The sequence below is a fragment of the Aquarana catesbeiana genome, linkage group LG13, assembly GCF_042186555.1.
Source record: "Aquarana catesbeiana isolate 2022-GZ linkage group LG13, ASM4218655v1, whole genome shotgun sequence".
NCBI classification, from domain to species: domain Eukaryota; kingdom Metazoa; phylum Chordata; class Amphibia; order Anura; family Ranidae; genus Aquarana; species Aquarana catesbeiana.
Window position 1 is genome coordinate 177,885,546 of NC_133336.1, and position 124,842 is coordinate 178,010,387.

A 124,842-nucleotide genomic window follows, 5' to 3' on the forward strand; every position below is an offset into this window, starting at 1 on the left:
ATTTTCGGATGATGGATTGAACAGTGCCCCGTGAGATTCTCAAAGCTTGAGATATTTTTTTTATAACCTAACCCTGCTTTAAACTTCTCCACAACTGTATCCCTGACTTGTCAGGTGTGTTCCTTGGCCTTTATAATGCTGTTTGTTCACTAAGGTTCTCTAACAAACCTCTGAGGCTTTATACTGAGATTAAATTACACACAGGTGGGCTCTATTTACTAATTATGTAACTTCTGAAGGCAATTGGTTGCACTAGATTTTAGTTAGGGATATCAGAGTAAAAGGGGCTGAATACAAATGCATGCCACACTTTTCAGATATTTATTCGTAAAAATTTTGAAAACCATTGATCATTTTCCTTCCACTTCACAATTATGTGCCACTTGTGTTGGTCTATCATATAAAATCCCAATAAAATACATTAAAGTTTTTGGTTGTAACATGACAAAATGTGGAAAATTTCAAGGGGTATGAATACTTTTTCAAAACACTGTATGTGCGAATTGGATGCGGGGTTTCTCCACATCCAATTCGCATGACATACAAGTGTGCCCAGCTTGCAATGCAGCCTGTTCACACAGGTCATGGGTGGCCGTGGTCCGCATTCCAAAAGAGTCCTGTGCGTCTTTGTGTCCGGTTCCCAATGTAGATATTTGCCAGCACACCAAGGATCAGCACAAAGTGGCATCCAAATAGGTAGTTTATTGCATGATCACAACACAAGAAAGGTGCAACGTTTCGGAGTCACGCAGGACCCCTTCGTCAGGCATGTGATCACATGCGTGATGAAGGGGTCCTGTGTGACTCTGAAACGTTGCACCTTTCTTGTGTTGTGATCATGCAATAAACTACCCGTTTGGACGCCACCTTGTGCTGATCCTTGGTGTGCTGGCAAACATCTACGTTGTGACTTGAACCAGTATCCAGCTGGTTGTTGCTGCAGCACCCAAACCTTGAGAGCTTATACCAGGAACGTGTGCGATGGGAATATGAAGTATGTTTTGTGTCCGGTTCAGGTGCCAATTCAGGCAAAAATTCAGACCCGAATCGCACCTCAACCGTTGAACAGGGACGCACCGGACCCCATGCTGGAAACCGTGGCCGCACGTATGTGATCCCGGCCTGACATAGAAGTACAGATGAAAAATTGCAACATACAATCGTATGAACATTTCAACAATCTCAAAGATTTATTTGGGGAACCTGGAATACATGCCATGGGGAATTTATGCTGTTTTGAGAACAAATGTAGATCCTACTTAGTGTTAGAATATTCCTCAGATTTTATTTTAATCACATGACTGCTTCTCAATTCAGGACTTCCAGAGTGTTTGTGTGCCAGCATCCAGCCCAAAACCCCAAAAATAAATTGATGGCCTTGTCGCAGTGCAAAGAGGAAAAATGTATTGTTGTGACTTAGAAGAGACTTGGTAGGGTCTGCTGAGGAACACATTTAGGTATTAATGAGTGCTAGTGGGTTGCAGCTATACAATGGATAATGGGTCACATTTCTTTCTTCTTGGTCGTTTAAGTAATTTTCTGTGAATATTTCCTGTATTTCTGTTTCTGGAAAAATGTCTGAACTTTCTTCAACACGTCAACCATGAATGAAAGCTTCTTTCCTATGAAAGAAATCAGATTTTTAGTGATTGCTGTTCTTAAAGTGTAAATAAATCCCCCTATTGTTTTCAGCCACGGAAGCTGCCATCTTTGCCTCTGTTCAATCTACAACTGCCATGATGCTGCACATGTGATCAGTTATGACATCAGCCATTGGATGGTTTGACAGTTTGGTTGAGAGCACAACCAATGGGAGTGTTACATTTCCGGCACGTGCCGGAAATGAAACTTTTTTGAAACTGGAAATGGATGGGTTTACTTCTGCTTTAAATGTACAAGAACGAGTTGTTGAACAAGGTAACACATAGATGTAACTGTAGCTGGTAATGGTGAGATACCTCTCCCATCTATCTCTGGTCTCCAAGTCTTACAGCCTATATCTAGCCGAAACCTTTTTTTTTGGATATAGTAAGAAAGGGATAAAACCTATTTCTGGTTTATATTTGCCGTGTGTGTCCTCCTCCAGGAAATTTGTCAGGACCGTAAGTGATGGGGATATCTCTCCAATGGAGACAGACTACTACAACAAGATACTTTTCCAGTAAAAATGGAATAAGTATCGTTGTTAGGCATAGGCAATTAAAGTGGATGTAAACCCTCTCCTATACCCAGTGAAGTGAACAGCCTCAGATGATACACAGAGATGAAACAAATCTCCCTACATAAGTTTTACCTGTATTTCTGCTGTCTTCAGCTTGCTATATTCCTTAGAATTCTTACAGGGTGTTGGAATTTTTACTTCCTCATTCTGCAGTAGAAGTGTAGTCTTGGCTTACACTGTGTGGCAGCTGATTGGAGGAAAGGCACACACCCCCACTCCACACAGGCAGAAGAATGAAGATACTTTCAGAGCTGTGCTGTGACAAGACAAGCTCTATGCTAATCTATTTATAGCACCCACCCACTCTGTTGAAAAGATGTTTCTGTTTTAAATACTGTTTTATCACTGAGGGGATTTTTCCTCACTTCCGATCAATTCAATATGAACACAAGCAAAACAGGGTCACAGAAAGTAATCACATCCTTATTCTAGTACTTGCTGTCTGTGTTTCTCCTCACTTGCTGTTCTGTCTAATATCAAATAGTCTTAAACTTCCTTCACCTTCTAGTTCATCTAAAGCCCATAAAACAAACAGGAAGTGTGAATAAATATTTCTAATGGGGACACAGACAACAACAGTTGATGGAAGTTCTTACCCATCCAAGTGGATCTCCAGTAGAAAACTTTTTTTCTTAAGCTTCAGTTAGAGTGGAGAATTTGTAAACCACTTTTCGATTTGCATAAGAAAGATTTCCACTTCCTAAGTGAACGACAACCTTTAAAAAAAGTGAGAGAAAGATTCCTAATTGGACCAAAGCAGCTATAACCACCATCATTTTGTACAAAATTTAAGATTCCCAACAGAGGACCCTCTGGTCCGAGGGGAGGGAGAGGGGTTTACCATTGGAACCAACCTTGGGCACGCCAGCCGGGAGGTCCATCGGCATAGTGGTACCACCAAGAAGCCCCAGAATGGCAACAGTGGGAAGCCCCACATTTGCAACAGAATGGGACACAAAGAGACGCCCCAGGAGGATGTAGAGGAGGGCGAAAGAACGAAAAGAAAGAGAGATCATTAGGCCAGGGTATTTTTAATTTAAGCGATTAAATATTCACTACTAACGAATTGAAGGTTTTAGAACTCGGATTAAAATATGCAAGGGTTTTGATTGTTTTAATGCCTTTATTGACACCGAGAGGTTTGTCAGAAAGCTTAATATCAAGAAACATTTTATAGAGAAACCACCAATACCAACTGATATTGGGCTGTCGAGTGTTTTTTCCCATAGTGGTTTGAAAATCCGTTCAACATTTAAACCCCCAAAAATCTTCATATCATTTCTTAGAGGTTTTTAAATCCATGGTAGGACAGGATATTAGACCAATAAAAATGAAAGTAGGACGTAGAAAAGGCAACATCCAAAATAAAGACCTCTTGAGCCCCTATAGAGAAAGAGAGCCGCCTTGACTGATGGGGGCATGGCCAGGTGCTGGGCAATGTGGGTGAATGGTTGCCAAGGATTGGTCGAACTACGGGGGATTGGCTGGGCCTGAGCTCAGAAAAAGTATTGCCCCAGGGAATTCTGGGACTTTTAGAAGAATGTGGCTGGAAGAGCTACCAACTGACGTGCAGGTAGCGGTTTCTTGACCTTGCCAGCATTAAAGTTGCTGTAATGGGCTTTGCCCTTGATGGAAAATTGGAAGTAGGCTGTCTGTCCAGCACTTATGGTAAGGACAGGCCCCCTTTTGGAATTGTGTGCTCACAGTACAATTGTGACTGGCACTGGTTTAAAAGTGTTCACATGTTATGCGTTGGAATTTAAATAAAGCTGTGGCCTTGCCCTTTCCAACCTAATGGTTGTAAGTGTGTTTTTTGAATGGGGTGAGGGGCAAGGGTGGGGGTGGGGTTTATCCCCTTATGTTACAGTTGATTCATACCTAGGCCCATTGCGCCTCAGCAGTCATGAAGGCCTCTTGAGCCCCTATAGGGAAAGAGAGCCTTGACTGATGGGGGCATGGCCAGGTGCTGGGCAATGTGGGTGAATGGTCGCCAAAGATTGGTCAAACTTTGGGGGTTGGGCTGGGCCTGAGCTCAGAAATTGCCCCAGGGAATTCTGGGACTTTTAGAAGAACATGGCTGGAAGAGCTGTCCACCCTCCCGCCCCTTTTTTCCTTTGGTATGTCACAGCTTGCTGCATCTTCTTGACCTTGCCCGCATTAAAGTTGCTGTAATGGGCTATGCCCTTCATGGAAAATTTGAAATGGGTTGTCTGTCCAGCATTTATGGTAAGGATAGGCCCCATTTTGGAATTGCGTGCTCACAGTACAACTATGACTGGCACTGGTTTAAAAGTGTTCACATGTTATGTGTAGGAATTTAAATAAAGCTGTGGCCTTGCCCTTTCCAACCTAATGGTTGTAAGCGTGTTTTTGGAATGGGGTGAGGGGCAAGGGTGGGGTTTATCCCCTTATGTTACAGTTGATTCGTACCTAGGCCCATTGTGCCTCAGTCAAGGCCTAGAGGCTTTGGAAAAAAAAAAAAATATAGTTATTTGTATGGCCGATAAGGTGGTTTGTATTGTGATTTTAAAGAAAGAAAATTGTAATTTAGAATTAAATTGACTAGTGGGAGACACACAGACTTATAAGAAATTAGGTGGTAACCCGATTGGGAAACTAAGGGTCATGTTAACCAAAATTCACTAAAAAAGAAGCGAGATATCTAGTCCCTGATGCCCACAGACTGCCGGTTATATATCAGCTCCCAAAAATACACAAAAACAATCAATGTCCTCCTGGGAGACCAATACTTAGTGGTATAGATTCAATTTTTTCCAGAATAAGGGAATATTTGGATTGTTTTTTACAACCCATTGTTTAAAAATGCCCCTCCTACCTAGTTTTCTAGCCAGTTTAACCCTTTCATGACTAAGCCTATTTTTGAAATTTGGTGTTTACAAGTTAAAATCCGTATTTTTTGCTAGAAAATTACTTAGAGTTCCCAAACATTATATATATTTTTTTAGCAGAGAATCTAGAGAATAAAATGGTGATTGTTGCAATATTTTTTATCACACGGTATTTGTGCAGCAGTGTTTTAAACGCAAATTTTTGGAAAAGGGACACTTTCATAAATTTTAAAAAATCCAAACAGTAAAGTTACCCCAATTTTTTTGTATAATGTGAAAGATGATATTACGTCGAGTAAATAGATACCAAACATGTCACCCTTTATAATTGCACGCACTCGTGGAATGGTGACAAACTACGGTACCTATGAATTTCCATAGGCGACGCTTTAAATTTTTTTTACGGTTACCAGGTTTGAGTTACAGAGGAGGTCTAGAGCTAGAATTATTGCTCTCGCTCTGACGATCGCGGCGATACCTCACATGTGTGATTTGAACACCGTTTACATATGCGGGCGCGACTTCCGTATGCGTTTTCTTCGCTGCGCAAGCTCGCGGGGTCAGGGGCACTTTAAAAAAATTTTTTTTTTTTTAATTTATTTTTTTACTTTATAAATTGTGTTTAAAAAAATATATATTTTTTTTACTTTTATTGCTGTCACACGGAATGTAAACATCCCTTATGACAGTAATAGGTGGTGACAGGTACTCTTTATGGAGGGATCGGGGGTCTAAAAGACCTCCGATCCCTCCTCTGCACTTCAAAGTATTCAGATCGCTGAAAACGGCGATTCTGAATACTGTGTATTTTTTAAAATTCGGTGCCATTGGCAGCCGAGTAAACGGGAAGTGACGTCATGACATCGCTTCCGCGTTTACAATGAGAAGGCTGGAACGAAGCCGCCCACAGCTTCATTCCAGCCCGCCCCCAGCCGCCGAAGGCAGTCGATTGGACACCGGGCCTCCCGAGTACGCATATCTGCGTTAAATAATGTATATGGGCACTTGTGATTTATACCAACTCAGTTTCCTTGATTTAGTGCTTACAAAACATGAGGGGAGTATTATCACCAAGACTTTCTTCAAAGAGACAGACCGGAATGGGTACATCCCTACAGCCAGCTGTCATCATCCTCAATGGCTGGGGGCTATTCCCAAGGGGCAAATAATGCGCATTCGGCGTAATTGTGCCAACTTAGAGGATTATACTTAGCAGTGTTAACTTGTGGTAAATAGTTTTAGAGAAAAGGGTTATCATGACAATGTATTATTACCCATCCAGGCACAAGTTAGTAACAGGGATCGGCAACATTTGCTGGTGGACAAACCCAGAAGGACGAATAAACATATGGATAATGCAGCTTTTATAAAAGCATTATAAAACAATGGGACATATTATTAAGTACTGGCCGATCCTGTTGAGAGATAAAACGCCGGGGAGCATCCAACATTTATCTATCGCAAGGCCCCGAGCCTGAGAAATACAATTTCTCCTAATATCTTTAATCCACCAAAGAAGTTACGTACCTTCTTAGACACCACTGGCTTTTATTATTGTAAAAGATGTAAGGCTTGTAGGACAACTAAAACTCGTAATAGATAAATAGAAACCGTTAAATCTCATAGTACTGGGAAAGAATACAAAATTGCCAAATTTATCTCCTGCGATTCTACCTTTGTGACATATCTTAATTCCTGCCCGTGTGGGCTCCAATATGTGGGGCGCACCACAAGATAACTAGTGGTTAGAATTAATGAACATTTAAATAATATAAAAAAGGGGTTTCCAAAACACAGTCTGTCAACTCATTTCAGAACCCACCACAGTAGGGACCCTAGTTTGGCTTCCTTTTGCGGTATTGATGGGGTTGAGCCACATTGGAGAGGAGGGAATATGAAACAAAAGATCTCCAAGAACGGAACCAAATGGATTTATAAATTAAATACTCTTAACCCTTTAGATATTAATGTGGATATTGATTTGAACTGTTTTATCTCAAATTATTAAATTGTGCTGGTGTTCCAATCCTCTTCTAACCCATGAATTTTTTTGATTTTTTTAATGGATTTTTTATTAATTTAATATTATTAAAATATTGATTAAATGTAATGTTTTTTATCTAATAGTTATTGTATTATGAATTTATTAATATTTATTATTATTTTTAAGTGTAGCATTTTATCCACAAGATGGCAGATATGGTTGTTAGCCATATATTTATGGCAAGGTTATATCCACAACATCCATTAGAGGGAGTTTCTCACCCACAATATAAGATGCCATCTATATAATATATAATTTTTCCTGGTGCCTCCATGGCAGCATACCTGTGACAAGCTCCGCCTTGGCTCCTCCCTCAGGACCAGTGAATATTATAAAAGAAAAGGATTAGTGCACTCCCAGCATTCTCCTTTTTTTCCTCATACCTCATGGTCAGTGAATGGTGGTCGAATGTCCCTCACCTCTGCAGTCGGCAGCTTCCAGCTGGGTTCAAGCCTCTCCCAGGTTCAGTCCCTATTCTTGGGCAGCTAAATGCGCTGATAAGATAGGGAGCCCCTTCTGTGGGTCTTTTGGGACAGCAGTTGTCTCTTAACTAAGAGCTCCTATCTGCATTTATATACTGGCATTTGCTCAAGCCTGCAGCAGAGAAAGCAGCTATATCTATTTCTCACTTAGCCTTAGCCTTCCATTTCTCCCTCCTGTCATCCATTCTCTCTCGCTTTCCTTTCTTTGCGTTCCTCTCTCTCTTTGTCGCTTTCTTCCTCCTCCACCACCTTCCCCTCCTTGTGATATTGTACTTTAATTCCCGGTTACTATAGTGGGCAGCACGCACCTCAGACGGGCCGCATAGGTCCTAGTGCCGCCAGCCGAGCATACGCGGTCTGGCCTGAGGTCATCGTGGACATCTTGAATAGGGGCAAATTTAAATTTTTTGCCCATGTTTTTCAAAATCATTTTTTAGAGGGTTTTATCTTCCACAAGATGTCTCTCCCCTCTCCATTTTTTATTACTGGGGGCTTTCAGCATGGCAGCCTGTTGTCATCTGAGGAGGTTGCCTATGCAGGGAGCCCGGTTTTTTGCCAACGGTAAATGTAATTTCTTTCTTTTTCCTTACTCAGGAATATCATTTCCTTGCTCCAGCTGAAATACCAGTCGCTAACGCCTTTATCTTTCTCTAGCTGCTTTTTCTGTTTGTCGCCTAAAATAAGCAGTACGCCACCCGAACAAGACCCTCTCTAACAATTAACTGCTTGCCGACCACCGGCTGTTATATGATGGCCAGGTGGCGCGGCTCTCGTTGCGGGAACGATTGCCCGTCAACACAGCAGGACCGTGGATCTGTGTGTGTAAACACACAGATCCACGCCCTGTCAGAGGAGAGGAGATGGTGTGTTCCCAGTACAGAGGAACACAGATCGGTCTCCTTCCCTTGTGAGTCCCCTCCCCCTACAGTTAGAATCACTCCCTAGGAAACATAATTAACCTTGATCACCCCCTAGTGTTAACCCCTTCCCTGCCAGTCACATTTATACAGTAATCAATGCATTTTTATAGCACGGATCGCTGTATAAATGTGAATGGTCCCAAAAATGTGTCAAAAGTGACCGATATGTCCGCCGCAATATCGCAGTCAAAATAAAAATCGCAGATCGCCGCCATTACTAGTAAAATAAAAATAATAAAAAATGCTATAAATCTATCCCCTATTTTGTAGACGCTATAACTTTTGCGCAAACCAATCAATATATGCTTATTAAGATTTTTTTTACCAAAAATATGTAGAAGAATACATATCGGCCTAAACTGATAAAAAATCTGTTTTAAAAGAAAAAAAAATTGAATATTTATTATAGCAAAAAGTAAAAAATATTGTGTTTTTTCAAACTTGTCACTCTTCTTTTGTTTATAGCGCAAAAAATAAAAATCGCAGAGGTGATCAAATACCACCAAAAGAAAGCTCTATTTGTGGGGAAAAAAATTAGAACAATTTCATTTGGGTAAAGTGTTGCATGACCGCGCAATTTTCATTCAAATTGTGACAGCGCTGAAAGCTGAAAAATAGCTTGGGCAGGAAGGAGGTGAAAGTGCACTGTATTGAGGTGGTTAAGGTAGGGACCGTCGTCCAGGTGAGTAAAAAAAAAAAAAAAAAAAAAAAAAAAAGCACTTATACTGGTATGTTTATGTATTTCAGCCTTGTAGGCCAGAAGAAGTCCAAGTGGACATCAAGGCGACAAAAACAAACCTATGAAGGCCCCAACCAGATCAGTATACCATGCAACCGGCAAGAGTTCATCCGTGAAAAGACATAGTTCTTTACATTCACCAACTCTCAAATCCCTAAATGCAGAGCATGCGGGGTCCTCCCATTACCAGCCAAATGGTCTGCAAAAGCTGTTTTAGAGTCTATGCAGCAGACAGAGACTCAGAGGGTTAACAGGTAAGCTGTCCTACTCAAAGATGGGCAGGGGATACATAGCAGAACGAGCAACAGCAGTTCCATTGCAGCAATTAGCTCAATCTCCTCCAGAGAAGTTAACTCTTCCTGGCCCATCCTCAAGAGAATTCTCTCACCACGAAGCAAGTATTCCTCCTAGACATCTGGATGATGGGGGCCATCTGAGGATACCTCAGAAGAGCTCGGCCCTCGGACTTCAACTTTTTCCTAGTCCAGACCATGTCCAGCATGTAAAGCCAGCTATTGGCTGGGAGAAAGCCAACACTACATCTGTGTAGTCAAAAGATGTTTTTTCCATTTCTAAAGAAGTAGGTTTCCTTCTTTGGGCTCGGTTTCCACTAGTGCGACTTGTCACGTAACTTGGGACTGCAAAGTCGCATGACAAGTTGTACCCCATGATTTCCAATGAGTACCATTTATCTGCGATTTCAAGTCCCAGTGACTTCAGAGTAGTCCCTGCACTGCTTTGGTCCCACTTTGATGCGACTTGAGGTCCATAGACCTCAAGAACACACAGGCATTGTTTCAAGTTGCATCAAAATCATAGCAAAATCGTGCGACTTTCTGGTCGCAATAGTGGAAACATAAGCTTACTCTGATGGATGATATCAGAGACATTGTTGAAGAGGAAAGGAAAAAAAATAGTTTTTTCCTCTCAATTGCCTTGGAAACAAGACTATGCAATGCCAGACGGTCCACCGGAGGTAGACGCGGCAGTGGTTCGTATAACAAAGAATTTCATCTCACCAATCGATAATTCAGCCTCAATTGAGGATCCTTTAGACAGATGAATAGACCCCAACTTAAAGGAGCTTACCAAATGGCGGGTAAACGTCTGGAAGTCAGCAATTTCCTTATCTGTATCCAAAGCCCTGTGGGCATGGACCAAAAACATGTAAACAGTGATTCATCAAAATGTTCCTAGGGAAAATATAGTTAAGGTTTGGACGAATTATGGCTCTCAGCAGACTTCACTGGTGAGACCGCGATGCATACAATTTGTTACTTCGCAAGATAAATGTCACTACTTGTGATAGCCATATGAGTATTGTGGTCAGAACTATGGGCAAATGACACTGTGTCAAAACAAAATTAGTATAAATACCCTTTTTTTTTAATCACTCTTTGCAGAAAGATTACAGAAAGCCATTTCCTGTATCACAGGAGGAAAGTCAGACTTGATTCCCCAGAACTGCAGAATTAGATGTACCCGGGGATTCAGGAATGCTTACTTGCACGCACCCATGCTACAACTGTTACAGAAGTATCTGAGATTTTCGGTCGACTGGGCCCATCTACAATTCCAGAGTCTTCCTTTCAGGCCCTGCACTTCCCTCAGGGCCCTCAAGAGGGCTCGGATCACTATCCAAGCTTCTTTATGAGAATTGGGTCTCAGTTCTTGTCACTAACCAGACGATATTCTCCTTTTATTAAAAGATACAGCCCAGCAAGTGGAACACAGGTGGATGCTGTAGCCTACACTATCAAGATACAGTTAGATGGTAAATCATCAAACCAGTCATCTTTTCTCCAGTTTAGGCGCCTTATTCAACACCGCAAAAGGGACGGTGTCCCTGCCATCTCAGAAAGCGTGGGTGATCATTCAGAAAGTAAGGAGAGTCAGGACATGGCCCTACATAACAGCCTCAAGCTAACTCAAATTAATATGGATTTTTGTCTTTTTGTATCCAGATGGTTCCATGAACACATGGATACCTCAGGGACCTTTTAAATAGAATTCCTGAAGCAATGGAGCAAACTGTCTATCCCAGTCCATATATCAAACAAGTCTGATGCACAGGGGTCTGCACTAGTGGACAAAGAGGGAGATGCCTGTAAAGCCACATCCATTAAGGCATGTCTTCTGGACCACAGTTACCACAGATGCCAATGCAATAGGCTAGGAGGCACATTGCAACAAGATGGTTCAAGAGAGATGGGCGTTCGATGCGGCAGACATCATCGCAAATATCCTGAAAACTAGGCGGCTTATCTCGCATCAACGGCATTTGCTCTCTCAGAGCAAGGACAAATCTGCTCTGATTCGGATAGACAATAGAGCTGCAATATCATGCATACATCACCAAGGCGGAACCAACAACAGTCCCTTACTAAGGAAGTGGAACCCATCTTCATTTGGCCAGAGGGGAATCTGAAGGACCTAAGAGTAGTCTATCTTCCAGCCCACTTAAACACAGATGCCGATCACCTATCCCAAGGATTCCTGGATCCCAACAAATGGTGCGTACAACCGAAGTTATTCAGTTGGATTGTGGGCCAGTGGACCTTTCCTGAACTGCATCCTTTTGCTACAGTAAGCAATACCAAGCTGCAGAGGTTTATTTCACATCTACCTCACTCTTGGGCAGAAACAATAGATGCCCTGTCAAGTAATTTTAGACCTCCTATAGCCTCCTATCTCAAATTCTCTCGAGACTTGCAATATCAACAATAAACGGTGATAACAGTCCTGCCATATTTGCAGGGAGACCCATGATTCCCTAGGGCAATATTTCTTATGCCACGTACACACGATCGGACATTCCGACAACAGAATCCTGGATTTATTGCCGACGGATGTTGGCTCAAACTTGTCTTGCGGTCACACAAATGTTATCAGAAATTCCGAACGTCAAGAACGCGGTGACGTACAACACGTACGACAAGCCGAGAAAAATGAAGTTCAATAGCCAGTGCAGGTCTTCTGCTTGATTCCGAGCATGCGTGCGTCCGAATTGTGTACACACGATCGGAATTTCCGACAACAGATTTTGTTGTCAGAAAATTTGAGAACCAGCTCTCAAATTTTTGTTGTCGGAAATTACGATGGAGCCTACACACGGTCGGAATTTCCGACAACAAGCTCACATCGAACATTTGTTGTCGGAAATTCCGATCGTGTGTACGTGGCATTAGTGTCCAGCCTCCGGTAAATATTCCTCCGATACCCTTTCTTCTGGCTCGACCCATCAGAATCCTCACAGTTTGAACCTTCACATTAGAATGTTCAAACAGAGGCTTTAATCATTAGCCTATTCCTCCACAGTTGTTTAAACTCTGCTCAAAGCACAGGAGCCTTCAATGAACAATGGGTGTGACAAGGTTTGGAATAAGTTTAAATCTTTTGCGAATGGCAAAACTTCAATCCTGATGTACACTCTTCCTCCCAGCTCCTTGACTTCCTGCAAGCAGATCATGATTTAGGATTAGGATTGAGCAATTTAAAGGTACAGCTGGTGGCAATCTCTGCTGTGACAGCAAGAGATAGGTCGAAGATCCTTTAATAATCAAATTCTTCAAGACAGTCAAGAAGATAAGCCCACCCATTAAAACAAATCTTTCCCACTTGGGATCTCTCTATCACTCTGGAGCCCTTATCCAAACAGCCTTTTGCCCCATCTGATTCAGCATCCTTGTGGAATCTCATTCGGAAACTATTTTTCTTTGTGGCAATGGCATCGGGCTGGGGAGTATCAGAACTTCAGGCTCTGGGATCAGAAGACAATAATATTATTTTTTTGTACCCGGATAGAGTGGATCTTAGAACGGTACATGGATTCATATCTAAGTTCTCCTCTTCCTCTACTATCTCTGAGCCTTGGGCCCTGCCAATCTTTTCAGAACCAATTTTTACCTTCTTCACAAAGACAATATTACTTCGGTACTAAGACACTATCTTCAAGCCACAACTCCCTTCAGACTTTCATCTAACCTATTTGTAATACTCAAAAAAAAAAAAAAAAGACAGGGGCAAAGAAACATCATTGGGGCCCTCCGGCCATTCCGGAACTGCAGTATCCATCATGCCTAGTCATGTCTGTAAATATCAGAGCTTTACAATACCTCATGGAACATGTGGTTCTGTGGCAGCTGGGGAGCCATAGTTTGCAGATCCCTGCTCTAGTACAATAGTTTCATGGATGATAGGGGACTGGAACCCCCTCTTCAGTTGGACTGTATGCCACCCGGTTGTTTTCTGCTTCTTGGATGGCCAGAGCAGAAGTATCCATCAAAATGATCTAAAGGGTAGCATCGTTGTCATCCCAACATGTGTTTACGAGATGTTACAGAGTAGACCCGGCAGCTTTCTCATCTGTAGAAACTAGCAGACAGGCTATCAGGCCAGCATTTGCCTATTTTAAATTATTTTTCAAATAAATCTTTTACTATGCATCATCCCACCCATTTCAGCTAGTTATTTGTCACATGTATGCTGCCATGGAGGCACCAGGAAAACAGAAAATTGTTTCATAATTGCCGTCATTTTCTTTTCCTGGTGCCTATCCATGACAGCATACAATCCCACCGTCGGCCTGCTATATTACGTAGAATGCTGGGAGTGCACTAATCCTTTTCTTTTATAATATTCACTGGTCCTGAGAGAGGAGCCAAGGCGAAGCTTGTCACAGGTATTCTGCCATGGATAGGCACCAGGAAAAGAAAATTACGGTAAGTATGAAAAATGTTCTGTTTTGTTCTGCTTCGTGGTATTTTTAACCACTTCAATACGGGGCATTTTCACCCCCTTCCTGCCTAGGCCAATTTTCAGGTTTGAGCGGTGTACCATTTTGAATGACAATTGCGTGGTCATGCTACACTGTACCCATATGACATTTTAAAAAAAATTTCTCCCCACAAATAGAGCTTTCTTTTGGTGGTATTTTATCACCTTTGCGTTTTTTATTTTTTGCGCTATAAACAAAAAAAGGGTGCCAATTTTGAAAATAACACAATATTTTTGACTTTTTGCTATAATAAATATCCTCAGTTTAGTCCGATATGTATTCTTCTACATATTTTTGGTAAAACAAAATTTGTAATAAGCGTATATTGATTGGTTTGTGCAAAAGTTATAGCGCCTACAAAATAGGGGAAAGATTTATGGCATTTTTATAATGATTTTATTTTTTTACTAGTAATGGTGGCAATCTGCGATTTGTATCATGACTGTGACATTGCGGCGGACAGATCGGACACTTTTGACACTATTTTGGGACCAGTGACATTATTACAGTGATCAGTGCTAATAAATGCACTGATTACTGTATAAATGTCACTGGAAGGGAAGGAGTTAACACTAGGGGGCGATCAAGGGGTTAAATGTGTTACCTAGGGAGTGATTCTAACTGTGGGGGGGATGGGAATGACTTGGGGAGGAGACCGATCGGTGTTCCTATATACTAGGAATACATGATCTGTCTCTCCTCTCCCCTGACAGGGTGTGGATCTGTGTGTTTACACACACAGATCCACGATGAGATGATGAGATCCACGATGAGCAATTGCGGGTGTCCTGCAGACATTTCGGCCGCATCGGGTCCCGAGTGACGCGGCAGGCGCGCGCCCCCTATACTGCCGAGAAGCCCGAGGTTGTCATATGACGCCTGCCCAGGATGGGAGATCCCACATGCAGACGTCATATGACTATGGGAGGGTAAGGAAGTGGTTTATTCATTAATAGTATGTTAATTTATTAGTTAATGGAGTGCAATTGTTTTTAAGTAAAGTCCGAAACTTGAGCCTTGAGTCACAGCATAGGTAGCCATGTGGAAATCCAACCCTGAGCCTAAGAGAAGGTTTGGCACATGACAATTGTACTGAACTGAGGAGCTCTGTAGATGTTGTCTACCACCTAAACCAGTGGTTCTCAACCTCAGTCCTCAAGTACCCCCAACAGGCCATGTTTTGGAAATTTCTCTTAGATAAAATAGCTATCCAAAACACCAAGCCATTGGCTCTGATTTAAAGCACCTGTGCAAGATAAAGGAAAACCTGCAAACATGGCCTGTTGGGGCTACTTGAGGACTGAGGTTGAGTACCACTGACCTAAACCGTGCTTGTTGTGTTTAGAGCTGGATCATCCACAAGGCAGGAGCCTAGGGTGTGGTGGATGTCCAGGATGGGGCAGCTATATCATTCTGCTTCTGCAGTAAACTGGGGGAAAGCAATTAGTTAAAGCTGTGTACCTGCTTGACTCTTCACAAGGGAGGATATACTGTACATGTAGGTTGTGGAGTCTAATAGGATGGCCATACCAGTGCCAACAGAACAAATGCCGTGGCTTCTCTGTGCCTTCTCTGTGATCAATGTCAATCAAAGGAATGGGGTTCCAGAGCTGCTATCTAGCCTGGAGTCCCATTTTTGCCCTAACCTGCCTCCGGTTGTGTCATTGTAAAACACAACTGCAACCAAGTATTCGCAAGTGGGAGATAAAAAAAAGTTACCTCTTGATGTCATTAGCCATATCATCAACACCATGAAGATAATGCCTGCAATCGCTAGACTATAGTGTTGCCAAGTCATTCCTGTGGATTACAGAGAGAATAATAATGTTTATTTCATTAATTAGCTATAAAAAATATGTAGTACTAATAGATGTTAAAGCCCAACTGAACCTTCAGACTAAGTAGAAAAGCATATCTGAGGTTGACACATCCTCTACTGAGTCAGACCCACAGCTTTGCTATAAGCAGGATTGCAGGGATACAGGTTTGACTTGAGGAAGCTTGTGGTAATCACATTGCTGGAGGGGAAGTATGTGCTGTGGACTTATGTTCGCTTTAATTACACAGCAGCTGTGGCTCCTGGGTGCCACACATATGCCACATGCCCACATACAAAAATGATTCTGGTAGTAATAAAGGAAAAATAAATTATAATACTAGTAGTGGTAGAGGTTGTTTTCAGCCTTGTGATGTACACACTCCCTTCCATATATCACTATGTTGTCATGCTCAGCCTACTTAAAATGGACTTATGAAATAGACTGTTTACTGTACAAACAAATAGCATCATTGCAAAGAATTTACACCCACCAATAGATGGGCAGGCAATGCAGGAATCGTAAGTGCTGAAACCAATATAGTGGTATCACCCATCTGGTTGCACACTGTGGCAAATCAGACACACAAAAGCTCTAAATGTATCTGTCAGATATTACTTTCTACATGAGTGTTGGAATTTTCTCCTACATAGATAAGATGGGTGTCATCCAGGGGCGTTGCTAGGTCTACAAAAGATCTTGGGCTAGAGCACATAGCAGCGAAGTATAGAAAGTCATATGCTTGGGCAGGCATTTACATGTATATAATATATATTATATATATATATATATATATATATATATATATATATATATATATATATATATATATTATCGTTACATATCTGAGTGCGGATTCCCCCTTGCATCAGGGTCCCCAGAGAGCCCCCCTTACATTAGGGTCCCTAGAGAGGCCCTTCCTTTCATCAGGGTCCCCCGAAAGCCCCTTATTTACATCAGGGTCCCTTGGGGAGCCCTTTCCTCACATCAGGGTCCCCAGAGAGCCCCAGGGATCAGGAGTTGGCTACATAAAGAATGCAGGGCTCACCAGTGCCCAGGAATGCAGCCTCACCAGTGCCCAGGAATGCAGCCTCACCTGTGCCCAGCACTGCACCCCCCACTGTAGTGTCCTCTGTCCCGTGCACACCACCCCAATGCAATGTCTTCTGCCCCCTGCACCCCACCGCAGTGTCCTCTTTCCCCTACACCCCACCCCACTGCAGTTTCCTCTGTCCCCTGCACCCCACCGTAGTGTCCTCTGTCCCCTGCATAACACCCCACTGCAGTGTCCTCTGTCCCCTTCACCCCACCGTAGTGCCCTCTGTCCCCTGCACCCCACCGTAGTGTCCCCTGCACCCCACCTCACTGCAGTGTCCTCTGTCCCCTGCACCCCACCTTAGTGTCCTCTGTCCCCTGCACCCCACCTTAGTGTCCTCTGTCCCCTGCACCCCACCCCACTGAAGTGTCCTCTGTCCCCTGCACCCCACCGTAGTGTCTTCTGTCCCCTGCACCACACCCCACTGCAGTGTCCTCTCTCCCCTGCACCCCACTGTAGTGTCCTCTGTCCCCTGCACCCCACCACACAAACACACACTGTGTAGGTAGAACTCTTCTACCTTACACAGGTGTACAGCACGCAGAGCATCTGAGATCGGCATCACAGGGCTTGATAGGGGCGGGAATTACTGAAGTTAACTTTTCACATTAACAGGCTGGTGATTGGTTGCTAGGATTGCCCGGCAACCAATCACCTGCTGTTTAATGAAAAAAGTTAACTCCTGTGGTTCCCACCCCCATCCAGCCCTGTGATACTAGCCGCTCGCCGCTGTCCAATGAAGAGGACAGCGGCGAAAATGTCCACGGGCCGGGTGCCCACATTCAGCAGTGGCGGGCCGGGTGCCGACCCCTGCTCTAGAGACTCAGGGCTATGGGCCCCAGATTCGGGGCTGTCTCCTCAATAGCCATGCCCTAGGGACGCCTCTGGTGTCATCAATGTCTTTTTCAAAAAAAATGTTTTGTTCTATTGGCAACCCTGAAATAACAACACATTTTTGGTGTTGTATGATATACAGTATATGTATATCTTACCATTCTTTAAGGGTATGGAGTGTGCATTAACTGAGCAACCATGTACATATTTAGAGCTGTTTTTCTGGTCAGCAGGGTTGTGTACTATGCACATGACCTCCATGTCCTCTGGCTGGAGCCATAACTGGATTGTGTCTTTATTATTATTACTATACAGCTGATAATCGGAGTCTTTGTGTCTGTGTTTCCAGATATAGGACAAAGATGGTTTGCTAGTTGGGACAGAACAATGAAGAATCACATTACACCTGTTGCTGGTTCTTTCCTCCAATTGGGTGTTTATAGTTGGGGGTGGAACAGGATCTGCAAACAGAAGTATGTATTTAATTGGAATGTATGCAATTTTATTTACAATATTATATTTTTGGATGTTCTCACTTCAGTAAAGTAAGAGAGTCAATGAAGGAGTTGTTAAACTGCTAAATATTGGTCCAAGCTGGACCAATGTAACCATGCAATAAAAATCTTACCTAAGCTTCAGCTTTAAAAGGTATTCTACCCAAAGCCTAACAATGAGCTGTAGATAAAGTAAGAAGAGTTCAGTCGTATACACATTGACAAAACTCCAAGAAAATCATAGTTCAACTCCCAAGCTTTTTTACCCTATGCAGTTTTTTCATGATATGTAATATCTCTATATGAATTTTTTTGGAGAACATAATATTGACTGGGTGGTATTATCATTAGGCATAAATGCAAGTAAAATGTGTCATGGTGGCAGATTCAGAAAAATTGTGAGGGGGCTTTTTAAAAACCTTAGGGTTGTTTAATAGGCTAATGTATACCAGGAACCCATGGCTGACATCATAAATTAGTTTTGTTGACCAATGAGCGAGGCAGAGAGTAACAGGGACACCAGACAGTTGGCAAACAGTTTACTAAGCTTTAAAGGACTGAGAAAAAGAACCAAGGATGGTCTGGATTCGTGTAGTCGGTCACTTTGAAGTCAGCAAGTCTTTCCACATGCATTTAGAATGTCTAGCACTGACTACGTCATTGGGGAACACCAGGCTCATAATCTCTGGCCACTACCAAGTCTCTTCTAGATAGGCAGTCAAGTTAATCAGCCTACCAAGGCCATTTTACATTTGTTCACAAGAAAAAAGGAGAATCAGCGCCAAAGAAATTAATGGACAATTGTGCATTTCAATTAAGAATACTGCCGCTCAATCCTAGCGAATCACTAGTGGATGGCCAAAGAAAACAAAAATAGCAGTGCAAATCTAAAGAACTCCTACAATCTCATGAGAAATTCTACAATCTAATGATGATGGACTCCTTACAATTAGTGCACGTGAAACCAATAATACCACCCTACAAATACCATACCATTACTTACTATATATATTTAACATATAATATACAGGTGTTGACTGTTACATGTGTAACAGTCAACACATATACATGTGTTCACTATATGTGAAAATAAAGTGCAAATGCAAAAAAGTAGAAACAGGAACCAATTCATATACTGTATATGTGTCACCACAATTTTTTGTGCAATCGAAAAAAGGATTTCTTTGTGCAAAAAAATTGTTAATCATTAGTGACATTCTCACATAAAAAATCATAAAAAAGTGCATTTATGAATATATTCTCAATTCCAAAGAATATATATTTCATAAATAAAGTGAAAGTGTCCAACAATTATTCACCCCCAAAAATATCCAGTATACTGTATATCCCCAAATGCATATGTGCAAAAATCAAAAATCCATATATTCAATCCCAAAATAGATCAGAAAGCAGAAAACATGATCCAAAAATATTATATCCAAACATCCAATGTGCTCCTTCATCAAAAAGTCCTAAAGTGACTCACCAGAGGCTGTGGCTGGTCAGATTATAAACCAGCAAATTTGCAGTGTTGTATATTAGGCAGATCCACTCTCCACTGTGCTGTCTCTGACGTGTCCTCCCATCAATATCCCTCCCAAATGGGACAACAGATTTTTAGAAGGAAGAAAAAAAGAAGATCTCCATAGCGTATTCTTGTTTTTTAAAATTCTTGTTTATTAAAACTTTATTCATTGCGTGCTAAGTACATAGGGAATTTCCATGACTTGGTGGGAGAGTGTGAAAGCAAAGTCTCAAGTGTTAAAGAGATGGGGGCATGATCGGAGACAGCTATATCATGTGTAGTGGAATGGTGAATGCCAGTCAGGAGGGGAGGAGAACATAATAAGTAATCAAGTCTGGCTAAAGAGTCATGTGGAGGGGAGTAAAAAGTGAATTCCTTGTCTGAGGGGTGTGTTAGGCATCAGGGGTCTAATGCCGCGTACACACGGTCGGACTTTTCATCTACAAAAGTCCAACGGACGCCGACGGACTAAAGCTGGCTGGTAATCCGATCGTGTGTGGGCTTCTCCGGACTTTCAGCAGACTTTTTCAGCCTCAAATCCGACGGACTTTAGATTTGAAACATGCTTCAAATCTTTACGTCGTAACTACGACGGACCCCGAAATCCGCTCGTCTGTGTGCTAGTCCGACGGACAAAAACCCATGCTAGGGCAGCTATTGGCTACTGGCTATGAACTTCCTTATTTTAGTCCGGTGTACGTCATCACGTACGAATCCGTCGGACTTTTGTGTGGTCGTGTGTAGGCAAGTCCGTTCGTTAGAAAGTCTGCTGCAAGTCCGCCGAAAGTCCGCCGGAAGTCCGCCGGAAGTCTGTCGGACAGGCTGTCGGACTTTTGTAGACGAAAAGTCCGACCGTGTGTACGCGGCATAACATGTTTATTGCTGAGATCATAGGAGAGAGTGGAGTCTCTGAGTCAATGGGAACATCCCCAGAATAGTGTCTATTTCTTTTACGGGATTTGTGGTCTTCATCTGGGTGCATTACAGTGTTGAAATCGCCTCCCACTACATGGAAAGGTAAGGGGAGTTGTATGATCCATGCAGGGGTATCTTTAAAGAAGGTTGATCCTGGGGAGTTAGGCTCCATTCACACTAACGCGTTTTTTGATGCATTTTGCATTTTGCAGAAATGCATGGGAATTTTTTAACATGGGTTCCTATGGAGCATGTTCACATCAATGCATTTTTGTACCTCTGCGTTTTTGGAAAGGGTCAGGGACTTTTTCATGCAAAATGCAGCATTTTGCATGTAATAGAATTCAATGGACCAGCATAAAAAACGCAAGTACAGCGTTTTTACGGCGTTTTTTACGCGTTTTGCGTTTTTGGGGTTTTTTTTTTTTAGACTGTATACAGTCTAAAAAGAAAAAAACAGTAAAAAAAAAAAAAAAAAGCAAAACACGGCAAAAACGCGGCAAGCACCACAAAAAACACTGCAGAAACGCTCAAAAGCAACATGCATAGATGTGAATCGAGCCTTAGGGGCATTGACATTAGTTATCTGGATAGTTCAGGAGGGGAATTTAAGGGAGATCAAATTTTTGCGGCCTAGCCCATCACTAATGCCCCGTACACACGGTCGGATTTTCCGATGGAAAATGTCCGATCGGAGCGTGTTGTCGGATATTCCGACCGTGTGTGGGCTCCATCGGACACTTTCCATCGGATTTTCTGACACACAAAGTTGGAGAGCAGGAGATAAAATTTTCCGACAACAAAATCCGTTGTCGGAAATTCCGATCGTGTGTACACAAATCCGACGGACAAAGTGCCACGCATGCTCAGAATAAATAAAAAGATGAAAGCTATTGGCCACTGCCCCGTTTATAGTCCCGACGTACATGTTTTACGTCACCGCGTTTAAAACAATCGGACTTTCCGACAACTTTGTGTGACCGTGTGTATGTAAGACAAGTTTGAGCCAACATCCATCGGAAAAAATCCATGGATTTTGTTGTCGGAATGTCCGAACAAAGTCCGACCGTGTGTACAGGGCATACGTGTGGATTGCACTGAGCATGGTAGACTTTTATGAATTAGAATGAGGACACCGGCTTTCCGGCCTAATGCCGGAGAGCCAATCACTTCGCCCACCCAGAGCTTTTTCATTCTCAAATTGTCTGCTTCTCGCAGATGTGTTTCCTGGAGTCGGCTTTGAGTCGTTTGAGGTGTCACAGCACTTTCATGCGTTTTTATGGGGGATCGGAGGCCTTTAACAAGATACAATATTTACGGAGGCCATAATGAAGAATAATAAGGGCTAGATGTGAGAGAATTGAAATGTTGAAAGGACCAGAACTCTGAGCATGGGGGAGATGCATGTTTACCTGTGGAGGAGTGTATAACACGAGAGAAGGAAAAAAGAGTTACCTGAAGGGACAGAAAAGGTGAAAAACGCCAGTAAAAAGAACAAGAACAAATGAACCATATAACAGCAAATATATTTAGCTTCACTTTTTTCCACATAGTGGGTCGCTAGGATAGAGATCCCTGGAGCCCATATCGCCAGTAGTTGGAGAAGAGGCATACCAGGAGCTGGTATTACTGATGATCCCAACTGGATCTCATATTCAGGTAGAGCAACCTCTTCAGCTCTGTGGATAGGGGAACAGCAGCTAGTTTATAAACACATACATTTTTTTCCAAAAAGCTTGCAACTACATTAGCTACAGTAACATAGGGCTTATCTGAAGATAGAAGACTGAGGTTCACCTAAACTTTAATAAAAACATAATATAGGGCCAATGCCTCCACTGAGTGACCTCTATCTAAGCCGAGGAAGATGTAAGGAAGGATCTGGCTGCCGCTCAAGTGATCATCCTATTGTTCTGTGAGGATCCGTATTTAAGTTTCTTGGATTGTCAGGGACGTGCTGCCCGCATTAGAAGACGTGTGCCAACGCGCATTCGAGATTCACGGACATTGCGCATGAATGTGCGCATGTGCATGCGTTAGACGCGCTTTGGCGCCTAGTGGCCTATAAGGATGCTCCAGGCGCACTAGGTCCTTGCGTTTTGATCTGCAGCTGTTCCCTGAAACCTGACTCTGTGCTTGTATCCTGTCCCAGTGTTTGACCCAGCTTCCTGACCACACTACTATCTCCAGTCCTGACTGTTGGCTTGTTTGAACCTGCTTTCTCCTGTCTGCCAGCCTGATTACCTGTTGCCAAAACCCAGCCTGGACTCTGACTACTGTCTGCCTGCTGTTTATGCTGATTACTCTGTGTATGACCTGTCTTGTCTGACCTTGCTCCAGCCTGCTGCCTGCATACCTGCATCTGCTGACCTGCATCCGATGCTCTGCATCCGCAGCAAACCTGCGTCTGCTGCCCTGCATCTGCAGCATACCTGCATCCGCTGACCTGCACTCGCTGCCCTGCATCTACAGCACTCCTTTACCAGCTGTTTTGGCTTCTCATCTGGCACCACCATTTCCAGCTAAGAGAACCCTACAGGCACTCCTACCCCACCGTGCTCTTACCACCACTGTCTCAACTCCAGTGGTCTCCGAGCCGGGGTTGTACGAGAGGTCTCCCTCTGCACGTCAGGCTCACACCTAAGGTACGTGACATTATCAAACTGCCATGTCTGAGCCCAGGCCGTAAAGTATCTTCAGGATGACTACGTCCAATCGGAAGAGCAAATGCAAACCCTGTCCACCGCTGTGAACCCTTCTTCAGTCTCAACCCCTTCCACTGGCGGGGCACCAGTCGCAACTACTATTGCACCCACTGTGATGATGCTACCTCCTGAACCAAGGGTCCCCATTCCAGAGAGGTTTTCTGGGGATCAAAGCATATTTTGGGCGTTTCACAACGCATGTGAACTATACTTCTCATTACAACCTCTAACTTTTTCATTAAAGGTCACCAAAAGAGGGTTCATCACCTCTCTGCTGCAGGGTGAACCTCAGACCTGGGCCCATCATCTGCTTAAAGAACGCCATGTAGTTCTGGACTCTTTGTCATCTTTCTTCAATGTGATGGCCCAACTTTACGATGACCCCCAAGGGACTTCCAATGCAGGGGCTGCCCTCCACGCGCTCCAGCAAGGCCGCAGAGCGGTCGAGGACTATGTGACTGACTTCAGACACTGGAGCATGGATACTCAGTGGAACAATGCAGCCCTCTGCCTTGGTCTATCTGAAGGGTTAAAAGACGATCTAGCCTGGGTCGGTGTTCCTAATGCCCTGGAGACTTTAGTCACCTTGTCTATGCAGATAGACCGATGGCTCCGGGAGCGCAGAACAGAAAGAGCTATCCAGTAGCCCCGTACAGCTTGGATGTTACCCCGGGTACCAGCTCCTGTTTACCCTGCCACTGCCGGTCCAGTTCCAGCTAATCCCGTACCTGTTAACCAGATGTCTGATACCCCTGAACCAATACAACTAGGATTAATGAGAAATTCTTTCTCAGCTGAACAACGACTTCGCTGGCGACAGAATAATTTATGCCTGTACTGTGGGGAAGCCGGCCACTATGTTTGCTCATGTCCTGCAAAGCTGCGTAAGGTCCTGTCTATTTCTCCTTCCAATTATCCATCTCCTTCTGCCAAGGCCACTCATCTGGCCTTACCTATCTCGTTCCAAGTTCCAGGAAGAACAATACAAGTTACCGCAATAATTGACTCTGGGGCATGTAGTTGTTTTATTGATCTGAAATTTGCAGCTCAACAACACATCCCACTCCAACCAAAGACTCAAGGACTTTCTATCTTTTTGACAGATGGGTCTCATATCAAATCCGGAGTAGTGACCCAGGAAACCCCTCCTCTGCTTGTAACTATCTCCACAGAGCATAAGGAACTGTTAAGCTTGAATGCTATTACGTCCCCTCTGTTTCCAGTCATCCTGGGCCTACCCTGGTTACAGGCCCACAATCCGCAGATTGATTGGGGGTCCAGGGATATTAAGTTCCAGTCATTTTACTGCCAGCATCACTGCCTGCCTTCACATCCCAGCACCTCTGGTCCTCTATTATGGAATCTGATTCAGAGATACGTGCAACAGTGCCTGAGCCAAACCATGGATTTTTGGATGTCTTCAGCAAACGGGGGGCTGAAACTCTTCCTTCCCATCGTTCATATGATTGTCCAGTCAAAGTACTCCCAGGGGCTGAGATCCCATTTGGATGAATCTTCCCTTTATCTGAACAGGAACTAGAGGTACTAAAGGAATGTGTACATGAAAACCTCAAGAGGGGGTTCATCCGACCTTCCACTTCTCCAGCAGGGCCAGGAATCTTTTTTGTGGAAAAAAAGGACTACTTTCTTCGGCCCTGTGTGGACTACCGAGAATAAAATAAAATCTCAGTCAAGAACCGGTATCCTCTGCCCCTGGTGCCTGAAAATTTTCAAAGACTAAAGACTTCTTCTGTATTTACCAAGCTAGACCTGCGGGGGGCTTACAACTTGGTCCACATCCGTGCAGGGGATGAATGGAAAATAGCTTTCTGTGCCAGGTTTGGCCATTACGAATATCTGGTAATGCCCTTTGCACTATGCAATGCCCCTGCCACCTTCAACATCTAGTCAATGAAATTTTCAGAGACTGTTTGGATATTTACGTAATTGTCAATCTAGATGACATTTTGTTTTTTTCCACATCTCTTGAGCAGCATCGGAAACATGTCAAGAACGTACTCTGTCGGCTCAGTCAGCATGGGCTATATGCCAAGCCAGAGAAATGTGAATTTGAGCGGCATAGTATTCAGTTCCTCGGCCTAGTAATATCTACAGAGGGATTCAAGATGGATCCACAAAAAGTTGCAGCCATTATGGACTGGCCTACACCCTCAGACAAGGGGGTGCAGCGCTTTGTCGGCTTTGCAAACTTCTACCGGAGGTTCATCAAGGGGTTCTTCTCCATTATCTCCCCGATTACGCAGCTAACAAGACAGAATATTCGGTTTCACTGGACTCCCGAGGCACAGGCTGCCTTTGCAACTTTAAAGGGACTTTTCACGTCAGCTCCTATCCTGAGTCATCCTGATCCTGCTTTGCCTTACCCACTCGAGGTAGACTCCTCAGACAGCGGTAGGGTCAGTTATCTCCCAACATCAGGGTCTCAAAGACTTAATGCACCCAATAGCCCTCTTCTCTCGTAAGCTCTCTCTGGCCCGAGAAAAATTACGATGTGGGGGACTGAGAGCTCCTGGCCATCGAGGCTGAACTTGAGGAATGGAGGTATCTGTTGGAAGCAGCGGTGCATCCCATACTCATTTATACAGACCATAAGAATCTGGAGTACCTGAGAGCTGCCAAGCATCTGAGACCACGCCAGGCACGGTGGGCATTGTTTTTTCCAGATTCTCATTTTACATTACCTACCGGCCGGGCTCGAAGAACATCAAACCAGACGCCCTTTCTCGCATGTTTGATGATCCAAGAGAAGTGTCAGCTCCAGATACCATCCTATCAGAAGGTAACTTCCTACTCTTACAAACAAACCTGATGTCTGGCTTGAAGCAAGCATCAGCAAGTATGCCCGGTCCTCCTGGAATTACCCTGTTACCCAAGGATGGGCTACTATGGAAGGATAATAAGATCTTTGTGCCAGAAGATATTCAAGTAACAGTGTTAGGTCTGTGCCATGACCATCCCCTGGCTGGCCATTTTGGAATACATAAGACCCTGGAATTAATACAGCGCACGTTTTGGTGGCCGGATCTTGAAAAGAACTGCAGGGAATATATGAATTCATGTGCCACCTGTACCCGAAGTAAGACTGCTAGAAGCAAGGCCTGGGGTCTGCTCAGACCTCTACCGGTCCTAACAGACCCTGGAAAATGATTGCCATGGATTTTATAGTGGAACTTCCCCATCAGGCTATTTTTGTAGTGGTTGACTGCCTGTCTAAAATGGCTCACTTCGTGCCACTAAAAAATACGCCCTCTGCCACGGAAACTGCCCAGGTCTTCATAATGGAGATTGTAAGGCTACATGGGGTCCCAACAAGTATTGTTTCAGATAGAAAGGTGCAGTTCACCTCTCGCTTCTGAAAGGCATTGTGCAAGGTCCTAAAGATCGAACTGTCTATGTCCTCTGCCTATCATCCTCAGACTAATGGGCAAACCGAGAGGACGAATCAAACGCTTGAGCAATATCTCCAGTGTTTCACCACATTTGTCCAGGATGACTCGGTAGCATTACTGCCCTTGGCGGAGTTCACCTTCAACAATACCAGTCACTCGGCTACAGGTCAGTCTCCATTCTTCTCCAACTATGGATTCCACCCGACCTTCCTACCTGATCTCATTCCCGATTCCACAGTCCCAGCAATTCAGAACATCGTCGATTTCCTGAACCATAATGACAAATTATTACAGGAAGCCATGATCAAGGCACAGGCAACTAATAAAAGGATGTTTGACAGGAAGAGGAGAGGGAAATTGTACCTTCAACAGGGCGATCAAGTATGGCTGTCTACCGCTAACCTCAGAATGACTCGCCCGGCAAGAAAACTGGCATCCAAGTTTTTTGGTCCCTTTCCGGTGAACAGGAAATTAAATGAAGTTTCATATGAACTTTCCTTACCCGATTCACTGAAAATCCACCCAGTATTTCACGTGTCACTGCTAAATCCTGCAGTACCGGATCCCTTCCCAAACAGGGAATCGGGATCACCTGAACCAGTAATTATCTATAGGGATGAGGAGTTTGAGGTGGAGGCCATCTTGGATTGTAGAAGAAGAGGAAACCAGCTTCAATACCTGATCAAGTGTAAGGGGTATGGTCCAGAAGAGAACTCCTGGGAACCCAAGCAGAACGTCCACGCCCAAGAGTTAATCCAGGCCTTATTTTGCAGCCATCCTCAAAAGAGAATTCTCCTGGGCACCTGGAGGTTCCCTGAAACCTGACTCTGTGCTTGTATCCTGTTCTAGTGTTTGACCCGGTTTCCTGACCACGCTACTATCTCCAGTCCTGATATTTGGCTTGTTTGACCCTGCTTTCCCCTGTCTGTCGGCCTGATTACCTGTTGCCAAAACCCAGCCTGGACTCTGACTACACTCTGCCTGCTGTTTATGCTAATTGCGCTTCTGTGTATGACCTGGCTTGTTTGACCCTGCTCCAGCCTGCTGTCCTGCATCTGCTGCTCTGCATCCACAGCATACCTGCATCTGCTGACCTGCATCTGCTGACCTGCATCCACAGCAATCCTGCAACAGCTGTTCCGGCTTCTCATCTGGCACCACCACTTCCAGCTAAGAGAACCCTGCAGGCACTCTTACCCCACTGTGCTCTTACCATCACTGTCTCAACTCCAGTGGTCTCCGAGCCGGGGTTGTACGAGAGGTCTCTCTCTGCACGTCAGGCTCACACCTAAGGTACATGACATGGATGTTTCCTTCAGGGTGTTATGCTGGGCCTTACGAGAAAAAGATGGCCAGAGAATTGTCGTCTCCAGGTTGTAGATTGGAGGAATGTACAAATTGTTCGATTTCATGAGGTGTATTAAATATTAGGCGATCACCTTCTGATGTTGTAAGGTGCAGGATGGTGGGGTAGGCAAGGTTAAATTTGATATTATTTTTAAACAGGGTAGAGCAGAGGCTCTTAAAACTTTCTTAAAAGCACTTGCATTCATTAAGTGTCAGCCTGACACTAGGGAATAATCACGTAATGATAACATGTGTTTATCTGCTCCTGGCTGTAATCCAAAGCTGCAAGCCTGATTCCGGTGTTCTGCTGAGAGGAACTTTCTCAGCCCACAGCAGCTCCATAGAAGCACACACAGCTCCTGTCTGGTGGTGACGAGGAGGAGGGGTGGGCGTGACTTTCATGCAGAGAGAGACTAATTCCTTCCTCCATGGCTCGGCTGGGCTGAGAGCTTCTCCCTCCTTCCTTTCCTTAGTGCAGCTGGTGTTCTGCCGAGAAAGTTCCCCATGGCGGATAAGGACCCTACTCTACTGCGCAGGCGCAGAGCTTGCACAGTAGGAACAACAAGGGTGCCGCCGAAAAGAGCCGAAGCTGAACACCGGAGTCAGCTGTACACGGCGCCTGCGTGCGAAGACTAATTTAATTAAAAAGAGTTTGTAACAGGCCCCTCGCGGGCTCGCTACGCTCGACACGCTTCTGGCACGGCCTCGCTGCGCTTGGCATATTATTATTCTAACTCTATGTCCACTTGGATGGTGGGGCTTTAATATGGACATAAGGTAGAATGTAGTGTGCAGGCGCCATGTACAGCTGACTCAGGTGTTCAGCTTCGGCTCTTTTCGGCGGCTTCCTTGTTGCTCCTACTGCGCAAGCGTTGCGCCTGCGCAGTAGAGGGGGGAACTTTCTCAGCAAGACACCGGCAAAGTCCAATGGTGTCAGTGTCCTAGCCCCGCTCTACTAGTTCCGTTATTCAACGTCCTCACGAAGCAGTAGTATTGTATATTATATGTTAAAAGTATATAGGAAGTAATGGTATAGTATTTGTAGGGTTGTATTAATTGGTTACACGTGTGCTAATTGTAAGGATTCTATCATCATTAGATTGTAAAAATTCTCATTCGATTGTAGGATTTCTTTAGATTTGCGCTGCCATTTTACATTTGTGCCAGTAAGAGAAACTCATAAAACAGTGGAACCATAAGGACCACCTGGTAACACTGAAAATTCCTTTCGTTTTCTCCTGATTGTTAGCAGATGGATATGAAAATATTTTACATGATCTATGCACAAAAAAACTAGAGATTTTTAGCTAGACTTAAATCTCTCAAGTCAATGTAAAAAAAAAGTATGGGAGGGGTTCATAAGTATAGGTCTAAAACTGAATATTTGGGTTTTGATAAGGACCCCTTAAAGTGTCTCTAATTCCAACACTTTTCTAGCCAAACCTTAGAGAAAGGAATGGTTAAACTACTTGTCAGTTTTTATTGCCATCTGTCTCCTATTGGGACATTTCCATTCTCTTCCTGTCCCATATACTGAACGGGGATTGAAAGAAGGTCTCTCCAAAGTGAGGGAATTCGTCTCTTAGACAGCTGTACCTTGAACAGGCATCTCCATAGGAAGATGTCCCCCCTATTCCTGTTTTGATGACAGTTCAAAATCTTGGAAGATTTCTAACCCTTCCCTACTCTATCCAAAATGAATGCCCATTTCACACAGGGCCAACTCGGTTTGGATCAGCTGATACCCTGCTGATCAGAGCGGAGTGGGCAGATGCATAAACTGAGCAGACAAGGACAGAGCCTTGTCTTATTAGACTCCACTGTCTGTTTATACCCAACTGTCCTCCGATCCGATCAGCCTAGACGGAGGGAGACGGATCCCCTTCCATTTTTTTTAAAGCGGACCGGATCAGATTGGAGGTAGGTGGGTGTAAAAGGACACATGTCCATTTATACTCGCCGCTCCATAGGAGTGAATAGAGGGTCTGATCAGGTCTGCCTGAAAAACTGACAGGCAGATCTGATCTGACTCTTTGTGTGAAAGGGGCCTATGGACAAAGTCTACAAATGTATAAAGTGATCTTTTATATACCTTTTATCATATGTATAAAATCTATATTTTACAAATAAACATATATTTACAGGGAGCTTCCATAAGACTATTTATTTAATAAGAAAGCCCAGCACTGGCTTTTCAGCTTTTACTGTCTCTAAATGAAAATCTCTATGGATTGTATAAAGTGGTAAAAAAAGAAATACTCACATTTAATTTCCCTGAATAAAAGGAAATAAAATAGTTTTCCCTGTGTAGGACAATTGGAAGAAGTAGAAAAAGTATTTAAAAAAGTTATACATATTTGCCACTTAATAAAGCAATAAATAGAAGCATACCATAAACCACAAGTTTAAACTTTTCTTTATACATCTCATGGTTTGTCAGAGTGATTGTGCACACATAGTTCCCACTGTCCTCCATCCTTAGGTTTTTGATATGTAATTTTTTTCCACTATGGGATAGCTCTAGACGATTATTGAATTGCTGATGGTGAAAGATCGAAATATCATTTTCAAACTCTGCTATCTTGACTTTCGTCCTGTTAGGTTCAAAATGCCAGATGACGCTCACTGTTGGCACTGACCACCTCCGTTTAACAGATAAATAAATATGGTGATTTGTAAGGCGGGTAAGTGGTTGATCTTCACCTGCAATAACACAGTCACAATGTGCATATTTATAGCATGAGTCAATCTTCTTACTGTTTGTAGACAATTTGAGGAATCTGTATAATAGATAAGCTATTTGTAAAAGCTAAAACATTAGAAATACAGGTTGAAATTATTTTTAACATATTCAAAATTGTTTATGCTGTTACAGGACAAATTAATATTTAGCAGCTGTGCCAGGCAGGACAGCTTATGGTTACAGTGGTTATAGAAAGAAATAGAGTGCCTAGGAACAGTAACAATGCTCACTTGACCTGGTAGTAGCCTACATAAGTTTAAAAGCTGAATAGCAAGAAGTTGTCTTTATTTAAATTAATGCAGCATTTTAATTTACAGTCTCCTATACATTTCCACACATTATTAACCTTTCTGATTAGCTTATAAAAGCTGAACTACAGGCAAACACCTAAATGCACAGATGAGCTACATATTTAGAACCTGCATGTTGTATTCTTTCGAGTTCTGTTTAGAATTAGCCTGCGTATGTTACACCCCTTGTTACCATAAAAGTACTATTGTAATATTAATGTAATACTCATGTAATGTCATGTTTATAAAAAAAACTTCAACTGCGTCAAATAAACAGAACAGTTATTTTGGAAAGATGCTGAGTGTTTCTTTTGTGTCTCTTCCCTACTGCAGTAGTTTTTATTTGGAACCACAAAATCAATATGAGGATTGGGGTTGCCTATCTATAAAATTTCCAGAACAACTATTAATCCCATCTACCCCCAGGTGGTGGAGAGGAACATAGGTAGATATGTCCAGCTTGGGTGACAACCATGGTACATTCCATAGATCCAGTTTGGTAAGTGACCATCCATGGACAGGAAATGGACAGGATATTTTTTTTCAAGCAGGGTCACCAGGTATAAATAAGGGGCAAAAAACCTTCAAAATTAAACCAAATGCAACCACCACATATAAGGACTGGTTATCTGCAAAATTTTACATGTTTAATTTTTGGGTTTGGATGCGCTTTGATTAACAGTTTGATTAACAGAATGAACTCATCTGTCTGTTATTCTGCCCTCTCCTCATATAAACACGAGCCTGGCTCCTTGTGCTGCTTCCTCTCCCAGTGAGAGCTCTGCTGTAAGAGGCTAATACCAAGTCAAATTCAGTAGCTTAAACTGCTTGCATTAAAAAAAAAATGGATGATGCACTGATGAATGCCAAGCTGCATTCCTTGGTGTCTTTAATAACTGTCTAGGGTAAAGCTTTAGCTTTATTCTAGTTTCATGACACAATATATGCCAACTATGTAGGCAGGTGTCAACTGTATAATCTGTGTACCTAATAAGACCAATAAGAGGACAGTATGCGACCAGTCTAAACTACGTGGCATGTTCACCAATGCCAGGAGCCTGGCTTACAAGATGGGAGAACTAGAGATACTGTTGTACGAGGAGGATTTAGATTTTGTGGGAATTTCAGAGACTTGGTTCAACAGCTCTCATGATTGGCTGGCAACCATTCAAGGGTATTCCCTTTATTGCAGGGATAGAGAGGGCAAACAAGGGGGAGGGGTATGCCTGTATATCAAGAATAATGTACAAGTGAATTTGAAAGATGACATCACTAAGGGAGCTAGGGAGGAGGTGGAATCCTTATGGGTAGAGCATCCAAAGGGATGTGTCAGGACTGGGCTCAGCCCTTCCTTCTCAGAGCTGGCCACTCAGCTGTCGGCTAATTGCCAGCTTCTATCTCTCCACAGTTACTCAGCTGTTGATGATATCCTACTCGTCAGTCCTGCCTACTTAAGCCGTCCAGCCCAGAAGATCTCTGCCTTCGCCTTGGTCAACATCACAGAGACTATCTCCTGCGTTCCTGTTTAAAGACTTACTTGGCTGACATCTCTTCTGGCTCCAGATCCTGCTTGCTGTTCCACTACATTGATCCCTGACTTTCTGGCTTGGCTGACTATCCGTTCCGGTTACCGAACTTTGGCTATGTTTTTGACTACGTTTGTTCTATTTACTTTTATTATTAAACAAGTGTGATTTAACTATACGTCTGTCTCGGTCTGATTTCATGGTTTTAGACAGGATGAAACTAAGGGGAAAATAATACTGGGAGTATGCTATAGGCCCCCTAACCTGAGGGAGGGGGGGGGGGGGAGACGGACCTCCTATCACAATTTGGATTAGCAGCAAGGATGGGAAGTGTCATAATGGGGGATTTTAATTATCCAGACATAGTCTGGGCGGAAAAAAACGTGCATTTGTCAAAAGCTCGCCAGTTCCTAAATGTCTTGCGGGACAATTTAATGGGTCAGATGGTAGACGCACCAACGAGAAATAAGGCGTTGCTAGACCTACTGATTACCAACAATACAGACATGATCATGGATGTGGAAATAAGGGGCAATTTGGGAAACAGTGATCACAGGTCGATTACCTTCAGTATAAATCACACAAATAGGAAACATAAGGGCAATACAAAGACATTAAATTTCAAAAGAGAAAAACTTCCCCAAACTACGAACCTTGCTAGAAGATATAAGTTGGGATAAAATCTTAGGAACAAAGAACATGGAGGAGAGATGGGTTTGCTTTAAGAGCATATTAAAGAAGGGCATTAGCCTGTGCATCCCATTGGGAAATACATTTAAAAGAGCGAACAAACGTCCTGGATGGCTTACCTCCAATGTAAAAATGCATTTAAAAGCAAGGGAGAAGGCCTTAAAAAAATACAAGGCTGAGGGATCATCATCAGCATTCAGACTTTACAAAGAATGCAACAAGAAATGTAAGGGTGCAACTAGCGCGGCTAAGATAGAACACGAAAGACATATAGCGGAGAAGAGCAAAAAAATCCCAAGAAATTCTTCAAGTATATAAACAGTAAAAAAGGAATGACAGACCATATTGGCCCCATAAAGAATGAGGAAGGAAATCTGCTTACAAAGAATGGGGAGGTGGCGAAGGTATTGAATTTATTCTTCACCTCAGTCTTCACGAGGGAATCAGGGGGCTTCAGTAAACAAAACTGCAGTGTTTATCCTCATGACACATCATAAGAAGCACCCTCATGGCTAACAGAGGACATAATTAGAAATAGACCTGGAAAATGTAACATTAATAAGTCACCTAGACCAGATGGCTTGCACCCGAGGGTCCTTAGGGAACTCAGTCAAGTAATTGCCAGACCATTGTTCCTAATTTTTACTGACAGTCTACTGACTGGAATTGTACCATCTGATTGGAGAAAAGCCAACGTAGCTCCAATATTTAAAAAAGGGCCAAAATATATCTCTGGGAATTACAGACCAGTTAGCCTAACATCAATAGTATGCAAGCTCTCGGAGGGTATAATAAGGGACTATATACAAGATTTTAGTAACGAAAATGGTATCATTAGCAGTAATCAGCATTAGGGATGAGCCCGATGTTCGAGTTGAACGTAAGTTTGACTCAGATAACATCGGGTCTTCGCCTGTTGGCCGAATAGCGAACAATTTGGGGTGTTCGCGGCAAATTCGAAAGCCGCGGAACACCCTTTAAAAGTCTAAGGGAGAAGTCAAAAGTGCTAATTTTAAAGGAATATATGTATGGTATTGTCATAAAAAGTGTTTGGGGACCCAGGTCCTGCCCCAGGGGACATGTATCAATGCAAAAAAAAAGTTTTAAAAACGGACGTTTTTTCGGGAGCAGTGATTTTAATAATGCTTAAAGTGAAACAATAAAAGTGAAATATTACTTTAAATTTCATACCTGGGGGGTGTCTATAGTATGCCTGTAAAGTGGCGCATTTTTCCCGTGTTTAGAACAGTCCCTGCACAAAATGACATTTCTAAAGGGAAAAAAAGTCATTTAAAAGTACTCGCGGCTATAATGAATTATCGGTCCCGGCAATACAGATAAAAGAAGTTGAAGTAATCGATATAATAATTAATATTATATCTGTGTATTAATTTGTCTAGTCTCTATAATTAGTTGGTCTATTAAACTCTGAGCACGTTATTGTTAATATCACAATAATACCAGGTTAGCTATGAAACCAAACACACGATGCTGCTAGTAAAACAATATCTTATTTTATTTCCCAAGGGATTAGGAAACTATCATAAAAGTACTAAAAGGGTACTACAATGTTACATAGCTTACAATCCGAATATAACATACTAAACAGCATATCTCTACAACATATAACAACAATGAAATATCAAAGATACTTATCACACATAGTTTCATCTGCTGGTTCTGGATGATAAAGGGGGTCTGGGCCACATGGAATTTAGGCCCAAGCCCTCAGTCAGAGCGAGGTCCCAAGATGGCAGAGGGACACCCTTACAGCAGGCTTCTCAGCAACCAAGAGAAAGAGCAAAAGCCTGTGTGTCTCTTTCATTCAAACATACACGCCCACTCGTAGCCACCCTCATTTGCCTTTTATCCAATATGCATTGCCGAGAGGTATCCCTTCAAATGTCTGCCCATTCTCCAGGAAGCATGCTATATTGTCCACCGAGGCCAGTGTCTCTATTAGCCCTGTGTCAAATCTCAATAGACATCTTGGCAGCAGTGGTCTCTTTGAAACTTGTAATCACACATGTCACAGCAGGTGGGCTTGAGCCAAGGCATTGTTCTTATGATCACAAAGCTTTGATGTGTTTCATTCCTACCTGGCTGTGTCAAACAGGAAGTGAAATACCAGAAGTAAGATATTAAACCATTTCGCTATGCAACAGAAAAAAACGGCATGGGATCCCCCCCAGTCTATTACCTGGCCCTTTGGGTCTGTTATGAATATTAAGGGGAACCCTAAACCAAAGTTAAAAGAAAAAAAATTGCGTGGGGGTCCCCCCAAATTTCATACCAGGCCCTTCAAGTCTGGTATGGATATTAAGGGGAACCCCGCACCAAAATTTTTAAAAAAATTGCGCGGGGTCCCCCTCAAAATCCATACCAGATCCTTCAGGTCTGGTATGGATTTTAAGGGGAACCCCGTGTCAAAATTGAAAAAAAAAATGGCATGGGGGTCCCCCCAAAAATCCATACCAGACCCTTATCTGAGCACGCAACCTGGCAGGCCGCAGGAAAAGAGGGGGGACGAGAGAGCGCCCCCCCAAACCATACCAGACCACATGCCCTCAACATGGGGAGGGTGCTTTGAGGTAGCTCCCCAAAGCACCTTGTCCTCATGTTGATGGGGCAAGGGCCTCATCCCGACAACCCTTGCCCGATGGTTGTGGGGGTCTGCAGGCGGGGGGCTTATTGGAGTCTGGAAACTCCCTTTAACAAGGGGACCCCCAGATCCCGGCCTTCCCCCCTGTGTGAAATGGTAACGGGGTACAAATGTACCCCTACCATTTCACAAAAGAGTGTCAAAATGGTACAAATGACAAGACACGGCTTGGGACAAGTCCTTTATTAAAAAATAAAAAAATTTAAATGTCCCACGAAGTCCATTCATCTTCTTTCGCTCCGCCGACGGACCGAAAAAGAAAAAAAAAAACAAAGCTCCACAGGAGGCACCCGCCCTATGACGCATCTTCGCTTTGACAGTTCTTTTATAACTGAGGGCAGGGCCACACGGTGACGTTCCCGGGTGACCCCGTCCCCCTCTGACGCACGGGGACTTCCCTATGGCTTTCCCGGGGTGTCAGAGGGGGGTGGGGCCACCCGGTTACGTAAAGAGCTGAACAAATTAATGGGGTGGGCAACTATACATGGCAAATGAGGTTTAATGTGGAAAAATGTAAAATAATGCATTTGGGTGGCAAAAATATGAATGCAATCTACTCACTGGGGGAAAACCTCTGGGGAAATCAAAGATGGAAAAGGACCTGGGGGTCCTAATAGATAATAGGCTCAGCAATGGCATCCAATGCCAAGCTGCTGCCTGTTTAATAATTGTTTATTAAAGAATAATATAGAAAAATAATAGACATATAGCTTTTGCTAAACAATCTTGTAAGTTATATACAAAGGTTCCCATGCGCACATAGTCTCAACAAATATCAGGATTCAAACAATTGCCACTGTAAGTGCAGAGAGGGTAGAACAGACAAATATAGCCATAGACTAAGCAGAGGCTTACAACTATGTGAACATTAGAAGCAATCCAAGTAAAAGGAGTTTATCTAGTTAAAGCGAGTAGTAAGAGAAAAAGATCAGGAAGAGGGGTAAAGAAAGATTGGGTGTGGAAGAGGAAACTAAATAGGTGGGGGGGATTAGAGAAGGGGTGCAAGGTGGGACAGAAAGGGTGGTTGGCATGCATGTTGTCACATTTTAGATTAGCTATAACTATTACTTTAGATTTATGCGGAAAAAAAGATAAACCATATTCAATTGGGGATACATTAATTAAATTAAGAAGTCATTAAACAATGTTTAAAACGGCAGTCTCATGGAGTTTGTGTTATGATTTCCTTATAGCAGGCTGAGGACGTGAATTTTATCCAGGGTGCCCATGTTAAAGTGTGTCTCTGGGAAGTACCTCTGATGCTGTGAGTAATGTCCTCCATAAGATGGACCTCGGCGACCTTTTGTAGCCAGTTTTTTATGGACGGGGTTGTTGGTTGACTCCAGATAGTAGGAATTAGGGCATTGGCAGTGTTCAGCAAGTGAGGAATGAGTGAGCGTTTATAAGTACCAATGGGTTCCTTAGTAGCATGAAAGAGGATTGTCCAAGGGTCGTTTGGGAGGTTGACGTCTGAGATCCGTAGTATCAAATTGAGAACATTGGTCCAGAAGGAACGAATGAATGGGCAAGACCACCATATGGGTGCATGAGTAGCTTTGTTCCCACAGTTCCTCCAGCACAATGGGGAGCTGTCATGGAACATTTGGTGCATTTTGGCTGGGGTGTAGTGCGATCTGGTGAGTAATTTGTAATTGACTTCTGCCATTCTTGAAGCAAGTAAGGAGACATGAGCAAGTTTTAAGACTTTGTCTTTCAGAGTGCTTGTGAGGGGGGAGTCTAAATCTATTTCCCATTTAGCCAGGAAGTGTGGGTGTGAGGGGTTTGGGAGTTCAATAAGAGCTTTGTAGAATAATGAAATACCGTGTAGAGGGGGGTCCTTCGGGTGGAATATTTCTTCTATACTATTTAGATCCTGTAGGCCTCTTAGCGGATGAGGAAAGGATCGCAGGAAGCATTGCAGTTGATGGAATCTCCACTTATACAAAAACGTGGTTTTATCGCAAGGGATCTCAGAAAGAGGTTTAAGTACATTGGCACGGAGGACGTGATGCAGCAAGAGAGGTTCTTCTGAAGCCCAGGATTTAAATCCTGGGTCCAATAGGCCTGGTAAAAAATAGTGGTGATTGAGGAGGGGCATCAGAGGGGAGTCATACCTCCAGGAGAGTTTCCTATGACATCCCAAATGTCCAGTGAGGACGTGGTGAGTACTGAAGCAGTGTGGGTAATGTTCCTGCAAGGGGACAACAGAGAGATCTACAACAGTCAGAGAGTGCTCCAGTTGCACCCATAATTTCAAATTAATAGCATATTTCCAGTCTGCTAGTCTGGACAGTATAACAGCATGATAATACGTCTTAAAATTTGGGAGTGCCAGTCCCCCAGAGCACTTGGATCGAAAAAGAACCTCCCCGGATATTCTGGGGCAGCTGTTCCTCCAAACAAAGCGGGAGATCGTGGCTTGCAGAATAGTAAAGAATAGTAAAGAACCCCACAGGCACACCCAATGGGATCATTTGAAAAATAAAGAGTATGCGAGGGAGTATATTCATTTTAATAATGTTTATTTTCCCCAACCAAGAATGTGATAGGCTAGCCCACTTTCTTAGGTCTTCTCTGACACTATTTAGTAGGGGGATGTAGTTATGCTTAAAAAGGGAGTGGAGGTTAGGTGTAAAATATATACCCATGTATTTCATGTGTGTTTGTTCCCATCTAAAGAGAAAGAGGGGTTTTAGGGAGGCCGCCTCTGGTCTGCGGAGGTTAATGTTCAGGATTTCTGATTTGGAGAGATTTATTTTGAAGTTTGATATCGTTTGGAAGGTGGAGAATGCTGACATTAAGTTGGGTAGAGAGATACGTGGTTGTTGTATAAAGAATAGTATGTCATCGGCGTAGGCGGCATATTTGTGGGTTCTGTTGCCTACTTGAATGCCATGTATATTAATGTTGTGTCTAATTGTGGCTAGGAAGGGTTCTAAAGTGATAGCAAAAAGGAGGGGGGAGAGGGGGCATCTCTGCCTAGTGCCATTGTGCAGGGTGAAGGGGTCACTTAGCGTACCCTTTATACGAATTTGTGCAGAGGGATCGGAGTAGAGGGAAGAAATACAATGATACATCTTTGGGCCTAATCCAAAATAACGTAGGGTCATCTTGAGATAGTCCCAATCCATCCTATCAAATGCTTTTTCAGCATCGGTGGAAAGGAGTAGGGTGGGTTGGGTACAACTCCGAACATATTGGATTAGAAAAATTGTCCGTAGGGAGTTATCTTTAGCTTCTCTATGGGGTATGAAACCTGTTTGATCTGCCAAGATCCAACCGGCTAATGGGGGGAGTAGGCGGTTAGCCATTACCTTGGCATATAGTTTAACATCAGTATTTTCAGTGAAATTGGCCTGTAACTGCTGCATAGGGTGGGGTCTTTGCCGGGTTTGGGAATGACAGTAATCTGGGCTGAAAGGGATTCTGGGCGTAAGCCTGAGGAGTGGGAAATTGAGTTAGCATAGGCTGTGAGGCGAGGGAGTAGAATGTCACTGAATGTTTTGTAGTATAGTGAACCCATCAGGTCCGGGAGCTTTACCTGAAGGGGAGGATTTCAAAGCAGCCTGAAATTCTTCAACTGAGAAATCGGCTTCCATTTCCTTAAGAACTGACCTAGATAATTTAGGAAGATTTGCTTCTTTCAGGTAAGAAAGCATGCGATTGCGTCTCTCTGTTGGGGATAGAGAGGATAGACCATTCATGACGTTGTAAAGATCTGCGTAAAATTCCCTAAAAGCTTTGGCAATGTGTGGGGTTGCATGTGCAAGCTCTCCTGTTGGGAGTTTAATTTTAGGAATAAATGACTGTTTGTTTAGCTTTAAGGGATCTAGCAAGTTGTTTACTTGGTTTATTGCCCCACTCGTAAAATTTCTGTGATAGGCGTTGGAATTTTCTTTTAGTATCTAGATCTAGAAGGTTTTTCAGTTCTTCACATTTAAGTGTGAGGGCTTTGAGGTGTGTGATATGGAGAGAGAGTTTATGTTGTTTATCGAGGTCCGTTATTTGTTGCACAACCTGTGCAATTTGATGACCATGCTCCCTTTTTTTCCTCGCACCAAGCTCAATTAACCGACCCTCATAGTGGCCTTATGAGCCTCCCACACAATTGGTGGGGAAGCCACATAGGGTGTATTCTCTTTAACCACTTCAGCCCCGGAAGGATTTACCCCCTTCCTGACCAGAGCACTTTTTACAATTTGGCACTGCGTCGCTTTAACTGCTAATTGCGCGGTCATGCAGTGCTGTACCCAAACGAAATTTGCGTCCTTTTCTTCCCACAAATAGAGCTTTCTTTTGATGGTATTTGATCACCTCTGCCGTTTTCATTTTTTGCGCTATACACGGAAAAAGACTGAAAATTTTGAAAACAAATGATATTTTCTACTTTTTGTTCTAAAAAAAATCCAATAAACTCAATTTTAGTCATACATTTAGGCCAAAATGTATTTGGCCACATGTCTTTGGTAAAAAAAATGTCAATAAGTGTATATTTATTAGTTTGCGCAAAAGTTATAGCGCCTACAAACTAGGGTACATTTTCTGGAATTTACACAGCCTTTAATTTATGACTGCCTATGTCATTTATTGAGGTGCTAAAATGGCAGGGCAGTACAAAACCCCCACAAATGACCCCATTTTGGAAAGTAGACACCCCAAGGAAATTGCTGAGAGGCATGTCGAGCCCATTGAATATTCATTTTTTTTGTCCCAAGTGATTGAATAATGACAAAAAAAAAAAAAATTACAAAAAGTTGTCACTAAATGATATATTGCTCACACAGGCCATGGGCGTATGTGGAATTGCACCCCAAAATATATTTAGCTGCTTCTCCTGAGTATGGGGATACCACATGTGTGGGACTTTTTGGGAGCCTAGCCGCGTACGGGGCCCCGAAAACCAATCACTGCCTTCAGGATTTCTAAGGGCGTACATTTTTGATTTTACTCCTCACTACCTATCACAGTTTTGAAGGCCATAAAATGCCCAGATGGCATAAAACCCCCCCAAATGACCCCATTTTGGAAAGTAGACACCCCAAGCTATTTGCTTTGAGGCATGTTGAGTCCATGGAATGTTTTATATTTTGACACAAGTTGCGGGAAAGTGACAAATGTTTTTTTTTTTTTTTTTGCACAAAGTTGTCACTAAATGATATATTGCTCACACAGGCCATGGGCATATGTGGAATTGCACCCCAAAATACATTTAGCTGCTTCTCCTGAGTGTGGGGATACCACATGTGTGGGACTTTTTGGGAGCCTAGCTGCGTACGGGGCCCCGAAAACCAATCATCGCCTTCAGGATTTCTAAGGGTGTAAATTTTTGATTTCACTCTTCACTGCCTATCACAGTTTCGGAGGCCATGGAATGCCCAGGTGGCACAAACCCCCCCCAAATGACCCCATTTGGAAAGTAGACACCCCAAGCTATTTGCTGAGAGGCATGGTGAGTATTTTGCAGCTCTCATTTGTTTTTGAAAATAAAGAAAGACAAGAAAAAAAATTTTTTTTTCTTTTTTCAATTTTCAAAACTTTGTGACAAAAAGTGAGATCTGCAAAATACTCACTATACCTCTCAGCAAATAGCTTGGGGTGTCTACTTTCCAAAATGGGGTCATTTGGGGGAGAAAAAACACACTTTTTAAAATTTTAATGCACTAAAACACACTATATTGCCCAAATGTTTGATGAAGTAAAAAAGATGATCTTAGGCCGAGTACATGGATACCAAACATGACATGCTTTAAAATTGCGCACAAACGTGCAGTGGCGACAAACTAAATACATTTTTAAAAGCCTTTAAAAGCCTTTACAGGTTACCACTTTAGATTTACAGAGGAGGTCTACTGCTAAAATTACTGCCCTCGATCTGACCTTCGCGGTGATACACATCTTTTTTGGGGGGGTTCGCTGGGTAGGGGTACTCGGGAGGACATAAAGAAAATGCCTCTCATGCAGCCGACTGCATTTGGTTGGGGATGTGAATGGGGGAAGTACGGGCGCTGCAGAAGCGGTGGGTTCCCAATTAGGATTGGCAAATGCAGCAGCATTATGGGCACGACGGGCCTGTTTGTCTTTTTGGTGGCAGCGGGACACTACTTGTGCTTGCCACCTCACCAGCTTGAACTGCACTTATGGGACTCGCCACGTCACCAAGTGTTACTGCAGTGCTGGTTTGACCACGACCGGGGTGTACTAGGCCGCTGGTGCTTGCCAATTCACCAAAACACTACCAAAAAAACTGTTAGCGATCGCAGGGATGAGGCCTGACTCTGCGAACACTGCAGTTATGTGTTTAGTGTTTTGTAAGTGACAGTGATCGATCGATACTGCACTTGGGTGGGCTGGGCTGGGCCGGGCGGAGGGGCAAAACGCAGGTGCTAGCAGGTATCTGGGCTGATCCCACTAACACTGCGTTTGTGGGAACCCTAAACTGCTGGGGACGCCAGTATAGATCTGATCGGATCAGATATTGATCCGATCAGATACTATACCACTAAGGGAGGCGTATGCTGCGTGCGTGGGTGTTAGCGGTACTGGCGCTAACCTGACGCTGCCTGGGGCTGGTGCTTGCCAGTTCACCAAAACACTACCAAAAAAACTGTTAGCGATCGCAGGGATCAGGCCTGACTCTGCGAACGGTGCAGTTATGCGTTTAGTGTTCTGTAAGTGACAGTGATCGAGCGATACTGCACTTGGGTGGGCTGGGCTGGGCCGGGCGGAGGGGCAAAACGCAGGTGCTAGCAGGTATCTGGGCTGATCCCCCTAACACTGCGTTTTTGGGAACCCTAAACTGCTGGGGACGCTAGTATAGATCTGATCGGATCAGATATTGATCCGATCAGATACTATACCACTAAGGGAGGCGTATGCTGCGTGCGTGGGTGTTAGCGATACTGGCGCTAATCTGACGCTGCCTGGGGCGACGCATATCACCGCCGGGTGATCAGGGGGCTAAACCTTTATTCGGTAATAAACGGCGGGTGCCCTGACACTATAAAAAATAAACGAACTAACCAGCGTCACCCGTAACGGTTATACGGTGATCAGTGGTGAAAGGGTTAACTAGGGGGCAATCAAGGGGTTAAAACATTTATTAGATAGTATATGGGGGTCTCTGTCGCTATAAAACGCTGACGGCAAACCTAAATATTTACCTCACTAACTAGCGTCACCAGCGACACTAATACAGCGATCAGAAAAATGATCGCTTAGTGACACTGGTGACAGGGGGTGATCAAGGGGTTAAAACTTTATTAGGGGGGGTTAGGGGGGTATCCTAGACCTACAGGGGGCTAATACTCACTACCCTACCACTTCTAACTGTCACAAACTGACACCATGCAGTAATCAGAAAAAAAAAAAAAAAAATACTGCTTGGTGTCAGTGTGCAAAGGAGGGGTGATTTGGGGGGCGATCGGGGGGGGGGGGGGGGGATCGGGGGTGTAAAGTGTTCTGTTCTACTGTGTGTGTGTGTGTAGTGTTGTGAACTCACATGTCTTCTCTCCTCGGCGCCGGAACGGAAACTGCTGAGCTGAGGAGAGATGACATCACATCCTCTGCCTGTGTGTACTACACACAGGCAGGGGAGGATTCCCATTGGCTGGGAGCGATCGCGAGGGGGGGGCCACGATCGGATGGTCTCCCCCTCGCCTCTCAACACTCCCAGTCAAATGCCGACCGCCGCTAGCACTGGGGGAGGTCCGATCGGACCCCCCGCCCGCTGGAGGCAGATCACGTATGGGCACATGATTCTGCCTGCCCGTGCCATTCTGCCGCAGTATATCTGCGTTAGGCGGTCGGCAAGTGGTTAAAGTATTGTGTCAGATGGAAGGCTAACATGGAGACCTCAGTTTGGTTAGAGAGAAGAGAATCATTAAGTTTCCAGTTATTGGTGCAACGTTTTAAGGTGGGCATGGTCATTCGCATTGTCACAGGTGCATGGTCTGATATGGTCGCGGTGCCTATGTGAGTAGATTAAAGGAGAGGGAGATGGAAGTGATCTAAGAAAATGTTATCTATTCTAGAATAGAATTGGTGTGTCGTGGAGAAGTGTGAGAAATCTTTTTCTTTAGGGTGGAGTAGATGCCAGACATCTATTAATTGAAGGTCTAGAAGCCTCTTTTTAACAAAAGCTAAACGTTTAAATGATATATTTGAGCGGCCCTGGGACGTATCTATTGTTGGATCAAGAGGCATGTTTATGTCACCTGCAAGGACAATAATACCTTTGGCAAAATGTGATAATTTAGTGAAGGTTTGTAAAAAAAAGGTTGGTTGATTATGATTTGGACAGTAGATGTTTGCAAAAGTGCACTGGGTGTTGCCTATGAAGCCCTTAAGGAAGAGAAAGCGACCATGATCATCTGCTAGCATATCAGATAGGGGAAAAGATACACTACCGCTGAACCCAATGGCCACGCCTTTGGCTTTATTAGTGTCTGAGAGGCTATAGTACCACTGTGGAAAGTGGGGTGAGGTAAATTTGACGGGTGTGGAGTGGGTTAAATTTGTTTCCTGAAAGAAGGCAATAGAACAAGCGGCCTGTCTTAGCTCACGTAATACTTGGTGCCGTTTAGCGGCGACATTAAAACCCCGGACATTATATGATGAAATTGTCAGCGTAGCCATTGTTACAGTAGAGTGGGACTCTTTAGCTTATACTTCCATGCATGCCAACAAGGAGAGGGGAGAGGGGGGGGTGGTCCTGCCATCCCAGGAGTTCCACGGGTGGGAGATTGAGATCTTGTAGAAAGGTAGGGAGTTCCTCATGAAATTGAAGGGTGTGGGAACGGCCATTTTTAGTGGCAATCAAACAGGCAGGGAAGTCCCATCTGTACGTGATCCCATCTGTACGCAGATGTTCAAGGAGCAGTTTTAGGGCTCTGCTGCGATCAAGGGTTTCTTTAGACAGGTCAGGGAATATATTGATTAATTAATTAAAATTAATTACAATTTTTGATCTAATATTTCACAGCAGGGCCCATTCCTGCGCCCACCAAGAGTAATGCCCCGTACACACGGTCGGACATTGATCGGACGTTCCCGACAACAAAATCCATGGATTTTTTCCGACGGATGTTGGCTCAAACTTGTCTTGCATACACACGGTCACACAAAGTTGTCGGAAAATCTGATTGTTCTGAACTTGGTGACGTAAAACACCTACGTCGGGTCTATAAACGGGGCAGTAGCCAATAGCTTTCGTCTCTTAATTTATTCTGAGCATGCGTGGCACTTTGTGCGTCGGATTTGTGTACACACGATCGGAATTTCCGACAACGGATTTTGTTGTCGGAAAATTTTATAGCCTGTCCTCAAACTTTGTGTGTCGGAAATTCCGATGGAAAATGTGTGATAGAGCCCACACACGGTCAGATTTTCCAACAACAAGGTCTTATCACACATTTTCCGTCGGAAAATCCGACCGTGTGTACAGGGCATTTCTGTGAGGGCTTACAGTGTTGTGGCACCACCACCACCACCAAAGGCCCAATTTTTCTGCCTCTGTTTACCAGGGGCATGTAATTACAATTCTTGATCTAATATTTCACAGCAGGGCCCGTTCCTGTGTCCAACAAGAGTATCTGTAAGGGGTTACAGTGCTGTGGCACCACCACCACCACCAATTAAGACATCTAGTATATTTCCATAGCTAGGAATTAGGTAGTTTCACAATGAACCTGCCTCTCATCCTAATGATAGGACGCAGGCAGCATCTCAGTGAAGTTATCTACTGTAGCACCCATCTGTTGCTAGGAATCAGGAAGCTTCTCAGTGAAGCTGCCTATAATCCTTTTGTTGCTAGGACACAGGCAGCTTCTTAATGAACCCACCTAGCATCCTTCAGTTGCTAGAAAGCTGACAGCTTCTCAATAAAACTGCCCAATATCCTTACATAGTAGGTGAGGTTGAAAAAGGACACAAGTCCATCAAGTCCAACCTATGTGTGGGGTTATCTGTCAGTATTACATTGTATATCCCTGTATGTTGTGGCTGTTCAGGTGCTTATCTAATAGTTTTTTGAAACTATCAATGTTCCCCGATGAAACCACCGCCTGTAGAAGGGAATTCCACATCCTTGCCGCTCTTACAGAAAAGAACCCTCTACGCACTTTAAGGTTAAACCTCTTTTCTTCTAATGGCCACGTGTCTTACTAAAACTCCCCTCCGTGGAAAAGTTTTTTTTTTGTTTTTTTTTCCTTGTCACATCAGTCGACTAATTTGAGGGGGTATAAATCAACTTTGCAGTTCATTTAGTTATCTAGCCCTCTCTCATTTGTCTCATCATCGTGACACTTTGCCAACTATAAAAAAACAAAAGGCGAGTGCTTGGAATCATGCATATATCCAATCCAAAGGGGTTACTTAGTCTCGCCTGGGATCATATAAACCCGGTTAACCATGAAAAATTCTTATCTGTCTATCCCTGCCCTCCCCCTTCTCCCCTCCTACCCACTCCCTCCCCTCCCCGATCCCTCCCCTACCCCCTCTTCAGGGTCTAACGTTCATTCAACTCTCCTTCTTAAACTAAAGATTTAAATTCTTTGGCATAGCTCCATGTTTTTTTTAATTTTTTCCAACAGTCCCAGCTGACCAGATTCTTGCTTCTTATGTCTTCTACTCTGTACCCCAATATCTCCAAATTAGAGCTCTCCTCTATTGCGTCAAACCACTCCCATATCTCAGGGCTCTCCCTCCTCTGCCAGTTCCTTGGAATCATTCTTTTTGCCGCATTCAAAAGTTGCGGGACAATAGTCTGCTTGCTGTTGTTTAGATCCCCCATCCCCCCTAGGAACAGGACCTCCCATGGGTCATCTGCCACCTCTATTCCCGTAATTTCCTTTGTGAGGGCTAGTATTTTATGCCAGAAATTTTTAATTATAGGGCAGCTCCACCACATGTGTCCCATCGTTCCAATTTCTTGGCATCCTCTCCAACAGGTGGCTGGCCCTATCTGATATTTACTTGTTATCTCAGGGGTCAGGTAACTTCTACTGATGCATTTGTAATTCATTTCAGCCGTTCGAGTATCTATTTTTGAATTGGCGCTTATTTTAAAAATCCTTTTGATTGTGTCAATATCCTTTTTAGTGCCTAAATCTCTCTCCCATTTAACTATGAATGGCGGCATCTCCAACTTTTCTGAAGCCAACAAGATTTTATAAATCTGAGAGACTGTGTTTCTTGGGGCCTCCTTATCACACAGCTTTTCAAAGTCTGTCAGTTGTCTTCCAGACTTGATCGGCTTTGGTAGCCTGTTCACGAAATGTTTTATTTGAAGATATCGCCATACATCTAGGCCCCGTGTATTTCTCCCTTGTGTAAGTTGCTGAAGTGACATAATTTTACCTTCGTTCATAATTTCTCTCAATTGTGTTTTTCCCCAAAGTGCTTCTTTTCCTCCTATGCTTACCATACCTGGTGTAAAAAAAGTATTATCTAATAGTGCAATCAGTGGTGAATTATATTTCCCATTTACTTTCTTATATACCCCATCCCATATTTTAAAAACATTTCTTGTTATTTTATGTGTACTATTTGCAAGTGGTCTGAAGTGTGGGGGATTCCAAATAATAGTGCCTAATTGTGATTTACTTAAATCTTCTTTTAATTTTGCCCATTTTTTCCGTTTTTCCTTCCTCGCCCATTCTACTACCCTAGATAAGACTACAGCTTTGTAATACATCTGTACATCGGGCACTGCCAAACCTCCATCTACTTTCCTTTGTTTTAGCGTCTGGAGAGATACTCTCGGTTTTTTGTTTTTCCAAATAAAGGTCATGATTATTTTTTTTAACATCCTCAGATAGTTCTGGGGGAGGGGAACTGGTAGCATCTGAAAGACATACATGATCTTGGGTAGTAATACCATTTTAAAGACATTAATACGTCCAATCCAGGAGAGGGCCTTATGGTAGAGTCTGTTGCATTCTGATCTTACCAGGTCTAATAAGGGCATGTAATTACTAATAAACATCTTCTTGATTGAGCTGGTTAGTTTAATACCCAGGTATTTTAGTTCCTTAGTCCATTTGAAACTAAATTCTTTTTTTCAAATTCTCTACCGCTGAATTACTTACATTTATATTTAATATTTCTGATTTATTTATATTTGTTTGAAAATTGGATACCTCTCCGTATTTCCTTAATGCCTTTATGAGGTTGGGCATCGCCGTATCCGGATCCGTTACATACAATAACACATCGTCCGCATATGCTGCGACTTTGTGTTCCTCTTCTCCAACCACAACACCTCGAATTTGCGGGTCCCTTCGTATTGAGGCCAAGAATGGTTCCATGGCTAAAACGAAGAGAAGCGGGGACAGGGGGCACCCCTGTCTCATGCCTCTCTCCATCTCAAATGGTTGAGATAAAGTCCCATTAATTTTAATTACGGCAGTTTGAGTGATGGTACAGAGTTTTTATCCTCCGTATCATTTTAGGGCCCAGTCCCATAGCCTCTAGAGTCTGGATCATGAACCCCCAGTCTACCCTGTCAAAAGCCTTCTCGGCATCAATTGACAGAAGCAGTCCTGGGGGCCCACTCTCCTTCATTTTTCCCGTCAAGAGCAGGGTCCTGATCCCGTTGTCCCTCCCCTCCCTATTAGGGACAAACCCTGCTTGGTCTGAATTAACTAACGAGTTCATATATTCCTTCAATCTTTCTGCCAACACTTTTGCATAGAGCTTTGTATCATTGTTCAGTAGAGAGATTGGGCGATAGCTTGAGCACATTGTTTTATCTTTGCCTTCTTTCAGTATAATTGTAATAGATGCTTTCAATGCATCTCTGCTCATCTCATAGCTATCACCCAAACCCTTCATATACCGGCACAACCTAGGCACTAATACTTCTCTAAATGTTTTATAATAAAGTGTTGTTAAGCCATCTGGGCCTGGACTTTTCCCGGGTGCCATTCCGGCTAATGCTTTACTTATTTCTTCTTCGGAGATTGGTCTTTCCAGTAAATCTCTGCCTTCCTCAGGGATCTTGGGGAGCCCTGCCCTTTTAATATAGTTATTACATCTCACTATCCTGTTTTTAGAGTAGGTGTCTTGCTTGGGGGCAGAGTATAACTCCTTATAGTAGTTCTTGAAGGTTTCTGCCACCTTTTTAGTTGAATACTCTATTTGACCCTCTCTAGTCTGAATTTTTTCTATGAAGTTCCTAACTTTCTTTTCCCTTTGTACTATTTTTGCAAGCTGTTTGCTAGGTTTATTACCCCATCTATATCTCTCCCAGGCTATCTTATTCAGTGATACTCTGGGCTCCTGTTCCATTTCCGTTTTTAACTCAGATCTTTTGATGACCATCCGATGATATATCTCTTGGGGTACCTGGTCTTTGTATATTTTGTGGGTTTGTTCTAATCCCGTGAGCTCCTCAGTTAATTTTTGGATTTTTTCCTGCCTCTCTTTTTTCTTCCTAGCCCCCATTTCAATCAAAACACCTCTAATATAGGCTTTATGTGCCTCCCATAATGTAGCCCCTGATATATCCCCCGTATCGTTTACCTCGAAATAATTCTCTAATTCTTGTCTAATTCTGTTGTACCCCTCTGCTTCTCTTATCAGCTCCTCATTTAGCCTCCACTGCCCCCTCTCAGCCTGGTCTCTTCCGGACATCGATGGTCATAGGTGCATGGTCAGAGTAAGTTATATTTCCTATCTTGGATCTCTTTACCCTATCAATCCCCTTATGCTCAATTATACCCCAGTCAATCCGAGAGTAGGTCCCGTGCACAGGGGAATAGAACGTGTAATCTCTCTTAGTTGGGTGTTGAACTCTCCAAATGTCCACCAGTTGCCAATTAGAGAGTATTTGCTTTATCTTCTTTAGATGACTACCGTCTTTCCCCCGTGGAAAAGTTTTATCCCTATTGATGAATGTAATCTAATTAAGTTTATGTCATATGGTTCTCCCATGCTTACCATCAAGTATCTTTTGTGTAACATTTTTAAAACATTTTACAACCTTATTGTAGTCATTAAATATTGCCTAGTATACCCAATTATACCCAATTGTGGAAATATACATGATTTTAAACAATCTGTAGATAGAATAATTCAGAAACAGCTATCTCAGGGTCCGACTAATTATGATGAAAAAAAATGATAAAAAAAAATGTAGAGAGCAAAATACAAAAGAACCATATTGAATATTAAAAAGGCAAAAAAACGAAATAGGCAAAAAAACGAAATATGACCTATATTCAATGTAAATCGAACACAGATATAACGCAACATGAGTAATGGCCTTAATAGCCAACCTTATTGTAGTCATTAAATAATTCTTATTATACCCAATTGTGGAAATACACATGATTTAAACAATCAACATAGATAGATAGAATAATTCAGAAATAACTATCTCAGGGTCCCACTAATTATAATATAAAAATTTTAAAGAGCAAAATACAGAAAAAACATATTGAATATTAGAAAGGCAAAAACAGAAATATGACCTATATTCAATGTAAATCGAACACAGATATAACACAACATGAGTAATAGCTGACGTGCATAAATGATCAAAATTAGTGATAATAGTGAAATAATACACCCCACTTATGGTTTAACCTAAATATTATTCTTGTTTGTATTGCAACCTTGCCTATTGCAGAGTCCAGCATATGTTTCCTTTTCTTTGCGTTCCCAGAGTTTTCTCAATACTATGCATTTATAATGACCGATGTAGATTTATAGAATGTCTATTCCAGTATTTAAATATAGTCCCGGCCTGCATATTGTCTTCCCTGGCGGAGTGATTCATCTCCCTCTGCTCATGGCACTCTGCTCTGTTCTCCACTCGGCCTGAGACAGTGAGACTGGAGAAGAAGCAGCAAGGCGAATGGCGGTGGCGGCAGAGGAAGCAGCTGACATTTGAAATTGTGACTGACTCCAGGCAGCAGCAGGATCAGAGAGGAAAAGGCTTGTGGGGCTAACACAGGTGTGTGCTTGCTTGGGGGTGATTCAAGATCTACTATATGATGATTACACACTGTATCTGTCTGCAGCATCTACACATTATGGCATTGGCAGCACGGGTGGCACTCTTTTCTCTGCAGGCAGCAGGCAGCACATGTGTTATGGCATTGGCAGCATGGGTGGCACTGTCTCTGGAGGCAGCACATAACGCTTGTGTTGCCTGCAGAGACAGTGCCACCCATGCTGCCAGTGCCCAAACGCATGTGCTGCTTGCAGAGACAGTGCCACCCATGCTGCCAATGCCATAACGCATGTGCTGCTTGCAGAGACAGCGCCACCCATACTGTCAATGCCATAACGCATGTGCTGCTTGCAAAAACAGTGCCACCCACTGGCATTGGCAGCATGGGTGGCACTGTCTGCAGCACATTATGGCATTGGCATGCCCCGCTGTCAAGTCGCTGATCGCCATCATTACTAGTAAAAATAAATAAAAAATACATAAATACATCCCATAGGTGAGGGGGTGGGGCTGAAAGAGGGACCAGGGGTGGGGCTGAAGGGGTCCCGTCAGGTAGGCTGTACAGGACCCCATGATTTCTATCAGCGGCCCTGCCTGTGTAGATAAGCATGGCCCTCACACAGATGTACGCTGTAGTATGCGCCTGCTAACAAGGCCCAAGAGACCCCAAGACATGCATGCATGCATAGTTAGGAGATCATGAAGCAAAAGCTCAAAAAGCTTCATTGGCTCAGTTTTGGGTTTGCACCTGCACAGTGTGACTGATGGGTTGCCACTTGCCAGTGGCGTAGCGTGGGGGGTGCGAGGGGGGCCTAGGCCCCGGGAGCAACATTTGGGGGGGGGCGATATCCCGTGCCAGTATGTGTCACCCTCTCTCCATACTCCTAATTTCAATTTTCCGTGACCCCGGGCTCCGGCCGCCATGTTAAGTCTCAGGCCGGCCCCTGGCGCCCTGTGATTGGGTAAGAGGGTCATGTGCGGCAGGTGGGCCTGGCCTGTGCTCAATCGCTGCGGAACGGGGCTGGCCTTCGCTGTGACCTGAGGCCACTGTCTACTCCTCCTCCTCTCTGGTCACTGATCATGTCCCCATCGGGGCAGGCAGTCTGGCAGTGTGACAGGCGGCGGCGCAGAGGCAGAGCAGATGGAAGAAATAAAGGTAAGAGACTCACTGGTGAGTTTTGATGCTGGCCCGGGGGGAGTAGATATGGTCTGGGGAGAGGGAGCAGCCAGAAAGTCAGTGTAATATATAGTGTTGTGGGTAGTGTATAGTGGGGTTCCTCCTCCCTTCTCCACACTCTGTTGGCAGAGCAGCCCACGGTATGTGAAACTGTATGGAGAGATAGAGGAGCTGTCAAAATTGAGGTTGGATGTCGGGGGTGGGCGGGATCCGGGGTGGGCGGGATCCGGGGTGGGCAGGACCCAGCTATACAACACCAGCCGATGGGATCTGGGTGGGCCGCTACGTGTATGTGACCCCGCCCCTTTCTTAAACAGCCCAATCATTGGCTGGATAGCTGCTGGGTCCCGCTCACCCCGGGTCCCGCCCACCACCGACATCACGCTGAATTTGTCAGCTCCTCTCTCTCTCCATACAGTTTCAGACACCGCGGCGCTGCAGAGAGCATTCAGTTTCACACAGTTACATTATTGGCTGTGAAACCTGCCATTGCCATCCAGTGCCACCTGCCAGTGCCATCTGCCAGTGCCACCTGCCAGTGCCAGCCACCTGCCAATGCCAACCAGTGTCACCTGCCAGTGCCAATTAGTGCCATTTGCCAGTGCCACCTGCCAATCAGTGCCACCTGCCAGTGCCAACTAGTGCCATCTGCCAGTGCCACCTGCCAGTGCCAACCAGTGCTATTGCCAATCAGTGCCATCTGCCAGTGCCACCTGCCAGTGCCAACCAGTGCCACCTGCCAGTGCCACCTGCCAGTGCCATCTGCCAGTGCCAATTAGTGCCACCTGTCAGTGCCAAATAGTGCCACCTGCCAATCAGTGCCAACCTGTGCCACTTGCCAGTGTCACCTGTCAGTGCCACCTGCCAGTGCCAACCAGTGCCATCTGCCAGTGCCAACTAGTGCCATCTGTCAGTGCCTGCCAGTGCCACCTGCCAAAAATAAAATCAGCCTAAAATATCAGCTGCAAAAATCGGCATCATATATTGGCCATCGGCCACCCCGATTTCTAAATATCGGCATCGGCCAGAGAAAAACCCATATTAGTCGACCTCTAATAGTGTGTGTGTGTGTGTGTGTGTGTGGCTAGAGTATTGTGTGTGTGTGTGTGTGTAGTCAGTGTATTGGTCTGTGGGTAGAGTATTGTGTAGCGCTCAGTATGTAGTGTACTGAGTAGTGGTCTGTGGGTAGTGTATAGAGTATTGTGTAGTAGTATAGTGTATTGTGTAGTGGTCAGTGGATAGTGTAGTAGTGTATTGTGCAGTGGTCAGTATAGGAATCAGGTAGGTTAGTGTGGTGTGGTGTGTAGTGTAGTGGTCTGTGTGGTGTGTAGTGGTCAGTGTGTTGTGTAGTGGTCTGTGTGTAGTGGTTGGTGTGGTGTGTAGTGTAGTGTAGTGGTCAGTGTATTGTGTAGTATAGTGTATTGTATAGTGTAGTGGTCAGTATAGGAATCAGGTAGGTCAGTGTAGTGGCCAGGGTGTAGTGTAGTGGTCGATGTAGGGACCAGGTAGCTTAGGTTAAGGGTCAGTATAGGAATGAGGTCAGTGTGGTGTGTAGTGGTCAGTGTATTGTATAGTGTAGTGGGTAGTGTAGTGTATTGTGTAGTAGTATAGTGTAGTGGTCAGTATAGGAATCAGGTAGGTTAGTGTGTAGTGTAGTGATCAGTGTGTAGTGGTTGGTGTAGTATGTAGTGTACTGGTCAATGTAGGAATCAGGTAGGTCAGTGTAGAGGTTAGTGTAGTTGTCAGTATAGGAATCAGGTAGATTAGTGGTCAGGTAGGTCAGTTTAGGAATCAGGTAGGTCAGTACTATTGTAGGAAGGGAAGGGACTCAGGCAGTGCAAAAAGTCCGCAGGTTAGGGGGGCACAAATTACTTGCCTTGCCCCGGGCGCTGACAACCCACGCTACGCCACTGCCACTTGCACAGTACAATGTGTACACTACAATGCTGGGTGACCCGGCACAGTGCCGGGGTTACATGTTTTCAAAGGTAAAGCTTATTTACCAGCGATGTATCAGTATACAGTATTTGCTGAATCACTGACAATCATGGTGTATTAGTAGGAAGGAAACAGACTCAGTACTATTGCCCAACACCACCTATGCTTTACATTTTTAAAAATTGAAGAATACATGAAAAATTATTCTAAAACAGATATGATATGCAAGAGTTATAATTAATCACTCACCCGAAGCAACATAAGAAATCAGCAAGGTCACAGTCATTATCTGTAGTATCCTCATAATGGTCTTTAGCATTTTTACACACTCCTTTCATTTTCCTTGTATTGTAGTGGTTGCTAGAATACTAAAAGCTGAAAAATTCCTGTATACTTCCTCCCACTGAAAAAAGGTCTCATATTACCCTGTGCACAGTTGTATGAATGTGTGTCTAGTCTTTAAAGCTGAGTTCCGCCGAAAAAAAATAAAATTAAAAGTCAGCAGCTACAAATACTGCAGCTGCTGACTTTTAATATATGGACACTTACCTGATCAGGGCGCCCACGATGTCCTCACCCGAAGCCGATCTGTCCCTCGGCTCTCAGGTGAAGGCACCGGCATCTTCAGTAAGGGAATCAGGAAATGAAGCCTTGCGGCTTCACAGCCTGGTTCCCTACTGCGCATGCGCGAGTCATGCTGCGCATTCTTACTGGTCCCTGCTGTCTTCTGGGACCTGTGTGTCTCCCAGAAGACAGCGGGGGGGGGGACGACAGAGGAGCAGCCGGACATGGCATAGATAGCCGCGGATACTTCCCCAGAAGTGGGAGCAAGTACCTGGATTTTATAGGGATCTGCCCCCCCCCCCCCCCCCCGAAAGGTGCCAAATGTGACACCAGAGGGGGGGAGGAAATCGAAAAGCGGAAGTTCCATTTTTGGGTGGAACTCCGCTTTAAGATAAATGGGTAGGAGAGATCACCTTAATGCAAATAATGTTATTGATATGTGATAATGTTATAAAAAATATATTTATTGTAAAGATACACTTAAAAGGCTAAACTGTGCAAACAGATAAATACACAGATAAAATAAATAAACTGAAGTTGTTCCCCTGCAAAAGGATTTGTATGTCCATCCATCCGGCCCTGAGATTTTCACGGCTCTGCCACACAGCAAATACTGGTCTGGTGGAAGAGGAGACCTGAATTTTCTCTGCTGCGGTTTAGTAACACCTACAAGTCCTGTCCCTCCCCCAAACTGCGCTTGAACAGTGTAAGGAGAAGAGACATCCAAATAGGACCATCTCTCTGGCACACTGCTCTCTTCTCCAACCGGTATGTTCCTTGTATGCTTATGAGCACATCAATACACCTGACTGGTTCACTGTGCTGCTTCTCACTCCCTGAGCCTGAGCTCTGCTGTACAGAGAACAGCAAGTGACTGGTACCAACTCAAATTCAGGTATTTAGACTGCTGGCATAAAGACAATACTTTTAGGAATGTCCTAATTCAGGGGTCTCCAAACTTTCAAAACAAAGGGCCAGTTTATTGTCATTCAGACTTTAGAAGGACCGCACTGTGGCCAGTGGGAGTAGAACAGGTCCGAGCGTCGGTGGGAGTTGTTTCAGTGAGAGTAATTGAGCCCCATTATTGGCGTAAGTGGGAGGAATTATGCCCCATCATTGATGTCAATGGCCCCCATCTTTTGTATAATTGAGAGGAATTGTGCCTCATTACTGATGTCATTACGCCCCATTGTTGGTGTCAGTGAGGGGAATTGTGCCCCATCGTTGGTGTCTTTGGGAGGAAATGCAACCTCTTCATTAGTGTCAGTAGGGGGAATTATGCCCCATTGTTGGTATCAGTGGATGAAATAGTGCCCCAAGGGCCGGATAAAAGGAAGCAAAGGGCTGCATCTGGCCCCCGGGTCACAGTTTGGAGACCCCTGTCCTAATGGATAGAAAACTATATTATCGTGCACTTTTTACATCCACCTGTTGTTCAGCTTTAAGGAACTGGATGAAAGGTGATCTATTCTGCTCAAGGTCTAGTGCCACTTTACTTCTTGATATGATACTGCCTGTACTGATTCAAACACTACAGAATATGCAGCGTTGTTATGCAGATGTCAAGGCAGCCAGCATAGGCGTACAAATAAACAATCCCTTTTTGGCTGATCTGAGACTTTATCAAAAATCGCTTGATTCTACCAAAAAAACACATAAAATGTATTTATGCCTGAAGTCAAATACTGCCCCAACCACATATTCTGGTTTGGGAGCTTAACAGAGCTTCAGCAGTTCCAAAACATGTAATAAATGTTCCAACATAACTGACATATCCAAAAAGACAACATTTTTCATTCCCCTGGTGTTATTGGGTTTTTGGCCCGATTCTAACCCTCATTATCAAACCTTCAAGCTAAGCCCACTCCGTCAGACTTTTTTACTGCCATCTCAGTGAGCCAAGGGACACTGCCATCTCAGGCTGATGATGATATCTCTTGGCCAGCCTGAAAAGTCACAGAAGCAGTGAGGGGAGACGGAGCAGAAGTGGTTAAAGTGGAGTTCCACCCAAAAGTGGAACTTCTGCTTCAAGACCTCCTCCCCTGCTTTTGTTTGTGAAAATGAGCTTTTGTGAGGAGAGGGGGGAGCAGGTACCTGATTTTGACAGGTACCTGCTCCCACTTCCATTCTGGTCGCCTTAGGCAATCGGAAGCTGAAATTCTCCTCCCCCCTCCCTCTCGAAGTCTTCTGGGACACATGACAGGTCCTAGAAGACTGGGGACTAGTCACAAAGCGCAGCACGACTCATGCATGTGCAGTAGGCATCCGGCTGTGAAGACGCAAGCTGTCATAGCCAGGTGCCCATAGTAGAGATGACAGCGCCAAGGGAAGACACGGGGCGAACGCGGCTGGGGTGAGCCCATCTCTGGATCGTGGGACAGGTGAGTATGTGTTTATTAAAAGACAGCAGGCACAGTTTTTGTAGCTGCTGACTTTTAACAAAAAAATTACTTGATGTCCGCTTTAACAAGTCAGCCTGAGGAGCCGTAGGTGGGGACGATATGGAAGAGATAACTCCCCTCAGTAAAGCTTCCCCACTCCTCTCTGACTCCTGTTGTAGAGCAGCTAGCAGTGTGCTGATAGCAGCCATTGTATGATAGAGGCACAGAGCAGACCTTCCGACCTTCTAATCTTTTTCCAAAGAGTGACTGTAAAGTAATTTCCGGAGGCTTTGGCAGGCTCACAGCTATGACCCACCCCCTGCCTCTCTCCATAGGACACAATGGTTCGTCTGTCACCCCACAGTCATGTCACTCTGTGGAGTGTGATCCTTTATTATTGGAAAGCTGCTACAGATAGTAAATAGCTGATAAAGCCCTTTTTTTAATGTTTATTACATCATAACCAGCTTACACTGAGGCAGATAATTAACTCATCTTTGGTAACACCACCACCTAGAGGCAGAATGACTAAACACATCATACTATAAGAAAATGGCTGTTGCACCTATGCCTTTGTAAACAGCATGCTAACATTTATTCACAGCTATGGGTGAACAGATACATCCCTACATACGTCAGGCAAAAATATATATGCTCTTCCTCAAATAAGTCACCTAAACATAGGAACCGGCTGTGCTTTTCTCCTAAAGGCAAAAGTGTAAGGACTCCATCTGTCCCCGCTTGCCAGGGACAGTTCCAATTTTTAGGAGTCTCTCCCCCCTTAAAAACTGATGTCCCTGCTATAGCTCCTGGTGTGTGATTTTTAATTGTCTCCAGTCACAGTATGATTTTCCAACAAGTTGTACAACCTACCTGTAAACATATGAGTACCTGTAACCACTTGAGAGCCTTGAGAACCAATTATAGGCCATCTATTGCCGCGTACACACGGGCGGACTTTGATGGACTAGGTCTGGCTGACTTTTCGACGGACTTTCCGAATGAACGGACTTGCCTACACACGATCAACCAAAGTCCTACGGATTCGTACGACCGGACTAAAACAAGGAAGTTCCTAGCTAGTAGCCAATAGATGCCCTAGCGTCTGTTTTTGTCCGTTGGACTAGCATACAGACGAGCGGACTTTTCAACCGGACTCGGTCTGTTGAAATTATCCAACAGACTCCGGTCCGCTGGACCAAGTCTGCCGTAAAGTCCTCTCGTGTGTACGTGGCATTTGGGTTCAGAAAAAGTCTCATGATCAGTGGCATTGTGTCGTCATTGAACCTTTTGTGGTCACCCCTATACATAAATGACTTAAAGAGACTATTATGGTAACTGAAAATCAAAATTGCTGCAAGTATGATGGATTAAGGATAGTATAATCGAAGGAACATTAAACCTGGGTTCACACCTCCGACGGATGCGACACGCAGCAGGGGTCCAGTGCGCCCCTGTTCTCCATTTCATGGTTGAATCAGGGCCAAATTTTTGCCTGAATTCGGCCCTGAAACTGAGCCAAAGATGCACAGTGTTCCTGTGCAAGCTGCTCCGCAGCCGCAACGGAGATATGTGAACCCGTTCCATAGGGAGTCGGTCACATTCTCCTGTCATGGGAATTGGATACGAGGAAACCCTCATCCAATTCGCAGAGGTGTGAACCCAGCCTTAAAGCTCCCAGTTGAACAGGTCCAGAGTCTGCTATATGGCAGGGAGATCTCATATATGGGGCATTCAAGACTTTTTGAGAATACGGTAACCAATACAGCATAACAGACTTACATTGGCCATAAATAGCTACAATTTTGGACCATTCCTGAGTTGTGGGTGGCAACGCCGACCCCGTTCAAAAACTTTGAGAAATCTAAGAAGCTGGGCAGAAAAAAAAAATATACGGCAGGTTGGCACTCCTGGGTGAAACGGCGTCATTGTACGTCGGCCTCTTTAAGACCACTAGGGGGAATGCGTGTGCGCCCACGGCGCAAAGTCCGAAGCCGATGCGCATGGCCGGCGGCCGCAATTTCTACCGGCCACCTACGATCGCTCCTGACAGAGACATAACGGGGATCTATCAATGTAAACAGACAGATCCCCGTTCTGTCGGGGGGATAGACAGATCGTCTGTTCCTAGTGATTAGGAACAGCGATCTCCTCCTCCAGTCACTGCACTCCCCCCATAGTTAGAAACACCTCCCTAGGGAATGCTTAACCCCTTGATCGCCCCCTATTGTTAACCCCTTCCCTGCAGTGACATTTATACAGTAATCAGTGGCTATTTTTAGCTCTGATCGCTGTATAAATGTCAATGGTCCCCAAAAAGTTTTAAAAGTGTCCGATCTGTCCGCCGCAATGTAGTAGTCCCGCAAAAATCTTTGTTCACCGCCATTACTGTTAAAAAAAAAAATGCAATAAATCTATCCCCTATTTTGTAGACTCAAACCAATCTATATACGCTTATTGCGATTTTTTTTTTTTTTTTTTTTTTTTACAAAAATATGTAGAAGCATACATATTGGCCTAAACTGATGAAGCGATTTTTTTTTTTTACATTTTTGGGGATATTTATTATAGCAAAAAGTGAAAAATTTAGTTTTTTTTTCAAAATTGTAGCTCTTTTTTGTTCATAGCGCAAAAAAAAATTTTGTGAACAAATATCACCAAAAGAAAGCTCTATTTGTGGGGGAAAAAAAGACATACATTTTGTTTAGGTACAGAGTTGCACGACCGCGCAATTGTCAGTTAAAGCGACACAGTGCCGTGTCGCAAAAAATGGCCTGATCATTAAGGGGGCGTTCTTTGAGTGGTTAGACCATTCACATTCATAGTCTACTGACAGTGAGCACATTTGGGAAACACATAAGTTGAAATAACTTTTTTTATGAAAAGATTTTGAAGAACAGGGAAGTAAAGCTATCTTTCCTATAAAATAACAGTCAGTCACCACCAGTAAACAAGTGCGAACAGGTTCTATGCTACTGAAAGAGAACAACAATATCAGGAAGGAATTTACCCTTGGGCTATTTGTCTTTTACAAAGAGAGAAAAGCAGCTTTAATAGAAAGCTGGGGGGCGAAACCTGAAACAGTACACTGTCATGAGAAAAGTATAGACGAGGGGCAGGAGGCGGAGCCTAGCGGAGCAGACATGCATTGTTAGAGCTCCACACCGCTGAGGAGAGAAGAGAAGGACAAAGCGGAGCCTGCAGGCTCAAAAGGTATCCATTTGAACCTTTTTGCCACAGGGAACAAACTGTGAAAGTTTGGGCAGGAAATATGGTACTGGGAGGAAGCCGTGGCAGAAATAAAAATCACCTCACAAAGAGCTCACAGGCACTCACTGCAGCTGAAGCAGCTCCAGTCACCTCACAAGATACAGCATCAGGGCGCTCTCACAGACAGAAAATGTCACAGCAAGACTCTCCATTTGAGTCAGATACAGAACAAATCCTCTCACAAACTTCTCCACAAGCCTCCTCAGTATCCCCAGTAATATTATTACAATTTGAAAAGATGCTTCATAAGGCTTTAAAACAAACCTCAGACCAAATAACAAACAGCCTAACCAAAGAAATAAGAGAGCTTAGAAACCGCACCGCAGCCTTAGAAATAAAAATGGATGAAATTGAAATTACAACCCAAGAAAATATAACAGAATTGGAACAATTAAAAAAAGAGAATTTAATACTTCAAACTAAGCTCGAAGATTACGAAAATAGAGCCAGACGTTCAAACTTACGCATAAGGGGAATACCTGAAACTGTGACAGACCTGCAATCTACTATTACTGCTCTATTACAAGAACTAAAGCCAGATATCCCTATTGAACGTTTAGAACTGGACAGAGTACACAGAGCCCTCACAGCCAAAAAGAAAGATGGACCCCCACGTGATATAATCACAAAATTTCATTATTACAGAACGAAAGAACAAATACTAATTGCTGCAAGAGAAAAAAAGGAACTTAATTTTCAAGGACACAATTATCAAATTTTTGCTGACCTATCCCAACTTACTATTACTAAAAGACGATCCATGAAACCCCAACTAATGGAACTGCAACGCCACAACATTATGTATCAATGGGGCTTCCCCTTTTCAGTCAGATTTAACTACCAAGGTTACAGGTACAATTTACAGAAGCAGATCAGCAGATGAACTACAACAAACCCTTTTAAAATTAAATCTGACAGAACCCACAAGCAGCAACTCTCCCACACGCAGAAGAATGGCATCATCTTCACCTTCAGGCAGCACCCAGAAAATTTCAGAACAAAATGGGAATCATCATTCTCACAAAAGAGGCCGTTATGCCACATCATCCATGGACCAAGAAGTTTCAATGGACTGACATCCTAATTCCTGATATCTCTTCATTTATTATACTAAGAGATGGTTCTCTATAAAAAACCTATATTTATAACTGAATGTAACTGCATTCTGATAGTCACACACTGTGTGGAATCATGTTACATTCCAGTTATATTTCTTATTACTTCTGATTCATATAGCCTTAGAATATATAAGTGAAATAAGGAAATTCTTGTTCAGTTATATATTATCAGGTAATAACAATAGATTTATTACTTTTTAGGACAAATATGTTCAATAATCCAGAAGTAATGGAAGCTTTTTCTTTCTTTTCTTAAAACAAATATATTATTACCTAACTAGTTCCTAGAACTATGTTTTTGTTTATTCTAATCTGAAGCAATACAACCTCAATTTTATGAGTTAACATATCTAAACAGTTACATATGAATAAAATTGTTTACGCTAAAAGGGTTAAAATCCCAAAAGAATTCAAACTATCTTCATCAATACCAAAGTTATTAACAGTACCTTTCTAACTGAATTATTTAGCCTAGGGCAAGACTAACCATATACAACCACCCTGGAATAAATAATTTCAACAAAAACTATATTCTGCACTCCAATTCATGAAACATCATTTTGATGTCTTTTGACATAGCACTTCTCTCCTGTAAGCGGAAGATCCGTGTACCCCCATTAGCCCTCCTCATTCTCCCAACCATATTATGTGGGAGTGTGACAAAGGCACTTATTCCCCTGAGAGAGATATTTATTCTCTTTCACGGGTAAATTGTGATTACTTGCAAAAAATAATTTATACAATCTATCATCTAATCTCATATGTTTTTTGTTTACTCTTTACTCCAGAATTCACTGGTTTCTTTTCTATCTATTCATCTCTTCAGTCCACACAGGTTGATCTGCGCAGTCAGCTCTGCATAACAAAAAGTAAGTCAAAACTATTTGATCTATTGCCATGGCACCACTGAATATACTTTCCCTGAATGTTCAGGGAATAAATGTCGCTCAAAAAAGGACCAAAGCCTTCCGTACTTTCCATAACAAGAAGGCTCACATAGTATGCCTCCAAGAAACACACTTCACCAAAGATTCTACTCCAAAATATATTTCCCCTTTTTATCAACAAATTTACACGGCTTCTGCCTGTACCAAGCAAAGGGGAACTCTAATTGCATTTCACCGATCCACACCATTCACCTTATCATCAGAAATTAAAGACCCAGAAGGTAGATACCTGATACTCATGGGTTATATAATGGATACAGCAATCACAGTGATTTCCTACTACGCTCCTAACAAACAACCTACACCATTCCTCTCACATATATTACAAGTGATTAATACACACAAAATAGGAACAGTGATAATGTGTGGGGATTCGAACCAGGTCCTCCTCCCATTTCTAGATAAATCACCTTTTACACCATCCAAAATAACCTCTAGATTACCTTTTTCTCAACTTCTTTCCAAATACAATCTGGTAGATTCGTGGAGAGAAAGTAACCCAATGAAAAAGAAATTCACTTATTTCTCGCACCCTCATCAAACCTTCACCAGAATAGATCATATTTTTCTAACAATAGGAATGATACCAGAAATTATTGCATCAGATATAATTCCGATTCCGTGGTCTGACCATAATGCAGTATACACTACTATAGCCTCAGCCATACCAAAAGCGCATGACCCAACGTGGTACTTACCGGACATAATACTCAAACACCCACTACATCAGATGGCCATTGAACAAGCTTTAAAGGAATACATATCAATTAATAATACAACAGACATTTCCCCAATAACACTGTGGGAAGCTCATAAGCCTGTCTTGCGTGGTACAATACAAAGACAAATGGCACTATTTAAACGGGAACGCAAAAATCTAGCAAAAAAACTAGAACTCAATTTTAATGCAGCCTACATATCATTTCAAGATAATCCATCTCAGAATACAAAATCTCATCTGGAAAAATCTAGATTGGAATACGATCTATTTCTCACTGAGTCAGTTGATAAATCCCTCAAACGCTCCAAACACAATTTCTACATGAATACAAACAAACCAGGTACATATTTGGCTCGGGCATTAAATTCAACTAACAAATCTTTCAAACCAATACGTTTGAAATTATCAAAAAATGTTTACACTTGTAATCCAGTTAAAATAGTCCATAAATTTCACTCACATCTCGCAACTTTATACAAGACAAACAATGAATTTAATCCTACAGAGGCTGAATCCTTCTTCTCAAAAATAACCTTACCTGAGTTATCTCAGAATCAAAAAAGCAGTTTGGATGAGCCTATAACTATAGATGAAGTTGCTAACGCCATAAAAGACCTAAAACTTAACAAAAGACCAGGCCCAGACGGCTACTCGGCTTTATACTATAAAACATTCTCAGAAATACTCTCTCCCATTCTCACTGAAACTTTTAACAAACTTCTAGATGGACATTCTTTTCGGCAAGAAACACTAATGGCAATTGTTTGTATGATCCCAAAACCCCTTTCTGATGATACTTCCTGTGTGAATTATCGGCCTATCTCTCTGTTAAACCTCAATATTAAATTATTAGCAAAAATAATAGCAAAACGCCTCAATAGCATTATAGGAAAATTAATACATAGAGATCAAGTAGGCTTCATGCCAAATAGACAGGCAGGTGATAATATACGCAGGGCAGTGTTATAGGCACATATTGCTAAAAACCGGAAAATCCCTTTATGTTTTCTATCTCTCGATATTAAGAGGGCATTTGACACAGTATCCTGGCAATATTCATTACAAAAATGGGGTTTTGGACCCCACTTTTTAACATGGATCAAAGCATTATATAATAAACCCAAAGCCTATATAAAATATGCTGGATACAAATCTGAAGCCTTTAATATCGAAAGAGGTACCCGACAGGGTTGCCCATTATCTCCCTTATTATTTGCCCTTATACTCGAACCCATGGCCCAATACATCAGAACAAACCAAACTATAACTGGCATTGAAGTAGGAGGTATTACACACAAACTATGTATATTTGCAGACGATATATTACTTTTTCTATCATCACCACAGGTCTCTGGTCCTAACTTAATACCAGCTCTTGATGGATTTGCAGCCCTATCCGGCCTTATGATTAATCCTAAGAAATGCCTAGTGCTTAATATTTCACTCACAAACATGGAATTGATCCCGGCTAGGGCTGCACTCCCATTCACATGGGCAGAAAAATCAATCCCATATCTTGGAATTCATTTAACAGCATCTCATTCTGACTTATTCTCAACCAATTATCCTCCTGTATTAAGACAGATCACAAATCTAATAAAACAATGGTCGCAACTTCCTTTATCCTGGATAGGGAAAATTAATGCAATCAAAATGACTATTCTACCCAAATTGCTTTATCTATTCAGAGTCCTCCCTATTCCAATTCCTTCCTATTTTTTGAGAATAGTACAAAAAAGAGCAACTTCGTTTATATGGGGCTCTTCTAAACCACGTATACCTATACACACACTACATCTTCCCAAAAATAAAGGAGGCCTGGGATACCCTAATTTTACTAACTACTACAGAGCAGCACATTTGGCCAGTCTGTCCAAATACCATGCAAAACAGGAAATCCCATTATGGGTATTTATAGAGGCTTCAGAAAATGACCCTCTATTAATATCAAATTTATTATGGCTTGATCCTAAAGACCGCTTTAAAATTCATAATCCCATAACTAAACACTTCTTATCTCTCTGGGATAAACTAAAAACCAAATATCAGTTACAATCTCCACACAATCCTCTCCTTTCTTTTATCAGAAATCCGGCCTTTTATCCGGCATGGATCTACCCAAATTCTTTTAAAGCTTGGACAACATCAGGCATTCAGACACTAAATGACTTCATAGCATCTAAATCATTCCTTTCATTCCCATCGCTTAGAGAAAAATATGATCTACCAAACTCTGAGATATTTAGATATCTCCAAATCAAAAATTTCTATACACCATTCCTAAAGGGGGATACACCATTATCCCAATTATCCATTTTTGAATCAATCTGTACAAAAGATCCATTTGCTAAAGGTACAATTTCATCACTTTATAATCAATTATATGGAGTAGCAAATCTTAATAGACCCTCTTACGTTCAGAGGTGGGAGGAGGACCTGGGACGAACTTTAGAAGACACGGACTGGTCTAACAAATGGCTCACATCTAAGTCATCTTCACCCAACATCTTAGCACTGGAGACAAATTATAAAGTCCTAACTCGCTGGTACCTTGTACCCGCTAGAGTGGCAAAATATTCACCTAATACCTCAGCTCTTTGTTTTCGAGGATGCCCAGAAATAGGCACATATTTACACATATGGTGGACGTGCCCAGTAATCCAAACCTTCTGGAAGGAAGTCTTCGTGATTGCATCTAAAATATTTAAAAAAATAATACAACCAGATCCATATTTAACTTTACTTAATCTAAAACCGGAATGGTTAACACTCTCTCAATTCAAACTTATGATCCAACTAATAACGGCTGCAAAACAAACAGTGGCCAAGGCATGGAAATCTCCTACATTGGTACTAGCAGAAACAATTCACAGAATGAATAATACAATGTCCCATGCTAAGATGGTAGCCATCGATCAAAATCAAATTCCAAAATTTGAAAAACTTTGGCATCCTTGGATAAAACAACAGTTCCTGTCAAACTTCAATGACTCTGTCCTGTTGCCATGGTAACAGATTAAATGACTTACAGAGACACCCATTCTAAGGCTTCAAAGAGAACTAAAAAGAATAATAAACTGACGAGCGGGACAACCTTGTGGACCATACCTCTACCCTTCAAACCTTTTTCTTCTTTTTCTTTCCTTTTCTCCACCTTACAATTAAAGCTCATTATCAGAATTCATTTGACCTATATACACTCTACTTGTAAACAATATGTATAGTAGGTATAAATCATTTAAATACCTACAAAAGTAACTAAGGAAATGATATATATCTTTAATTTAGGTTTACGTGAACCCAATGTTTAATATTTGAAATTTCATGATATTTACCTATATAAACCCTACTGTAAAACAATGAGCTTACTTTATAGATCCTTGTAAACTTACTTTATGTATCTTTATAACATTGTATACTCAATAAACTTCTTTTGACAAGGAGAAAAGTATAGACTATGATTGCTGGACCTCATTTGAAAATGCAAATTTTCATGGCTTTATATTTGAGAATCATAGACTTGGAACAAGAAGACCCATAAGAAGCTTTAGAGAAGTGTCAGAATGAACTGACAGGGAACTAACAATCTGAAAAGAGAGGTCATCAGTGGCTGCCCCTTTTTTATACCAGGAAGAATCACTGTAAGGGCTTATGCTCAGTTGTATAAAATAGTACCTAGTACACAGGGTCTTGCTGGCAGACGTTGGCAGCATGATGCAATGTAAAAATAGCTCTGTATTCAATACACATGTACTGTGCAATGTTTACATGTGTACAATGTAAATGGTCCTGTTTCTAGGAAGTAGGCGGCTTTTCAAGGATGCCGCCTAACATCTGTTTATTTACTAGGAAGCAGGCAGCCTCTCAGCAAAGCCACTTAGTGCCTTTCTGTTGCTAGAACACAGGAAGCTTCTCAATGAAGCCACCTAGCATCCTGACATTATTAGAACATTCACTGCTTCTCATTGAGCCTGCCTAACATCCTTCTTTTGCCAGGAAGCAGGCAGCTTCTCAGTGAAGGCATCTAGCATCCTCCTGTTGCTAGATTGCAGGCAGCTTTTCAATGAAGATATCTTGCATCTTTCCATAGCTAGGAATTAGGTCATTTCCCAATGAACCTGCCTATCATCCTAATGCTAGGATGTAGGCAGCATCTCAGTGAAGCTATCTACTGTAGCATCTGTCTGTTGCTAGGAATCAGGAAGCTTCTCGGTGAAGCTGCCTATAATAGGATTTTTATAACAGCTTACCTGTAAAATCCTTTTCTTCGAGTACATCACGGGACACAGAGCCACAGTATTTACTGAATGGGTTATAAAGGCACCACTAGGTGATGGACACTGGCACACCCTAGACAGGAAGTTTAGCCCCCTATATAACCCCTCCCCTTACTGGGAGTACCTCAGTTTTGTAGCAAAGCAATATATGTTTATTAGAAGAGGGGAGGGACCTCTGTGTCCCGTGATGTACTTGAAGAAAAGAAGTTTAAAGGTAAGCTGTTATAAAAATCCTATTTTCTTTTTTGTACATCACGGGACACAGAGTCACAGTATTTACTGAATGGAATGTCCCAGAGCAATGCTATCTGAGGAGAGGGAGACACAAATGAAAGTAGGGTGCAGTCAGACCTGAGGACCTTGTACCGCAGCCTGCAGCACACTGCGCCCAAAGGCGAAATCCTAATGCCTTCTCACATCCACCTAATAGAATCTGGTGAATGTATGGAGTGAAGACCAAGTTGCGGCCTTGCAGATTTGAGCCATGAAGGCCTGGTGATGCAGTGCCCATGAAGCACTAACAGCCCTGGTGGAGTGCGCTTTGATTTGAAAAGGTGGAACTTTCCTCTTCAAACCATAAATTTGAACAATTACCTGTCAAATCCACTTAGCAATAGTAGATTTCGACGCTGCCTGTCCTTTTTTAGGACCTTCAGGCAACACAAACAAAACATCTGTTTTGCAAATTTGAGCAGTCGCCTCCAAATAGGTTTTGACCGCTCTCACTACATCCAGAGAATGTAGTGACTTTTCTTCCGTAGAACAGTCTGGAAAAAATGAAGGCAGAACAATATCCTAGTTTAGATGAAAACCTGAAACCACCTTCGGTAGAAAGCTAGGATGAGGACGCAATACTACTCTATCCTTATGAATAATTAAATATGACTCTTTACAAGAAAGGGCCATCAATTTTGATACCCTTCTTGCAGAAGAAATGGCTACCAGAAAAATTAGCTTCCTTGTCAAAAGGACCAAATGAATATGTCGTATCGGCTCAAAAGGCTGTTTCTGTAATGCTGACAGAAGTAAATTCAAGTTCCAAGGGTTCAGGGGAGCTCTAACCAGTGGATTAAGCCGCATTACCCTCTGTATAAAGCTTCGGACCAAAGAATGCGAAGCAAGCAGACGTTGAAACAATACTGACAAGGCCGAGACCTGGCCCTTCATAGTACTCTAGGCCAGCTTCATCTCTAACCCGATTTGAAGAAAAGCAAGAATTCTCCCTATAACATACTTTCTGGGATGCCAACCCCTGGATTCACACCAGGAGACACACCAGACTCTATAATAAATTACTCTGGAAGCTGGCTTCAATGCATTAATCAAGGTAAAAATTACTGAGTCTGAAAGCCCACGATTCTTCAGAATGTGGGCTTCAATAGCCAAACCGTTAAATTTAGCATTTGTAAGGTAGGATGGAACACTGGTCCCTGGGATAGCAGGTCTGGACGTGGTGGTAGGGTCCATGGGGACCCTACCGTCATCTTTACTATTTCTGCGAACCAAGATCTTCTGGGCCACGCTGGGGCCACCAGAAGCACCGACTTCTTTTCCTGCTTGATCCTGCGAAGAAGTCGTGGTAGCAGCAGAATAGGAGGGAATGCATAAATCAGTGAGAACTGATGCCACGGAGTCAACGCATCTGTCCCGCATGCAAGTGGATCCTTTGTTCTTGACACAAAGTTGTTGATCTTGTTGTTGAACCTGGAAGCAAACAGATCTACGTCCGGGATCCCACATCTTTGGCATATAGGCTGGAAGATGTCGGGGTGAAGAGACCATTCTCCCAGCAACAACTGCTGGCGACTTAAGTAGTCCGCCTGCCAGTTTTCTACCTCTGGAATGAAGATTACCGATATGCACGGCACATGCTTTTCTGCCCAGATTAGGATCTGGTTTACCTCTCCCTGGGCTACATGACTCCTGGTGCCCCCTTGGTGATTGATATAAGCCACTGCTGTGGCATTGTCGGATTGGATCCTGACAGGACAACCCTGCAACCTGAATGTCCAGGCCTTTAGGGCTAGGTACACAGCCCGAATCTCTAGAATGTTGATGGGTAAGATCCTCTCAGTTTTGGACCATTTCCCTTGCACAGTCGTCTCTTCCACAACTGCTCCCCAACCCAAAAGGCTGGCATCTGTTGTTACCACCTTCCAGGTAACTGGTAAAAAGGATTTCCCTTTCCGCAGACTCTCAGGTACCAACCACCAACTGAGGCTCTGACGCACTATTGGCGACAAGCGCATCGGAAAATCTAACACCTGGACTTTCTTGTTCCAGGCAGACTGGATACTGTTTTGCAGCAGTCTTGAATGAAACTGAGCATAGGGAAGTACTTTGAATGAAGCCACCATCTTTCCCAACAACCTCATACAAAGGCGAATAGAAGGACCCTTCTTTGCCCTGACTACCTGAACCAGCTCCTTTATGGCACTGATCTTTGCCAGGGATAAAAACATCCTCTTCTGGGTTGTATCTATAACCAGACCCAAGTACTCTAGTCTTCTTACTGGTTTTAAAGAAGACTTCTCTAGGTTGAGGACCCAACCTAGGTATTCCAGGTAGTTGACTGTGATGACCAAGCTTTGGTCTAAGCGGGTTACCGACCGGTCTATTAAGAGCAGGTCATCTAGGTACGCTATAATTGTTATACTCTGAGCCCTTAACCCCTTCCCGCCGACCGAACGCATATATGCGTCCTCGGCTTTCCGGGGTTATACCGGGATGATGCCCGCAGCTGCAGGCATCATCCCGGTACCGTTGTTTTCAGCGGGCGATCGGCTACCCGAATATAACAACCGATGCGGCTAAAAGCCGCTCGGTTGTTATACCGGAGGAGCGGGAGGGGACATCCCCCCCCTCCCGCCGCCTCCCGCCGCTGTTACCGGGCCTCCCGTGCGATCGGGAGGCCCGGTGTCCGGTCCGCTGCCTTCGGCGGCTGGGGGCGGACTGGAACGAAGCTGCGAGCGGCTTCGTTCCAGCCTTCTTCTTGTAAATGCGGAAGCGACGTCATGACGTCACTTCCCGTTTACTCGGCTGCCAATGGCGCCGAATTTAAAAAAGTACACAGTATTCAGAATCGCCGTTTTCGGCGATCTGAATACTTTGAAGTGTAAAGGAGGGATGGGGGGTCTTTTAGACCCCCGATCCCTCCATAAAGAGTACCTGTCACCACATATTACTGTCACAAGGGATGTTTACATTGCTTGTGACAGCAATAAAAGTAAAAAAAAAAAAAAAAAAATTTAAACACAATTTATAAAGTACAAAAATAAATAAATTAAATAAAAAAAAAAAAAAAAAATTTTTTTAAAGTGCCCCTGTCCCCGCGAGCTCGCGCAGCGAAGAAAACGCATACGGAAGTCGCGCCCGCATATGTAAACGGTGTTCAAACCACACATGTGAGGTATCGCCGCGATCGTCAGAGCGAGAGCAATAATTCTAGCCCTAGACCTCCTCTGTAGCTCAAACCTGGTAACCGTAAAAATTTTTTAAAGCGTCGCCTATGGAAATTCAAAGGTACCGTAGTTCGTCGCCATTCCACGAGTGCGTGCAATTATAAAGGGTGACATGTTTGGTATCTATTTACTCGGCGTAACATCATCTTTCACATTATACAAAAAAATTGGGGTAACTTTACTGTTTGGATTTTTTAAAATTCATGAAAGTGTCACTTTTCCAAAAATTTGCGTTTAAAACACCGCTGCACAAATACCGTGTGATAAAAAATATTGCAACAATCGTCATTTTATTCTCTAGATTCTTTGCTAAAAAAATATATATAATGTTTGGGGGTTCTAAGTAATTTTCTAGCAAAAAATATGGATTTTAACTTGTAAACACCAAATTTCAAAAATAGGCTTAGTCATGAAAGGGTTAATCTGGCCAGAGGAGGAGCCAGGACCATTGTAAACACCCGAGGTACAGTAGCTAAACCGAAAGGTAGAGCTACAAACTGAAAATGACGTTTTTCCATTTCGAAACGCAGATATTTCTGATGAGCGGGGAAAATAGGTACATGCAGGTATGCATCCTTGATGTCTATTGATGCCAGATGTTCTCCTCCTTGTAGGATGGAGACTACTGATCGGATTGATTCCATGCGAAAAGATCAAATTTTTAGGAAACGGTTTAGATCTTTGAGATCTAGGATAGGTCTGACATCCCCATTTGGTTTTGGCACTGTGAAAAGGTTTGAATAAAACCCCAACCCCTGCTCTTCCATGGGAACTACCATGATTACTTTTTTGACAAAAGTCGCTCCGACGACTTTTTTTTCTCTGGGTCTTTGGGAACATTTGATCTGAGGAAACGAGGAGATGGGAATTCTTGGAACTTTAGTTTGTAACCTAGAGTTATTGTGGAGACCACCCATCTGTCCTGAAAATCCTCTTGCCAGACCCTTGAGAACTGTAGCAGTCTTCCCCCCACTCGAACAAGCGGGGGCGCCCCTTCATAAAGAGGCTTTAGCGTTCTGTCTTGTAGATTTCCTCCTCCAGGACTTCTTTTGTCCCTGTGGTTGACTCTGTGTTATGCCCCTCACTACACGTGACTGAGGTGTATTTGGGCACACTGTTAACTCCTCTCATACCAATGCATTCCAGTAGGCGCAGAATCCTTTTGAACTTTTATTGATACAAGACAGAGTAAAACTGTAACAGATACAAACAAAATGCAATTAATAAAGATCATACAATTAGTGCCACTCTATCTATCTATCTAGCTGAAGATACAAGTAATAAACATACCGAAGATGGATCCGGATGGCTAACCTAGAGCATGGCAGCAGATGTACTTGGTTCCATAGGAAGGAAAGAGGAAAAGACTGCAGGAAGCTGATGCAAGGCCTGATGGGATTGAAAGTACGGAGGCCTGCATGTACCAAATCTAACCAGCTATTCTAAATAACTACTTAACTTTGAAATAGATATAGCACAGTTATACAAAATGGCCACTAGATGGCAGCATAGAGCAATCTAATTAAATCAAAAAGTCAATAGGAAAGTTACAAGCCTTATTAAAGGGGAGGTTCACACAAAAATTGAACCTCCGCTTTTCGGAACCCACCCCCCCTCCGGTGTCACATTTGGCACCTTTCAGGGGGGGTGCAGATACCTGTCTAAGACAGGTATTTGCACCCACTTCCAGCATAGACTCCCACGGGAGTCTATGCCTCTTCCCGTCCCCACCGCGCTGTCTGCTGGGACACACAGGGGTCCCAGAGACAGCGGGGACCAGTTAGGAAGCGCAGCGCGACTCGCGCATGCGCAGTAGGGAACCAGGAAGTGAAGCCGCAGCGCTTCACTTACTGATTCCCTTACAGAGAATGGCGGTGGCAGCACCCAAGGACTGAGGGACGATTCAGTCTCAGGTGCCGACATCGCTGGACCCTGGGACAGGTGAGTGTCCTTATTTTAAATTTTTTTTTCCACGGGACTCCCTCTTTAAAGAAGGCATGACACTCCCCGCCTGATTTCCCATGGATACCACACATCATGGCACTCCGGAGGAGAGTAACAAAATAAGTTCAGAAACAGGTCTGAGGAAAAGTTTAGGCTGGCCTTGCCTAATGACTTTGAGCTCAACTTTCCTGACGTTTCCATCTTCACTGGGAAACACTTGGGTTATCAGAGCCAAAGGCCACTCGTTTCTCCTCGATTGAGAGTCTTTCATAAGAACGATGGCACCAGCCTCCAAGTTAGGGTTTGCTGTCTTGCCACTTGTTCCTGGTCTGTAGATTAGACAAGTATTGTTTCTTCCACTTGTTCCAAAAGGTGTCAGCTAACACTTGTACTCTTTTCCATCTGTATAAGTTCTTTGGGTCTAGATTGACTGGAGGAGCTGTGATCACCTCAACTTTCTGAGTGAGCAAAGTGGAAGGTGTAAGCAAGAAAGGATCTTCAGGATCATTAGGTATAGATGTCAAAGGTCTGGCATTATGAACCAGGCAAGCAGCAGCTCTTTGTAAGGACTTCCAAATGGAGAATTTCTGGAAGCGCTTGCATCCCAACAGTTGGTTAGAAATTGTTGTATGTAGTGTGGAAACCTGAGGACGGATATCTGAGTCAGATTCAGGTTCTAGCAGTACATATGTCTCCCTTACTGGAGTGGTAGGCACTGGCTTGTACAGGAAGGGTGGTCCTGTAAGCCATGTAGTGTCTTTGAGACGGGATGCTGGTACAGACCTTGTAGCATGATCTGCTGGGTTATGATCAGTTGAGACATAACGCCACTGGGTGGGCTGTGTAGACTTCCTGATTCTTAGGACTCTGTTGTGTACATAGACATAGAATCTTCTACTTTCGTTGTAAATAAAGCCCAACACTACCTTGCTGTCTGTGTAAGACTCTGTGTCCTCGAGTTCTGGATCCATCTCAGATTTAATAAGTTCTGCTAGTTCTACTGCTAGTACAGCAGCACACAGTTCCAATCTTGGAATGGTGGTTTCAGGACATGGTGCTAGCTTGGCTTTGCCCATAACAAACCCAATATGAACTTGGCCCTCGATGTCTACTGACTCTAACTGAAGCATCGCAGAATACACATAACTTTGTAGACTGAACCCTTGTGGGAGGAAAGTGGGTGTATGGTCTATGTACGTGTAGGTTGGATAAAGTCTTTAAAGAGTCTCTACATGTTACCCATAATGTCTCTTTCTCAGGAGGTAGTGGAGAATCTCAATCACATGTTTCTGCAGTAAGCTCTCTAAGCAGAATCTTACCTTGGATGGTAACTGGTGCTGCAAATCCGAGTGGATCATACAGGCTGTTGATGGTGGATAAGACACCTCGCCGTGTGAAGGGCTTTGGCTCTTGGTCAACCTGAAAGGTAAGGGTGTCAGACTTGAGGTCCCAGTTGAGTCCTAGGCTGCGTTGCATAGGAAGGGAGTCTGTAGCTAAATCCAGATCTTTGAAGTCACTGGCATAATCTTGGGAAGGGAAGGCCTCCATGACGACCTTGCTGTTTAATGCTATCTTATGCAGTCTGAGATTTGAAGAGGCAAGTGTGCTTTGAGTCCTCTTGAGTAGACTTATTGCAGCTTCGGGTGAAGAAAGTGATTTCAGACCATCATCTACATAAAAGTCTCTTTCAATAAACTGTGTAACGTATTCCTCACCTTCTTGGGCAGATAGCTTAAGTCCATAGATGGCAACAGCAGGAGATGGACTGTTACCAAAAACGTGCACTTTCATGCGGTATTCTGTAATGTTTTTAGTAGGGTCATTGTCTTTGAACCATAGGAATCTCAAGAAGTTCCTGTGTTCTTCCTTGACTTGGAAGCTGTGGAACATTTGCTGAATGTCTGCAACTATGGCAACTGCTTCTTTGTGGAATCTGATGAGAACATCAAGAAGTGTGTTGTTGAGATCTGGTCCCTTTAGGAGGACATCATTTAATGAGACCCCTTGATGCCGTGAGCTGGAGTAAAACACTACCCGGATTTTACCTGGCTTCTTGGGGTGGTAGATGCCGAAGATTGGTAGGTACCAGCACTCTTCATTGTCTTTTAGAGGTGGGGCTATCTCAGCATGGTCATCCTCAAACATCTTACTCATTAATGAGAAGAAATGCCCTTTCATTTCTGTTTTTCTTTGAAAATTGGATCTGAGAGAAGAAAAGCGTTTCAAAGCTTGTTCTCTGTTGTTAGCAAGACGGGGTCTCTGCGCTTTGAAAGGCAGGGGTGTCACCCACCTGTTTTCATTGGTTTTGTAGAATCCCTGTCTCATTATCTCCAAGAAGATATGATCTTCAATAGATGGGCCAATTTTGTGATCTTCTTTAGTCCTTTGGAAAACTGAGCACCCTAAATGATCTCTGTCTGCATGACAAAGATGATTAGCGGTGTAAGGGCTGGAATTAATTACACTGGCAGGCTTCTCTCTTACAAGGAATATGTTGGTGCAAGGCTGAAATAGGGATGGACGCCCGCCTTCTAGTGTCCTTGTAAAGAGAGAGTTCATGCTGGTTGGTTTGTGAACACTCCCTAGGCATACGTTGCCTATGATGACCCATCCCAGATCTAGCTTCTGGGCATAGGGGGAATTGTGAGGACCATTGATTTGTTTTCTCACCTTGTGAACTCTGATGATGTCCCTCCCATGTAGAAGTGCTATCTCAGCATGGGGATCCAGTTCAGGGATGAGATGTGCTATGCCCTTCAGATGTCCGTGATGAAGTTCCACCTCTGGTGTAGGGATCTCCTCTCTATCCGTTAGGAACTGATTGCACTCGATTAGAGTTGGCAGAGGCAGGGTTGTCTGACCATCAAAGGATTCGATTTGGTAACCAATGGCTCTTCTCCCATTTTCTTCACTTACCCCTGTACAAGTCTTGAGTAGGTATGAAGAGCCGGCTTCCTTGATTTTGAAAGTGTCAAAGAAGGCTGAGCTGGCGAGTGATCTGTTGCTTTGATCGTCCAGGATCACGTATAGCTTCACTACTTTTTCTCTGTGACCCGTGGGGTAAACTGTAGCAATACAAATCTTAGAGCAGGATTTGTTAGACAGACCTTCTTCACAGATTTGGGTGCACCGGGGTGTAACTACAGGAGGTACTGTGTCTTGTTGCTCCCCGCCGTGCTCTTCCACTTGGGGTGAGGGGGTAAGAGTCCATGTCGCTGGCCCTGGATGTAGAGCTGTGTTGAGCTCTGAGCTGTTGCACTCAGAGCAGTTGATGCTCACCTTACAGTCTTTCCCAAGGTGAGAAGTTGATGTGCAGCACCTGTAACAAAGTCTGTTTTCCTTGAGGAAGGTTCTGCGATCTTGGAGAGTCTTTTCTCTAAAACCTCTGCACTGTAACAACGAATGAGGTTTCTTGTGAAGAGGACACTCTCTGCTTGGATCCTGTGTTGGAGATACACTTGTTTTGCATACTGCAACAGGTGCGTCTTTGAAGTTGCGGGTTAGAGCAGGCTTACTTGACCTAGGGAGAGCAGAGTCAGATGATGAGATGTTAAAACTAGGATCATTTTTAACCTTTGCTTGATAGCGAATAAAGTCCACGAAATAAGAGAATAGTGGGAAGGGGACGTTGTGCCTTTGCTTGTATTTGGAGCCTCGTGAAATCCAGGTTTCTTGAAGGCTGTAAGGTAGCTTTTGCACTATAGAGTTAGCGCCACAGGCTGTGTCCAGAAAGGCAAGGCCTGGCAAGTCTCCTTCTGCTTTGGCTATTTGGAGTTCTGTCACTAGGTCATTCAATTCTCTCAGCTTCTGGTAGCCTTTGTTAGGAATCCTGGGAAAGTCCTCTATTCTTTTAAAAAGAGAGTTTTCTATAACTTCTGGGGAACCGTAACATTCATCAACCCTCTCCCATATCATGCTCAGCCCTCTGGTTGGGTAATTAATGTTAATGTCTCTGATTCTCCTTGCATGCTCTGACGACTCATTCCCCAGTCAATTGACTAAGAGATCTGCTTCTTTACTTGCTTTTAAATCAAGGTCTCTAGTTGCATTTCTGAAGGACGAACGCCATGCTCTATAACTTTCAGGGCGATCGTTAAACTTTGCAAGTCCCTTTGCTAACAGTTCACGTTGTGCTAAGAACTTGAAGATATCTGACATACCTTGATCGTTGTGTGAGTAGCCAGGGGGCGCTCTGTTGTGCCAGGAACTTGGTGGGTATTTGCAGTCATCAGAGATACTGCCGCTGTGTCTTTTAACCCGTCGTTCTTCATTTTCAATTTGGTCAACTGTAACGTAGTGTTTTGATAGCCCGGATGCAGAATGTGCAGAGAGTGCGGGTTTACTTTCTTGCTTGACGTAAGGAGTGTGAATGGCGGGGGTTGATTCTGCTCTCGGCGCTGTAAGCAGGCAATTGTCTGGTTCAGCGTGTCACCGCACATATTCTTAGGTACGCTCAGTACCATCGTTAGGAACGGATTTTCTTTCAAGTACATTGCTGAGCCGCTCACTGGTGGGCTTTGCAAGTTCTTCTAAGATGTCTGCCTCAGCTGCAGCTTCTAAGATGTCTGCTGACTCCTTCTCTGCAGCTACTTCTTCTAATACAGTTTCCATGCGTAACTTTTCTAATTTAAGTTGCATTTGCATCTCTTTTTCGGGGAACGCAGCTTTTATTTTGGCCTCCTTTGCCGCAAAGTCAGCTTTTACTTTTGCAGATTCCTCCTTTGCGTGGGCAATGGCGATTGTTTCGCTTTTCACTGACCTCCTTGTGCTCGTGGAGTAAACTTCTGACCTTGTTGTGAAGTGCTCTGACTTTGTCTGTGACATGGTGTCCGGCTATATGGAAGCTGATAACACTGCTGTATTACTGGCGTTCTGTATGCTAGCCGTGCTTAGAAGCTTTAGTTTTACTGCTGTTCTGTATGCTAACCTGCTTAGAAGTCTTCGTTTTACTGTTATGCCCCTCACTACATGTGATTGAGGTGTATTTGGGCACACTGTTAACTCCTCTCATACCAATGCATTCCAGTAGGCGCAGACTCCTTTTGAAATTTTATTGATACAAGATAGAGTAAAACTGTAACAGATACAAACAAAATGCAATTAATAAAGATCATACAATTAGTGCCACCCTATCTATCTATCTAGCTGAAGATACAAGTAATAAACATACCGAAGATGGATCCGGATGGCTAACGTAGAGCATGGCAGCAGATGTACTTGGTTCCATAGGAAGGAAAGAGGAAAAGACTGCAGGAAGCTGATGCAAGGCCTGATGGGATTTAAAGTTCGGAGGCTTGCATGTACCAAATCTAACCAGCTATTCTAAATAACTACTTTGAAATAGATATAGCAAAGTTATACAAAATGGCCACTAGATGGCAGCATAGAGCAATCTAATTAAATCAAAGAGTCAATAGGAAAATTACAAGCCTTATTAACCACTTCAGCCCCGGAAGGATTTACCCCCTTCCTTACCAGAGCACTTTTTACAATTTGGCACTGCGTCGCTTTAACTGCGAATTGCGCGGTCATGCAATGCTGTACCCAAACAAAATTTGCGTCCTTTTCTTCCCACAAATAGAGCTTTCTTTTGATAGTATTTGATCACCTCTGCCGTTTTTATTTTTTGCGCTATAAACGGAAAAAGACCGAAAATTTTGAAAAAAAATGATATTTTATACTTTTTGTTCTAAAAAAAATCCAATAAACTCAATTTTAGTCATACATTTAGGCCAAAATGTATTCGGCCACATGTCTTTGGTAAAAATGTCAATAAGCGTATATTTATTGGTTTGCGCAAAAGTTATAGCGTCTACAAACTAGGGTACATTTTCTGGAATTTACACAACTTTTAGCTTATGACTGCCTATGTCATTTCTTGAGGTGCTAAAATGGCAGGGCAGTACAAAACCCCCCCAAATGACCCCATTTTGGAAAGTAGACACCCCAAGGAATTTGCTGAGATGCATGTTGAGCCCATTGAATATTTATTTTTTTTGTCCCAAGTGATTGAATAATGACAAAAAAAAAAATTTACAAAAAGTTGTCACTAAATGATATATTGCTCACACAGGCCATGGGCATATGTGGAATTGCACCCCAAAATACATTCAGCTGCTTCTCCTGAGGACGGGGATACCACATGTGTGGGACTTTTTGGGAGCCTAGCCGCGTACGGGGCCCCGAAAACCAAGCACCGCCTTCAGGATTTCTAAGGGCATACATTTTTGATTTCACGCCTCACTACCTATCACAGTTTTGAAGGCCATAAAATGCCAAGATGGCACAAAAGCCCCCCAAATGACCCCATTTTGGAAAGTAGACACCCCAAGCTATTTGCTGAGAGGCATGTTGAGTCCATGGAATATTTTATTTTTTGACACAAGTTGCGGGAATGTGACAAATTTTTTTTTTTTGCACAAAGTTGTCACTAAATGATATATTGCTCACGCAGGCCATGGGCATATGTGGAATTGCACCCCAAAATACATTTAGCTGCTTCTCCTGAGTATGGGGATATCACATGTGTGGGCCTTTTTGGGAGCCTAGCACCGCCTTCAGGATTTCTAAGGGCATAAATTTTTGATTTCACTCCTGATAAGGTCAGGGATTTAATTTAGAGTTCTCACTTAATATAATGCCTACGTGTAAATCTGTTATGAATGTAACTTTTTGGCTGTTGAACTTGATTGAAGCTGCTTTTGTTTTCTTGTAACTGTATTGCCATGGTGTTGAAGCTTGTGTTCGTAGCCCCAGGTGACTCCTGTTGTTGTTTACCCTTGCCCTTTGTGGGGGGTTGTGCTAATGCTATTGTTTGTATAATTGCCTATAAAAGGCCTTTGAAAGAGTAAAGGCAGCAGTCCATTATGTTCAGAACTTTGATACAGACATACCTGACTCTGTGTCTTAACTCCTATAAGAAGCAATAATTAGACAAAGCAATATAAACTTAAAGCAACTTATTTAAAAGTTGAACCTAACATTTTGGCGCCTGAACAGGGACTCACCGATGATACTACAAGAGGTGGCTGAGCTACGCTGACGGAACAAAAAGGAATAGGCATTCCGGGAACCACAGATCAATAAACCTGGCCAGGTAAGAAAAAGCTTTATTTTTCTTATATTCTGTGCTCCCCTGATTTGTGCCTATCCGTTCTGTCAGTTACGGTTCTCCTGGTTTTAAAACACCAGCCTCTGTAGTGGTGAGTCTAGAATTACTGCATATTTTAGTTTATATTGCTGGAATTATTTGTTTGTTTGTTGTCTGTGTTTGTCTTGTCTGTCTTGTTGAGAAAGTGAATGAGCCTTGTCAAGGATGGTATGAGTTAGAAGGGGATTGCCGAACTAAGCAACGGAATGCGCCTTACCTCACATGATTGGGAACTTGAGGGCTTGTGAGCTTGGGGGTCTGACGCTTATGCTTAACCTCACATCTAACTCATAAACCATAGACGGGTTGAGAGTATAAGCCCTGTCTGCTCCATAAAACAGGGATAAGAGTGTATGAGAGGGATTCCCAGATACGGGGAGGGAATGAGGTCTCCATAAAGCCCGGAGATCTAGTCGGATACCTGGTCACTTCAAGGAATGCTTGTATATGTTGTAGTCGTCAGTCTGGTCATAATATTTGTCAGTTGACTAGCATATAAAGTAATTCGGTTTCAAAAATCTCATCCGGAGAGGTTTTTAGTATTCTGGCATCCTAGGAGGAAAAGGCAACGAGGAACTAGTGTAACTTGGTTAAGTGTTTTATATTGTACACTAAGTGTCCCACACGCTACCTAGGCTGGACTGTCAGAATGGGCCAGAGGAACACAAAACCCCATCAGGGAATTGTGGCACATTACACAGTGCCACAGATAATTAAAAACATCTGTGGGGAAGATGAAGCACGGGACTTAAAGGATGTCCTTCGTAAATTTAAGGTGAAAGGAGCAGCGGGTTTAGACCTGGATGTATGGAGTGAAATAAAAAGGGACAGACAAGGAGAGGTGTTAGAGAAGCAATGGATGCGTCAGGTTCAATGCTTAATTAAGGTTTCAAATAGAGTAAAGGAAGAGGGGTGGAAATATAATCCAGATTGTGATGGTTGGGATATGAAAGATAGAAGAACAAAAAATGTTGAAAGCTTAAATAATATTACTTCAACCATTCCACCCCCATACACTGATATAGAGAAAAATTCACATAAGTCAGGGTTATATCCTGTACTTGAGGGTAGAGGATGGGTTTGCCAGATTTGTGGATCACAAAATCCCGAGTGGGCACAAGAATATGTACATTGTGGAGCACAAAAACCTCACCCAGAACCTCTAGCCCCAGTACACGTCACCACACGAACGGTAACATTACCAAATCTCCAACACGGGGACCCACAGCATCCAAATGCACCAGCCATGGTTAACCGCAATGTGGCCATACATACCTGGAAACCATGGTCGGCAGACACACTCATGGCTCTAATTCAGAATGCCCCAGATCCAGTAGCTAAGCCGGCTGCTTTCAGTAGATTTGTGACCAAGTTAATGAATACACATAGAACGGCTTGGCAGGACGGGGAAGATTTGTGTAGACATAAAATGACTTTGACTATGTTCAATCAGTTTATGACAGAGATAGGTCCGCATAGACCTGTGGAAGTAGCCGATGCAGATGGCAATCTGCAAGACGGACATGTCAGGCATATCGGCTCAAGGGAGCCTTTTCTTGTTTTGTTAAACGCTTTTTGTCAGGCAAAACAGCAAGAGAGGGGATCCACTTCACCCATGAAACAACTGCCAGGGCAGACGGTATCAGACTTTTACTTATCAATGGAAAGTATGATGGCAGACGAGGGAATGGATTTAGCACTGCCAATTACAATCCGAACCTTTAACAGACAGTTTATGGAAGGATTAATTCCACAGATAAGTGAAAAACTTGAAAGCCTGCACACCAGAGTGGAGGGCAATTAGAGATAGAGGGGCCTTGTTACAAAAGGCACAAGGTATAGAAGCAGACTTAGCAGAAAACAGAAGTCGAAAACATCCGGCAATCAATACGGTTGTAGATTCCCAAGAACCAAGCAGAGGTTCCTATCGCAAACCCCTTACTTGTTATTACTGTAACAAGACTGGCCACATCAGACACCACTGCAGAAAGAGAATAAGAGATGAGGGAAAGGAGGGTGTTGATTACCCAGTTAATCAGAGGAGGAACTGGTCTAGGGACAACAATAATGGTGATGTTAGGCGACAGGGAGATGGTCCACGAGCATGACTCGCCCCAGTTTTAGAAAGATCCAAAACTAAGATGCTTAAGACTACTATAACGGTTGGTAATAAGAAAATCTCTTGTCTAGTTGATACAGGCGCTTCACGTTCCTTACTTTCTGATTCTGAACTACTCCCTGAGCAAGAATCACCTGACACTTTATTAATAACTGGATATGATGGCATTTTAGCAGACGCCCCGCTCACAAAACCCTTAAAAGTTAAAGTAGGGAACCATATGTTCCTTTCACGTTTTCTGGTATCTAGAGGAGCCCCCACTAATTTGCTAGGAGCTGACATTTTACAGAGAATAGGGGCTAACATTACCTATCACCCCGATGGCACTGTCACCTTAGCTATAAGCGATGATCAAGAACACATGGAGATGTGTAACCTGATACAATACCTGGAGGAGGAATCAGAACTGTCTGGTCCATCACCTCCAGATTTGGATCAGATCTTGTCAACCCTTCCGGAAGAACTATGGGAAAAGCATCCGGCTGATGTTGGACTTTTGCCCATACCTCCGGTTACCCTACAGCTGATTCCAGGAGCAGTGCTACCCCAACAAAAACAGTATCCACTCAGTGCACCCCAAGAGGCGGCCATTGAAATGCAGGTCCAATCTTTCTTAAAAAGTGGAGTTTTAAAAGAAGTAAAATCACCGGCAAATACTCCTTTGTACCCGGTTAAAAAGAAAACGATAGCTGGTAGTCCAGTTAAGTATAGGATGGTCCAAGACCTCAGAGCAATCAACAAAATACTAGCGCCAATGACACCTTTAGTACCCAATCCACATACGTTACTGTCACAAATACCCTCAACTAGTATTTACTTTACGGTTATAGATTTAGCGAATGCTTTCTTTTCTGTCGCACTTGCTGAAGAATGCCAACCATGGTTCGCATTTTCAATAAAAAATCGGCAACTAACCTGGACACGCCTACCGCAGGGTATGGCGCATTCACCTACCTTGTATTCGCAAGCATTGCAAACGATGTTGGGAGAATGGGTACCACCAGATTCCTGTGTATTGTTACAATATGTGGATGATTTATTGTTATGCTGCCCTGACAAGGAAACTTGTTTGGCCACTACCCTTAATTTGTTGCGATTTTTGGCAGAAAAAGGTTGCAAGGTTAATAAGAAAAAGTTGCAAGTGTGTCAGGAAAAAGTTATCTTTTTGGGACATTGTATATCACAGGGTACAAGACATCTCACTGAGGAGAGGGTTCAAGTGATAAAGGGAATGTTACCCCCACGGAATTTCAAACAATTGCGTATGTTTTTAGGTATCGTGTCATATTGTAGACAGTGGATACCACATGCTAGCGCTTTGATGCAGCCATTATACGATTGTTTGAAAATTGTACCGTATATGCTTACAGAAGTAGCTTATGAATCGTTTATCACTTTGAAAAAGTTGTTGATTTCTGCCCCGGCTATTGGTATACCAGATTACACCAAGATATTTAATCTGTACATTGCTGAGATCACTGGACACGCCACAGGTGTTCTGACACAGGCACATGTAAAACAAAGACCAGTCGCTTACTTTTCAGCAGCATTAGATCCAGTATCTAGAGGTTCACCGTCTTGTGTACGGGCGGTAGCTGCAGTGTCAATTATCATAGATAAGTCATCAGAGATTGTTCTAGACAATCCAGTTGTAGTGCATACCACACATGACATACATGCAATCTTGTCTCAGGTACAGCCCAAACACATTTCCATGGCTAGGCAATTAAGGTTACAGTGTACTTTACTTTTACCTCCAAATGTCACTTTTCAGCGCTGTACAACTTTAAATTTGGCTACCTTTTTGCCTCTTCAGTCACCAGATTTGGCAAGGGGGAATGATAGTGCTAAAAGTACTAGTGAGAAAGGAAATGAGGTACCTGACACTCTTTTGTTTAAAGAAGTAGATGAACACGATTGTTTTCAGCTCATGGAACAGGAGACAATGGGATTTCCACATGTTACAGATACACCAATTTTAAACGCTGAGCACACTTTGTACATAGATGGCAGTAGGTTTGCTGGTGACAAGGGTAAATATCACACAGGTTATGCCGTAGTGACTGATACACAGGTGATTGACGCACAGCCCTTACCAGCCCACATGTCAGCACAAGAAGCAGAATTAAAAGCTTTAGAACAAGCCCTAGAATACCTAAAAGGACGAGAAGGGAATATTTACATTGACTCCGCTTATGCTTATGGCGTAGCGCATGATTATGGCCATATATGGAAGGCTAGAGGTTATCTGACAGCAGCAGGTACACCTGTAAAACATGGAGAAGGGATTAAGAGAGTCCTGAACAATCTTCAAAAGGTTAAACGAGTGGCCATCATGAAGATAGCGGCACACACGAACGCAAAAACAATTGAGGCAATAGGAAATGCATTTGCAGATTTGACTGCAAAACAGGCAGCTCTAGGGGAAGGAAGCCCTGAGACCTTAGCAGCGGTAGAGGTGAGTATCCCAGAACCAACATGGCAGCAGCTGAGTAAATTACAGGAGCAAGCAGGGGAGAGCGAGAAAGATAAGTGGGTCAGAATGGGAGCAGCACCAGACCTTGACAATGTATGGAGGGAAGGGGGCAAAATATGCCTACCTGCCTCTCTGTACCCAGCAATGGCAGCGGCAGTTCACCTACCCACACACGTCAGTTCCAATTCCATGTATAGGATTGTGAACCAAGGATGGCTCGCCCCTGGATTCAGTAGCACTGCAAGAAACTACTGTGCAGCCTGCCAAATCTGTCTCCTGAATAACCCAGGACAGAGAGTAAAAACCCCACGAAAACACCAGGTCCGGGACCAATAACCCTTCCAGAGACTGCAAATTGATTACATACAAATGCCTAAGAGCGGCCCCTTTGAATTTGTCCTCGTGTGTATCGATTTATTCTCAGGTTGGCCCGAAAGTTATCCAGTAAAATCGGCTACAGCTAAAGCCACAGCTAAGAAACTGATCACTGAGTTAATACCTAGGTTTGGTCTTCCTGAAACCATAGAATCAGATAGGGGGACACACTTTACAGGAGAAATAATGCAGAATGTGATGACCATGTTAGGGGTTCAACAAAGTTTTCACACCCCTTACCACCCACAGAGTTCGGGATCAGTGGAGAGAGTAAATGGGACAATAAAGTTAAAAATACAAAAAGCCATGCAAGAGTTAAACAAACCATGGCCTGAATGTCTGCCTTTGGCTTTGTTCTCTATAAGGTACACTCCAACAGGAAAGACAGGATTATCCCCATATGAGATACTTTTTGGGAATGCACCTAGATTAGGTTTATACTTTCCACAGAGTATGCAATTGCAATGTGATAGTTTGACTGCATATGTAATACAATTACAACAACGTCTAACTAAGATCCACAAAAGTGTGTATTCTTCTCTTCCAGACCCTAATTCAATAGCAGGTAAACATACTCTGCTACCAGGGGATTATGTATATGTAAAGAAACACACCAGAAAGACATTGGAGCCAAGGTTTGAAGGTCCTTATCAAGTGCTTCTGACCACAGCCACTTCAGTAAAGCTGGAAGGAAAACCTACCTGGATACACGCATCACACTGTAAGAAACAACCCGAGAAAACAACATGATGAAATATCTACTTACATATTTTCTGTTGAAAATTGTTGTTTTACAAATACGTGCATGGACTCCTGGTATTAATGTAATTGAGGTAGAGGAAACAGCAAACGTTCAATGGGTTATAGATGATCCTAAAGTAGCAAATGATTCAGGATATGAGATGAATAAGTATTATGATGTAGGTAATTACACTGTTAAAGGACACAGGCGGCCATTTCATATAGATGTAGGTATTGCATGGATACAGGCAGACCCACTCTCAGAAGTAACTATAACCTTCCAGTGGAATGACAATATGCGCTTTCCTTTCAATAACAGTAAAAATCATAGGTGCCATAAAATATCCCTTTCACAGACGTGGAAACAAGCACGGGAACGGGTGGTAGGACAAATGTACCAAATATTAGTCCATAAAGCAGGGGGAGAAAATCCGATAAGGTATTCTCTTCAGTTTATGAGGTACATAATCTCACTGACACTACACCCTTTATAATTTCTTTAGACCCACTAAAACAGGTTTTGGAACAATCAGAGTTGTTAAGACAACACATAGAAACACTAGAACACACCCTACAGAATAACCTTGTATCCGCAATAATTGACAAAGGTAGACTAGTGCATCTTTCCTCACAGATACAACAGGATACTGCACCACATTGGTGGGATATATTTAGTGGAATGTCCTCTACAGCAACCAATACCTTTCACTGGTTGTTAAGTCCAATGGTAATTATTATTCTAATATTAATATCACTTACAATCACGAATATATGTGTATACAGGAAAATAAATAGGAAAATTAGGAGAATAGACAGGGCATACCGATAAATGTGTATTGACATTACCCTACTCCTATAAAACTCCTCTTCTTGAATTTTAAGATGTTGGTAATACCTAGGGGGATGGGTTCTACCCCTCTGACAACTCGCGGTCAGGGAAAGGACTCTGGGGAAAAACTGACTAGAACTTATTCATGAGGACCCAGGGGGAAGGAGAGGATGATGTCAAAGGGGGAAATTGATAAGGTCAGGGATTTAATTTAGAGTTCTCACTTAATATAATGCCTACGTGTAAATCTGTTATGAATGTAACTTTTTGGCTGTTGAACTCGATTGAAGATGCTTTTGTTTTCTTGTAACTGTATTGCCATGGTGTTGAAGCTTGTGTTCGTAGCCCAGGTGACTCCTGTTGTTGTTTACCCTTGCCCTTTGTGGGGGGTTGTGCTAATGCTATTGTTTGTATAATTGCCTATAAAAGGCCTTTGAAAGAGTAAAGGCAGCAGTCCATTATGCTCAGAACTTTGATACAGACATACCTGACTCTGTGCCTTAATTCCTATAAGAAGCAATAATTAGACAAAGCAATATAAACTTAAAGCAACTTATTTAAAAGTTGAACCTAACACTCCTCACTACCTATCACAGTTTTGAAGTCCATAAAATGCCAAGATGGCACAACCCCCCCCCCAAATGACCCCATTTTGGAAAGTAGACACCCCAAGCTATTTGCTGAGAGGCATGTTGAGTCCATGGAATATTTTATATTTTGACACAAGTTGCGGGAAAGTGACAATTTTTTTTTTGCACAAAGTTGTCACTAAATGATATATTGCTCACACAGGCCATGGGCATATGTGGAATTGCACCCCAAAATACATTCTGCTGATTCTCCTGAGTACGGGGATACCACATGTTTAGGACTTTTTGGGAGCCTAGCCGCGTACGGGGCCCCGAAAACCAAGCACCGCCTTCAGGATTTCTAAGGGCGTAAAGTTGTGATTTCATACCTCACTACCTATCACATTTTTGAAGGCCATAAAATGCCCAGATGGCACAAACCCCCCCAAATTACCCCATTTTGGAAAGTAGACACCCCAAGCTATTTGCTGAGAGGCATGTTGAGTCCATGGAATATTTTATATTTTGACATAAGTTGCGGGAAAGTGACAATTTTTTTTTTGCACAAAGTTGTCACTAAATGATATATTGCTCAAACATGCCATGGGCATATGTGGAATTACACCCCAAAATACATTCTGCTGCTTCTCCTGAGTACGGGGATACCACATGCGTGGCACTTTTTGGGAGCCTAGCTTCATACGGGGCCCCGAAATCCAATCACCGCCTTCAGGATTTCTAAGGGCGTAAATTTTTTATTTCACTCCTCACAACCCATCACAGTTTCGAAGGCCATAAAATGCCAAGATAGCACAAAACCCCCCAAAATGACCCCATTTTGGAAAGTAGACACCCCAAGCTATTTGCTGAGAGGCATGGTGAGTATTTTGCAGCTCTCATTTGTGTTTGAAAATGAAGAAAGACAAGAAAAACATATTTTTTTTTTCTTTTTCAATTTTCAAAAGTTTGTGACAAAAAGTCTGCAAAATACTCACTATACCTCTCAGCAAATAGCTTTGGGTGTCTATTTTCCAAAATGGGGTCATTTGGGGGGGGGGGGGTTTGTGCCATCTGGGCATTCCATGGCCTCCGAAACTGTGATAGGCAGTGAAGAGTGAAATCAAAAATTTACGCCCTTAGAAAGCCTGAAGGCGGTGCTTGGTTTTTGGGGTCCCGTACGTGGCTAGGCTTCCAAAAAGTCTTACACATGTGGTATCCCCATACTCAGGAGAAGCAACAGAATGTATTTTGGGGTGTAATTTCACATATTCCCATGGCATGTTTGAGCAATATATCATTTAGTGACAACTTTGTGCAAAAAAAAAAAATTGTCTTTTTCCCGCAACTTGTGTCACAATATAAAATATTCCATGGACTCGACATGCCTCTCAGCAAATAGCTTGGGGTGTCTACTTTCCAAAATGGGGTCATTTGGGGGGGGTTGAACTGTCCTGGCATTTTATGCACAACATTTAGAAGCTTATGTCACACATCACCCACTCTTCTAACCACTTGAAGACAAAGCCCTTTCTGACACTTTTTGTCTACATGAAAATTTTTTTTTTTTTTTGCAAGAAAATTACTTTGAACCCCCAAACATTATATATTTTTTTAAAGCAAATGCCCTACAGATTAAAATGGTGGGTGTTTCATTTTTTTTTTCACACAGTATTTGCGCAGCGATTTTTCAAACGCATATTTTGGGGAAAAAACACACTTTTTAAAATTTTAATGCACTAAAACACACTATATTGCCCAAATGTTTGTTGAAATAAAAAATATGATCTTAGGACAAGTACATGGATACCAAACATGACATGCTTTAAAATTGCGCACAAACGTGCAGTGGCGACAAACTAAATACATTTTTAAAAGCGTTTAAAAGCCTTTACAGGTTACCACTTTAGATTTACAGAGGAGGTCTACTGCTAAAATTACTGCCCTCGATCTGACCTTCGCGGTGATACCTCACATGCATGGTGCAATTGCTGTTTACATTTGACGCCAGACCGACGCTTGCGTTCGCCTTTGTGCGAGAGCAGGGGGGGACAGGGGTGCTTTTTTTTTTTTTCTTTATTATTTTTTTTCTTTTTTATCTTATTTTTAAACTGTTCCTTTCATTTTTATTTTTTTTTTATCATTTTTAGTGTTATCTCAGGGAATGTAAATATCCCCTATGATAGCAATAGGTAGTGACAGGTACTCTTTTTTGAAAAAATTGGGGTCTATTAGACCCTAGACCACTCCTTTGCCCTCAAAGCATCTGACCACACCAAGATCGGTGTGATAAAATGCTTTCCCAATTTCCCAATGGTGCTGTTTACATCCGGCGAAATCTAAGTCATGAAATGCTCATAGCTTCCGGTTTCTTAGGCCATAGAGATGTTTGGAGCCATTCTGGTCTCTGATCATCTCTATGGTCAGCTGGCTGAATCACCGGCTGCATTCTCAGGTTCCCTGTTGGGACAGGAGAGCCAGAGAAAAACATGGAAGACGGTGGGGGGGGCATTCCCTCCCACTGCTTGTAAAAGCAGTCTAGAGGCTAATTAGCTGCTAGCATTGCTTTTACATGAAAGCCGACCGCTGGCTGAAAAGAATGATACCAAGATGATAGCTAAACCTGCAGGCATCATTCTGGTATAACCACTCAAAGTCCAGCAACATACCAGTACGTTGCTGGTCCTTGTTGGGCATATATTGTAAACTTTTTTTCATGCAGCCTGTGGGCTGAACGAAAAAAAGATATTGATCGGTGGGTATGCCCACCATTAGAATACCTCCCTTCATCCACCCACTTCTAATGATGGGCATACATGCACCGTATATATATGCCGAAGCATGGGGGCATCCTCCTGCAAAAGGCAGGAGCAAATCGCTCCTCCACCCACTGCTGCCCCCACGCTTCGGCATATATGCTGAAGTATGTAACTGTGGTGGTGAAATCACCTCCGACAGCGCTGGAGTCACGGCTTTATGTACAGTGGGAGCAAACGCTGTTGCTGTCAAGATAAATAAATCCGCGCTGCAACTGAATGGCGTACCTGCTAAGCAAATGATGGTTAACAAAAAAACAAAGTAACATTACAGTATAACAGTAAGACTTACCATACCTGCAAAGCAAATACAAAAAAAAACATAGTAAAAAATAAAACATTTAACGCAACCTGTGCCTACCTAAAATATATATATGCCAAAGCATATGGGCATCCTCCCGCAAAAGGCAGGAGCAAATCGCTCCTCCACCCACTGCTGCCCCCACACTTCGGCATATATGCTAAAGTATGTAACTGTGGTGGTGAAATCACCTCCGACAGCGCTGGAGTCACGGCTTTATGTATCGTGGGAGCAAACGCTGTTGCTGTCAAGATAAATAAATCCGCTCTGCAGCTGAATGGCGTACCTGAAAACAAAAAAGTGGTTAACAATAAAAAAACAAAGTATAAAAAAATTGCATACCTATAAAGCAAACATGATAAAAACATAACAATAAAACATTGCAGTATAGAATGCAGAACAATAGAGAGAGAATAGAGAGAGAACAATAAAACAACAACTATTTTTGTTTTTTTTATTTTATATATTTTTTTGTGTTTTTTTGTTTTTTTTTACTTTTTTTTGTTTTTTTTGTTTTTTTTACACTTTTTTTTGTAACTTTAACTTTTTTAACTGGTACCAGGTTTGGGTCTCTCAAAATGCGACAGCATCTTGGGAGACCCTGTGAAAGTGTGTCCTAGTCTGTGCAGTGCTGTACCCTACGCTAATACTCCACTAGTGTATGGTAGCGTTCAAAACATTCACCAATGCAAAGACCAGGATTGCCAGGACAGAGGGGACAATAATACGTTGAGGTCCACCCCGCCCATATTAAGGTTATATTCGTGGACACAGAGGGGTTTCTCCACAACACCAGTCGCCGTAGGAATTTGGACCGTCGTGTCTGCATGAAGGGAGGTAAGAACGAAAACATTCTTATTGTCCCTCCACTTCATTGCGAGCAAGTTATTTCACTGCAAGCAGGCTCTCTCCCCCAGCCTAAGACGGGAATCTACAAGCCGCTGGGGAAAGCCCCGGCGATTAGGTCGCACGGTGCCACATGCTCCAATCTGATGATCAAAAAGGTGGCTAAAAAGTGGCACGCTCGTGTAATAATTGTCCACGTACAAGTGGTACCCCTTTCCGAATAAGGGTGACACCAAGTCCCACACTATCTTGCCAGCGCTTCCTATGTAGTCAGGGCAGTTTGTCGGCTCTACGTGACTATCTTTGCCCTCGTAAACCATAAAACTACATGTATACCCTGTGGCCCTGTCACAGAGCTTATACATCTTGACCCCGTACCTGGCACGCTTGCTGGGAAGGTACTGTTTGAATGACAAGCGGCCAGAAAATTTAATCAGGGACTCATTAATGCAGACAACTTGATGGGGAGTAAACAAGTCTGCAAAACGTTGGTTGAAGTGGTTTACGACGGGCCGAATTTTGTAGAGCCGATCGTATCCAGGGTCTCCACGAGGACGACAGAGTTCATTGTCGTTGAAGTGCATGAACTGCAAAATCTGCTCGTATCGTGCCCTGGCCATAGAAGCAGAGAACAAGGGCAAATGGTAAATTGGGTCAGTGGACCAATATGACCGCAACTCACTCTTTTTATTTAAGCCTATGAGGAGGGAAAGGCCCAGAAAGATCTTAAATTCGGAAACCATAATTGGTTTCCAATCTCTGGCAAGGGAGGACTGGGGATTAGCGGCGATGTGTTGACCAGCGTACAAATTGCTTTGGTCCACAATAGATCTATAGAGATCTTCGGTGAAAAACAGCGAATAAAAATCCAGTGGCGTAAAGTCAACTGTTTCCACCTGAATTCCGAGTTGGCCAGTGAATGGGGGAAGTATGGGTGCTGCAGAAGTGGTGGGTACCCAATTCGGATTGGCAAATGCAGCAGGAAGGGCACTATGGGCACGACGGGCCTGTGTTCGTCTTCTTGGTGGCTCAAAACGCTACCAAAAAACTGTTAGCGATCACAGGGATCAGGCCTGACTCTGCGAACGCTGCAGTTATGTGTGCTTAGTGTTTTGTAAGTGACAGTTATCGATCGATACTGCACTTGGGTGGGCTGGGCTGGGCCGAGGAGCAAAACGCAGGTGCTAGCAGGTATCTGGGCTGATCCCGCTAACACTGCATTTTTGGGAACCCTAAACTGCTGGGGAGTATAGATCTGATCGGATCAGATATCGATCCGTTCAGATACTATAGCACTAAGGGAGGTGTATGCTGCGTGCGTGGGTGTTAGCGGTACTGGCGCTAACCTGGCGCTGCCTGGGGCGACGCAGATCTTATCTGATCCTAAAAACGTAACTTATATCACTGCCGGGCAATTAGGGGGTTAAACCTTTATAAGGTAATAAACGGCGGGTGCCCTAAAACTATAATAAACTATAATAAACTATAAAAAATAAACTAACTAACCAGCGTCACCCGTAACACTTATACGGTGATCGCTGGTGAAAGGGTTAACTAGGGGGCAAGCAGGGGGTTAAAACCTTTAGCAGGTAGTATATAGGGGTCCCTGTCGCTATAAAACACTGACAGCGAACCTATATACTTACCTCCCTAACTAGCGTCACCTGTGTCACTAATACAGCGATCAGAAAAACGATCGCTTAGCGACACTGGTGACGGGGGGTGATCAAGGGGTTAACCTTTATTAGGGGGGGTTAGGGGGTACCCTAGACCTAAAGGGGGGTACCCCAGACCTAAAGGGGGCTAACCTAACTGCCCTAACACTTATAAATGTCACAAACTGACACCAATGCAAAAAAAAAAAAAATTGCTATTGGTGTCAGTGTGACAGGGGGTACAGGGGGGTGATCGGGGGGGGTGATCGGGGGGTGAAGGGGGGTGAAAATTGTGCCTGCGTGTTCTACTGAACGTGTAGTGTTGGTGCAACTTACTTGGATGTTTTCTCTCCTCGGCGCCGGATCGAAAAGACCGGCTCAAAGAGGGATGACATCACTTCCTCTCCCTCTGTTTACATTACAGAGGAAGAGGAAGCATTTCATTCGCTGGGAGCGATCAAGAGGGGGGTGGCCATCAATGGATGGCCTCCCCCTCACCTCTCATCGCCCGCGAACAAGAGCTGACCGCCTATGGCACTGGGGGGGGTCCGAGCGGACCCCCCGCCCGCGGGAAGGCAATCACGTACCAGGTACGTGATTTTGCCTGCCCGTGCCATTCTGTTGACGTATATCGTCGTTAGGTGGCCGGCAAGTGGTTAAAGAAGGCATGACACTCTGAGTTTTACCTCTTGAACCTGACGGTGGAGGCCATCACGACTGCCTGGAGGCTGATGCCCCTGGCACTGGGGAAAGAGCCCCGTTTAAATGAGGGACGTTTGCTCCTTTTCTTAACTGGGAAAAGGGTACTTTTCCCACTTGAGATTTTTTGGATATAATTGTCCAAATCATCCCCAAACAGCCTTACACCACGAAAGGGAAAACCAGCGAGGAGCTTTTTGCATGGCGTTTCGGCTGACCAATTTTTCAACCATAAGATTCTACGCATATGTACCAACCCAATCGTAAGGCGAGAGGGCTGAAGGATAGAATCTCTGATTGCGTAAACTGCAAAACACAAAGCCGCTGGCAGGTTGGCTAACTCCCGGGCCTGCTGTTCAGGGAAAACCTTGAGTACCTGCTTCAAGTGATCTCTCAAGGATTGACATACCCCAATTGCCGCCACTGCAGCTTGAGCTACTGAACCTGCTAAGGAAAAAAATATTTTTTAATAGGAATTCCAATTTTTTATCAGTTGGATCCCTAAGCATTTGAGCATTGTCAACAGGACAAGTCAAACTTTTATTCACAGAGGATATAGCGGCATCATTTGCTGGTATATCCCACATCTTTGTGAATTTTTCCTCCATAGGATAAAGTGTTGAAAACTTTTTAGGAGGGAAAAAATGTTTATTTGGGTGACCCCAGTTATAAATAAGCTTTTCCAGCAAGAAATGAACAGGAAAGGCATGCGCAGCTTGAGGAGGCTTCAGTGAACCCAAACAAGACAGGGGCTTTTTAAATGTGGAGCGGACCATTTCAGTAAGAGATTGCACCAGAAATTTCTCAGACTGTGAAGCTGAAGAGGGTCCTTCCCCACTTGATTCCTCAGAAGAGGAGTCATCAGTCTCATCCCGGTCCTCTGAGGGGGATTAGTCTCCCCTTTCCCAGAGTTCCTCTGTTTGAGGGTCCTGGGTGGTAGAAGGGGGCCTAATGCGTTTTCTTCCACTTTGTGAAAATGCGATTAAGGCCATTAATCTTTCCTCTAATCCACTTATGGTTCAGGAAAAAACCTCCTGAGTAATATATACAGGGGCTGAAATGTCAGAAGCAGTTGCAGCCCCTAAACCCGACGGCTAACTCTGACCAGCCTCCCTAGGTCTTTCAGGGGGAGATGGTGCTGCAGAGGGGGGTCCTCAGAGCCTGAGGGAGATCCCTTTGATCCCTTATTTCTCGGGGTATTTGTACCTCCCCTTCTGCCCATAGTGCCAAGCACAAATGCAGAGGTACTACCAGAAATGCACCCACTGCTGAGCAAGATAGTCCAGCAACTGCCGCTGCTATCAAGGCTCAGTCTGAAGTAAATGTTGCCTGGGAATGCCTGTGTCACCCACACTCACATGCCATCCATCTGCTCTGTGTCCCTCCTTGAGCTGTGTGCACCTGCAAAAGAGTGCACTTTATAGCCTTGTATAGCCCGCGTTGTGGGCGTTAAACCACGCCGACATCGTGCTAATGCTCAGCCCCCCTCCTCCAACCACCCCTTCCCACGCGAACCAAGGGATCCAATCGGATCGCACATGGAGGGGAGGCTGGGGCAGAGGAGAGAGGAGGGCCGGTGGATGAAGAGCCACCGTAATGGCGGCGGCGGCGGGAGGCGGTGCAGCATACTGGCCGACTGCCCCATGGCCTCTAGCCTGAAGGAAGCTGTGGGGGGACATTCCTGGAAAGAAAAAACCCCCTTCCCATGTCCTACCTGGAGCATGGGCTCAGAGGAAGCGTGCGGCTTGTGACACAGGGACGAGACTGACAAGAATGGAATCAGGTATGTGCTCTTGACAGCCCCCGGTGGCGACTTTAGGCATAGCAACATTTTACTTAAAGGAGAAAACCCACAAAAAATAGAAAAATTCCTTAGGAATCTCCCTTACCTTATCCAGCTGCAGGGTTCTGTGGTAACAGACCCAAACTTCACCGCTCACGGTCGACTCTGTTAAAAAACCTTCAGGAACCGGGGCCCCTTGTTATTAGGGGATCCACACTCCTGGGCCTGTAAAGCACCCCGCCAGGAAAATATGTCTGAAAAAAACAAATACTGGATCCCGGGGTCCAGCTCTCTAAAAAGAGAAGCGTTACAGGCAAAACCTTGTTTCTTCGGACACGAGGCCCGGGTACCATTCAATTCGGCCTGGAAAAGGCACTTTGAATAGATCCGGTTGCATGGCCTGCCCCAGCAACGATTTCTCCAGCGGAGCTCAGCACAGCACATCTTTACTTGTGACCAACACCTAAGACACTGGTGAAAAAACTGAGGTACTCCCAGTAAGGGGAAGGGTTATATAGGGGGCTAAACTTCCTGTCTAGGGTGTGTCAGTGTCCATCACTAGGGATGGGCTTTATGTTTGGGTCGAACATGAGTTTGGGGTGTTCATGGCAAATTTGAAGGCCGCGGAACACCCTTTAAAAGTCTATGGGAGAAATCAAAAGTGCTAATTTTAAAGGTTAATATGCAAGCTATTGTCATAAAAAGTGTTTGGGGACCTGGGTCCTGCCCCAGGGGACATGTATCAATGCAAAAAAAAGTTTTAAAAACTGACGTTTTGTTCGGGAGCAGTGATTTTAAGAATGCTTAAAGTGAAACAATGAAAGTAAAATATTCTTTTAAATTTCGTACCTGGGGGGTGTCTATAGCATGCCTGTAAAGTAGCGCATGTTTCCTGTGTGTTTCCTGAACAGTCCGAGAGCAAAATGACATTTCTAAAGGAAAAAAAAGTCATTTAAAAGTACTCGGCTATATGAATTGTCAGTCCCGGCAATACACATAGAAGTCATTGAAAAAAAATGGCATGGGATTCCCCCACAGTCCATTACCAGGCCCTTTGGGTCTGTATGAATATTAAGGGGAACCTCAAACCAAAATTAAATTAAAAAAATTACGTGGAAATCCCCCCAAATTCCATACCAGGCCCTTCAGGTCTGGTATGGATATTAAGGGGAACCCCGTGACAAAATTTTAAAAAAATGGCGTGGGGGTCCCCCTCAAAATCCATACCAGACCTGAATCTGGTATGGATTTTGAGGGCAACTTCGCGTCCAAAATGTAAAAAAAAAAGGTGTGGGGGTCCCCCCAAAAATCCATACCAGACCCTTATCTGAGCATGCAACCACCGGGCAAGGGTTGTGGGGATGAGGCCCTTGTCCCCATCAACATGGGGACAAGGTGCTTTGGGGGGCTACCCCAAAGCACCCTCCCCGTGTTGAGGGCATGTGACCTGGTACGGTTCAGGAGGGGGGTGGGCGCTCTCTCGTCCCCCCTCTTTTCCTGCGGCTTGCCAGGTTGCGTGCTCGGATAGGGGTCTGGTATGGATTTTTGGGGGGACCCCCATGTCATTTTTTTTTAATTTTAGCGCGGGGTTCCCCTTAAAATCCATACCAGACCCTTATCTGAGCATGCAACCACCGGGCAAGGGTTGTGGGGATGAGGCCCTTGTCCCCATCAACATGGGGACAAGGTGCTTTGGGGGGCTACCCCAATGCACCCTCCCCGTGTTGAGGGCATGTGGCCTGGTACGGTCCAGGAGGGGGGGTGGGCGCTCTCTCTTCCCCCCTCTTTTCCTGCGGCTTGCCAGGTTGCGTGCTCGGATAGGGGTCTGGTATGGATTTTTGGGGGGACCCTATGCCAATTTTTTTAAATTTTAGCGCGGGGTTCCCCTTAAAATCCATACCAGACCTGAAGGGTCTGGTATGGATTTTGAGGGGGACCCCACACCATTTTTAAAAAAATTTTGGCGTGGGGTTCCCCTTAATATTCATACCAGACCTGAAGGGCCTGGTATGAAATTTGGGGGGATCCCCACACAATTTTCTTTTTTTAAATTTTGGTTTGGGGTTCCCCTTAATACTCATACCAGACCCAAAGGGCCTGCTAATGGACTGTGGGGGAATCCCATGCCGCGAATACTTTTAAATGACTTTTTTTCCTTTAGAAATGTCATTTTGCTCTCGGTCTGTTCTAAACACGGGAAACATGCGCTACTTTACAGGCATACTATAGACACCCTCCCCCCCCCGGTACGAAATTTAAAGGAATATTTCACTTTTATTGTTTCACTTTAAGCATTCTTAAAATCACTGCTCCCGAAAAAACTGCCTTTTTTAAAACTTTTTTTTCATTGATACATGTCCCCTGGGGCAGGACCCGGGTCCCCAAACACTTTTTATGACAATACCATGCATATAAGCCTTTAAAAATTAGCACTTTTGATTTCTCCCATAGACAATTTATTATAGCTGCGAGTACTTTTAAATGATTTTTTTTCCTTTAGAAATGGTAGCAGGTAGCAAACTATGTAAATGCAAATTGTAGTGTGGACTTGTGTGCCCTCTGTGTTCACAGTTCCTTATTTAACACAAAATTCTTATTAGGGCTACCTCCTCTTGGGGGCTTTTTTATATAACCTTAGTTTGTGGTTGATTTAAAAGCAGTGGCCATTTTAATTGCTGTCCCATGCACATCAGTTAAATTGATTTTTCTTTCCTTGCTTGTTACTGACTCTGCTGTTGGAGCTGCCTTTTGTTTGCAGCACAAGTGACGGAACCGTCCAACACCCAGCTTGGGTGCTTCCGTCAAGATACAGCTTTATCCAGTCTGGATCCAGGAATCAGGTATTATAGCTAAATATTGCACCCAAGATACTAGACGACACTAGCTTAGATGAAAACTAGAACTCTTTATTGCAAATTCTCACAGAATATATACCATGCAAGATCGAATAAGAGTTTGATCACCTTACCCTAACAATACAAACTGTAAACAGGATTATAATTAACATAGCTAAGTGACAGCCAACATAAACATAATGCTACTTCACATCTAGCAACTAATAGCTGAAAGTGATCTAATTAACATGAATTAATTAACAACTAGTCACTTAAACAAGCCGAGGTGCCCAGACTGTCCAGAACCAAGCCCACAACTCTGGATACACAAAGTACACTACACATTATTATAACCATAAACACAAAGCATCCCACAATGGTTCGATAACAAGGTAAAGTGGGCACAATATTAATCCAAGAAATGAGCAGACAGACAGAAACAATAGGTGACTCAGTTAACAATGGGAATGCACACCTAGGAGGCACACAATGAGAGAGACATACTTAACAACAGACTATAGCAGGAGACCCCATCCAAGCTCAGACTGTCTGGCACCAGTATTCAAGAAGACCCAAGGCTGTCCAAATCTCATTAACCAGGTTTCTTTTCACATATATCTGCTCACTGAGTTTCAAGTTTGCAAAGACCATCATGGCTTCCTTAACTGTTAAATGTAATAATGTTGTCTTGCATTATATAACAGGACATCTTCCTAAGTGCTTGTAGCTCCCTCAAATGCCAGGGCCCATAGGCAGTGGGGTTTTATACCGCTTTAACCACTTGCCGACCACCCGCCATCATTACACTGTGGCAGGTCGGCACAATCAGTGCATTTTTATAGCACTGATCACTGTATAATTGTTAATTGACCCAAAAATGTGTCAAAAGTATCCAATCTGTCCGCCATAATGTCGCAGTCTCAATAAAAATTTCAGATCACCCCCATTACTAGTAAAAAAAAAATGCCAGAAATCTATCCCCTATTTTGTAGACGCTATAACTTTTGCGCAAACCAATCAATATACGCTTTTGCGATTTTTATTACCAAAAATATGTAAAAGAATACACATCGGCCTAAACTTAGGAAAAAATTTGCTTTTTTAAAAAAAAATTGGGGCTATTTATTGCAGCAAAAAAATGCACTTTCATGAATTAAAAAAAAACCTAAACAGTAGAATTAGCCCAATTTTTTGGTATAACGTGAAAGATGATGTTATGCCGAGTAAATAGATACTTAACATGTCATGCTTTGAAATTGCGAACACTCGTGGAATGGCGACAAACTACGGTACCTAAAAATCTCCATAGACGGCGCTTAAAAAAAAATAACGGTTACCAGGTTAGAGTTACAGAGGAGGTCTCGTGCTAGAATTATTTCTCTCACTCTGCCGATCGCTGCAATACCTCACATGTGTGATTTGAACACCATTTACATATGCAGGGCGTGACTTATGTGTGTTTTATTTGCTGTGTGAGCACGGGGGCGCTTTAAATTATTATTTTTTTTTATTTCATTTTTTTTTTTTTTTTTTTACATTGTCACTTTAAAAAAAAAATATGATCAGATTGCTGTCACAAGGAATGTAAACATCCCTTGTGACAGTAAAAGGTGGTTACAGCTACTCTTTATGGAGGGATCGGGGGTCTAAAAGACCCCAAAGCCCTCCTTTGCACTTCAAAGTATTCAGATCGCCAAAAACTGCAATACTACATATTTCTTTTTAAATGGCGCCATTGGCAGCCGAGTAAGCCAGAAGTGACGTTGTGACGTCGCTTCCGTGTTTACACAGTGCAGACTGGAACAAAGCCGTTTTCGGCTTCCTTCCAGTCTCACTCTAGCCGGCGGAAGTGCTGGAACGTAGATCGGGTCCCCTGGTGGGACAGGAGGCCCAGGAAGGGCAGCGGGAGGGGGCATCCCCTCCTGCTCCTCCGGGATAACAGCCAAGCGGCTTTTAGCCACATCAGTTGTTATCCCTGAAGAGCCGACTGCCCGCTCTAAAAAATGGTACCGAGATGATGCATGCAGCTGCAGGTATCATCACGGTATAACCCCTGGCCGAGGCCACATATGTGCGTACAGTTCTCCAACATGGGCTGGTAAACATTGCCAATTACACAACTCCTACAGCAGTAAATCACAGAAGTGAGTAAAGTTCACAATTTAGTATAGAGTATAGAAAAAAAACAGGACATCTGCTGATAATAATCTATATAGTTTGGTTATATAAAACCTGCAGGAGAACATATAGTATTGGATATAGCAAGGCAATGATCACAGTACCACCACTGATAGACAGTATGTTATTACCGTAATTAGAAATGCAAAAAAGCACAAGAGGGCACTTCGGAATACAGTATAAAAGATCAATTTATTATTAAAAAACATATAAACCACTCACATGTAGTAAAATAAAAAGAGAATGTCATAAGCTCTGTTGTTGTTATGAAGACACCCAGGCATTGCAAAGATGATAGGGAGCAGAAACCACCAAAAAGAGAGGATATACAAGATTTGGAGCAGATCTGAGAGCATGGGAACTCGGCCGATGATGTCATACATCGGGAGGTGTGAAGCGGTGTGGCTACGTGTTTCAAGGCAGTGATTCCACTTTCTCAAGCCTGCCTATCTGAATATTAATAAATGGATCTTACATGCAGCACTTAGAAGCGCTCTTTTGTATTTCTTTGCATTGCTAGAGAAATTCCTTCTATCTGCTGAGGAGCTGCACTAAAGCCTAGTCCACGCTAGTAGTTTTTTTTCATTCAACCCAGCAAGGCTGAACGAAAAAAACCTGACAGCTCAGAAGGAGCTGCTGTATTAACAATCCAATGTTAGTACAGCAATATTCCCTGCTGTGCTATTGTGTTCAGGGGGACACCCCCCCGCCAAAACACTTCGGTCAGCACTAAAAACTATTGGCTGAGACCACTGATTGGGAGCCGATCTCCAGACCTTTTTCAGTTATGCCCCTTTGACAGAACAGCCAGCTTCCAGTGTGTACTATGCTTAAAGTGATTGTAAAGGGGGCGCATGCGCACGAGCGATGGCCGCCTGATTCCTCCACTCCGCGCCGACGGAACCGGCCTGCCGCAGCACGGAACGAGCGGGCACACAGCACACATACCCTCCCAGGAACCGGATCTCCTCTGGAAGTGATCGGTAATGTACCGATCTGTGAAAAATAAGCCCAAAAGCAGGCAGCCCCATAGACTCCCTTCAGGCCCTAACAGGAGGAAAACCAAGATGGCGCCTGAGCCTCCGGAGTTGGATGACGCCACTCAGCTTTCCGCTGAGGATCCGGCGTCCCCGGCTGACAGCATGCATCAATTCTCCACGGATCTGCGGAGTCCTCTCCCCATGGACCCGGACAACTTGCTGGAAAAGTTTTGCGGCATAGTGAGGGATAAGATCACCACAGCCTCCCGCAAGCTCTCCTCAGACCTGGTGAGGGGCCTTAAAGAGATAGGCCACCGCACCAATAAACTAGAGCAATGCATGGACCTGGTTACCACGGTGCTGGAGGGCCACAAGGAAGAGGTTGATAAAATGACAGCCGAGATTGAGACCCTAAAAGATAAATTGGAGAACGCAGAGAATAGGGCCTGCAGGGACAACCTGCGCATACACGGTATCCCAGAGCTTATCACTGACCTACGCGGCAAAGCCACTGCTTTTTTTCAGGAATTGGCCCCAGAGATTCCAGTGGAGAGGCTCGAATTCGACCATATTCACAGGTCCCTGGCACCCAAACCCTGAGATGGCCCCCCGAGAGCCGTTATCATTAAATTTGCTTATTACCGTACCAAAGAGAAACTTTTGCAAGCTGCAAGAAATTAACAAGACCTCTCGTTTCAAGGTAACTCTCTTCAGTTATTTGCTGACCTATCTCCAGTTACCATAGCCAGACGGCGAGGCCTCAAACCCTATCTTCAAGTTCTTCAGTCCCAGGATATCAAGTATAGATGGGGATTTCCCTTTAAGTTGTCTTTCTCCCACCTGGGCCGCCAGTTTTAATGCTACCTCCACATCTGATTTGAAACGGCATTTCCAGGATCTGCAGTTGGACCTCCCTATGTCCCAGATGGATGCGTCGTCCTCCTCTTCTAGGCCGGGACCATCCAGGCCTTCGCGACAATCCTCTCAACGTTCCTAGCCAGGATCCCAGGCGCTGAGGGATCTACAGGCTCAACATTTCCATAAGTCCAATAATGGTTGAAGGTACTTGATTTACATTTTTGTGATTCTTGAGCTTTCTTACCGCCTGCCCATACACCACAACCGAGGATTGCAGTTTACCTGATAGCTTATTACCCAAAACATATGGAAACTATTTGGAATGCCCCCCCTTGAATTATCTGCACCCTGATCTGTCTTTAGTCCTCTGCCCTGGAAATATTACTGAACACCCTACAATGTGCCGCCCCATTTGTGAGATGGCGGTGGAGGGTGTGTATCGTTATTCTTATGATTAACCCAGGGGCAAGGATACTGGCAGGTCCTTTTGACCCTTCTCAACACAAAGGATAACTTAAAGTTTGAAAACTGACTTTTTTTCTCTTTTTTTTTCTCTATGTTTGTTCCTTATGATGAGTGGGGGGGGGGGGGGGTGTATGCCTTGCAAGGGTAATTTCATTAGTTTATCAACCTGGTTGTGGTCCTTGTTTCTGCACGGCAGCTCCCCAGCTCTGTTTGGGGGTTGGATGGGGCTGCTGGTGCAGTATGGTCGGGCCTGTCCCCATGGTTGCCTGGGGGTGGTGGCTAGTTGGCTGCCGTCTCTGGGCGCCGGGAGGTTTCATATATTTCTATCTTCATATGTTTTATTTTATATATTTGATTTTCGCTGTTTTTGCTGGTATTAGCTGACTGTCTTATTAGATACTTTTTAGATTCTGTGCACAATATTTTTTATCAGTTTATAGTGATACGTAATAGGCCGGTGGTTCCGTCGGACCACTGATCCCTCTCATGTGTTGGCACTTGGCTAAAACAGTTGTCTTGGCCAATGTCCCACCCACTTGTGGGCCGTGCAACCCACGAAAAGTTGCATTCAAATTCTTAGGGTGTGCTCTCTTTCAAGTTCTCCTCAATACTTTTAACTTTTTTGTCTTGCTCTTCTTCTCCCCCCTTCTTCTTGTCTCTTCTCTTTTCTCCACTCTTTTCCCTTTTTCTCAGTCCACGGGGTGTCTGGCTGGAATAATGCATAGGAGTCCCTCTCTGCTCAAATGACCCTTAACTGGTTATCCCTGAATGTCTAGGGCATGAATTCCCCTCAGAAACGGGTCAAGGTTTTTAAATACCTCAAACAACAAAAAATAGATATTGCATGTCTGCAGGAAACTCATTTTGCTTCCTCCTCCTATCCCAAATATTTTGCGGCGGATTACCCCCATGTCTTTTTGGCCAATGCTCCTACTAAACAGAGAGGTGTCATGATCGCTCTACGCAAATCGGTCCCATTTACTTGCAGATCCAAATGGCAGGTACCTAATTCTCCAGGGAACTATCCAAGATTCTGAGTTTACGATTATGACCTATTATGCCCTGAATAAAAATCCGGGACCTTTCCTGACCCATGTCTGCGCCCTGTTGAGGTCTCACCAGAGAGGCACATTGCTTTTGGCAGGTGACTCTAATGTGACATTGAATCCCTCCCTGGACAATTACCCTTCAGATCACAAACTCCCTTCCCCAGCAGCTAAAACATTTTTACAATCAGTGCAAAACCACGATTTGGTGGATGTTTGTAGGGAATTTCATCCTTTGGGCCGGGATTACACCCATTACTCCCACCCTCACCACTCTCATTCCAGGATTGACCATATGTTCGTTCTTCGCAAACACCTTCCCTTAATAGAATCAATCTCTATATTGGCAGCTCCATGGTCGGACCATGACCCCATCCTCACGGTTTGTAATTCTCTACTCAGCAAACCACAATTCTCCCCCTGGGTGATGAATGACTCTCTTTTGTCCTACAAAGAGATTCTTAAAGACATCCATAAGGCCTCTGTAGAATATTTTAACTTTAACTCAGGATCAGTTTCGTCTCTTGTTACATTGTGGGAAGCATACAAAGCAGTTCTACGGGGTCACATTATCCGCCTAGCGTCCAAACGCAAAAGGGAGAGGGCACAGGTACGCCATGATTTGGCGTCAAAACTGGAGACATTAGCAATGACCTTCAAACAATTTCCCACCCCCGCTAATCGCAAACTTCTAGATAAGGCCCGCACAGAGCTTGATTTATGTTTGACGGATGAGGTGGAACGCACTTTACGTTGGGCCCGACAAAAGTGGTACATCAAAGCCAACAAACCAAATGCAATGTTGGCCAATAGATTGCGAACCTTTGCCCCAAAATTTGCTCTCATTTCACTACGTACCCGCCACAATATTCTCACCGGCAATCCCCAGCGAGTTCTGGAAGAATTCCGGTATCGCCTTACTAAATTGTATTCTGCACCCGATTACTCTTCCACCCATGGCCTTGACGCCTTTTTGACCAGTCTGTCTCTGCCTTCCTTGTCTGAATCCCATACATCCCTGATGGATCGGGGCATACAAGTCTCAGAAGTCCTCCAGTGTATTAAGGAATTGAAGGTGGGTAAGAGACCTGGCCCAGATGGCTTTACGGCACTTTACTACCGGAAAATAGCAGATGTTATTGCTCCTCACTTAAAAAATATGTATAATTCAGTTAAGGAAGGTCGCTTATTTACATCCAATTTGCTGACTGCCAACGTTGTTATGATCCCTAAACCTGACAGGGATCATTAATCGTGGGCTAACTTCCGGCCAATTTCACTAATTAACATTGACATGAAAATTTCAGCCAAAATCTCGGCCAACCGCCTCAATTCCTTTTTACCACGTCTGATAAAAAAGAATCAAGTGGGCTTTGTCCCAAGAAGACTGGCTGTTGATGCTATAAGACGCCTCCTCCAAATACAGTACATTGTCCATAACAGGTCCCTAGAAACAATGTTTTTGTCATTAGATATCAAGTAAGCTTTTGACATGTTGTCGTGGCTCTACTTGATACAGGTACTTAAATGCTACTGATTCGGTGCCTCCTTTACGAGGTGGGTTTCTGCTATCTATGACTCCCCTCAAGCTTAAGTGAAATACTGCGGGTTTGAGTCAAATATCTTCCCCATTAAAAGGGGCACCGTCAAGGCTGCCCACTTTCCCCACTTTTATTTATTCTGGCACTGGAACCCTTGGCGGAGGCCATCCAATCCCATCCGGATATAGCAGGAGTAGAGGTGGCGGGCACTTCGCATAAGTTATTATTTGCGGATGATATCTTGCTGACCATCACTAAACCAAGAATCTCCCTCCCGAATTTGCTTTCACTTTTAGATACTTTTGCCACCTTCTCGGGCCTATCAGTCAACCCCACCAAATCCAGAGCAATGTCAATCAACCTCTCCCCCTTAGAATTGGGAGCCCTACAATCCACATTCCCTTTCCAAAGGTTGGAAGCATTACCCTACCTTGGGATTCGGCTCACTCCAAAATACTTAGGCCTATATCAAGCTAACTTTCCCTCATTGTTTCGAAAATTGACGGCTATGCTCGTCTCCTGGTCCACCCTTCCTTTGTCCTGGTTTGGAAGGATCGCAACCATCCGTATGACTTATCTCCCAAAGTTGCTATATTATTTTCGGGTCTTACCGGTCCAGGTCCCTTCTTATGTTCTCCGCATACATCAACGCAAAATTATGCAATTTATCTGGTACTCTATGAAACCTGGGATTAAAAGGCAGGTGCTGTATGCCCATAGGATCAATGGTGGCCTCTCGGTTCCCAACCTTCATGCTTACTATACGGCAGCGGTCATTGCCCCACTATCTCATCTTCATGAGAAACAGCAAATGCCACTATGGGCCACTATTGATATGGTGGACTCGCATCCAATACCATTAGCCTCCCCGCTTTGGCTCCCTCAAGCCCATCGCCCAATCACTATTGGTCCATGCTTGGCCCACTCTCTTCGCTTATGGGACTCATTCAAATATTCGGCAGGCTTAATCTCTCCTCACCTCTCTCTACTGCGCCTTCTCCAGTGTCCACTGTTTCCACCTGGCCGTGATATTCCATTGCAATTTACGTGGTGGACCGAGAATGGCTTTATTGATGTCCACTCTATGTTTACCCCTACCAAGATCATCCCATTTACAGTCTTGCGTTCCTCCTATAACATCCCCCTCAGGGAGTACTACAGCTATATACAAATCCGACATTTCCTCCAAACCCTTACAAAACCTCAACCAATCCCCTATACGTTAACTCCTTTCGAAAGCCTTTGCAGATCACGACCCCAGTCCTCGGGTTTGATTTCTTTAATATATACAGCCATAATAGGCTCCAAAAGACCACCCCTGAGACCATACCACCTTCATTGGGAGGAGGAATTGGGGAGGAGATTGGACCCAGAGGATTGGCAGGTCATGACTATCACACTGTCCAAATGTTCCAAAAATGTACTTTTTTTGGAAAATGCCTATAAAGTACTTTATAGATGGTATTACACCCCAGCCAGATTAGCTAGTTTTATCCCAACATATTCCCCTTTGTGCTTTCTTGGGTGTTCTCGGGAGGGTACGATGGCACACATCTGGTGGCAGTGCCCCAGGGTATGTAGACTATGGGTCAGAGTTTATACATTGTTTCGTAACCTCTTCAATACTAATATAAAAAGAGATCCTTTTAAGACTATGATCGGGATCGGGAAACCGATCATAGAATTATTAAGACCAGAACGCCATTTGGCATCTCATATTTTTACTGCAACTAAATTAACCATAGCAAAGGCCTGGAAGACCCCGGCTCTCATCTTCGAGGCAGTTAAAAATTGCGTAAATTATATCATGGTTAATGAGAAACTGACGGCCGTGGCATCAGATACGCACGATAGATTTCTTCGAACCTGGCAGCCATGGGTAGCGTATTCCCACCCCTCCCGGTTTGATTCCACATGACTTTCTCTCTAGAATATCTCCATCCTCCCCACCCTGTGGACTCCCCCGTCTCTTCATTTTCTTTTCCCTGTTTCTTTCCCTTTTTCTATACCCTATACTCTTATTTCATACTCTTTCTGGTCCTCCCCCCTATTATTCCTTCTTTTTACCTTCTCCTTTCTAAGCCTTTATAGCCCACAGGATATCCCCTGTTGGGCTTATGCTCTGTACACATGGTCGGATTTTCCGACGGAAAATGTGTTATAGGACCTTGTTGTCGGAAAATCCGACCTTGTGTGGGCTCCATCACATATTTTCCATCAGAATTTCCGACAAACAAAGTTTGAGAGCAGACTATAAAATTTTCCGACAACAAAATCCGTTGTCAGAAATTCCGTTCGTGTGTACACAAATCCGACTCACAAAGTGCCACGCATGCTCAGAATAAATTAAGAGACGAAAGCTATTGGCTACTGCCCCGTTTATAGACCCGACGTACGTGTTTTACGTCACCACGTTTATGCCCCGTACACACGGTCGGATTTTCCGATGGAAAATGTCCGATCGGAGCGTGTTGTCGGAAATTCCGACCGTGTGTGGCCTCCATCGGACTTTTTCCATGGGATTTTCTGACACACAAAGTTGGAGAGCAGGAGATAAAATTTTCCGACAACAAAATCCGATCGCGTCAATTCCGACCATGTGTGGCCTGTTCCGACGCACAAAGTGCCACGCATGCTCAGAAGAAATTCCAAGACGGAACAGCTCGTTCTGGTAAACTTAGCGTTCGCAATGGATACAGCACTTTCGTCACGCTGCAATGTTAAAAATGGTTTAATACAGCGCACTCTCTTCTTCTTTATAATGTGACAAGAATTAAGTAGTTTTGTTGCTCATATTCACACACACTTCTCACAAAGTTTTATTTTTGTTTTTTTATTGGGATTCCCTGAATATATTGTTATTAGTTGTCACATCTGACAGAATTTTTTTTTTTTATTTAATTTTTTGGGGATTTTAAGCCTTTTTTTTTATTTAATGTTTGGATTTTTTCAAAGGCTGATCTTTGTTCAATGTTATTTTTATTTTTACTCGAGAATATTTTTGTGTGTGTTTTGTGTGTCAAGTTACCCCAACACCATTGATATCTGGTATTATTTAATCTCAAGGAGATTGTTTGTTGTTGGTGTCCCTTGTTCATTTCACATTGTATATTTGAAATGTACCTGAATCCTCACAAACAAACTGTCATTTTTGAAGTAAAACACATAGGAGAGTATAATTCAAAACAAAAATCCTTTATTAAGGGATCAGAACCAAACAAAGAGGAAGGCAACACTGGATCAACAAGAGAAATTAGCGAAGCCTGGGACCCCCACGGCAGACATCAATTCTTGAACATCAAAATTGGTGGCCTGAGGAGTCCATATGTAAGGGAGGGCAGTCTGGTCCAGAATTCGCAGAGATCTGGATAGCAGCAGATGACATCTGTGTCTTCAGGCTGTGGTACCACAAGAGGCTGCATTTTTTGGCCGACCAGACTGGATCCAGGGTCCTCACTTTCAGATCTTCCTTTCACGCTTCCTTCCGGGCTGTGGCTGTGCAGTTGGAGATGTGGCAGGAGGAGGAGTAGGACCTGGAGGAGGACTGGGAGGACCTGGAGGAGAGGGAGGACGAGGAGGAGGACCTGCAGGAGGAGGAGGAGGACCATCGCAAAGGTGTGTCTGAGCTGTCATTTGGCCCCTCATACCTTTGTTAAGAGCCTCCAATATGAGCGCCTCACACAAGACTTGTTGGCCCTTCTCCATCCTCTGCATTTTATATGCAATGACGGCAGCAATGTCCTCCTCCATGGTCTGTCGTGCTCCCAGGACCTCTGTAGCCCTCCAAAAGAGTCCTCCGGTAGCCTCCTCTAGGGCACTCCTCCTACTGCCACTTTCTCTTTTCAGGGGGGGTGGAGGGACCTGCAGATCAGCCAGCCGGCTCGGCCCGGCCACCTCCTGGCTGAGACTTCCCTGTGTATGAAAAAGGGACATGGTTTTAGTTGTTGCTTCATCAATCACAATCCTAAATTAGTACTCCCAACTAACATCTAGTTAACATCATTGATTGTCCAAGCAGAAATATTTAGAGGAATGCTATACCTGGCTCAATCTGGGCTCCTCCACATGTGGCCTGGAAGGCCCAGGTTGGGCGTCAGAAGCCTCAGCCGGGGGGGAAGGAAGCGTGGAAGGAAGACTGGAGAGGGATGGCCTGGGTTCAGTCTGGCCTGCCAGAAAATGCAGCCTGTCGTAGTACAACATCCTGGGGACATAGATGTCATCTGCTGCTCCGGATCTCTGTGAATCCAGGACTTTCTTGCGCTCCCTTAGATATGTACTCCTCAGGCCACCAATGAAAATCTTTAAATAGGTGATGTCTGCCGTGGGGATCACCTGCTTCACAATTTCACACAATTGCACCAGTGCTGCCTTCCTCTTTGCTTGGTTCTTGAAATGGGGGTGTTTAATCTCCCACAGACAGGGCAGCTCCCTTAAGATATCTATGAATACTGACATGAAGTCATTATCTTTCATTAGCATATCCATGTTCACTGCAAGACACAACACAAGACAAAGCCTAATGTCAGACAAAACTCTCCTAATCTTGTTACAATATAGGCTTCAGTGTAGAAGCAGTATAGGCACAAGTTTGTCTCTTACCTTCGTTCTTACGATCGGCGCGTCCAATGCTCCTTCCTCCGCTCACAGATCGTACGTAATACGCACGCGTGTTACGCTTTATACACACTGCGCATGCGTGTAACTCCGCCCGCCCCTGACATTCTTTCTAGTCTATTCCCCGCCCCTTTTCGTTCGGCGCAGTGGGTGAAGAGCACATGGCGGAGTCAGAGCAGGTGCGTGGTAATTATAGCAACGAGGAGGAGGAAAGCCCAGATCCGGACACGTCCTGATCCAGAAGGAGACGTTTTAAGGCCACAAATATGTCCTTTGGGGAGATGTAGGAGATGGTCGACATCATGAAGAAGTCCGACTATGACGGAAAGTATGGGCCTTACCCCAACCCCAATATCCGAAAGGCCAAGATCATGGCGAAAGTGATCAAAAGTCTGCAGAAGAATTTCGGGGTACGACGATCGAAAGATCAGCTCAGGAAGCGGTGGTCGGACCTGAAATTGAGAGAGCCAGAGCAGTACCGAAAGATCCGGAGAGTGCTGCAAAAAAGTAAGTAGTTGTGCTGTGTTCCTATTATTTCTGTCTTTATTGCGTTCGTGCTGCTCCATATGCTTTTATTAATTGTAACGTTTAAAAGGGCAACTTTAATGTTCATGGGCCCGTTATTCGTTCGTATCAAACATTTTTCTTTCGGCCTCTAAAACACCATTGTTTAGGCCATATGCATTTTCCCACATTTTTTTGGGCCTACTTGGATGCCAAATAGTTGTTTGTGTAGATGGGTTTGTTACTAGAATGAAATGCCAACTAGATTGTGTGTAAGGAGAGGACACTGAGCAGCTGTTTTCACATCTGGACACTGGAGCACTAGTGTGGGACACAAGAACACCATTTTTATTAGGGGGCCACACAGGTGCTCCAGTGTATACTATAGGGGGGGCTACATCTGTGAAGCTTGTACTAAACAGGTAAAGTATTGCAGCTTGACAAAGGGCATTAAAAAAAAGACATCTTGGAACTCGGCTAAAATAGACAATTGTACCCCACTTCCAAGCAATGTTTCCTATTTCTAGTTCTGCCATCAAATATCTGTGTGCTAATTATACCATTTTTGTTTTACATAGGGGAGAAAAGACTCGGAGGACACCCCTCATCCGAGGAGACCAGAGACCCCCCACCTCTGGAAGAAAGGGAACTAACACCAACACAAGATGAGCAGGAGGAAGAAGAAGATGTGGTGGAGATTGGCACCACAACAGGTGAGTGTCTGCGACCACAGACTCAGGTAAAAGAGATGGATGGTGGCAGATTTTTGATACCTGTTTTTGTTTTGTTTCTCTCTTTTTAGGTGATCGTGATCCAGAACGTTTCACATCAGAAAGTGCCCAGATCCTGATCGGGGAGATCATGGGGTGTAATGTAGAACTGCAAAACATACAGCAAAAAATCAATGATGTTATTAAAAAAAATAATAACATCATTGATGTTTTGGGGCGAATTTAAAACCCCACAAAATCACTTTTTGGATTGTGGTCCAATCTTTTAAAACTTTTTGCAATGTTTTGAAAAGCCAAATTTGGAGGATGCACACAGTGTGCCAACATGTGCTATCTGCCATCACGGGAGATCAATGGACGCGTTTTGGGGGTGCAACCCCTTCCTCAATAATAAAGTAGCGTTGAGGAAGGGCTTGCTCCCCCAAAACACGTCCCTTGATCCCCCCTGATGGCAGATAGCACATGTTGACATTCGTAAATTGGTGTGCATCTTCCAAATTTGGCTTTTCCAGGGGTGATTTCCCCCCATCTGAACGCTATATCAAACCCAGTTCCTAAATACTCATGTCTGATATAGCCTTCAGGTTTTACCATATGTGAACTTTGTAAGTTCAAGTTTTTTGTCTTTCTTGTTGGTTTTACACAGGCCAGTTTTATCTGAAATGGACATTTCGATTTTTGATAATGCTACTGCAAAAATTGTTATACAACAAACATGTTGTTTTGTTTTAAAAACCCTTGGTAAATGCACATGTGATTGTGCAGGTATAAAAAAGTTGCTTACTCAAGAATGTGTGGATTATTGTCTCAATACTACAATACAACACTTTTGGGGGTGATGTAATTGCTGTTTTCAGCAAAAATGGGGGTTATTTCCTAAGGGCAAATCCTCTTTGCACTACAAGTGCAGTTTCAGTGCAGTTGCAAGTGCACTTGTAGTGAAATGTGTTTTTGCATTTAGGAAATAACAGCCAACAGTGCTTTGTATAAGGTTACACAATCAAGACATTTTCTGGACTCAACACATTTCTGTCAGGGTCAGCTAAAACAAACATAAGCAGTAAATGTCCACCAAGAATTTCTTTTTTTTTTTATTATAAAAAGGCTTCACACATTGTCTGGCATATTGATAGCCCCCCTACCCGCAAAGAACTCCAGGTAGCGTAACCGGACATCACGGGCACTCAGGGAGGGCAAGCCAGGACGGCCACTTTCAAGCGCCGTCAATGTGGTTTGATGTAGGATTCCGGCCTCAGGCCCAACTGAGCCAGCATAGTTGGCCGAATGTTTCCTTAAAAAGTTATGGAGAACACAGCACGCCAGTATAATATGGTTCAGTTTATACTCCGCCATATGGATGGGTGTCAGAAATAGTCGGAACCGGCTGGCCAGGATTCCAAATGTGTTCTCCACCACTCTTCGGGCTCTGGCCAGCCGGTAATTAAAAACCCTCTGTTCCGGGGTGAGGGTCCTCATTGGGAATGGCCGCATCAGGTGGTCCCCCAGCGCAAACGCTTCATCAGCAACGAACACAAATGGGAGTCCTTCCACATTGTCCTCTGGAGCTGGCAAGTCCAAGCTGCCATTCTGGAGACGCCTGTAGAACTCCGTCTGGGCGATGACTCCACCATCGGACATCCGGCCATTCTTCCCCACGTCCACATACAAGAAGTCGTAATTAGCCGACACCACCGCCAACATCACTATACTATTAAACCCCTTGTAATTATAATAGTACGACCCCGAGTTGGGTGGTGGGACGATGTGGATGTGTTTCCCATCAATTGCCTCTCCGCAGTTAGGAAAGTCCCACCGCTCGGCAAAGTGGGAGGCTACAGTCTGCCATTCCTGTGGCGTGGAAGAAAACTGTTGAGAAAAAAAAAATAAACATTACTATTTTTACTCTGAAACATGGCAAGCAGATTAGACGCAAACATTATGGGGCAATCTCCAGATAGCATTTACTAAGGGGAATTTAACAAGGCCAAAGTATAAGGTACACTTATCATATCCCCCCCCCCCTCTCATGGACCATTTCTAACATTATAGGTGGGTGTTTGGAAATCTTGGACAGGTAACCCTCTTCACTTCATTGAGAGATGAATGCCTAAATAATGGGTATTACTTTGAACAGACCCTCCTTAGTTACACTATTGGCAGACCACTGGACAGGTAAGAAGTGTCATAATACAAAGATATAAATACACACTGTACACATTTGAGGACATTTGGACATTCTGCTATTACCTATCAAGATAATAATAGGATACAAAAACTTTAAACAGTACCATTGTAAAGTATACAGGCAGGCCCTTGCACTACATGCTTTGGGGAATTCATCTATACATCAGAGCACTAAAGAGATGGGTATAGTGTGTATGGGTTTGGCAAAGTCAGCAGATAGATGATTGAGGATAGATAGAGAATTGGGATCAGCTGACTTAGCAGTTGGGGGAGGGAGGGTTACTAAAAATAATTTGGGGACACCACAAAAAAAAAACCTCTGGCACTCTGCCTGAATTTAATTCAAAAATAACATTTCAAAACATTTTAGGGGGTGTTTGGGGTAAAGCACTACTATGGAGCTGATAAAATACATTGTTAAGTGACTACATGAGGTGAATATAGGGGCAGGAGACACCATGCTGGGGAGGTTAGTGAAGGGCAAATATGTATGAAGGACCTAAAATAATAATTACATAAAAATCCAGAATGCATGAGGACAAAGGGGACATTCACAGCATATTACAATCATGGTAATTAGGGAATGAGGAAAGAAATACAATATATTACCAAACATTCAATACAATAAAATGTGATATAAAAGGATAAAAATCTTACCTTCATATACTCCTTCTGCAGGACCTGTATGATGGCAGAACAGGTCTCTGGGATGATGATACCCAGAGCCTGGGGGGAGATGCCTGTCAAGAACTTCAAGTCCTGCAGACTTCTCCCTGTGGCCAAATACCGCAGGGTAGCGACCAACCTCTGCTCCGGAGTGATGGCTTGCCTCATGCAGGTATCCTGCCTGCTGATATAGGGGGTCAGCGAAGCCAACAAACGGTGAAACACGGGGTCCGTCATCCTGAGAAAGTTTCTGAAATCATCAGGATTATTCTCACGGATCTCACAGAGCAAAGGCATATGAGAGAACTGGTCACGCTGAAGCAACCAATTCTTGGTCCATGAACTCCTCCCCACCCTGTTCATGGGCTGGACTTGTGTCAAGGTCAGGACCCCAACAACAAGCCCCCGCACAGCACAAACTCTACAAGGAGTACGCATAGGAAACATGGCTAGAAAACGGTCAGCTGCTCAGAACGAAGTAACAGAACGCACTGAAGAACAGCAAGGCCTGTGAAGAGCGACCTGAAAAACAGTAACGAACGAACAAGAATACAGTAGGTGACCGCGATATTGTGTCAATCTCGCCACATTTCTCGGCGAGATTTGACACCTGCGAGCCCCGTCGCAGGAGCCAGCGCCGAGATGGCTCACTCATCGGGAAAGGAAAACTTTGTTTTCCTTCCCCGATGAGTGACAGGCAGTGCTGACAGCTGTCTGGTATGAATCCTGAGGCGGGAACACCGCGCCAAATTTTTAATGAAAAAAACTGCGTGGGTTCCCCCCCAGGGGCATACCAGGCCCTTAGGTCTGGCATGGATTGTAAGGGGAACCCCCTACCCTGAAAAATTGGCGTGGGGGTCCCCCCAATCCATACCAGACCCTTATCCGAGCACGCAGCCCGGCCGGCCAGGAAAGCGGGTGGGGACGAGCGAGCGCCCCCCCCGAGCCGTACCAGGCCGCATGCCCTCAACATGGGGGGTGGGTGCCTTGGGGGAGGGGGGCGCCCTGTGGGGCCCCCCCACCCCAAAGCACCTTGTCCCCATGTTGATGAGGACAAGGGCCTCTTCCCGACAACCCTGGCCGTTGGTTGTCGGGGTCTGCGGGCGGGGGGCTTATCGGAATCTGGGAGCCCCCTTTAATAGGGGGGCCCCAGATCCCGGCCCCCCACACTGTGTGAATGAGTTTGGGGTACATGGTACCCCTACCCATTCACCTAGGGAAAAGTGTCAATATAAAAAAAACACAGTACACAGGTTTTAAGAGTAATTTATTAGTCAGCTCCGGGATCTTCTTCCAACTTCGGGGGGTCTCCTTCTGACTTCTCCCGGTGTTCGGCCTCTTCTCCCGGTGTTCGGCCTCTTCTCCCGGGCCCCACCGCTATCTTCTTCCAGCTCTATTGCCAGCGAGGGGCCCGGTCTGCTGCCGCTGTCTTGTCGCTGCTGTCTCGCCGCCGCTGTCTTGTCGCCGCTGTCTCCCCGCTTCTTCTCTTCTTCTCTTCTTCCCCGATGTTGACACAACGCGTTCTCCGGCTCGAATGCTGTGTGCGAGCTGCGGAGCCATTTATATAGGCGGTGACCCCGCCCCCTTACGACGTCATGGTCCCAGCATGCGCAGGGACTCTGGGGCCACGCCCCCTTATGACGCCAGAGTCCCTGCGCATGCTGGGACCATGACGTCGTAAGGGGGCGGGGTCACCGCCTATATAAATGGCTCCGCAGCTCGCACACAGAATTCGAGCCGGAGAGAGCGTCATGTCAACATCGGGGAAGAAGAGAAGAAGCGGCGAGGCAGCGGTGACAAGACAGCGGCGGCGAGACAGCGGCGACAAGACAGCGGCAGCAGACCGGGCCCCTCGCTAGCAATAGAGCTGGAAGAAGATAGCGGTGGGGCCTGGAAGAAGAGGCCGAACACCGGGAGAAGAGGCCGAACACCGGGAGAAGTCGGAAGGAGACCCCCCCGAAGTTGGAAGAAGATCCCGGAGCTGACTAATAAATTACTCTTAAAACCTGTGTACTGTGTTTTTTTTATATTGACACTTTTCCCTAGGTGAATGGGTAGGGGTACCATGTACCCCAAACTCATTCACACAGGGTGGGGGGCCGGGATCTGGGGGCCCCCTTATTAAAGGGGGCTCCCGGATTCCGATAAGCCCCCCGCCCGCAGACCCCGACAACCAACGGCCAGGGTTGTCGGGAAGAGGCCCTTGTCCTCATCAACATGGGGACAAGGTGCTTTGGGGTGGGGGGGCCCTGCAGGGCGCCCCCCTCCCCCAAGGCACCCACCCCCCATGTTGAGGGCATGCGGCCTGGTACGGCTCAGGAGGGGGGGCGCTCGTCCCCACCCCCCTTCCTGGCCGGCCGGGCTGCGTGCTCCGATAAGGGTCTGGTATGGATTGGGGGGGACCCCCACGCCAATTTTTCAGGGTAGGGGGTTTCCCTTACAATCCATGCCAGACGTAAGGGCCTGGTATGCCCCTGGGGGGGGAACCCACGCCGTTTTTTTTCATTCAAAATTTGGCGCGGTGTTCCCGCCTCAGGATTCATACCAGACAGCTGTCAGCACTGCCTGTCACTCATCGCGGAAGGAAAACAAAGTTTTCCTTTCCTGATGAGTGAGCCAGCGCCACATGCACAGTACCCTGTCGCCGAGAACCAGTGCGATGGTATCGCGCTGGAAACACAATCTCGCGGTCAGGTACTGTACAATGACTAAGTCACGCGGAACTTGCTTGCACGCACTGAAGAGCAGATACAAACCCACAAGCACAAACTGAACGGCAGAAAATGATCTGAAAGCCACGAGTCTGAAAAAGCGCGAATCGTCTCTCACCAAACTTTTACTAACACGAGATTAGCAAAAGGAGCCCAAAGGGTGCCGCACTTGGTTCTGAACCGGCCTTTTCTAGTCTTGTCGTACGTGGTGTACGTGACCGAGTGGTTGGCGATCGGATTTTCCGACAACTTTGTGTGACCGTGTGTATGCAAGACAAGTTTGAGCCAACATCCGTCGGAAAAAATCCATGGATTTTGTTGTCGGAATGTCCGATCAATGTCCGACCGTGTGTACGGGGCATTAGACACATATAGTGAACCAAATTGCGAATATCCCTTGCCTTTCTTTATTCCCACATTAATAAGTCATATTTTACATTTATCTTTTTGTTCTGTGTTCACACCACAAATGTTATACAAAGTTCTGCAACTATATTTGTAAAGTGGCGGAACTCAGCGTCTCGTCATGTTACTAGTGCTTGCTGATTTAATAAGAATCTAATTTTAACCTGGTGATTTGATGTAAATTCTAGTGTCCTAGATCATTATATTTGTAATTTTATAATCTACTTGAGCATGTACACATAATGTGTCCTTCATTGTATATCTGTACTGATATGTTGATTTATTTGATCAATAAAACTCTTTGTACAAGAAAGTGATTGTAAAGGATCGTATTATTTTTTTTTAAAATAACAAACATGTCATACTTACCTCCACTGTGAAGCTCGTTTTGCACAGAGTGGCCCCAAACATCCTCTTCTGGGGTCCCTCGGCGGCTCTCGTGGCTCCTCCCCGCATCAGATTACCCCCTAGGAGAAGCGCTTTCCCGAGGGGGTTACCTTGCGGGCACACTCTCGAGTCCAGCATTTGCATCCACAGACACGAATGACAGACTCGGCCCCGCCCCCCAGCGCCCGCATTAATGGATTTGATTGACAGCAGCAGAAGCCAATGGCTGCGCTGCTATCAATCTAGCCAATCAGGACATGAGACACTGGCTAGAGCTGGTGTGCTTGTCCCCGGCATGAGAAAGAGAGGGTTCAGGTAAGTAAAACGGGGGCACTGGGGGGCTGCTGCACTGCAAGAGGTTTTTCACCTCAATGCAATAGAATGCATTAAGGTGAAAAACCACAAGGGTTTACAACCCCTTTAAGTCTTATTTAATCCAAATGAGCCTACCTGTTATAAAGCCTATGGGGTCATTATAAACTTTCCAACTTGGACTTCACCACTCTGAAGTTTACTGGCTTGTTTGCACTGTAACCTATTTGGTTTATTGTTCTAAATTAGACCAGTTGTAGAAAATATCTGAACTTTTGCAAGTGGAGTCCTTAATTGTATTAAGAGAGGCATGGACCGCAGAGAGACAGGGAGATAACATTTTGCCCCTGTACAAATCATTAGTAAGACCTCATCTGGAATATGCAGTTCAGTTTTGGGCACCAGTCCTCAAAAAGGATACCTGGGAACTGGAGAAAGTGCAGAGAAGGGGCAAACAAACTGATAAGAGGCATAGAGGAGCTCAGCTATGAGGAAAGATTAGAGGAACTGAATTCTCTCCTGAGAAGAGGAGATTAAGGGGGGATATTATCAACATGTACAAATACATAAGTGGTCCGTATAATGAACTTGGTGTTGAGTAATTCACTTTAAGGTCATCACAGAGGACAAGGGGGCACTCTTTACGTCTAGAGAAAAAGAGGTTTCATCTCGAAATACGGAAAGGTTTCTTCACAGTAAGAGCTGTGAAAATGTGGAATAGACTCCCTTTCAGAGGTGATTCTGGCCAGCTCAGTAGATTGCTTTAAAAAAGGCCTGGATTCTTTCCTAAATGTGCATAATATAACTGGATACTAATATTTATAGGTAAAGTTGATCCAGGGAAAATCGGATTGCCTCGGGGGATCAGGAAGGAATTTTTTCCCCTGCTGTAGCAAATTGGATCATGCTTTGCTGGGGTTTTTCGCCTATCTCTAGATCAACTGTGGGTAAAGGATTGTGTATATGGGATTGTATGGTTTTTGTTTTTTTTTTTTGGTTGAACTAGATGGACTTGTGACTTTTTCCAACCTGACTATGTAATTATGTAACTATGGAGGCTGAAAATTTTTAAGTAATCTTAGCTCAGAGGCTGAAGAATCATAATGTTAATGGAAACCTGACCGCTTTCCATGCTCTTGATAACTAGATCACACTGGTTTAGCCAGCCTACAAAGTCCAAGAGACTCACTGCCCACATCTGGTATTTTGACTAAATATGTGTCATGACAAGAAAGAGACAGGAAGCTTCATGCTTGTAACACTTATCACTCACGTCCTACAGCTAACGCTTGTATGCCTTTCTTTGTAATTAGTTCATTGTTTTCCGGCAATGGCCAACACCCACAACACTACAAATATAAATTGTATGGTTTTCTAAAGCCTGGTACACACCACTAATTTTTTTTTCGTTCAACCCGGGGGGTTGAACAAAAAAAAAGTTACAGCTCAGATCGGAGCCACTGCACTAACAATCTGATGTTAGTACATTGGCTACATGTACTATTGGCTAGTACATAAGCCATTGGCTAAGAGTGCTGATAGGGAGCCAGACAGCTGCTGGATTTCCAGCATGCTCATTTGTCAGAAACTGCCATACACACGGGCCGAATGCCAGACAGTTTTTATTTAACCAGCCAATGTCGCCCGACATTTTGCCTGTGTGTACTAGCCCTAAGTCCATCCAAACTGATCTCTTAGTACATTTAGTATCATGGGACACTCATAATAATCTAATGAAGAAGTTTCTCTGTTGGAGATGCTTTTAGTAGCCTCCTCAGTGACCTTTGTCTTCTTGAATTATTATCAGTCTAGTTAGGGCAGTCAGGCTGCTCCTCCATGTGAACACTTTTTCAGTGAGATTTAGAAGTCACCTCCTTACTAAACTTCTCCTCACTTTCTGTCGGGACAGGAAGTGATAGGACATCTCCCCAATTGAGAAACATACATTAGCACATTTTAGTAGAGTGGGGAAGGGTTAGAACTTCTAATCAAGAGTTTTTATTGCTGCTCGTGCCTTCCTGGCCTAAACACCTATGCCCTCCATTTCTTGTATATGTGTTAAAGACAAAGGGACTGAAGGGAGATCTTCCCAATTTGTCACAGAGAGAAATGTTAATTGTTCATCCCTCTATCCAAAAAAAAAAAAAAATCCTGCTAATAACTTCTTATCTTTAGAATCCAAATTTTAAATATAAGTTTATTTAGAAAAAAAATCTACTTAAATGTTTCTAAAGTTAACACCATTACTATTTAAAGATTAATTGATTAATTGGGGCAATCAATCACTGGGCTTGTTTAAAAAAAAGGGGGGGCGCTCGTGAGCAGCGCACAAAGATGGCTGCGAGGTAATCCCGCACCTCCACTATGGACCACATCGGCCGATATAACGCTGCCTGGAGAGCTTTTCATCCCGGCTTCTGCGGGCATAGCATCTCCTGCACCCCTGAGGATTGGATGGGGAGCAGAACGGGCACGGCTCGGAGCTCCACCGCGAAGCACGCCGCCCACACGAAATTTGCGGCCTTCCCGCCAGCTGCACCGCTGGAGACACCAGCCTCTGACATGGAGCCCTCACCCCCACGCCTATCAGGTGAGCCAGATGCCTGCTCAGATGCAGAGAGTCTGCATGGGGGCAACGTTGAGAGATGGAGACCTGCTGGTTCGTTTTAAAACTATGCTCCAGGGCGAGTTATCTGCTGCCACCTCAAAGCTGGCTACACACCTCACAAAAGAGATCTGGGAGCTGGGCAACGACACAAATGCCTTAGAGGACAAAATGGATGCTGCTGTGACTGTGATAGACCACCATGAACAGGATTTGCAGGACCTTCATAAGGAACTGGATGCAACCCTTTTAAAATTGGAGGATTATGAGAATAGGTCCCGTAGGGGGAATTTCTGCTTACGGGGCCTCCCAGAAACCATTGTTAACCTGACCTCCACTGCCACTGCTCTGTTCCAGGAACTGTTCCCTGCCATCCCCATAGGGCGCATGGATTGAGATCGTATCCACAGAGCTACAATCCAGGTAACCAGGTTCTCACAATCCTCATCTCCCAGGTATCCTTCCTGTCATTTTCCAGTGTTTTACACGGCCAACGCTTCAGAGAAACACAGGGGGGGTGGTGATGGCGTTCCGGCATAATGTTCTATTCAACTACAGAGATAGCAGACCCAACGGTAGATATTTGCTCTTGCAGGGCACCCTGTGGGATCAAGAGGTCACCTTGGTGGGTTATTATGATCCTAACAAATTTCAGCAGAGATTTTTCTCACACTTGCTTCAAGTGGTTACCAGGCACCAAAAGGGCCGGCACCAGAAGGGCCTGCTTATTCTGATGGGAGACTCAAACTCTGTCTTTAATTTTACTCTGGACAGATGTAGCTCCAAGGAAGTACTTCCATCCCACGATGCCTCTCAAGAACTAGCACTGTCTTTCAGTCATATGGCCTGGTGGACGTGTGGCACGAGTGACATTCTTTTTCTTAGGAATTCACCTTCTTCTCTAATCCTAATCAGAGTTTTTGCAGAATAGACCATGTGTTTCTGCCACTTTGCTCTCTGCCGTTGGTGAACAAGATTATTATTTCCACCTCTCCGTGGTCTCATCACGATCCTTTGTTTTTTGTAATCTCCCTCACTGGATTGACCCGTCCAGTCTATCTTTGGCAGATTAATGAATTCCTTAACTACCCAGGATACATGTGTTCAGGTGCAAACGCACATTCAAACTTATTTTACTGAAAATGTAGGCTCAGTTGAATCTCCTGTCTCCTTGTGGGAAGCCCACAAGGCTACAGTAAGGGAAAATTTGATTCAGATTTGATGCAGACGCAACCTGAAATGCACACCCGACGGTGAAAAATATAAAGGCCCTTGACAATCTGGCCACAGAGCTGGATCTGCTCTCCTCTGCCCAGGCTGAAAAGGCTTTGCGCTGGACCAAATATAAGTTTTATAGTAGTGCAAACAAACCTGGTCCTATGTTGGCCAGGAAACTTAATTTGGTGGGGCGCACATGTAGGCCGGTTCGGCCACAGGTAAGGGGAGTTGGATTCACCTCAGACCCTTCTAAGAGATCTCTAGTTTTGCCTCCTTTTTGACATCCCTATACAGCAGAGCTGCATCTTTTGATCTGGGCAAGGCTGAGAACTTTTTCCAAACACTAAGCCTCCCTTCGCTGTCCTCGACGGCCCAAGACACCCTGTCCGCAACCTATTTCTGAGCCGGAGGTCGCTCAAGCTATCAAATCTCTTAAGCCATCCAAAGCCCCATGTCCAGATGGCTTCATCGGACTGTATCACAAAATATTTGCAACCTTACTCATGCCTTACCTGAACTCTTTTTTCAATTCCTGGCATGCTGGCGCAAGGCCCTCACCAGACTCACCTAAGGCCCCCATTTCTATGATTCCCAAGTCAACTGAGGAGGCCACTGACCCACAATCTTTTTGTCCTATTTCTCTGTTGAATGTGGACTTGAAGGTTTTGGGGAAAATTTTAAGCACACGGGTCAATAAATACCTTCAGATCCTCATTCACAGGTGGGCTTTGTGCCCGGTTGTCAGGCAGGAGACAACGTCTGCAAAGTAATCCACCTTATTCATATCCTCCATCAACATAAAATCCTAGGTTTTTTGTTCTCCTTGGATATTTGCAAAGCGTTCAATTTGCTTTCTTGGGACTACCTCCAATATGTTCTGACTCAGTGGGGATTTGGGACACACATCTTAGTATGGATTCAAGCTCTATATTTATCGCTATCAGCGTCCGTAAAATATGCAGGCTTTTTCTCCGACATTTCCTATATTTCAGGGTACTTGGCAGGGCTGCCCCTTGTCCCCAGCGCTTTTTATCTTGGCGCTGGAGCGATCAGGGCCAACATTGACATTTCAGGAGTGCCTTATGCTGGACCCCAGTATAAAGCCAATTTCTTTGCAGATGACACGCTTCTGCTTCTGTCAAACCCACTCAACTCCCTTCCTAACCTGCAACTTGTATTAGACCGATTTTCAGCCATCTCTGGCCTTCAAATTAACCCCTCCAAAACCACAGCTCTAAATGTCAACCTCCCTGCTGATGTGGTGCAGCATCTTCAGGAACATTTCCCATATCATTGGGCATCTCATTCGATTAAATATTTAGGCATCAAACTGACGCCTTCTTATTCTTCCTTGTTCTCCGCCAACTACTACCCCTTGTTGCGTGCCTTGACTGCCCTCATGCATGTGTGGCAATTTCCCACCCTTTCATGGATAGAAAGGATCTCTGCAGTCAAAATGACGATCCTACCCAAAGTTCTCTATTACTTTCACACTCTGCCACTTTGAGTACCCTCTTTCTTTCTTTGACTTTTGCAAAATCGAATGTCCTAGAGTCCCTAAATCTACTCTTTATACCCAAAGGCTACAAGGAGGCTTGGGGGTCCCCAATGTCTCTAAGTACTATACAAAGGCGCAGATTTCCCCGTTGACTATGCTCCACGCAGCTATGGATGTTCCTCTTTGAGTGTTACTTGAATTGCCTGACTGCGAATCGTCCTCGCTTCAAGCTCTGCTCTGGCTCCCTCACAACCCCCCCCCCCCGAGCCCTGTGCTGTTGCATGGCCTGCAGATTTGGGACTCAGTTCGCTATTCTGGTAATTTGAATTCCTCCTTTTTACCACTACCTCCTATCACTTACAATCCTCTTTTCCCTCCAGGTTTTGAGGAGCCTCAGGCATTCTCTTGGTGGCTCTCTCACGGCTACACATGGGTTCAAAACTTTCTATCCTCCCGCTCCTTTCTATCCTGGGAGACCGTCCAAGAAACACATGACGCACCGGCCAGAGAACGTTATCGCTTCCTTCAATTGAAACATTGGATCACTGCCCTGCGCCGCACGTCCACTTACCCATTTCAAAAGACTTTTTTTGAACATGCATGTCAGCATGGTCCTGGGTCCCCCGGCCTCATTTCGGCTATCTATGCATCTTTGAATGTACGTTCGACATCACCCCCCCTCTATATGGCCCAATGGGAAAGGGACCTCATGTCCCCCATAGACCTAGAAGACTGGAGTAAGGCTTTGAAAATGGTGGCCAAATGCTTATTTAATACAAAGACCCTAGAAGCAGCATATAAGGTCCTATACCGATGGTACTGGGTCCCGGCCCGCACAGCTCACGCTTTCCTGGGGAGTACTGATAGGTGTTTTCACAACTGTGGACAGCGGGGGGGATGTTATACATACCTGGTGGCCCTGCCCAAGACTGGTGTGGCTCTGGTCTAGGGTATTTGGCTTACTTCAGACCCTTTTCCATCTAACAGTCCATAGGGACGCTAAGTTAGCCCTATTACATTGTCCAATACCTGGTTTACACGCTCGCCGCATATCTATTTATAGTGGCTAAACAGACTATAGCTCAAGCCTGGAAGACCCAACGCATAGCTTTCTAGGGGGTGAGGACACATATGACTGCTATGTTGCTTCAGGAATGAATGTACAGTATTGTGAATAACTCACACACCAAATTTCTCAAAATTTAAGGACCATGGATATCTTAGGAGTTCACTCACTCCAAGCATCCTGTTTGGGCCTTGTATGATTCCTACCTGTGGGCTCCCGAGCCTGAGTTCTCTATTTCCCCCCTCTCGCCCCCTCTCCTACCTATGACCCCCTCTCTTCGCCTTTTCGCTCTCCTCGCTTTCTTTCTAGTTTCTCACTATCCTGATTCATGCAGTCGCCTCATATGGAGGGGAGGTTACAGGAGAAGAGCTTCCACTTCGGTGATGATTTTGGGGACATGGCATTTTATGCAGTATTCATTTTGTATACCATCCCCTATTTTCACTATGTTATAATATAATTGTGAACAGTGTTGCTCATTGGTAATGTTTACCCATTTTCTTGCCCCTGTGTGGGTGATCAATAAGCTTGGTTTATGAATCTCTTCTTTATTCTAAAAATTCAATAAACATATTGAAACAGAAAAAAAAAAAAAACTTTTCTAGATCTATTCTAAATCTATGGTCATGTTCATCAGGTCCCCTTCTATCTTCTTTCTTACAAAAAAAGGATTGTTCTGTGGGTGTCCATGTCACTTTCTGAATTTTCTTGAGAATAGGCTGTCCATTGATGGGGTCCTCTGAAAACTGCAGTGGCTGATGACATCAGAAAGAGACAGGTCTACTGTGTTGCTGGATCGATCGATCATGACTCTTGGAAGTGGTGCCAACAATGGACACTGAT

The 124,842-nt window shown here is 44.0% G+C and overlaps 1 protein-coding gene across 1 annotated transcript; it reads right to left on the minus strand.

The window, feature by feature from the left end:
- Positions 1-857: 857 nt before the first annotated feature.
- Positions 858-54,537, minus strand: LOC141117528 (CD48 antigen-like). The gene is made up of 6 exons (XM_073610428.1): positions 54,407-54,537; positions 30,567-30,878; positions 17,938-18,240; positions 15,752-15,832; positions 2,818-2,937; positions 858-1,622 (listed from the first exon to the last, which is right to left on the minus strand). Exons 1-5 carry the CDS (start codon positions 54,474-54,476, stop codon positions 2,861-2,863), a joined length of 843 nt encoding a protein of 280 aa, XP_073466529.1. The 5' UTR covers positions 54,477-54,537; the 3' UTR covers positions 858-1,622; positions 2,818-2,860.
- Between the last annotated feature and the right edge of the window lie 70,305 nt (positions 54,538-124,842).

Bases quoted from the DNA above. Each gene is read 5' to 3' on its own strand.
- LOC141117528 (XM_073610428.1), bottom strand. From the start codon at position 54,476: ATGCTAAAGACCATTATGAGGATACTACAGATAATGACTGTGACCTTG. The intron at 18,241-30,566 runs GTATGCTTCTAT...TTCTGTTTGCAG, and splicing joins GTTTAAACTTGTGGTTTATG to ATCCTGTTCCACCCCCAACT. The intron at 15,833-17,937 runs GTAAGATATACA...TGTAATCCACAG, and splicing joins CTCCATACCCTTAAAGAATG to GAATGACTTGGCAACACTAT.